Source organism: Benincasa hispida, chromosome 9 (assembly GCF_027475165.1).
Source record: "Benincasa hispida cultivar pf3 chromosome 9, pf3_genome.v1.1, whole genome shotgun sequence".
Classification (NCBI taxonomy): domain Eukaryota; kingdom Viridiplantae; phylum Streptophyta; class Magnoliopsida; order Cucurbitales; family Cucurbitaceae; genus Benincasa; species Benincasa hispida.
The window spans coordinates 49,877,182-50,021,360 of record NC_143486.1 but is presented as its reverse complement, the minus strand read 5'-3'; the positions used below and the strand labels follow the sequence as shown (position 1 = coordinate 50,021,360).

At 36.4% G+C, this 144,179-nt stretch overlaps 6 protein-coding genes, 1 long non-coding RNA gene, 1 other non-coding gene and 1 pseudogene across 11 annotated transcripts; 5 read left to right on the top strand and 4 right to left on the bottom strand.

Moving 5' to 3' along the window:
* Positions 1–44,074: 44,074 nt before the first annotated feature.
* On the top strand, positions 44,075–45,850 carry LOC150033879 (uncharacterized). The gene is made up of 2 exons (XR_016532342.1): positions 44,075–44,678; positions 44,765–45,850. It is a non-coding gene; the product is annotated as an uncharacterized LOC150033879 (long non-coding RNA).
* A 7,368-nt stretch (positions 45,851–53,218) lies between these two features.
* Positions 53,219–55,126, bottom strand: LOC120084759 (uncharacterized). The gene is made up of 3 exons (XM_090317106.1): positions 54,646–55,126; positions 53,922–54,564; positions 53,219–53,795 (listed from the first exon to the last, which is right to left on the bottom strand). Exons 1-3 carry the CDS (start codon positions 55,124–55,126, stop codon positions 53,219–53,221), a joined length of 1,701 nt encoding a protein of 566 aa, XP_090173232.1.
* A 1,108-nt stretch (positions 55,127–56,234) lies between these two features.
* On the top strand, positions 56,235–59,153 carry LOC120085621 (FRIGIDA-like protein 1). Its single transcript, XM_039041702.2, has 3 exons — positions 56,235–57,203; positions 57,869–58,044; positions 58,146–59,153. Exons 1-3 carry the CDS (start codon positions 56,393–56,395, stop codon positions 58,881–58,883), a joined length of 1,725 nt encoding a protein of 574 aa, XP_038897630.1. The 5' UTR covers positions 56,235–56,392; the 3' UTR covers positions 58,884–59,153.
* Positions 59,154–61,474: 2,321 nt separating this feature from the next.
* On the top strand, positions 61,475–64,255 carry LOC120085622 (Mitochondrial transcription termination factor family protein). The gene is given in 6 exon segments (XM_039041703.2): positions 61,475–61,912; positions 62,385–62,469; positions 62,541–62,713; positions 62,806–63,498; positions 63,770–64,063; positions 64,065–64,255. Coding segments are annotated over 6 exon segments (1,626 nt in total). The 5' UTR covers positions 61,475–61,585; the 3' UTR covers positions 64,119–64,255.
* A 3,855-nt stretch (positions 64,256–68,110) lies between these two features.
* LOC120085623 (ARM repeat superfamily protein) lies at positions 68,111–74,509 on the top strand. Its single transcript, XM_039041706.2, has 2 exons — positions 68,111–69,753; positions 74,371–74,509. The coding sequence occupies exon 1, from the start codon at positions 68,329–68,331 to the stop codon at positions 69,739–69,741; it is 1,413 nt and encodes a 470-aa protein (XP_038897634.1). The 5' UTR covers positions 68,111–68,328; the 3' UTR covers positions 69,742–69,753; positions 74,371–74,509.
* A 4,276-nt stretch (positions 74,510–78,785) lies between these two features.
* Positions 78,786–96,377, bottom strand: LOC120084424 (DUF21 domain-containing protein At1g55930, chloroplastic-like). The gene is made up of 14 exons (XM_039040202.2): positions 95,327–96,377; positions 94,066–94,163; positions 93,881–93,974; positions 91,524–91,601; positions 91,291–91,394; positions 91,043–91,124; positions 90,066–90,205; positions 89,738–89,816; positions 89,568–89,631; positions 88,637–88,728; positions 87,293–87,358; positions 86,919–87,035; positions 80,764–80,931; positions 78,786–80,059 (listed from the first exon to the last, which is right to left on the bottom strand). Exons 1-14 carry the CDS (start codon positions 95,888–95,890, stop codon positions 79,832–79,834), a joined length of 1,974 nt encoding a protein of 657 aa, XP_038896130.1. The 5' UTR covers positions 95,891–96,377; the 3' UTR covers positions 78,786–79,831.
* An 11,512-nt stretch (positions 96,378–107,889) lies between these two features.
* On the bottom strand, positions 107,890–108,006 carry LOC120087441 (U5 spliceosomal RNA). The gene has a single exon (XR_005484580.2). It is a non-coding gene; the product is annotated as a U5 spliceosomal RNA (small nuclear RNA).
* Positions 108,007–118,432: 10,426 nt separating this feature from the next.
* Positions 118,433–124,657, top strand: LOC120087192 (uncharacterized). 4 transcript variants are annotated; one of them, XM_090318091.1, is made up of 9 exons: positions 118,438–118,538; positions 118,649–118,783; positions 119,240–119,305; positions 121,641–121,708; positions 122,564–122,673; positions 123,381–123,487; positions 123,650–123,699; positions 123,778–123,860; positions 124,334–124,657. In XM_090318091.1, exons 3-9 carry the CDS (start codon positions 119,248–119,250, stop codon positions 124,446–124,448), a joined length of 591 nt encoding a protein of 196 aa, XP_090174217.1. In that variant the 5' UTR covers positions 118,438–118,538; positions 118,649–118,783; positions 119,240–119,247; the 3' UTR covers positions 124,449–124,657. The 4 variants fall into 4 exon arrangements, with proteins under 4 accessions (XP_038900026.1, XP_090174217.1, XP_090174218.1 ...); XM_090318092.1 differs by having other exon boundaries at positions 118,649–118,832; XM_039044098.2 differs by having other exon boundaries at positions 118,433–118,783.
* Positions 124,658–127,984: 3,327 nt separating this feature from the next.
* LOC120085154 (ABC transporter C family member 3-like) lies at positions 127,985–133,051 on the bottom strand (annotated as a pseudogene).
* Positions 133,052–144,179: the final 11,128 nt, after the last annotated feature.

Sequence of the window (144,179 nt, the reverse complement as noted above, 5' to 3'; positions counted from 1 at the left end):
AATCTCCATATATACTTTTCCTCAGCCCTAGGTCAAATTATGCTGAACGTGGTAGACCAAATCGATGGAGGCCAAAGTTAGACCTCATCCTTCTTCCTTTTCTTTCAATTTTCAGTATCTTTACTAATTTATCGAGTAGATGCCGGATTGCAGCTTCTCATCCTCCATGGGAATGTAGGATTTTGGTTTCTTAGTTTAGGGATTCGGAGGAACTCGATGTAATTTGTGAGATTTCAATTTAATGATGCATTCAAACTTGTATATATGTTTTGATCTAAATCTATATGTATGAATTGCATGATTTTGATTGTTGATTGACACCCAATAATTCTGTCGTGTGATTTTAACACTTTGAGACTACCTTGTAATATATGATATATATTTATAGGATAATCCCATTGGAAGCAATAGGTTAGTTAGACAAAAAAGACTGTTCTTAGCAACCTAGAGAAAAACCGTATTGATTGTTTAATTAGACACTGGAAATTAACACTCATCTTAGCGTAATCCCTAGAACTTAATGTGATTCACTAATTTGTATGGAGCGGATTCATTTTTTGTGCATTGTGATTAATGAGATTATTAAGACCATTGGGTCGATGATCTAAGTTACATTGGATAAATCTATTCCTCTAAACTAAGACATCTCAGTTAATGGTGCTTCTATCTTTATTTTTCTCGCATTTTTATTTTCACGCAATTTCAATTATCTAACCATACCAACAACCCCCCCCCAAATTTATCACTTCAACTTAAAACAAGCTTTGATGAAATAATCTTCCATACTTCCCTGAGGTTCAACCCTGGTCTTGCCGCTTGTACTACCAGTTAGTATAAGTAGTTAGTTTGATGATTTATAAATATTATTTGCGTAGGCGTGGGTTTACAGGCGATAATAAACTCGAAGCTCTACCAAATTGGCGTCGTTGCCGAGGAGGCCAATTAGTTCTTCTTAATTAGTTTTTAGTTAAAGTTTCTTTTACTTTGATTTGTTTTATTTTTTTGTTAGTTAAGCATGACAAGATTTTTTAATCAATCTTCGATGTCCAAAAGTCAAGTTACAAATTTTTTATGACGAGGTAAGTGGCCTTCGCCACGAGCTTTTCGAATTGACTTCCTTGGTTGGCCACTTGGTGAAAAGGAGATCGCAGCAAGTAGAGATGTGTAGAAGTTACATAATTGAGGGGCATCCCACGCAAGCATGCCCGAGGTTACAGTGGATGCCAACACCATGTGGATTCAACAAGGAGGGGTATTATGGTCCTTGGGACTACGAGCCTCATCATTCTTGGCGGGAGGAGTCTTTTGGCCATAGATACTCAAGATGGCAACAGAGCTTTGGCGGCCAAGATTTCACAGCACCACACCAGCCAACTCATGCTCAGTCGTCAAGGTTCGGTATGTCTTTAGAGGTTTTAGCTATGGAGCTTGCTAACAGAACTTCTAAGTTTGAGTAGGAAAACCTCCGTAGGCAAAGTTCGAGTGCATCCAACAGAAGAGTCTTTGCCCCAAGGCAGAGGTTAGGATTGACTTGCAAAGTCTGAGTGACCTTGTTGCTCAACTTACAACTTCAGCTGGGAGGCCGGACGAGCCGTTTCTAGACCATTCCTTTGATTTTCCAGAGACTCAAAAGTATGAGGTAGTCCATGTCGACACGGTGGAGGAGCATGAACCACTTCCTAGAGATTCGTGCCTAGGTATGACTTTGAAGTTTTTAGTTTCTGAACTTGCTAATAGTACTTCTCAGTTTTAGCAGGATGTTCAAGCTCAGCAGCAAGGATTGATCACCCATGTTGCCCAGCTGAACGAGGCCAAGCAGAAATTTAAAAGGCACACCAGAGCAGTCCATCGTCTATACCTCAGAGGTTGAGTTCCTTACAGAGTGCTACTACTCTAGTGATGATGAGGACATCATTCCATACTTGCCAGTTTGTGAGGTAAGGAGAATTTAGAGCCTAAATTTGACAAGATCTAGTTGATAGAGTTAGAGGTCAAAAGAACTCACCCTGTTCTGACTCCTAGAATTTCGTATATATTCGAGTTCTATTCCTCTAGTCCTCATGATTCTGTTGTATCTTTTCTTTTTTCCAACTCTTTTGAGTCACTTGAGTCTTTTGATTCTTTCTTTTTACCTTTTTTACCGTATTCAAAATAACCAAAATTCGACCTGTCTAGTTCTCTTCAAAAGATGAGAAACCTTATAGCCTTACCAGGCTATATCAAACCATCCAAGAAAAGACCAAAGAAATATGAGAATTTCTTTGTGCCTTGGCAGAGGATAGGTCACTTCGAGCAATTGACATTAAAAATTTTCCCTTTCTAGAGGGAGTCAGGTGAAAAAAAAAATTACTGCTTTCTTTATTTGTTTTCTAGATTAGGTTTCTTTTTCTTTTTGTTTTGTAGGGACGACCTAGAAGAGAGGAGAGCATCTTTTTGGAAGGCGAGCCTACTACTACCACCATCCCATGTGCAACATTGTTATTAGGGGAGGTTTCCTATTCCCTTGTCTTTATTTTATTATTGAGTTTTACTTGAGATACATTGGGGACAATGTATTATTTTAAGTTGGGGGTGGAGTACCTATCGGGTAGTTTTTATTAGCTTAGGGTCCTTGAGCATTGTGCTCAGACTATGCTGTGTGATTGATTGCCTTGCTCGTTGTTTGCTCTGTTGTTATCATGATAGTTTATGACGCACTCTTCCTGTGATAAAATTTTCATGAAAGAACGTTAGGAAAGCACGATCATGATTTTAGCCTAATTTTAAAAATTTTCTTATCTCCCATGCATCTTTAAGTCATTGTTTTGCGAAATTAAAGTCTTGCATACTTAGAATTGGGTTATCTGGTTTGTGTTTTTGTTGTAGCCCCGAAACATCCACCTTTGACTTAGGAGTAACTATGCCTATTTTAAAGAAAAACTAGACAAAATGGATAAAATAGAGCTTACTTTGAATTAAAAGAAAAAAAAATAAAGAAAAGCAAATTAGTTGCAATTCTAAAAAAAATGGAAAATTTAAAAAAGGAGGAATTTGCTAGCGTGCCTACAAAAAAAATAGTGTGTGTGTGCATGGATAACGGTGAAAAGAGCTACCTCCGTAATGTCTAGTTAGGGCCCGCGAGAAAAAAGTGATAGGTTCCCAGCGGTGGTGTGTGAAACCTAGCCCTTTAGGTAAAAGAAATACCTTTTATGTTTTTTGTATGTGTTTAGGCACCCTTGTCTTAGTGTTGGCGTCTCTTTTGCAAGTATGGTATGTCCAAGGTCGATAACCGAACCAGAGTAGGGGAATACGGGATGAGGACCTTATAAAACTCTTTTGGGCTGTGCAAGCTTAATTAGCAAAACTCTAGGCTCATTCATACATGAACAGATTGAGAATCATTCTTAAGCTTGTGCTTCACTGATTGATTGTAATTGAATTTCGTTCTTGATTACAAATTTCATTCACTTCGATTGTTGAGACTGGAGTAACAACGTTGCAAATTAAGCTAGCATGTTTTTAATTATTTTCTATTTGATTGTGTGTTTCTATCTTGCTCGAGACAAGAAAGAATTAAGTTGGGGGTATTTGATAGCTTTCAAAAGGAGCTATTATTCCTAGCTTAATTCGAGCTCGTTAATGGACTTTACGTGTTTATTTCCCTACTTTGTAGGTATCGAGCAACCAAGAAGTAGAATTAATCATTTGGCAAAAAAATGGGGTTAATTTGAAGAAATTTGGAGTTAATTTGAGCAATAGGGCTTCAAAGGAATCAAAAGGGCCAAAATGGCCCTACCGGAGTGTCACAACGTTCATAATTGGCCTAAGCCTAACACTCGTTCAATGCTTGAAGGCAGAAGCTTAGAGTGTAGGGGAGCATTGCAATGCTACCCCAAGTGTCACAACGCTCTGGAGTTGAATCATCGCTAGCATTCCAATGCATCTCAATGCTTGAACTTCAATGCTGAAAGACAGAAGCATCAGCATTGCAATGCTTCTCTAGAGTGTTGTAATGCTGCGATGATTGATGGACAAGCAACGAGGTGCGCACGCAAGTGAGCGTTGGACCATGCGTTGAACTTCTTGCCTGACACTTCCTTTCGGTCACAAGCATTTGCAACATTGCATTGATCTCTATATATACTTCTCCTCGACTTTAGGTCAAATTATGTTGAACATGGGAGACGAATCAATGGAGGCCGAAGTTAGACCTCATCCTTCTTCGTTTTCCTTCAATTTTTAGTATCTTTAGTAATTTATCGAGTAGATGCCGGAAGCTTCTCATCCTCCTTGGGAAGTTAAGATTTTGGTTTCTTAGTTTAGGGATTCGGAGGAACTCGATGTAATTTTTGAGATTTTAATTTAATGATTCAATCAAACTTGTTTATGAGTTTTGATCTGAATCTATATGTATGAATTGCATGATTTTGATTGCTGATTGATGCCCAATAACTGTGTGTGATTCTAATGCTTTGAGATTACCTTGTAATATCTGACACGTATTTATAGGATAATCTCATTAGAAGCAATAGGTTAGTTAGGCAAAAAAGACTGTTCCTAGCAACCTAGAGAAAATTCGTATTGATACTTTAATTAGATGTTGGAAATTAACACTCATCTTAGCGTAATCCCTAGAACTTAATGCGATTCATTAATTTGTATGAAGCAGATTCATTTTATGTGCATTTTGATTAATTAGATTATTAGAACCATTGGTTGGGATTCCAATCAATAAGCATAAACAAGAAATTTAAGTCATAAATTGGGTCGATGATCAAAATTACATTGGGTAAATTCATTTCTCTAAACTAATACATCTCGGTTAATTGCACTTTTATCTATACTTTTCTCGCATTTTTATCACACAATTTCAATTATCCAACCACACCAACCCCCCCTCCCGCCTCCCATTTATCACTTTAACTTAAAACAAACTTTGATGAACTAATCTTCTGCGCTTCCCTGAGGTTCGAACCCAGATTTGCCGCTCGTACTACCAGTTAGTATAAGTAGTTAGTTTGGTGATTTATAAATATTATTTGCATAGGCATGGGTTTACGGGCGATAGTAAACTTGAAGCTCTACCAGGGAGATTATGCATCGAGGTGACGTGATTGTCATGAATATTTCTTCGAAGCACAACATTTTTGGTCTGTTTACAAAGGCTCTCAAAGGTAAAGTGTTTAAGGGTCATCTAGAAAGTCTGGGTCTACGGGATATGCAGCATATTGTCTAGGGCAAGTGAGAGATGTTACTGGGGTATAGTGTATGCCCTAGTTTATTGTGATTTTGTACTTTATTTGTATTCTACATTAGGCTTCCTAAGCTTTAGGACAAATGGGAGATTGTTGGGATTGGTGTCATAAATCTCCTTGTAATCTCATAGTTTGTAAACTTTATATAAATATATTGTTGTTAATAAAATAAATGTTATTTTATACGCATATACTCAATCTAATAAACTAAGATCCTAGGTTATTTTATGTAATTTAAACAAGTATGTAGACACATATAAGTGGATCTTGTTGAAATAATAACATAAACGGTCTGTAGTAGATGGATAAGGTTAGGTACCTTAGCTTGGTGACACTACTAATATGGTTCGCTTTGTGTAAGACTGAACCACGAAATGATTAGTCTCTTTATATAATGCCATTAATAATAGATATGATGAAATGGCTATGTGTAGCTAATGCGATGAAATGGTTAGGATACGATGAACTTAGTCATGATGCGATGAATTACTAGTATGCAATGAAGTTAAGTTTATGCATTAAGCTCAAAAGGGAGCTAATTATACTGACCAAGGGACCGTTTCTTATTTTAGGGTAGATGCAAATAGGAGAGGCTTACAAAACCTTAGATAAGTAGCTTAAGACAGTGAGGAAAAAATTTTAATAAATGTTTCCTAATAATCAGTTTTGCATATGATTTCCAGCAAATAATTAATTTATCATGCAATTTTCTAACTATGATCTGTACAACACATGTTTTACTCGTCTGTTGGATGCATGACCTTTGTTTCTAAATAAATGAGATTTCATACATGAATTTAGCATGTGATTTTAGTAAGTTATTGCCTATGAATTACTTGATATATATGAAGCACTACGCGATGATATGAGATTTATGAAGTATGGTTAACTCACTTGAGTATTCTGTTATTATATTTGTAATAAATGTTTTAATGACTTGTATAAACTCTACTCCCAAGTTGGTATTGAAGGCATGGTAAGGTACCCAGATTTTAGTTACACTAGGGATCCTTGACATTGAAGGTATGGTAAGGAGGTCAGGGCCCAATTCAGCTCTACATGTACGTATGATCCGTATTGAAATCGAGCAAAAGGGATCTTTCTCAACTAAGGCTATTAGGGATTGAGCAAAAGGGCTCTCCCATATGTTTAGGTAGAGGAGTAGAGGTGCTATATAGGATAATTGTCACACCCCCTTCTGGTTTACCCTCTAAAACCGAAAGAGGATATGATGGCAACAGTTATGGACCTAGGTGTCAGCACTTACTGTCTAACTTAAGCGAACCTGCTTAAACCTGAATATGCAACGACTTGACACAAAACACATCTATGAAATTAAATAGTGCAAGTCTTAATTATAGTTCCAAAAACAGACATATGTCTAGTGAAATAAGATTACCAAAATAACGTGTGTCTCCAAAGAAAAATAAGTTTCACAAGTCCCCGACTCCTTTCCAAATGTGTGTACATCAAAACAAGTTTAACCTAAGCTCCTTCTTAAGGTCATCAAACTTTGGGTGGCAAGCTACAGTGGATTCAACCACGAGGGAACTGATCGCTACCTGGGAAAAAGGAAAACATTTGAAAATTATGAGCTGGTTGCCCAGTGAGTGACACATAGAAGTATATTTCTTCTCAAACCTGTCATATGCTTAAATGTAAAATAAATAACATGTTGGAAAATAACCTCAAGCAACTTGCATAATATCATACATTAATCATAGCATTATAATCAATCATGCTACCAAACCTTAGTTGAGAACGAGCATTCATAGCGCAAGCTCCCAACGTCCATCCAAGGCCGTGAGACCCATACTTCAGTCCCTTCATAAAGACTGTAGCCAGGAGACCCATACTTCGGCCTCTCATAAGAACTACCTATGTGCACATGGAGTATACTAAGTACTGTCAACACCTTAGGTACTTCCTCGGATACCTTCTATACCTTCGGTACTCAGTATATTAGTAACATAACATCCATAGAACATTCGACCATCATTATTTGTCAACATGCATGCTTCACAATTAATAACATGTAGTTGCATTACTTTTCATACATTCTTAACATACACTGGATTAAAAAAACTCATTTAAAATGCAAGTATAAACTTTAGTTGCTTGGAAAACCCACAAACATTAGCATGAAATTCATTTGAAATGCATGTCCCTTTTTATGAACATATTTGAAAACATTTAGTCACTCACAAATCCTTAAGCTTGGTTCTTCCTAAGCTTTGTAGGCCTCCCCAATGGACGTAGCTCCTACACATAAAATAATAAGAGTTTAGTTGCTACTTGGCCTCCCTTTTGAGACTACTCTTTTAACTAAGCTCATACTTGGCAAGGGGTTGCCCAATCGTCCAACATTTTCTAGATTCAAATTCTAATGTAAATAACTTGAAAACTAGAACCCATTTTATGAAAGTTCCTTCTCCAAACATGTTCGGATTTTTGTTACCAATATTACCTCAAAGTTTTAGCACCAAACTCTTTGTGTTTAACCTAGGCCCTCGAATCTTTCTCGATAGCCCTAACCACAACTCCCTGCTTGAGTAACAATTCTAGGGTTAACTTCCCAAAATATATAATTCAAACCATAGAGCTTTTCTTGCCAAGGATCCTTCTAAAAACTTACTTAAACGGGTGTCTACGAGAATACATTAAAGTCATGACTTGAAAATCCAAGTGGTTTGGTTTAGATCTATGTTTCTTCATCGAGTGCCCAAAAATGTTTAAAAATAGACCTTTGACTCCTCCTTCCTTCTTCGGCCTTCTTTCCGATGAGAACTCCCTTCCAAAGCTCGATTTCAGAAATTAGACTCAAAGAGCTTTCCAATGATACCAAGTTTGTCTGGTTTGCTCAAGTAAAACGTCCAAAACGAGCCCTTGAAGGTCTCTTTCTTTTTATACTACTATCTAGCCCTTCATCTGAAATCTCCTTAAGCCACCTTACCCACTAGTGAAGATCAAGGGCCAAGATTAAGCCATTTGTCCAGGTAACTAAAAGAGAAGTCTAAAACTGAGAGTTTAAATCTAAATGTTTCGAGCAACTCATTCCTCGTTAGTAAAACTCAATGGAGAGAGGTTCTTACTCAACAAAAATTTTCAAGACTCTCTGTTAAATACTCAATGGGAGGACTCGCTACTCGATGGGGAAACTCGGTGCTATAAGCTCGCTTGACACGCGCTCCTCACTCGACGCTCGAACTTGACACGCGAGCCTTCCTCACTTACCTTCGACACTCGCTCCCTTCCTCACTCACTTATACTCGATACTCGGCAGCCTTTACTCGGTTCTCAACATTTCTCAATTACTTATACTCGACGCTCGGTAGCATTTACTCGATGCTCGCCTGGTGCTTACTCGATGTTCAAGCATCCTTCAGTACGATTAACACTTAGCCAAAATTTCTCTTGTAAATCTAGAATAATATGTAATGAGAGCTAAGCTTCCTTACTCAACCATTTTTCCTTCTTCAAACTCATGTTTTACTTCGGGAAGCACAAATCAAACCCAACTTAGATATTTAACCCAACATTTTGCTTAACTTAAAAAATGAACATAACTAGAAAGGAAAAGTAAGGTGTGGGTCTTACAATAATAATGAGCTTACTTCAAGGTTTTCACATATATATGATTTCATGTTTTTGATTTTATCTCCCAACCCTGAATGAAGCATGTTTTATTTTATGTTGTCACTCACTGGGCATTCCAAGCTCATTCTTGTTGGGATTTATATCCTAAAACTCGTGGTTTGTAAACAATAAACTTATTATGAAATTCAATAAAGTTGGTATTGAAGTTTGATGCAATAAAAAAGTTATTGAATTTATGAATTGCTTATTTCGTTTTAGAAATAAATCCGATAAACTAAAAGATCCATGACTATTATATAAGTACTTGAACTTTATGAGGAGACATAAAAGTGGATCAAGTTCAAGTTGATAGTCAAAATGATCTATAGTATATGAATAAGATTGGGTGCCTTATTCTTGTAACACTATTGGATGCGGCCCACTCTGTAGTTGTTACAATTTATTGTAAGGTGCTACAAATGAAGTGATCTTGATTCGTTCATGTGTTGACTTGAGAAGTGGGAGTGTCCTATGCAATGACTTTGCATAAGATCGGACCAAGAAATAAGTCACTCTTTACTTTATAACGTTTTCCACTATTTAAAACTGACTGTTTCACTTAGTTGACCTAGGTAACTCGATCTTAATTCTGAGCTAACTATGAATTCCTGTTTATTCGAGATTATCTTTCGATCTACATAGGTGAGAGTAGTCCAACAGCACTGCTCAACAAGCCTCCCATTGGGAATAAGACCGGATAGATGAAGGATCTCTTATTCAAGAGAACCAATGAGTGGAAGCAAGATATTTCCAAGCCCATTATGAAAGAACAAAACATTTACAAACAAACAACCATAGTTATGCATTATAGAGAAAATTACAACATGCTTTCTTAATTTAAAAACAAATGGAATCGAGTGACATACCTTTGAAGAACTCTTCTTCACGTATTCCCTCGATCTACACTAGTCAGGCATCCCAGCAAAGTCTAAACGATCACGAATGCAACAAACACCTAATGTAATCATAAGCTATCTGATCCTCGGACGGCAACCCTCGACACTACCACTCGGTTACCTTGGTATTCTCGGAGTGAGAATCCAAAAGGTGTGAGCTATGTGTGAATTTGGTAGAGGCAAGAAGGATGTATACAATATACAATTGAGTTATACGATCGAGTAAGTGGGAGAAATAGAAAGTCTATCGTATAGACAAAAGGTACTCGGTCGTTTAGTAAATGAGGTAGTCGTATATCTAACTTGCTCGTCGTTCACTCTTTCAAAAGGGCTATTGTATAACTCTCTCTTTTCACCCGATCTATTGGTATGCTATAATACGATTATTCAAAAAATGAAAACTCTTTACATTTTATTCTTCAATTATTAAAACTGAAAATAATCTCCCACTTGCATGGTTAATGGAGAAAAGAAAATAACCAACTAACAATTACTCATAATTGTTTTTATTATGAATAAATATAATAACTAATTTATCATATTATATTTATAACCTATAGTTTTCATATCACATCATATGTAATATTTAAACCATAGTTCTTTTCTCCTTTATTTAATATAAATCATATTTATATTAATTCCTCCAATTAATGTATCTAATACATCAAATCAATTATATCACATATAATTGAACCAATTTAATTATATCATATATAATCAAATTCTCTCTTGTTAATTTGAACACTTCAAACTAACCCAAAAATTGATTCTCAACTTGAATCCATTAAGCTACCAAGGGGACCTGTCATGAACGACATTATATAATGAGACTAAATATTTCGTGGTTCGGTCTTATACAAACTCCTTTGAATAGGATACCCCCGCTCATATGTCTCCACATGAATGATCAGGATCAGACTATCTATAGAACTTTACAACACTTGTAACATCAACAAAGCGGGTCGTATCCATAGCGTGACCAAGATAAGGTTTCTCTCATTTATCAATATACTACAGACCATTTAGGTTATCACTTAAGGCATGATCTACTTGTATGTCTCCACATACATGCTTAACTTACAACGATAACTAGGGATCTTAGTTTATTGGTTTGTGGTTAATGCAACTAAACTATCTCATATTTCATAGACAATAGTGAAGAAAATATCTCATATTATTACATCATAAATGCTTGTTCATACACGTGTTTACAAACTACAAGACTCTATGAGATGTAGAGCATCAACCCCAACAATCTCCCACTTGTCCTAAAGCGAGTAGGTGTACAAGATAAATACAAGTACAAAACAATAAACTAAGGCACTACGACCCAGTACAAAATCTTCTACTTACCCTAGTCCAGTCGTGGACGGTCCCGTAGACCCATGCTCTGTAGGTGACCTTAAAAAAGTGTAGCTGTGAGAGCCTTCGTAAACGGGCTAGCAACGTTGTGCTTCGAAGCTATCTTCGTGACTATCACGTCCCCTCGATGCACAATCTCGTGGATGAGATGATACTTCCTCTCTATATGTTTGTCGCGCTTGTGAATCCTAGGCTCCCTGGAGTTCGTTATAGCACCACTATCATCACAATAAAGGGTGATGGACCTAGACATGTCTTGAACAAGTTCCAGATCAGTCAGGAACTTCCTAAGCAGAACGGCCTCCTTAGCAGCTTCACAAGCCGCTACATACTCGGCCTCCATCGTGGAGTCAGTGATGCACCCCTGCTTAGTGCTTCGCCATACTACATCTCCTTCATTAAGAGTGAAAACTGATCCTGAAGTGGATTTTTGAGAATCCTAATAAGTCTAAAAATCAGAGTCCATGTATCCAGTAAGGATCAAATCCTTAGATCCATACACAAGCATGTAGTCCCTCGTTCTCCGAAGATACTTGAGGATGTTTTTTACGGTAGTCCAATGACTCTATCCTAGATTAGACTGATATCTATTGACTATCCCCATAGCGCAGCAGATGTCAGGTCTAGTATATAACATCACATACATCAAACTGCCAACGGCAGATGCATAGGGGACCCGTCTCATTTCCTCAACCTCTTGAGGTGTCTTAGGACAATATTCCTTAGACAATGTAACTCCATGTCGAAAAGGCAGTAGGCCCCTTTTGAAGTTCTGCATCGAGTGCTTGATCAACATCTTGTCAATGTATGATGCCTGAGACAGCACTAGCACTTTGATCTTTCGATCCCAAAAGATCTGAATACCAAGAAAAAACTGAGCCTCTCCCAAATCTTTCATTTGGAATTGGGTCGCTAGCTAGTTCTTAACAAAAGTCAGTAAACCTACATCATTCCCAATGAGTAGGATATCATCTACATACAACACTAGGAAAACTACTGAATTGTTGATGATTTTCTTGTAGACACAAGGCTCATAAACATTTTGGTCAAAATCTTAAGATTTGATCGCAGTATCAAACCTTATGTTCCAAGATCAAGACGCATGTTTTCAGCCCATAAATAGACCGATTCAGTTTGCAAACTTTTTGCTCTTGATCTTGGGCTATGAATCCCTCGGGCTGCACCATATAAATGGTCTCTTTAAGATTACCATTCAAAAAGGCAGTCTTGACATCCATTTGCCATATCTCATAGTCATAATACGAGGCAATGGATAGAAGGATACGGATAGACTTCAACATGGCAGCAGGCGAGAAAGTCTCCACATAGTCAACTCCCTCCACCTGGGTACAACCCTTTGCCACAAGTCTAGCCTTGAAGGTTTGCACCTTCCCATCAGTATCTCGTTTCCTTTTATAGATCCATTTACAACTTATAGGTTTAACCCCATCGGGTTGATCTATAAGATCCCATACTGAGTTGAAGTACATAGACTCCATCTCGAGATCCATGGCTTTAACCCACTCATCTCGATCAACATCCTCCATTGCTTCTTGTAAGAAAACGGATCCTCAACCTTGCCATCGACTTGAAGGAACTCTAATTCAAGAGAACCAATGAGCGGAAGCACGATCGATCCAAATTTATTGTGACAAAATTAAAGGCATTCACAAACATACGGAACAGTTATGCATCTTCTAACAAATTACAGCATGCTTTCATAATTAAATAAAAAAAGAGTGAGAGACTTACCTTTGAAGAATGTTTCTTCTGAAGATCTCTCGCTCTCGTGAAGAACTGAACAACAACCTCTTGCTCTCATTCAGATCACATACCCAATCGCTTGGTAATCATGAACAATCTTCTCCATGAACAGGCACCCTTAGACAACACCACTCGACAACCTTGCTATTCTCAGAGTGAAAATCCAGGAGGTGTGGGCTCTGTTGGATTTCGTAGAGGAATGGAGGAAGGCAACGATCGAACTATACGATCAAGCAAGTAGGAGAATGTACTATATATCGCATAGACTGTGTATGCTCGATTGTTTAGTAAGCCTCGAAGGTACACGATCGTTTAGTAAAACACACTAGATTGCCTACACGATTGTTTAGTAAAAGGCACTTAGCACGCGATCGTTTAGTAAATCATAAGTACATGATCGTTTAGAAACTCGCTTGAAGGCTATCATGTAGTCTCTCATGAGCTAAACGATTAGTAATGCACACAATGAAGCGATCTCTTGAAAAAATGAAAACTCTTTTCATTTTATACCTCAGTTATGAAAACTGAACATAACCTCCCACTTTCACACACGGTTAAAGGAGAAACCACCCACAATTATCATATAATTGTTTTAATTATAAATAAATATAATAACTAACATATCATATTATATTTATAACCTATAGTTTTAATATCACATCATATGTAACATTTAAACCATAGCTTTTTTCTCCTTTATTTAATATAAATCATATTTATATCAAAATCCTCCAATTAATGTATCTCATAGATCATATCAATTATATCACATATAATCAAACCAGTTTAATCATATCATATATAATCAAATTCCCTCTTGTTGATTTGAATACTTCAAACTAACCCAAAAACTAATTCTCAGCTTGAATCCATTGAGCTACCAAGGGGACCTTATAGACCTGTAGCTTGAAGCTCCAACGGTGCATGAATAGCTGACTAAACTCTTTAATCATGAGATCCACCATTTGTTAACTGTCAGGTACTCCACTAAAGATTAACAGTTACACTCTTCTCACTACAGATATATTTCTGTGTCCATTGGATATAACCAATCAATAGTATGATAACCCTTCACAGATCGCTCGTAAGTACAGCTAGACCAATTCACCCTTTTGCCCCTATAATTACATCTAACTCTTTTAGTACCAATGATTCCTCTAATGAACAATACATCATAGTCCTACTATGAGTGGACACCTCTTGGGCTATGAGAAGGTGTGTGGCGCCACAACGTTCAAGCCCCAGAATCAGCCTTTGAGGGAGCAATCTCTCTACTTATCCCTGCTTCAAGGAAGAAGTGAATTCCATCTTGTGTAGCATCTTTTGTAGCTTAGTTCTCAGTTCCCCAATCAGACGAATCCCTAAACTAGTAGGTTTGAGTCGGCAATCTGACCACTTGCACCCATGCAAATCAAAGGACTGCCCTCATAGGCAGGAGTTCCCAACTCACTCAGGATTAAGGTCATGTTACCTATGGTCATCCTAGTGAAATGAAAGTCTTTGTCATAAACGACGTTATATAACGAGACTAAACACTTCGTGGTCCGGTCTTATACAAACTCTATTGTATAGGACACCTCCACTTGCATGTCTCCACATGAATGATCAGGATCAGACCATCTGTAGAATTTTACAACACTTGTAACATCTACAAAGTGAGTCGTATCCGTAATGTACCAGGATAAAGTTTCCCTCCTTTATCCATATACTACAGACCATTTAGGCTATCACTTAAGGCATTATTCACTTGTATGTCTCCACATATATGCTTAAATTACAACGACAACCAGGGATCTTACTTTATTGGTTTGTGATTAATGCAAATAAAATATCTCATATTTCATAGACAACAGTGAAGAAAATATTTCACATTATTAAATCACAAGCATTTGTTTATAGAGGTGTTTACAAACTACAAGACCCTACCAGATTTTGGGCATCAACCCCAACCCAGCTACCATAGCCAGGATTTCAGTGAAACCCATATAGCGAACAGGTGGGTTCGCAACCCTCCCACTATGTTGAGGTTCCCTCAACTTTTGAGGTGGATTTGACCTAATAGATGAACTTCCATCAACAACTCTTGTTGATGTAGCAAGCCCTTTAACAACTCTTGTTGAAGTTTCGATAGTTTCATTGGAAAGTTCACGCAACACGATTTTACTATGAGGACTGTGCTCCCTCATATGATTCTTCTCAAGGAAGGTAGCGTTTGACGATACAAACACCTTGTTTTCCTTAGGATCATAAAAATAACCCCCTCGTGTCCCTTTAGGGTAGTCTACAAATAGACACAACCTTAAACGTGGTTCTAGTTTTTTTAGGATTAGCCTCAAACACATGTGTTGGTCAACCCCAAATACGGAAGTGACGCAAACTAGCTTTACGCCCATCCGATAACTCCAAAGGTGTTCTAGTAACACTCTTGGAAGAAACACAATTGAGGATATAAGTTGCAATCCCCACTGCAAAACCCCAAAATGAGTCCAGTAAGGAAGCGTAACTCATCATCGGCTGAACCATGTCTAATAGGGTTCAATTTCTCCTCTCCATACACCATTCTGTTGATGTGTACCAAGTGCTGAGAGTTGGGAAATGATTCCATGTTCTATCATATAGTTTTGGAACTCATAATCCAAAAACTCCCTACCCCAATCTGATCGAAGTGTTTTAATCCGTTGATCTAATGCGTTTTCTGTTGGGATTGGTGTCCTAATTCTCCCGGAGTCTTGTTGTTTGTAATGATACACATTGTTTGATGAATAAAATAATTTTTATTTCATTCTGGCATTTACTTATATCCAATAAACAAAGCTCCATGGCTATCTTATATAAACTTAAGCATGTATATGTGATATACAAGTGGATTATGACTTAAATGATAACCTAAATAGGTCTGTAGTATAAGGATTAAGGTTGGATACCTGATCCTGGTGACACTATGGATACAGCCCGCTTTGTAGAGGTTTGCAAATGTTCTAAACTACTACATATGGTAGATCCTGACCATTCATATGGAGACATGCGAGCGAGGGTGTCCTATACAAAGAGTTTGTATAAGACCGACCCACGAGATGAATAAACTCTGCATATAACGTTGTTAATACTAGAGGCTTACATCTCAACTAAACGACCATAGGTGACACAACCTCAATCCTTAGTGTTTTGGGAACTCTTGCCTTTGAGGGCGGTCCTTTGATTAGTATGGGTGAGAGTGGCCAGATTGCCAACTCAACATGCCTACCTTTTTGGAGACTTGTCTGATCTGCGAGCTGGGAACTCAATCCATAAGATGAAATTCACTCATTTCCCGAAGCAGGGATAAGTAGAGAGATTGCTCCCTTAAGGGCTGATTCTGGGGCTTAAACATAGTGGCCACAACTTCTCTTTGGAAAAGGGACTCAATTATAGTAGGACTATGACTTATGTTCATCAGAGGGATCAATGGTACTTAAGGAGTTAGATGTAACTATAGGGGCATAACAGTTATTGGCCTAACTGTACTTACGAGTGATCTGTGAAGGGTTGTCGCACTCTGATTGGTTAAGATGAACACATAACATATTTGTGTAAGGGGAGTTCAGTTGTCGGTCTTTAGTGGAGTGCCTGGCAGTTAATGGATGGTGAATCCCTGACTAAAGAGTTTAGTCAGTTATTCACGTATCGTTGGAGCTTCGAAGTACAAGTCTATAAGGTCCCCTTGGTTGCTCAATGGATTCAGTTGTGGATCAGTTCTTGGTGTTGATTTGAAATGTTCAAATTGACAAGAGGTATTTTGATTTTATATGATATAATCAGTATGGTGTTGAGATACATCTAATGGAGGATTAATGTAAATGAGATTTACATTAAGTGCCATGGAATAGGAAAAGAACTATAGTTATATGTTTCATGAGATGAAATATTAAAACTATAGGTTATAAATATAGTATGATAAGTTGGTTATCATTTATATTTATAATAATATTAATTATTGGATAATTAATTCTTTTTCTCTAATAACCAATTGAGTGGGAGGTTATTGGTAGTTTCATGGTAACTGTGGGATAAAAGGAAAATTTTTGTCCTAATTTTAGTAAGGTTGAAGTTTTTGCAAAATTGTTTTTTGAGATTTTTCTCTCTCGGAATCTCACAGGAAGTTGTCAAGTAAATAGGATTTACTAAGCGACAACTTTGATAAGGTAAACGATCGTGTAGTGTTTGTAGGTAACAGACACGCAGCTAAGCGATGAGCTAAACGATCGCTTAGCTTTTGTTAGATGATCGCTTAGTTTTTGTTAAACGATTGGCCATCGACCTATACAATAGGTTCTGCCATCTCCCACTTGCTCAACCATTTACACGATTGTTGTTTCCTCCATCTTCTGCCTCAAACCAAGTCCACACAGAGCCCACCCTCTAGATTCTCACACCGAGAATACCAAGGTAGCCTTCTTGGTGGTGTCTTACTCAACTCAACACTGTAGAGGTTTTGTGGAGGCCATTCGTGTTGTTGGGGTGTTCATGACTGAGGTGATCGCTGAGTTTGAGTGTGTGGTGTTCGTGTAGCACAGTGGTCGCATTGGACGAGCGGTCGAGGTTGTTGTATTGCTATGTTCGAGCGTTCATGATCAAGAAGCTTGGCAATGAGTCTAAAAATGTGTGTAGCGTCTTTCCTTGATCATTTGTATTATCATGCTGTAATTTCTGTAATTAATACATAGCCATATGTTTGTGTTTATAACTGTAATTGTAAAGTTCATATATGATTGTAATTTGGAATGATCTTTCCGCTACTCATAGAAATCCTCGTGTTTGATTTCCTTCATTTTCAACTTCAGCCTTGAACTCTTTGAACTTTTCAAAGGATTCTGACTTTCGTTGCATCAAATAAACATACCCAAAGGGTTCTAACTTTTGTTGCATCAAATAAACATATCCCTACCTCAAATAATCATCAGCAAAGTGATGAAATACTCATAGCCTCCCTTGGCTCGCACATTCATCAGACCACAAAGGTTTGAATGTGTTACATCTCGCCCCGAGCCCGCCTTCTGAGTCCCAGGAGAGACGTGAGGGACCACAGATACCACCCTTTTGTGATACCTACTGCCCATCTGAACCTCTTTACTACACTCAGTAAACTTTAAGCCAAAGATGTAAACAACAATTATTTGTCTAACTCATTTTATTATCAACAGCACAACATTTATACAACTCTCAGGATTAGCTACAAAGTTTACATAACAACTCTAAATGTCGGAAGTGTGACTGTGGCTTGTGGCAAGCCTTGACCTTAGCAGCACCCTGGAACTCTTCACCTTTCGCTACTTGGGGAAAAGGAAAACATTTGAATATGGGGTGAGCTTGCTAGCCCAGTGAGTGACTTGAAAACAAGAAAACCGATTATTATGCAAAAGAAGTACCATTATGCCTTAGCTAATTTTACTCAAATACCTTCTCAAAACATGTCCTTCAGTATCGAGCTGCTTGGATACCTTCTCAAATGTCCTTCGGTATCGAGTTTCAAGTAAAACTGGTCATACAATGACTTTCTTTAAAAAGCATAAAAAACATGTCTTTATCTAAAATATCTTTCTTTAGAACATGGTTTCTTTAATATATTGTAAATATTTAGTCACTCACCTTGTTCGTTTAGGAACCTTTCTCTCTAGAAGTTCCATGATCACCTCGGGCTCCCTTTTGAACCCTAAGATCCAGATTCAATCCATAGCTCAGATTACTCATAGTTCTAAGCCTTATCACGAGATACTTCCTTCTACAAACATGTTCTAAAATATCTCAGAAAGCTTACCTTAAAATATTAGCTCATAACTTCTTGTGGTTTGGCTGGAATTATCAAAACATCAAGACTGGCCCAAGCCTACCCGATAGCTCGACCCTTCTATATTTTCCTCACTCTCCAGCCGGATTCCTTGGAGCTTCTTCTTCGGTAGACCTACCCTAAAAACTAGACTCCTAGAGATTTCAAGTGGCTTTGAAATCACTCTAAACTCACGAGTAGTTTTGGAGAACTTTTCATCCTAATTTGATGCTACTTCCAGACCTTTCTGTCCGACAACATCTCCTTCTCTTGGAACCTCCTGACCAACGCAGGTCTTGCTGCCAACGTATGCATTCCTTCATGAACGCACAGTGTCCTCCCACTTGGCCCTCATACACTCTTCCTAATTTCCTTTGAAGAGAATTCAAGTTATGATCTGAAGAGAAGTCCTTGGCTCTATTTATAGACATCCAAAGTCTCTTCAAGGTCGACACCTTCTACTTGGCTGCATGTCCAGGCGTCCCTTCTTCCCTAAGCCAACGCAGCTCCCTGCCACCTCCAGCTTGAAGTGTTAGCTTCTCCTTCCTCCAGCTCAACCTAACCGGTTTGCAAGCTCCTTGGTGCATCCATCTCCTACTTTGAGTTGTCCTCCTCATGCACAAGACTTCCTTTGCATGAAACTTAATTCATCCAGCTCCTACTAACTCAAGTCTAACCATCTCTTGGTACAGCCATTTGTCCAAGTGAGCTCATCAACCTTGCATAATGCAAGCCTTAGCACCGCTCCATCGTGCAATTCTGGCATCTATCGCTTAGCTCCAACGCCCTATCGTGTAGCTCAATCGTTTAGTAACGATCTCGCTCTCAAAGATCTTGTGTATAGCCTATCATTTAGCTACCACGCCTATCGTTTACCTCCATCATTTAGCACCGATGCCTTATCGTCTAACGCATCCACTCATTGCTGAGCATCATCGCCAACATCTGCGTCTATTGTGTAATGCCCATCGCTTAGTATTCTGCCTATTGTGTAGCATGTTTGCTCATCGTCTAACGCAGCACAGCTATCGTCTAATGCCCATGCCCATCGCGTAGCGCCATTGTGTAATCTATCGCTTAGCGCCCGCACATCATTTAATGCTTAACGCTATCGTCTAGTGCTATCGTCTAGCGCTATCGTCTAGCTTCTACGCATATCGTCTAGCGCTTACACTAATCGTGTAGTGCTTAATGCCTATCATATAGCCCGATCGTCTAGCGTGTCACTTCTTATCGCTTAGTGTCGCGCGCAGTTACATGATCGCCTACTGCATCACTTAGCACCCCTCATTTGCTACACGATCACCTACCTCATCGTGTAGTTTCGCTTATTTGCCACACAATCACTTACCTCATCGTGTAGCGTCGCTTATTTGCTACATGATCTTCTTCTTAGCGCCTTGGGCTCAACATCTCGCTCTTTCTGCTCTCGCTCATGCATACTCAACGCATGAGCAACTCTTGACAACACCTCTTGCCAATGCCTCGACCCATCAAGCGTCCAACCTTACAAATGCATAATTGCCTTTCTACTCATCTTATGTGTTAATGTCTCCTAGCACTCAATGCATGGTTCCTTTTTTACTTTATACTTTGCCAAATTTCACTAGTAAAGGCTTATCTCCAAACTACTTAAGAAAAATCTATTTAACACTTAGAAATTTCCTTCTCTTCAACATAGGATTTAACTTTCACTTAGTTAATTCCCTTAATTACCCGCTTAAGTAGGAAAAATGGAAATTCGGGTTTCACAGAATGCACTAACTCTAGAGGCTCTTTGGCTCGATAACCTTTTCCACTAAACGGTCTTTTAGTCATCTTGCCTTCAAGGCATGACTCGCACACAGGTAAAGAATTTTCCTCTAATCCTATTGAGATTGATGTGCCCTAATCGAAGGTGCCAAAGTTGAGCATTTTCCTAAAGAGAAACCTTAAGTCGTTTATTTTGAGTTATAGCAGCTTTAAACATCTCTATGTTATGAAGGAAATTTGTTGTTAATGGTCTTAGCACATACAAATTGTTTTCTAGTTTTGCTAAACATATCTCAACACCATCTTTCAGAATAAACACTTTATTCCTGAAAAGTTGAGAGTATATTTATATTCAATCAAACATTTTATAGAAATTAAGTTATGCTTCAACTCGAGAACAACATATACATCATGTAAAATGATAAATTTATTTTGTAAAGTCAACTGGAGGCCTCCCACTACCACAGCTAAGATGATGTGCCCGGTGCCTACTCACATCATCATCTCACCAGCCTCAAGCTGCCGCCAAGATTTAATCCCATAAAAAGAAGAACAAACATGATTAGTAGCCCCAAAGTCTATAATCCAGGAAAAATCATCATTCTCCACTAAACAAGTTTCCAAAACTAGTAAATCATATTTACCTTGTTTTGTCTTGGCTTTAGCCTTCTTCTTCTCCTTCAACCATCAAGGACAGTTCCGCTTCCAGTGCCCACCTAGTTGCAATGGAAACATTTTCCTTTTTCAATTGATGTTGGTCGCCTACCCCGTTGTGCGGCAAGTTGTGGGATAGCTGGTGCTTTCCCCTTTCCCTTACTACCCTTCTTCTTCTTCCACTTAGTAGTGCTAGAAGTAAAAGGTGCAGACTTAGTTCCTAAAGTCGAACCTCGATGGAACTTCTTAGATGATGAAGCAACATTTGTCTCACCAACCTTCTTCTCCTTACAAAGCAAGGATTGGAATGTTTGTAACTCATTGAGGAGAGTTGTAAGAGTATAATTAACTTTGTTCAACACAGCATTGCGGACAAAGTGAAGGAAGCTTTCTGGCAACGTGTGCGAAATAAAGCTAATATGGCTGCCCTCATCGATGTAGGCCTCATTCATCTTCACCATATTGAAGTGGACCATCATGTTCAAAATATGTTCTCGAACAGATGTACCCTCCTCCATTTTGGAGTTGAAGATGCATTTTAGAGCTTCATGCTTAAGCTGTCCAAATGGTTGTCCGAACATTCCCTGCAGGGACTCCATGATCTCACATGCAGCGACCATATGCTCATGCTTCTTGGCCAAAACGTCATTCAGACTGGCCAAGATATAAGCTCGGGCCTTCTCGTTCGCCCGTGTCCACTTCTCATATGCCTCTCGAACATTTCGAGTGACAGTTTGATTTGGAATAGGAGGACACTCCTCCATAAGGACGAACCTCAGGTCATCGATGATAAGAATGGTATTAATCGTGTTTTTCTAACTAGCGTAGTTTTTGCCAGTCAGTTTGTCGGTACTTAATAGAGCTAACGTGGCGGTTGCCATTTTAAAATTTGTTGAAAAAACCACGAACAAACTTAATAAGTCTATACATTATCACTTTTAACACCAATTTTAGTTTTAGCAAAATAGTTCTAATGTACCCTAAGAGAAATTACATCTATTTTGCAATGATGCCCCAGTGAGGCAGCACAAAAGTCACCGATGGGGTGATCAAGTGCCTCTTCTCTAGGATGAGACATTCTCAACCATTAGACAGAAGCAACTCTTGTAACTGACTCTAACAGTCACCATTTTTTGGTCCAGAACTGTTAAGCTTTAACAATTCTGCGTAAGTATAGCCTCTCATTTAAGGCCCTAGAGTCCTGCCCTAATGTATCCACCGTAGGGAAAAAGCAGATTAGGACAAAAGACTAAAGCAACCTTATCCTATATAGGAGATCAGATAAAGAGTCATGCAAAACTACCATCCTTTAGGGGGACACTCCCAAGGTGCCTCGAGGCGATGCACAAAATGTTATCCAACCTAATGAGAAAGACCGTGGGATATGTTGTCACACATCCTGCTCCTACTTACTATGAACATTCTCTCCATTCAACTTGGTATTGACCTATCCAAACACCATCCTTTAGGGGGACACTCTCATGGTGCCTCGAGGCCGAGGATAGATCTCATGGTGTGAACATTAGGGAGAAACGTGTAAAGATTTAAGTGAATTATCATATACCCTAAGCACCTCCCACTGAATGTTCTACCTAGGGATCATTAACTTAGACAATATGACTACTGATTTTATCTAACCGTGAGTTTAATTTGCTCAATAACAACTCTTTCTTTTGATAATTAAACAAGTTTGAATCAAGTCCCATTAAACATTTTAATGGACTATCATCAAATTTGCCTGTATGCATCAAATCTATCTAATTCATATTTCCAGGTAGGGGTGTTCCGTTTCCTTCAGCTTAAGTACCCCAGCCTAGATAGAACCCGCCTTAGATAAAAGGTACCTTATAGATATATTTGGTACATATTTAATCTTTTATTAGTCAATTTAATCCTACTAAACTGATTAAAAGATTAAATTAGGTTTCTAATCTCATTAAAACCATGATCTTAGGTCTATCTCTATCAAATTTTAAAACTCTTTTAAAACATGATTCAAGCCTAAGTTTGCATGCATGTCTTTCTTATTGATTTTAGTTCTAATTATAACTTTTATAAAAGAAACAACTAAAACCATCTACATTGCTAAGCTAGACTAGGTATTTATAACTCTTATAAATTAACCTATATGTCATGCTTCATGCAATGTCCATTCATTACTATATATAACTCTTATATAAAATGTAATGAACTAAGTATACATGCCTCCATACACCCTTATACTATAACATTTATAATATAAAGATGATGTATGAACATGTTTAATGCATGCATAAATATAACTCTTATATTATGTGATGCATGAGCATGTTCTTATGTAATTTAATCATGCAAGCCACTATATTATAACTCTTATAATACAAAGATGATGTATGAATAAATGCATAACCTATGGTGGGATTTAAAACTATATGACATACTATATGACATATAATTTAAACATACATCTCATGTACATTCACCAAAATAATGGACTGGGATGATTAGCCTCAAAAATCAAAAATAAAAACTATCTATTACATAAACCATTGACTAAACTGGTTCAAACAGGCGAACCGTGTCTTGAACTGCCTGGGTGAAGCCTCGCACCCTGATCATGTAGCTTTTCCTTGTGATCGTCTAGTAAAGTTGGCCAAGTAACCACAATCGTGTAGCAACGATCGAGTACCTTTGACTATGCGATGAAGCATGAAGGCCACTCGATCATGCAATGCACCGATAATAATACCTGCCTAAACGATCGAGTGGACAACAACTATGTGATGAAGCATGATCATCTCAATGATCGAGGAGCAAGCGCCAAGTTCGGCACCTACCATGCAACAAGTATCCCATACTCAACGATCATTTACCCCTATCATTTACACAATCGAGCAGCCAATGCAAACCGATTGAGTAAACACTTACTCGTTCATTTAGCATCAGTCATACGATCGTGTAGTAAATGCTACATGATCGAGTTAGAACTTTTCTACTCGATCGTTTAGCCAAATCTAAATGATCATTTAGCATGGGCTACTGATGCTCGAAATTATGTGGTGGAAATACGGATGATATTCATTGATGGATTGCGTTGTGCACTCAAGTTTCCCCAGCAGAATTCAAGTGTAAATTCCCCTGAGTTTCCTGGTAAGTACAGGGTCGAACACAAGGACTTGTCAAAATAGTTACGTTGGTAATATTTATGAAAACTTTGTGGTAACCAAGTAAATAAATAAGTTTTGGGTGTGTTGTTGCGTTGATGAAAAAGAAGTAAATAGAGGCGGCGGATTTAAGAAAGATAGTTGCGTTGATAGATGCAATGAGTATGCGATGAACAAGTTGAGAAGATCTTTAGCTAGCGTTACTCGGGAATGTGTCAAACTATGCGATCATGCTACAACCATGCACAGCAAGCCATTTCCTAATGTAAATGTGATGCTTCTAAGTCTAGGACGCATGGGTTGAATGCAAAATGTCCATAGAGCTTATCCCTAAGTCTCTACTCTTGTCCTGTGCGTTGATGCAAAATGCATGAAAGCAAGGTGACCGCATACAATCATATCTTATCGCTAAGATGCATGCGATGCGTTGATAACAAATAATGCTCATTCCTAAGCGCCTATCTCCCGTTTATGCGTTCTAATCGAGTTCTTCCAAACCTAGATTCTGACATAACCTTCCCAAGTCTAGATTCTGTCTTTAGACCACCCTCCCGAGTATCTCTAATAGACGAATGAAGCATACATAAACAAGATAATCGCAAAGAATAAAGATTTCCTCGTTATGCTAGCTAAATACTTCTCAACCCATTCAACTAATTTAGCTACTCATGCATAAATTACAGAGAGTGAACAGATATAGATAAAGAAATTCCGTTCTTCTAAACGAGCTGAGTACAAAATGGCACTGGAAAGTAAGGGTAGAGAGCCTGGTAGCAATTCCTTGCTGATCGAGGCTTTTTACACTGAATCTCTATGTTGATCTACAAATGTTCCCGCTTCCACAAGCGTCGGCCCTCTCTCTGTCTTAGAGCTTCCGGCGCTTTCCCAAGCTTACCGGATTAATCTACTGGCACAGCCTTCTTCTTTGCGTCTGCATTAAAATGGAAAAGAAAACTATGGACAGAGACGTGAACTTGTAAAGTGGTGAATTAATCGACTACTTAACCCCTTCTCTGAAGAATGCACTTGGTATTTATAGAGTATCCATGGTGAAAGGCGGCTTCTCTCTCCCGGTTGTACAGATGGGACAGCTTTAATTCCTTATTGATGCGCCAGATAATTGTCACCGATAAAGCTGAATATACTTCGTGACCATTATCGTCTGTCAACTTAATTTGGATCCGACTATCGTCAGCTTTCTGTCTCATCGCTCTTAATTATCCTTTCACCCGAATGCGCCCACCATGTTGCACTGACCAAGTTACAATGATTCTTCTCGGGTGAATGTTTGCGAGCACGATCAATGAAAAGTCTTGTGGTGTTGCGCTCGACCAGTGAATTCCTATGATTGCCATCTTTGCATTGCATTAGCGCATATTCTACACGAAAATATAAAGATCAACCGTTCTCATGCATTGGATGCACGCAAGTGCAATATTATAGAATTTATGCTTAATGGACGCAATTTAACATATTTCATCAACGCAATCCAACATTGTTTAAGATCTTAGTACTATGATAACGTGCATTTCTACCCGTTATCACACCCCCAAATTTAAACAATGCTTGTCCTCAAGCATGAGCTAAAGATTCCTTTAGCAAATCAACTGCAAAGTTCTTTCCCTAGATTTCTCAAGGATACTTCGTTCAAATCCTATATGCTAGAATTTTCTTAAGTCCTATTCAAGTCTCTTCCTAAAATATTTCTAAGACTTAGGGATTGCAAGCTTAGCTTTCAAAAGAACTTTACTAAATTCCGGAACATCGCATGATTTATTTCAAAAAGAAACTTTTTCTACCGGGGTGTCAAATGATTTATCCTTGCACAAAAATATCCTTCATTGTAATTTTTTTTTTCTGACTTGCGCTGATCTGAGTGCCTTGCCTTCGTTTTGGCTTGCCCCCACGTGTGTCATGCGGACATCCAACTACGAGCAATGCACTCTTTCTCAGACTAAACTCATACCGATTTGGCAGTGGAGTTGCGGTCATTGATTTATGCGTTGATCCTGGTGACTTACTTTCGTTTTGGCTTGCCCCCACATGTGTCATGCGGACATCCAACTACAAGTAAGTGCCTTTCACAACATAACTCTTATCAACATAGATTTCCCATTACGTTGATAGTGGAGTTGTTGTTCTAAAAAAAAAATTATAGCAAGGTCGAAAGTAAATACCTCACCCCCAAATTCAAAATGCGGCAATGTCCTCATTGCCAAAAGAAATTAAAATAAGTCATGTAATGGTCATAGAATGCGTTGTAAAGAAAGTTTGAAAGAAAGCTAGCAAACCCCTAACTTCGAGAAATATTTCATGAGGTGACTATCTTAAGATTAAGTTGACTCCGATATATACAAAAGACATAGAAGCATATTTTTCATCATTGAAATCATACTTGGCAAAGAAACAACATGCGGTAAACTACTAAATTTATCCACTTATCAAATGATTGCGGTAAACTACTAAATTTATCCACTTGTCAAATGATTGCGGTAATCAAGGAGGATGTGGTGATAAAACTTTGAAAAGTAAAATGCAATGTGATAGCACAAAATTTGAAATAAAGATAAGGAAGAGTACACCCTCAAATTTTGCGTTGTCGCCCGCATTGTGTATTGATGCATCCATCCTTGCGGCGATCTTTGCTTTTGTGGATTGCGGTGATGGAATGAGATCATTTGCTTCTTCGCAATCCTGTGCCTTAATCTTTGTAAACAGAAAAAAAGAGGGTCAAATGATTTTAAAACAAAACATCAAGTTTTTTTTTTAGAGAAATAAAAAAATAAGTAAAATACAGATAATAGTAAATTGACGAAGAGTTGAATGTTCAAGAGTCAAGTAAAGGATAGTCTGGGTTTTTCAACTTTGCGGAGGCTATTTCTGGCTAGGAATCTCCTCCGCAATATGCCTTTATCCGTTGTCCATTAACTTTAAATGTTCGACTGCCATCCTCGGTGATCAGTTCCACCGCACCATGTGGAAATATTTCTTTGATGATGAAGGCACCAGACCAGCGTGATTTTAACTTTCCCAAGAAAAGCCGTAACATTGAATTGAACAGTAAGACCTTTTGCCCGACTTGGAGGTTCATAGCGCATATGCATTTATCATGCCAGCGCTTGGTGCACTCTTTATAAATCTTTGCATTCTCATATGCGTTGACCTTCCATTCTTCCACCTCGACCAGCTACAGTTTTCGCGCTTCTCCTGCTTTCTTTAAATCAAAATTCAGTTTCTTGACCGCCCACAATGCTTTATACTCCAACTCCAAAGGAAAATGACACGCCTTGCCAAATACCAACGCATAAGGGGACATACCTATTAGTGTTTTAAATGCGGTCCGATATGCCCATAACGCATCATCAAGCTTCATCGCCCCATCTTTCCGCGAAGGTTTTACCGCCTTCTCAAGTATCAACTTAATTTCTCGATTGGACACCTCAGCCTGACCATTCGTTTGTGGATGGTATGCAGTGGCCACTTTGTGGAGGATATTGTATTTGCGCAGCAGCTCTTTTATATTGTGGTTGACAAAGTGTGATCCTTCGTCACTTATGATGGCACGGGAGTGCCAAAATGAGTGAAAATATTTTTCTTGAGGAACTAGGAGACTACTGCCGCATCACTTGAGGTGCATGCTATTGTCTCTACCCACTTGAAGACGTAATCGACAGCCAATAAGATATAATGCTTGCCATACGAATGAGGGAATGGTCCCATGAAATCAATCCTCCATACGTCGAATAATTCCAACTCCAAGATAGTGTTCATTGGCATTGCGTTCTTCCATGAAATGTTGCTGGTGCGTTGACACCGATCACATTTCATTGCATAATCAGCAGCATCCTTAAAAATGAAGGCCAAAAGAATCCACTTTGCAAAACTTTAGCTGTAGTGCGTTGCCCTCCAAAGTTCCCTCCATATGGCGAATCGTGGCACAGTGACAATATACATTGTTGAGCAGTATTTGGTACGCATAATCAAATGATTTGGTCTGCACCTCTTTTATACAGATTCGGCTCATCCCTATAATAATATTTGCATTCATGCTTGAGCTTCTTCTATTGATGGTAGATGTACTCTTCAGGAAATTGTTCACAAACCAAATAATTAACGATGTCCGCATACCAGGGCAATTCTTCTATATGGAACGGCTGCTCATCCAGGGACACGACACTCACCTCAGATTCATTGCGGTCAACCTTAGGATTTTCCAATCTGGACAAGTGATCCGCAACTTGATTCTCTGTCCTTTTCCGATCAATTATCTCGATATCAAATTCTTGAAAGAGGAGAACCCATCGGATCAACCTCGACTTTGCGCCTTTTTTGTCATCAAATATTTGATTGTCGAGTGATCAATGTGAATGAGTACCTTTATTCCCAACAGATATGCCTAAATTTCTCCAACGCAAAAATCACAGCCAAAAGTTCTTTTTCAGTGGTGATATAATTTATTTGAGCAGGGTTTAGAAATTTACTTGCATATGCAATGGGGTACGAAATAGTTTTCTTCTTTTGCGCTAATGCGACTCCCATCGCATACCTGCTTGCGTCACACATAATTTCAAACGGCAGTGTCCAATCTGGCACAATCAAAACGGGCGCGGTAATTAGCGCATCTTTTAAAACTCTGAATGTGTTGAGGCAATTTTTGTCAAACTCAAATTTTATGTCTGCCTCTAGCAACACACTCAATGGTCGTGCAATCTTAGAAAAGTTCTTGATAAATCGTCTATAGAATCCAACATGCCCCAAGAAGCTTCACACAGCCTTCACACTAGTTGGAGGTGGAAGTTTTTCAATTGCGTCAATCTTTGCTTTGTCCACCTCCAACCCTCCTGAGAGACTTTGTGTCCCAACACTATACCCTCTTTCACCATGAAGTGACATTTTTCTCAGTTGAGCACCAAGTTCGTCTTTTCACATCTCTTCAGAATTTTCTCCAAATTGGCCAGGCAGACTTCATAAGTGTTCCCATAAATGGAGAAGTCATCCATAAATATTTCCACTAAATCCTCGATAAAGTCTGAAAAGATTGCCAACATACGCCTTTGGAACGTGCTCGGCGCATTGCAGAGGCCAAACGGCATACGGCGAAAAGCGAATGTCCAATATGGGTAGGTGAATGTGATCTTGTCTTAATCTTCAGGGGCTATCATGATTTGATTATACCTGGCATACCCATCCAATAAGCAATAAAAATCATTCCCTGTTAGTCGGTTCAGCATTTGATCAAAGAATGGCAGAGGGAAGTGATCTTTCTTTATGGCTGCATTCAACTTGCGGTAGTCCATGCATATGCGCCATCTAGTGATGGTCCTTTGCGGTATTAATTCATTATTCTCATTTGGGATTACCATCATTCCGCCCTTCTTCGACACACATTGCACGGGGCTGACCCATGTGCTATCAGCTATTGGATAGATAATGCCCACATCCAGCCATTTGATAATCTGCCTTTTTACGACTTCTTTCATCGCAGGGTTAAGTCTGTGTTGATTTTCAATAGTTGCTTTATGGTCGTCCTCAAGACGAATGTGGTGCATGCAGTACGTGAGGCTAATTCCTCTGATGTCAGCGAGCGTCCAGCCAACTTCAAATGTGGTGCATGCAGCACATGTTTCTTGAGAATGCTCATCAACGTATTCTCTTGATCTTCATTGAGCGCGGAGGAAATTATCACTGACAGCTTCTCATTCTGCCCCAGAAATGCATACTTCAAATGTGTTGGTAGGGTCTTTAGTTCAAGTGTTGGTGGTTCCACAAGGGAGGGTTGCGTTGTTTTTCTTTCTTCTTTCGGCTCTTCTTCTTGCGTTGTGATCATTCCTTCTTCTTTGTTTGTTTTTGCTACGATCGCATTGCAGGCAGCTACGGATGCGTTGGTATTCTCTTCTTCACACTCTTCATCATACTTATCTTCTTCAATCAAATTTAGGTCATCATCGAAATCTTGCAGGTCTTCTTCATCCGAAAATTTCATGGCACGAATTATATTAAATTTGAGCTTCTGTTCATTTATGCTCAAAGTGATTTCTCCCTTATGTACATCAATTTAAGCACGACCCGTTGATAGAAAAGGTTGTACCAAAATGATGGGTACATCTTTGTCGGCCTCATAATCTAGGATGATGAAGTCAGCTGACAAAATAAATTTATCAATCGTGATCAGCACATCCTTCACCTTACCTTCTAGATGAACCAGAGATCTGTCAGCCAATTGGAGAGTCACGGAGGTGGGCACATGTTGCCCCACATTTAATTGTCAAAAAATTGACAGCAGCATCAAATTTATGCTGGCCCCCAAGTCACACAAGGCTTGCTCAATATAGAGTCTTCCTATGGAGCAAGGAATAGTGAAGCTCCCAGGATCGCTCATCTTCGGTGGGATTATGGATTTAGAACTTTGCGTTAATGCCACCATGGTAAATTTTCCAGCGCCTCTCTTCTTAGTTACCATGTCCTTCAGAAACTTGGCATAGGCAGGCATTTCCTCAATCACTTCAATGAAAGGAATATTAACATGTAATTGTTTTAACATAGACAGGAAGTGTTAGTACTATACCTCTTCATTTTTCTTCTTCTTTAGTCTCTGTGGGAAGGGTGGTAACTGAACTTTCACGGTTCCCGTTTCATTTTACTTTGAGGTTGACGCAACCTCAGGTTCTACTGCTTCATTTTCTCTTTCTTCTTCTTGCATTACCGCAATCTCAGGCTCAGTCGTGATGGAAGTTGATCTATTCTACTCCTTCTTTTCTTCTTCCACAATCTTTCCACTATGTAATGTCACAACCTGACATTGTTCCTTACCTGATCCCCCTGGGTTGCATGGAAGTTCAGTTGAACTTGGCAACGCCCCTTGTGGTCGACTCTTCAACTCAATCGCAATTTAGCCCATTTGCAATTCAAGGTTGGGGATGGAAGTAGCCTGACTCTGAAGCACTGTTTCATTTTTCTCTATATATTGCTTCAATAGGCTCTCTAGAAAAGAAGATTGTGTCGGTTGTTGTGAGTTACTTGCTTGGTTTCTCTATTGACCGTTGTTACGTTGGAAGAATCCTGGTGGCCCTTCTTTTTGCGCCACAGATTAAAAATTTTGTTGTTGATTCTTCTAGGTAAAATTGGGGTGGTTTCTCCACCCGGGGTTGTAAGTGTTTGAAAAGGGATTATTCTTTACAAAATATACGGACTTTGGATTTTGCGCGCAATCTTCCATCGCATGCCCATCACCGCAAGTCGCGCACCTTGCGGTGTTTTGACTTATTGCCCTAATTTGCCCACCTTGTGGTGTTGGGCCACTGTTCGCTATTCCTTGAATCAAATTCATCATTGCAGTCATTTGGTTTTGTAATGAAACAATGGCACCGTTATTTGCATCCGAATCTTTAAGTCTCAATCTCTGGTCACTCTCCCTTCAGTCTTCATGGTTCTTGGAGATGCAATCCAGAATATTCTTCGCCTCATCATAAGTTTTGTCAAGCAAACCACCAGCGGCTACCGCATTGGCAGTCTTGTAACCCATTATGCGACAATCCTGGACCAACCTTTTAAACCTCGCCAAAGCATCACTGAGTGATTCGTCCATATCTTGTTCAAAATTTGTAATAAGTTTCCTTCGTCTTGCATCTCAGTAGGTGGAAAATACTTCTTCATAAACTTCTCCACCACCTACTCCCAAGAAGTGATCTCTCCTGATTCGAGCGAATATTAGGTGGAAAATACTTCTTCATAAACTTCTCCACCACCTACTCCCAAGAAGTGATCTCTCCTAATTCGAGCGAATATGCCTATTTCCTAGCCTGATCACATAGAGAAAATGGGAACAATGTTAGTCGAACTTCTTCAGCAGAGATGTTCGGGAACACAAAAGTATTACAGATTTCAATAAAACTTCGGAGGTGGCATGCAGATCCTCGCCACGTCTTCCTTCGAATTGACCTGCAGCCTGGATCATCTGCAGCATCACCGATTTCATTTCAAATCTACTTCTGTCGAGGGCAGGCCTCATGATTCCCGGAGAGAAATCATAGAGGTTTTGCGATGCATAGTCTCTAATGGGCCTATTTCGATCGTTTACCAACAGAATTGGATTTGCCATGACATTGTTGTTGTTTGGTGCTCCATTTTCAGGCTGCTCTGCCATCTCTTCTTTGTCGGATTGTGGTTACTGTTGGCGGTCTCTTAGTCTCCTTTGAAACGTTCTCTCAATCTTCGGGTCGTAGTTCGCCAGAGATTGAGAGTTCTGCAAAGAAATCACAAAAATTACCGTTAACAACTATTTTACTGAAGTCCCCGGTAATAACACCAAAAACTTAATGCTCGAAATTATGTGGTGGAAATACGGATGATATGCGTTGATGGATTGCGTTGTGCACTCAAGTTTCCCTAGTGGAATTCAAGTGTAAATTCCCCTGAGTCTTCTGGTAAGTTCAGGGTCGAACACAGGGACTTGTGAAAATAGTTACGTTGGTAATATATATGAAAACTTTGTGGTAACCAAGTAAATAAATAAGTTTTGGGTGTATTGTTGCATTGATGAAAAAGAAGTAATAGAGGTGGCGGATTTGAGAAAGATAGTTGCGTTGATAGATGCAATGAGTATGCAATGAACGGGTTGAGAAGATCTTTAGCTAGCGTTACTCAGGAATGTGTCAAACTATGCGATCATGCTACAACCATGCACAACAAGTCATTTCCCAATGTAAATGCGATGCTCCTAAGTCTAGGACGCATGTGTTGAATGCAAAATGTCCATAGAGCTTATCCCTAAGTCTCTATTCTTGTCCTATGCGTTGATGCAAAATGCATGAAAGCAAGGTGACCACATACAATCATATCTTATCACTAAGATGCACGCGATGTGTCGATAACAAATAGTGCTCATTTCTAAGCACCTATCTTCCGTTTATGCGTTCTAATCGGGTTCTTCCAAACCTAGATTCTGACCTTACCTTCGCAAGTCTAGATTCTGTCTTTAGACCACCCTCCCGAGTATCTCTAATAGACGAATGAAGCATACATAAACAAGATAATCGCAAAGAATGAAGAATCCCTCGTTATGCTAGCTAACTACTTCTTAACCCATTCAACTAATTTAGCTACTCATGCATAAATGACAGAGAGTGAACAGATATAGAGAAAGAAATTCCATTCTTATAAACGAGCTGAGTACAAAATGGCACTGGAAAGTAAGGGTAGAGAGTCTGGTAGCAATTCCTTGCTGACCGAGGCTTTTTACACTGAATCTCTATGCTGATCTACAAATGTTCCTGCTTCCGCAAGCATCGGCCCTTTCTCTGTCTTGGAGCTTCCGGCATTTTCCCAAGCTTACCAGAACAATCTACTGGCACAGCCTTCTTCCTCGCGTCCACCTTAAAATGGAAAAGAAAACTATGGACAGAGACGTGAACTTGTAAAGTGGTGAATTAATCGACTGCTTAACCCCTTCTCTGAAGAATGCACTTGGTATTTATAGAGTATCCATGGTGAAAGGCGGCTTCTCTCTCCCGGTTGTACAGATGGGACAGCTTTAATTCCTTATTGATGCGCCAGATAATTGTCACCAATAAGGCTGAATATACTTCGTGACCATTATCGGCTGTCAACTTAATTTGGATCCGACTGTCGTTAGCTTTCTGTCCCATCGCTCTTAATTATCCTTTCACCTGGATGCACCCATCATGTTGTGCTAACCAAGTTATGGTGATTCTTCTTGAGTGAATGTTTGCGAGCACGATCAATGCAAAGTCTTGCGATATTGCGCTCGACCAGTGAATTCCTATGATTGCCATCTTTGCATTGCGTTAGCACATATTCTGCACAAAAATATAAAGATCAACCGTTCTCATGCATTGGACGCATGCAACCACAATATTATAGAATTTATGCTTAATGGACGCAATTTAACATATTTCATCAACACAATCTAACATTGTTTAAGATCTTAGTACTATGATAACGTGCATTTCTCCCGTTATCAGCTACACGATCTGACCAACTCTTAGTCTTCTTCTTATTAGAAGTAAACTACATCTTCATGCCTTGAAGCTTTATCACGAGCGACTCTTACAAACTCAAACTCTTTGAATACAAACTCGATAGCAAGTTAATATGCCCAAAAACACAGGGGCTCTTACAATTAACTTTAAATGTAAAAGAAAGTAATAACCAGAGGCAATCCTCCCAGAAACTCCACTAACTCACATCCACAAATATATCTAACACTTAAATATAATGTAGACATGCTTAAAACCCACCAAGAATGTAAATGCAATTCAATACATCAATGGATTTCGAATATTAGAACAATCTGACACTGATACCAATTGAAGGGTCTCTTATTCAAGAGAACCAGTGAGCGGAAGCAAGATCTTTCCAAGCCCATTGTGAAAGAATAAAACATTTACAAACAAACATCCACATTTATGAATTATAGAGAAAATTACAGCATGCTTTCTTAACTTAAAAACAAAGGGAATTAAGTGACATACCTTTGAAGAACTCTTCTTCACATATTCCCTCAATCTACATTGGTCAGGCCTCCCAGCAAAGTCTAAACGATCACGAACGCAACGAACACCCAGTGTAATCACGAACTGTTTGATCCTTAAACGGCAACCCTCGACACTACCACGCGGTTACCTTTGGTATTCTTGCAGTGAGAATCCAAGAAGTGTGGGCTCGGTGTGAATTTGATAGAGGGAAGAAGGATGAATATGATCGAGTAAGTGGGAGAAATAGAAAGTCTATCAAATAGATGAAAGAAATCTAAATAGAGATCTCCATGAGAAGCGGAAATGGATCGTTCCAAATCCCATTCAGAATGAACACAAAATAATTACAGTCTTAAACGGAAATGAATAGATTATGCATAAACAAAAATTACAGCATGCTACAAGAAGATACAAGGGATAGAGTATGCATACCTTTGAAGAACTCTTCTTCAAATATCCCTCGATCATTCAGCAAATCATTTAGTCAGCACGAACACGAACACAGCGAATGAAACAATCAATAGCACGAACAACTGGATGCACCTCGAACCTAATCGAGTCCAACTCGATCCACGAATGAATTTAAAACATCATCACAATGGTTACCTTGGTATTCTTGGTGTGAGAATCCAGGAGTTGTGGGTTCTGTATGATCTTGGATTGAGAAAAACATGAGGTAGACAATCGAGTAGACGATTGAGTAAGTAGGAGATAAAGACTGTTTTTCGTATAAACGATGTACTCGATCGTTTAGAAGATGAAGCCTATGTATAGAATTTGATACTCGATCATGTATCAACGATCAAATGAGAAACTATCGTATAGTCAACTCTTAGCTCAATCATTTATGTCGTCAACGCTATCGCTTAGTAAAAAAACTTTTTACTTGATAGCCTTTTTCCGTGAGATTTTTCGAATGAAGCATCATTTAATTTTGGAAAACAATTTTCTTTTTTATCTCACGGTTACCATAAAACTTCCAATAACCTCCCATTCAATTCGGTTATTAGAGAAAATGAATTTATCATATAATTAATATATAATAATAAATATGATAACCAACTTATCATATTATATTTATAACCTATAGTTTTAATATTTCATCATATGAAACATATAAACCATAGTTCTTTTTCTATTTTATGGTATTTAATATAAATCATATTCATATTAATTCCTCCAATTAATGTATCTAATACATCGTATCAATTATATCACATATAATTGAATTTCCTCTCATTAATTTGAATACTTCAAACTAACCCAAAATCCGATTCTCAACTTCAACCTATTTAGCTACCAAGGGGACCTTATGGACCTGTAGCTTGAACCTCCAACGGTACGTGAATAACTGACTAAACTCTTTAGTCACAAGCTCCACCATCCGTTAACTGTCGATCACTCCACTAAAGACCAAAAGTTGCACTCTTCACACTACATATATATTTCTATGTCCATATGACCAATCAACAGTACGATGACCCTTCACAAATCGCTCGTAAGTACAGTTGGGCCAATTTACCATTTTGTCCCTGTAGTTACATCTAACTCCTTAAGTACCACTGATTCCTCTAATGAACAATAAGTCATAGTCCTACTATGACTGAGTCCTCTCTTCCAAAGAGAGGGTGTGGCCACTATGTTCAAGACACGGAATCAGCCCTTAAGGGAGCAATTTATCTACTTATCCCTACTTTAAGGAATTAGTGAATTCTGCCTTGAGTAGCCGAGTTCCTAGCTCCTAATCAGACGAATCCCCAAAAAGGTAGGCTTGTTGAGTTGGTAATCTGGCCACTCTCACCCATACTAATCAAAGAACCGCCCTCATGAGCAGGAGTTCCCAACTCAATCAGAATTAAGGTCATGTCACCTATGGTCATCTTAGTGAGATGTAAGTCTCAATTATCAACGACGTTATATAAAGAGACTAATCATCTTGTGGTCCAGTCTTATACAAACTCTTTGTATAGGATACCCCCACTCGCATGTCTCCACATGAATGGTCAGGATCAGACCATTTGTAGCACTTTATAACACTTGTACATCTACAAAGTGGGTCGTATCCGTAGTGTCGCCAAGATAAGGTATCTCTCCTTTATCATTATACTACAAACCATTTAGGTTATTACTTAAGGCATGATCCACTTATATGTCGCACATACTTACTTAAGTTACATGAAATAACCACAATCTTAGTTTATTGGATTTGAATAAATGCATATAAAATAACATTTATTTTATTAATAACAATGTATACAAAAAGTTTACAAGCTACGAGACCACTGGGAGAATTAGGACACCAGTCCCAACAATAGAAAAAAGGTACTCGATCGTTTAGTAAACGAGGCAGCCGTGTAGCTAACTTGCTCGTCGTTCACTCTCTCAAAAGGGCTATCGTATAACTCTCTCTTTTCACCCGATTTATTGGTATGCTATAATATGATTATTCAAAAAATGATAACTCTTTTCATTTTATTCTTCAGTTATTAAAACTAAAAATAACCTCCCACTTGCACAATTAATGGAGAAAAGAAAATAATCAACTAACAATGATCTCATAATTGTTTTTATTATAAATAAATATAATAATTAATTTATCATATTATATTTATAACCTATAGTTTTAATATCACATCATATGTAATATTTAAACAATAGTTATTTTCTCCTTTATTTAATATAAATCATATTTATATTAGTTCCTCCAATTAATGTATCTAATACATGAAATCAATTATATCACATATAATTGAACCAATTTAATTATATCATATATAATCAAATTTCCTCTTCTTAATTTGAACACTTCAAACTAACCCAAAAACTGATTCTCAACTTGAATCCATTGAGCTACCAAAGGGACCTTATGGACTTGTAGCTTGAAGCTCTAATGATACATGAATAACTAACTAAACTCTTTAATCACGATATCCACCATCCGTTAACTGCCGGTCACTCCACTAAAGACCGACAACTGCACTCTTCTCACTTTAACTATATTTATATGTCCATTGGATATAACCAATCAACAGAATGATAACCCTTCACAAATTGCTCATTAGTACAGTTGGGCCAATTTACCATCTTACCCCTATAGTTACATTTAACTCCTTATGTACCACTAATTCCTCTAATGAACAATACATCATAGTTCTACTATGAGTGAACACTTCTCGGGCCATGAGAAAGTGTGTGGCGCCATATTGTTCAAGCCCGGAATCAGCCCTTAAGAGAGCAATCTATTTACTTACCCCTGCTTCGAGGAATGAGTGAATTTCGTCTTGTATAGTTGAGTTCTCATCTCCCAAATCAGACGAATTCCCAAAGTGGAAGATTTGAGTCGACAATCTGGCAACTCGCACCTATGCAAATCAAAGCATCACTCTCATAAGCAAGAGTTCCCAACGCACTCATGATTAAGGTCATGTTACCTATGGTCATCCTAGTGAAATGAAAGTCTCTATCATGAACGATGTTATATAACGAGACTGAACATTTCGTGGTCCGGTCTTATACAAACTCCTTTGTATAATATACCCCCGCTCGCATGTCTCTACATGAATGATCAGGATCAGACCATCTGTAGAACTTTACAACACTTGCAACATCTAAAAAGCGGGTCGTATCCGTAGTGTCACCAGGATAAGGTTTCCCTCCTTTATCCATATACTACAGACCATTTAGGTTATCACTTAAGGCATGATCCACTTGTATGTCTCCAATATATGCTTAAGTTATAACGATAGCCAGGGATCTTAGTTTATTGATTTGTAGTTAATGCAACTAAAATATCCCATATTTCATAAACAACAATGAAGAAAATATCTCATATTATTACATCACAAATTTTTGTTCATACACGTGTTTACAAACTACAGGACCCTACGAGATGTAGGGCATTAACCTCAGCAGTAGATAGTTGGGGACATAGGGTGCAAGATGGAATTCACGCCTACCTGATTTAGGGATAGGAGGAAGGTTGTCTCTTAAGTGCTGAATCCAGGTCTTGAACAAGGGGCTCCACCCTCTCATTGGCTCGAGAGGGATCTGGTTTAGTGATTGGATCACAAACCAATTGTTCATTAGAGGATTAGTGGAACTTAATGAGCAAGACGTAATTTCGGGGGTAAACAACATTTGACCCAGCCATTATTATGAACAATCACTGAAGGGTCGACTTACTGATTATGGTTAAATCAAGTGGACACAAATATATATCTATAGTGAGAAGAGTGCAACTATTGAGCTATAGTGGTGTGACTCGATAGTTAACAAATATCGGTCTAAAGAGTTTTAACCAATTAATCCCAAATCATTGAAGCTCATGATCTGTAGGTCCATAAGGTCCCTCTACTAGCTCATAAAACATGAACACCTTGAATTAGTAAATTGAATGAATTTGGAATGATATCAATTTGAAGTGATCAAATTGAATTTCAATTTTCAATGTTCAAATTGAATTTAGAATTTGAATTTGAATAGTTCAAATTCAAATTAGGGTTTGTATAATTATAGTTGAAATAATCGATTAACGTTTAATTTATCGAAATTAAACAAAATTTGTTAGTTTATAATATTTAAATATTGATTTACTTACATGAATATGATTCATGTTTAAAATTAGGTGTGTGATTAATTTAATATTTGATATTAAATTATTATTTAGTTAATTAATTTTGTTTAATTAATTAAAATCAAATTAATTTTCAATTTTAATTCAATTTGAGAAATTGGTTTTTGAAAGTTTGAATTTAAATAATTTTGAATTAATTAAATAATATTTTAGTTAATTTTGAATTAATTAAAATTGGAAATTGAGTTCTTAGTGGAAACATCCAATCTTCTCTAAGCAGGAGGTGTTCTTTCTAATTCACACACCTTACCCACTTCATCTTGTCCATTTGAAGTGCCATCATCAATCTCCATAGTGGCTGCATGAAGAAGAAGGATAAAACTCTTCAATTTTGAGATTGAAAGAGAGGAGAGACTACTGAAAACGATTTTTTGCAGAAACTGTTTTTTCCTCTCTTCAAACCCACATCAAAACCTTCACAAATTCAACTCAATTGTGAGTTCTACCACTCAATTTCAAGGTTGAGAATAGTAGAGAAGATCTCTTGGTGGTCCTCGACTTTAATTGGAGAAGGATGCAGCTCAAATTCGTGTTTAAAAAGGATCTTCAAAGGTATGCGTTGAAACCATCTTAATACCCTATGAATATGCATATTTTGATATCAAAATTAAGGAATTATAATGTTTAATGATCCTGTTTTCTTCTGTTGCTTGTTCCTATATTCCAACAATTGTTTAAAATGTTTTCTCTTTCCAGGTAGCGATCAACGTACCAAAGGCAAGTAAATCTACCAGTCAATCACTATCAGAATTCCCCAGTAACTTGAAGTTTAAGTGGTCCACTTGTCATGTTTTAAACCCTAAATTTGCCTGTTCACGTCTTGGGATTTCTGGGTAGAGTTTTGGAGTCAAAGATTTTACGTGTAAATGTTTCTTACTGGATGACTGTAATATAATGGATGTGAATTTTCTATATGATAGCACCTCTATAGTTAGGTGAAAGATGAGATGATGTATGTAATTACTATAAGATTCTTAATTACTATTAGGTTAACATGTACTAAGGATACAGTAGCATAGGTTGGATAGTAGTTGTCATAAGAGTGTTATGAACTGTTGTCTTCACATTCCTTCTCAAGTTAAGAGGATAACCTAGGAGGGGGTATGACATTTTGTGAGCTACAAATACAAAGAAGTTGGTAAGATTGCTTAGTTGTGTGCAAGCATTCTTAAAGGGTGTTGTATCCTAGGAGTGGAGTGTCGAATTACTTAGTACAAGTGGAGGCACGTCTTCTCCAAGGACAGCACCAAAGCACCTCAACCTAAAAATCACAAGCTTTTCCAAACCCTTAATTTCTGATTGAATATTTTGGTGTTTAATAGTTTGGTTTTAGAATTCCTATCTTTTTTTATTCATGGTTTGATTGTAGAGTTCTCCAACATAGATACTTTTCTATATCAAAATAATATTTGGAAAATGATTTAGGTAGAAGAGCTACTAGCTCTGATACCAATTGTTGGAGTGAAAAACTCAAACAGTGAGTATCTATCCCAACTTATTTATGAAAATATTTTTTATTACAAACAAGAACAAACTTTTGTAGAATCGGTATGGCAACCCTAGAGGACGTGAATAGGATTTATTTCAACTAACGAAAAAACTTTTTCCTAATATGGGCCAATTAAGCAAATCAATAAACTTTTTGCTAATAAGTAATTTAAACAAGAACTTCATGCAAATAAATTCAATCTAAAGTAATTAAGAAATTAATAATAATACTTAAAAGCATCCTATTTGATACCAATAACAATATTGGTAATGGATTGAAAATTTTAAGAATAACCAATAAAAATAAACAAGTAATTAATTTCAAGAATTAACATTACAATTAATTTTATGTAATAAAATATAATAACAAATTAATTGCAAAATTTAAATAGGAAGGGGGTAGATAATCCCTACTCCAGTCTACAAGACTTCTTCTTAGGTATTTGGATAAAACTTTCACCGATTCTTTCCATGAATTAAAGACAATCATTATACCGCTCTTTTTCCGAGTGCAAGAACAAACCTCATCCTTTCCACGGATTAGGATCAAACCATTACAATTACTCTTTTTCGAGATCAAGAGAAGCCCTTACAAAATGTTTAGAAATGAAAAACAATATAAGAAAAATTTCTCTTAAATAGTTGATTTAAAAATTTGAGCGCTCAACAAATTAATCCTCACTATACAATAAATCTCTCTCAAGAATTAGATGAAAAGAAGAAAATTGAAGCTTGAAGAGAGCAACAATGGAGGCTTAATGAAATATGGAGAATTTTAAAAAATATGAAAATTATTTTTAAAATTTGGAGAAAAAGACGAGTTTAAAAAAAGAAAGAAGCAGGTTATAACTGAAGAAACTCTTATTCAAGAGTACCTACGAGCGGAAGCGGATTTTTCCAATTCATTGTGACAGAATTTTCACATATACATTCAAACATACTAATATGCATTCATAATGCTAAATTATTGACATGCTCAAAGGAACAAAAAATAAGAAATCGAGAGATCATACTAATTGAAGACTTATTCTTCACAACAAATCTCGCTTTTGTTGAGACGGTAAGCAATCACTCAGCAAACCCAATCGTCTACCTCGAATAGTCTCCACACGAACAGAAGGAAACGGAGACGACACCACCACTTAGAGCCCTCAATATTTTTGGAGTGAGAATCCAAAGGGTGGGCTTTGTTCGGATTTGGTAGAGGGGATAAGGAAGGGAGATCATATACAACGATCAAGCAAGTGGGAGATAGATTCGTCTATCGTATAGACAAAATGCTTGATCGTTTAGGTGAAGTAAACGATCGTGTACGAAAAGGTAAGCGATCGTCTAAACGATCGGTAGGAAAAACTAAGCGATCGTATATATGATCGTTTAGTAAATATCGGGCACTAAACAATTGCTTAGGAAAAGGTAAACGATCGTTTAGTAACTAGTGCGGGCGGGTGTAATCATTAAGTGATCGCTCAGCACTATCGTATAGGTAAGCGATCGTTCAAGCACTATCGTATAGGCACAGGTTTTGTTAAGCAATAACACTCTTCAACACAATGTCCACGCATACAATGCTTAATACACCGTGAGCTATTTAAGCGTCTCAAAGTGATCTTTTAACTTACTCATCCGTTATGAAAACAGAAGAGACGCCATCCTATTACCCCTTTAACCGTCCAATTAATAGACAATGAATATCATCACATCATATTCATAACCTATGAATTAATATCATATATTAATCATAGTATTTTTTGCTCCACTAGATATAAATCATATTTATATCCAATTTTCTCCAAATTAATGTATCTCATACATAAAGTTAATTATATCATATATAATTAACTAGTTCAATTATATCATATATAATCGAACTCCCTCTTATCAATTTGAACATTTCAAACTAACCCAAAAATTGACTCTCAACTTGTATCCAAGCTACCAAGGGGACCTTATAGACCTATGGCTCGAAGCTCAAATGGTACATGAATAGCTGACTAAACTTTTTAGCCACGATATCCACCATCCATTAACTGTCAGGCATTCCACTAAAGACCGAAAGTTGAACTCTTCTTATTATAGATATATTTCTATGTTCATTGGATATAACCAATCATCAGTACGATGACCCTCCACCGATGCTTGTAAGTACAGCTAGCCAACTTAATATTTTGCCCCTATAGTTACATCTTACTTCTTATGTACCACTGATCCCTCTAATGAACAATACAACATAATCCTACTATGTGTGAACATCTCTCGGGCCATGAGAAGGTGTGTGACGCCATATCGTTCAAGCCCTAGGATCAGCCCCTAAGAGAGCAATCTATCTACTTACCTTTGCTTTGGGGAATGAGTGAACTCCATCTTGTGAAGCTGAGTTCCCAGCTCCCAAATCAAATGAATCTCCAAAGTGGTAGGTTTGAGTTGGTGCTCTGGCCACCGCACCCATGCAAATCAAAGGACCGCTCTCAATGGCAGGAGTTCCCAACTCACTCAGGATTTAGGTCATGTTACCTATGGTCATCCTAGTGAAATGAAGTCTCAGTCATGAACGGAGTTATATGACGAGACGTTAACACTTCGAGGTAAGGTCTTATACAAACTCTTTGTATAGGACGCCCCCGCTTGCATGTCCCCTACACGAATGATCAGGATCGACCATCTGTGATAAGTCACAACATTTGTAACTATTCCACAAAGCAGGCCGCATCCATAATGTTACCAGGATAAGGTTTTCCTCCTATATCCATATACTATAGACCATTTTGGTTGTCACTTAAGACATGATTCACTTGTATATCACTACATACAAGCTTAAATTACATAAAGACAACCAAGGATATTAAGTTTATTGGTTTGTAGTAAAATTAAAAATAAAAAATCTAAATGTGCAAAGTCAAGATGTGAAGTAAATATTATATATATTATACATCACAAACGTTCTTATAAAATTGTTTACAAACTACAGGACACGAGACTTTAAAGCACAAACCCCAACAGTAACATCCCGAGATCTAGGTAAATTTAAATTAATTGATGAAATTATTCGTTTTCTATTAATTCAAAGCCAAAGCTTAGGAAATTAAATAATTTGTTGGGTTTAGTTTTAATTGGATGTTGTTTGGAGAAGATTTATTAAATAGGGTTTAATGGTTTGAGTTTTATTTTGGGAAGAAGGAAATTGGGGGTTGAAATATTTTTTTGTTATACAAAAGAATTAAGGTTTAGGGGTTTGGTTATTTAAAAAGGGACCTCGGAATGCGTGAAGTAAAGAAGAGAAAGGAAATTCTCTTCCCTAACCTTTCCCCTTCGTGAAGCAGACACCCCCAGCCTTTCCTTCTCTCAGCCATGCGAGGGATCAGCCACACGTTCTCTTCTTCAGCCCCAACCGCGAGACTTTACAGCCCCCAATCCACACCGATGCCACTCGTGAAGTCATCCGTGTCAGGGCCACACCAAAGGTGAAGTCACGCTGCATCGCCGGTCGTTCGAGTCGTGTTCCAATCTATGCGGACGTCTCAGCCAAGCCATCTGACCAGGTCCAGTCATCGCGCCACCGGATTTCGGTCACCACCCTCTATTGTCGATTGGGAGCCTTTGTTTCCTCGTCGGCATCGCTCCTCCTCATCTTTGCCAATCATCGGATTCTGGTATTTGGGGTAAGTTTCGGGTTCTTTTGGTAGGCTCATTGTCATTGGTTATTCTTGGGCCAAAGCTAATTTACCCATGGAATTTTGTGGTTGAATTCAAGAACTTGTGGTGGTGAAGGAAGTTTCCAAGCGGAGTGAAGGTTCGTTTTGGGGCAGTTCGGTACCCTTAGGTTAGTGGATGCAATTTCAATGCATTTGTAAGATGGGTAATGCTGCTGTGATTTGTTTCAAACCATTGTTATTGTTGTGTGGCCAGGTTGGACTACTCATTTGAAGTGTTAGGAGTTCTTTCGAGTGTGTGGGTTTTTGTTGCTTTCATGCTTGCATTGAAATTCCTCGTTGTGTCAAACTTAGGTAAGTGATTTACTACCGGTTCGCCCTCATACCCAAGAATGTGTTACTAATGGCTCCTATATTTGTATGAGATATCTTGATACGCCTGTTGATTAGTTGAAAATTTTGGAAGCTTACGCCTGTGTCACATGCTTGGGTAAGTGATTTACTACCAGTTCACCCTCATACCCAAGCATGTGTTACTACTGGCTTCTATGTTTGTATGAGATATCTTGATACGCCTGTTGGTTAGTTGAAAATCTTGGAAGCTTATGCTTGTGTCATGGGATGTTGCTATTATCTGTTCTAGTGGTGTTTGATGGATGGGTAAATTGTGAACCGTTATGTGATCTTAGCATGATTTATGACCTTACTAGTAAGCTCATGTTTGTATGAGATTGCAGTGACTGTTAGCACTTCCATTAGGCTATGCACATCTCATGTTGTGAGTCTTTGAGCCCACACCTTATGCTTACGTACGGTGTTCCTTGGAATCACCACTTATGTTTATGATTGGGCTCTCCGGGGTCACACCTTATGAAAGCGTACTTTCGGGTTCGCCCCTTATGCTTATGCCTATGCCTATGATGTCATAGTGCACTTGTGTCCTAATGGGAAGGCTAACAAAGCATTGAATGGACTTAGTAGTGTGTCGCTTACTGAGTATACTTATATATACTCATCCTTTTCCTTTCATGTTTTTCAGGTAAAGGTAGAGATAGATTGGCGCATGACAAGAGAGATCCGTGACCTGGCCATTTGAACGAGTTTTTGCTTCCGCGCTTAGGTTTCATTTTGCTAGTGTCTGGTATAGGAGCTAGGCGTTTTAAAAACCTATGATTACTCCTTAATTTCATTTATTTATTTATTCAATTGCTATTTATTTTAAAGTTAGGTCAGGGATACCCCGAACAGTAAATCGTTTTGTTTTGTTATTTCTTTCTTTTTCTTTTCGAAGTTCTCTTCCTTATTTCTTGAGCTTTATTTAGCAAAATATTTTTTTTCTTCATCTCTTTTACCTAAATATCGTTTGAGAAATGTATTGCCAAGCATATGCATGTAGAGAGTAGTGTCCTAGAAACATATTAGAAATTAGGGTCGTTACAGTAGGTTATAACCAAATTTCATTTTGGGCCTTTAGAGTGATTCATATTGCATTGGAATCGTTATTCCGATCTCTACACAATTGACACTTCAAAACACTAAAATTTTTAGTGAATAAGAACAGGTTTGTTATCATCAAAACATTATTGTATTAATTAATTAATTAAAATTAATAAATTTGAGATTAAGGATTAAAAAGCTAACAAGATCAACATAGATAATTAAATCCGGGCAAGATCTATTTGTTTTTTCTAAGATGTCTCACATATTTGTTTGTTTTGGCGATTAATGGAATGAGAATGAGAAAAAATACGTACGGGCCTAGTTGAAAGATTTGATTGTAGATGTCAGAATAATGTATGAGGAATTAGACATCAGAATAACGTATGAAAAATTCTTACGCCAAATATATCGAACAAGTGGGATAAATTTTGAAGAGTTTGAGTTAGTTATAACCTCTTATATTTTAGACCAAATGTCTCTGCTTTTTTGTTATTAATTAAAAAAAAAACCTCCATTTTTTTCTTATTTGGTGATGACGTGTCACAAATGGCATTTTTAGTGACCTCCATTCAAACGCAGCAGGTTGTCACAGGTCTTCAATATACCTTCTAAACCCTAACAAAATTAGAAACTTAAAGATTCGACCTTTAGTTAAACCAACAACTAAGGGAATCGTGAAATACCTCTAATATAGCAAGTTGAAATCAAGTGAACCGATGCAATGAAACTTGGAGACGGAGAGAATTTCATAGAATTTCAACAGTTGATGAAGAAGATGTGAAGAAAAATCCAGGAAAAATCAAAGAAGTTTGTTGAAGAAGGAAACGTTTGGGTTTTTGCATCAGGGGTATTTTTGTCTTTTCATAATGATCTAAGATATAAGTTATGACATCTCGCTATAACCTCAGTCACGATCTCGGCCAAGGTTGCCCAAGAAAAACTAGTTCAATGAATTTAATAAAAAGGGTGTTATTCCTGAAAGATTGAAACTTTAGAGGATTTGTCATAAATAACACTCAAATGTTTCTCCCTTTCGCAACTGGCACTAATTTTTTAAACTCACTGAAATAGTTTATCTCGGTCTTTCTCGACCGAGATCAACACCAAAATTTGAATAAAAAATAAAAAAATTTCATCTTATATTTAACTATAAGTTCTTTTGGGCTTCTCGATGAAATTCTTATCTAGATATCCACATAATTTTTTCAAACATCATGCGATCTTTCTAAATCTTATACCAACTCCTACCCTCAAATTTTCTAATCTTACGCCAAATTTATGCTTCCACCAAGTTCCTAATTTATTTACCGATTATCCAAATGATTTACCAATTATCTTTTTAAGTTTTCTCCAAATTTGGCAATCTTTAACCGTGTATTTTTTAAATTTTGAAAAAGATTGCAAATATTTGAAAAAAATTATGTGGATCTTGATCCTCATCCTAGCTGAGATTACACCGAGAAAGCTAAAAATAATCAATAGTTTATATAAGAGATGAAAAGGTTAACTTTTTATATAAATCTTAACCGATAATGTTTAAAATGTATTTGTAATAGATTTAGAAATTAGATTCGAATAGAAACAATGGTTTAAAATGTATTATTCAAATGGATTTACTAATTATCTTTTTATGTAAATTTCAGTGGTCGATTTCAGTAGACAATGATTGAGAAAAGGTATTTTAACGAATTTTCAAAAGAGTGAATTGTTAAAGGTGATTTTTGACAATTTTTCAAACTTTATAGCTTATTTGAAACCTCATAATTTGGAGAAATTTCAATTCGTAATGGATTTCAAATGAATTCCATTGTTTGTGCAAGAAACAAAATGATTTTAAAATTTGAAGGAATTTAAAATCTTGTTTTACTTAAAAAAAAAAATTCGAACTAAAATGATTAGATTTTGGAGGGTTTCATAGGATTTGAAAATAAATTACTTAATTAAACATCATAGTTAAAAGCCTATATTATAAAATCCATGACTTTCTTTTTCTGTTACCATCTAAACACAAAATTTTCGAATTTCAAATCACAGTATTTAAAATCATTTAGGTCTCATTTGGTAACCATTTGGTTTTAGTTTTTTTGTTTTTGAAATTTAAGTCTATATCATCTACATTTCTTACAATCATTTGCATATTTCTTAAGTACGATGGTAATTCTTAGCTAAATTCAAAAAACTAAGACAACTTTTTTAAATTTTTTTTTTTTTAGTTCTCAAAATTTAGCTTGATTTTTTAAACTATTTGTAAAAAGTAGATAACAAAAAAAGAAATTTGTGGATAAAAATATTGTTCATAGGTTTAATTTTAAAAACTTGAATCTAGAGGGTTTGGAAGTTAATTCTGAAAATTTTCCTTCATTGGGCCCAGGACCAAAGGTAAAAAATTAATAATAATAATAATAAATAAATAAAATCTCATTTCGTTCTTTATGATTAGACCTAGCGACACTTTAATGGCGATTTGCACAGAGAAATTTGTACAGATGACCCAAAAATTGGGCCCAAAATGTCAAATGACCCTTTTTTAAAAAATAATGTCAATTGACCCTCTACTGACATTATCGCCATACCAAATTACTTAATTTGCCCTTACTTCATCTTCTTACCTTTTTACTGAGAAAACCCACCAAAAATAAACTTTTCTTCATTCAAATTTTCCAAGGCTAACGACTTCGTATCGCTCATAAACGGAAAAAAAAAAAAAAAAAACTATTTCCGGCTTGCAAACGATTCTACTTCCGGCTTGTAGTCGAATCTTATCGATAAATCTTTCTTTCAATATAGTTTTTTTTGTTTGTTTTTTTGGCTTTGGATGTGTTCTGTGGTTGAAGATGAGTAGAAAGAGTTTGTGAGCGAGATAAGTGAAAGTGAAATCGGTAGAGCGACGCCGGAGAGAGCGACATTGGAGAGATAAGTGAACCTATGGTTTTTTTGTTTGTTTTTCTAGTTTTCGATTGGTTGAAGATGAGTAAAAAGAGAGAATGTGAGGGAGATAAGGGAGAGCAACACCGGAGAAAGCGACACTAGCAAGAGCGATTCCAGCGAGAGCCATTCTAGCGAAAGCGATGCCAGCGAGAGCAAACCTAGCGAGATTTAAACAGAATGTTGTTTTATATATTTTTTTTTTCCTGAAGGAGTTTACTGATTGAATTTTTTAATAAATGCAGGAGTGATTTAAGATGGCTACACATTTCAGAATAGCCGAAGCTGACTAATTTCCTAGTCAAGTAATCAGCTTGGCCCACATTGCCAATGCAAACAAGATTGTCAAAGAGAAGCTCATGCCAACGCAGTTGGCCATGTTTAAGAGAATAGTTTTTGGGCAATCTGTTGACATTGATATGGTATTCAACAACCCAATTATCCATCACATGTTGCTCAGAGAAGTGAAGAGGACAAAATCAGACTCAATGACATTCTCTGTCTGTGGGAAGGTTGTCACCTTTTCGAAGGATGACTTTTTGGTGATGACTGGTTTGTGGCAATCCCTATCATGAGTTGATCGGAACCAGCAGTCCTCATATGAACTTGCCATCCAGTATTTAGGTAATCGAGTGACGGAGGACACTTTACACCTCCGTGAACTTGAAGAAACATACAAGGACTTAGAATATGAAAACGATGATGATGCTGTGAAGATCAGCCTAGTTTACTATATTGAGGTCACAATGATGGGGAAAAACAAGCAGAAAAATGCAGTCGACCTCCAAAGTTTCAAGAACATTCAAAGCTTGGAGTACTACAATAGTCTTGATTGGGGTACCATTATTTGGGAGAGGACATTGGATGCCCTAAAGACTGTCTTGAATGATAAGAGCAGTCTATACAAGACGAGGGTCAAATCAAATAAAAAACTACATTGTGAAGTACTCCTTACATGGATTTCCACAAGCGTTCCAGGTAAATTTGATTAATATAATAATCGTGTTGTTTGATCTAACATTACTATTGTTCTTAATATATTTTAAATTTTATTTAGGTATGGACGTATGAGATCCTAGCTTCATCGATAGCTGGGAACATTATAGAGCGAAGGAGCAAGGTGGTTTTGCCCCACATATTACGATGGTAGTCCCGAGAGTGAAAGTGACGATGATGACCATCATGAAGATGCTAATGATGAGGTTATCAGGGTGGAGGAAGTGGATGATCCTGAGCATTCTGAGCACGAGGATGCTGAATATGAAAGGGTGGAAGGAGGGACATACACATGTAGTAATGATAGTTCGATGATATGATGGGGGACGTACGCGAGGAGGACGAGTTGAACCAAGTTGATGTCTTTCATGCGAACTTCGGTACAGAGCGTCCTATAGATGAAGAGTGTCCTGAGTGTGTTGCCCGCCGTAGAGAGAGAGCCAATGCAGACGAGTCTACTTATTCGTACCTGCAGTCCATTGACAGCGCACTATGGAAGTTGGATGGTCGTATATCGAGTTTAGTAGTTGTGTCTTCAGTATGGAGGAAAACATGACTGACATGAAAGGGAATTTTTCGGCCATCCTTTCATTATTGCAGTCTATGCATAAGGTTTACATCCTTTTATTTCTTTATGTGTTTAGCTTTTACGTGTTCGTGAACTCGCCATTTTACTTTACTAATTGAAGGGTTCCACGGTGAATAAGGAGACAACCAGGTCACCATCCCATCTCAGGAGCCCAATACGACTGCGACTGCCTCTGACACTCCCATCCCCATCCCCCCTCTACAGCCCGATACCACCCTTTCACCTACTTCCAACCCCCCTATACAGCTCAATACCACCATTACCACGACATCACCGATTAATGTCAAACCTATACAGGCCGACGTCCCACAATAGAGCCCGACATGTCTGCCTTACCCACCATGCCATATACAGAGGCTGACATGTCTGGCATCCCAAAGGCAGACACTTCTGGGATTGTTACAACCACAGAAAGAGTTCTACTGGTGAGTAATTTATTGATCAGTAATCTTTGTTTATATTTTTATATTTCCTGATGAGTAACGTTTTGTTATCTGTTTATTTAGGATTCTCAAAGAATTAGTCAGAAGAGAAAACCAGTTGATAAATATACACCCCCAGCCCAAGTAAAAAATAAAAGTGTGGCTAAACATCCTCTCCCAGGTATAGCTACGTCAACATCCAGATCGATCGTCACATATAACGTAGCACATGACATTCCACGCAATATCATGACAGAAATGATGGGTTGGATCTCGGACGACAATACAAACAACAAGGTTCAAGAGAACTCCTTCAAACCACTCGACAAGCAATTCTTTAAGGAATTGATTACCCCGAATTCGTTGGTCGAGTGCGATGTAAGTGTCCTAGTCTTTACGTCTTTACATGTTGGCTATCGTGTATTTTTACTGACATATTATTTTTTCGTGCAAACCATAAACACTTTATTTTATTTTATGAATGATAAATTTTATACCCGGCCCGACATGTGCATGCATAAGTTCACCATCTTGCCAATTGGTGTAACGGTAAATTTTGATATTTCGTTTCTTAACTTCTTATTTTGTTAAGTTTCCTAGTCTTTACTTCTTTACTTAACTTCTCATTTTATTTGACAGAGTCACCTCAATGATCGTGGCAGGGTATTTAAACGAATAAAGAATAAGTCACTTCTGGAGGCTGCCCTAGCTTGGGAAAATGAAGACACGTATAAGGACTACGTCACTGGTAAATTCGATGTCAAATGGGCAGATGTGGATTTCGTTTACACGGCGATGAATATCAGTGACCACTGGATGGTTCTTGCCATGGACATTAACAGAGGCTACATATTCGTGTTCGATTCACTTCCGTCATACACACCAATGACAAAGCTGGTGAATTGGCTAGAGCCATTAACGGTCACAGTACCATCCCTACTTCACTAGTGTGACGTCGATCGATCGAAGTCGGACCTATCCACAGCCCGTTGGAAAATCTCGCGACCTAAGAACGTCGACATACAACATGGGTCGTTTGATTGTGGCATCTTCGCAATAAAACTTCTGGAACACCTGGTGACTAGTGTTGATCCATCCGTAATCACTCAGGAGAAAATGAGTGAATATAGGATGCAATTAGTGTGTCAGCTATGAGCAAACACTCCATATTTTTTATATGTATAGAACATTGTATTTTTTATTCTTTGTAAAAACATTCATTTATTGTTTATGTATGTAAAAACATTCATTTATTTTTTATGTATGTAAAAACATTCATTTATTTTTTATGTATATAAAAACATTCATTGTATAATTGAACATATATTTTTTATGAAAGTTCAAAGTTCAGTATCAGAATTTTATCAGAACATGCATTTTTTATGTATAATGGAGCTACTGCTCTTTTCATTGTATAATTGAATTGAACATCTATTTTTTATGTGAGTTCAAATCTCAAAGTTCAACATCATAATTTTATCAGAACATGCATAATTGAGCTTAGAACATTATATGGTTCAAGGTTCAAAGTTCAAAGATTGAGAGAGCGAGATGTTGAGAAAGAGCGAGATTGTGAGAAATAGTGAGATTGTAAGAGAGAGCGAGATGTTTAGAGGGAGCGAGATTGTGAGAGAGAGCAAGATTGAGAGAGAGTGGGATTGTAAGAGAGAGCGAGATTGTCAGAGAGAGCGAGATTTTCAGAGAGAACGAGATTGAGTGAGTATTTGTTATCCATTTTGTTACAGGTATGAGGATTGAGAGAGTATGAAGTCATTGTTTTTTGTTACACGTATGAAGATTGAGATAGTATTTGTTATCCATTTTGTTTCAAGTATGAAGATTGAGAGAGTATGAAGTCATTGTTTTTTGTTACACGTATGAAGATTGAGAGAGTATTTGTTATCCACTTTTGTTACAAGTATGAAGATTGATAGTGTATGAAGTTATTGTTTTTTGTTTTCAGTATGAATATTGAGAGAGTATGAAGTTATCCATTTTTGTTACAAGTATGAAGACTAAAAGAGTATGACGATGGAGAGAGTATGAATATTGCTATTATATACTCCAGCTTGTTATTGTTTTTTGTTTACAAGATGAAAATATGAAGTTGTTATTGTTTTTTGTTTACAAGATGAAAATATGAAGTATGAAGGTTACAAGTACGAAGTATAAAAAAAAATGAAGTATGTTACAAGTATGTTACAAGTATGAAGTATGTTACAAGTATGAAAAAGTATGAAGTATGTTACAAATATGAAGTATGAAGTGTTACAAGTATGACGTATGAAAAAATGCTCAATGGTATTTATAACTAAACTGGATGAGGGGTGTTTATGTCTCAGTCTCTGGCATTTTCGGTACGTCGCACGGTTGTAAGCGGTTCAGTACAATTTTGGCGATTATGTCCATAATTCCCACACCGACCATACTTCATTTGTCTGTGAAATTCTCCTCTGGATGGTATTCTTCTCACTCTCCATCGCCCAGCTTGTGGCACAAACTTTGGAGGAAGGATAATCTTTTCTATGTATCCAGAAGGTCTTTTCCATTCAGATATATGGCCAAGTGGATTTATAGGCTCCGCATACGCAGTCATTAGAGAGTCCACTGTATAAAATCGACTGCAAAGACCGTTGATGGGTATATTTCTTTCCTTGGCAGCAACAATTGCATGGGAACACGGGATTCCAAGTGAGTCGAATTCCTTACACATGCATTCCTTCGTGTGAAGATTGACAATATTGTCCAATCGATTATCTCGCACGTGTACCTGATAACAATCAATAGGCTCCACCTGATATCGTCTGCCCTTATCAGTTTCACTTGTCAATCGGGTTTCACAATAGTCAGAGTGCAATGTCGTTTGAGATGCCCAGTAATTCCTCCATTCGTAGAACCACGATTGGAGCATTCCTCTAACATGTTCAATCAAGTATACTATGGGCATCAGTCGATACTCTTTAGTTAAGGAATTGAAACACTTTGCACTGTTGGATGTCATGTTATCATATCTTTGTTCTATTTGGTAAACCCGTGCCCACCTTTGAAGACCGATGTCTTTTAAATATTTCGTGACAGCACCGTCTCTAAAACTGCAGAGTTCGTCCCATTTTGTCTGGAACTCTCTCATGCAAAATGCCCTTGCTACATCTCTAAATATCCCAACAACTATGATATCCTTAAAGTTTGTAACCAGATTCTGTTTTATATGCCATGTGTACAATTCATAAAATGCTGTGGGAAAAAATGCACGAATAACATTGCCGATAGATACCATCCGATCAGACACAAACACCAGATTATCGGATTCTCCGATACTGCATTTCAAGTTTGACATAAACCATTTCCATGATCGATCGGTTTCATTGTCCACTATTGCATATGCTAATGGGTATAACTGATTGTTCCCGTCCATAGAAACCGCAACCAACATGATGCCGTTGTATTTTCCTTTCAAGTGCAACCCATCAACAATAATACAAGGCCGACAGCTTGCAAAACCTCTAATACAAGGCCCTAATGCCATAAACATATACTTGAAATGCACCTCATCTTCAAGTTCGATCTCAAAGACTGTACCTAGATTCTCTATTTTTAGCGCTTCTCCATAGGCATGTAGTATAGAGTATGAGTATTTTGGAGTACCTCTAGTGAGATCATACGCAGCTTCCCTTGCACGCCACGCTTTATCATAACTTATGTTCACGTCATAATCTCTCCTCATATCCTCAACAATATGACAAGGTTTATCAACACGTCCTATGCCCGTGAACTTATCTTTGATGAGTTGACCAATAACCGTAGCAGTTGCTTGTCTATGGTCATGATTCAAAATTCCTATGGAACATGTGTGCGAACTGCAATACTTTGTGATCTTGAATATATCAGACTCTTCCATTTTGACTGCACGAAGGCTCCACTTACATGTCTCCCCAATGTATTTGACAGTGAACAGAGATTTGGTTGATTTCCTTACCTTAAATTCAAAATTTTTGTTGATGGATAGAATAAACAATCTCATTTTCAATTCCTTTTTGCTTAAAAATAGTTGACCAACTTCAACGTCCTCTGTCCCAGATGAAATGGTGCCAGGCATAATCAACTCTATCCTATGACTTGAAGACATAAATGGTAGAATCACTGAAGCTGCTATAGAACGACACACATCTCCATGATCACGATCCATTTCATTCAGTCCTGTTGGTTGGTCATTCACATCCACATCCACAGAAGGACCACAATCCATATAATCGAATGTTGATGGTACAATGTTGGTAGACAGTGGAATATCAGTGTTGGTAGACAATGGAATATCATCCTCTTCCCGACGAAACTGATATGATTCCTCGTATTATCTGTCCACAGCCGTATCATCATGACTCACATCTCTAAACCCCATTCCAACCCTTTCGTCCTGTTTAGACTTCAACGTTACAGCTATCTGAAGTCTACTAACCTCTTCTCGCAAAAGAAAGAAGTCAAGATCATCATCATCCATTATGCATTGTGAAGGGGATTCAAATTCAAGATTATATTTAACTTTCAGGATAAGATCAAACTCTGAAGAACTGATTTTTGTAACCCTGTAAATGCGAGATTTAAGTTCTTCATAATTCACTGTAGGGGGTACAACGATTCCTTTCAATTGTCCCCCAATATACGAACTTTCATTCTCATCCCAAGCACCTCCAAATCGAATAAATAGACACTTTCCTGTCATCCTACAAAGCAAGAGAACATTTTTCATTAAGCTGTACAAGCAATTGAAGTGTACTCACGATCTCTCTTAAAATCTCGCTCTCTCTCTTACTCTTCTTCTTTCTTACTCTCGCCTAATACAAAATTTCGTAATGCTACCCTTCCAGAAATAACACATAAAAAATAATTAAACGAACTCAAAATAATGTTTCACCTTTCTGGAAAAGTTGTTCTGTTCCTTTCTGAGAAAGCCTCGTCTTGGAAATCTCCGTTCGAAAAATCTCCATTCAACAAAACACTGTCGAAAACCAGAGAAGTAATCACCTTTGAAATGGAGTTTAGAGTTTAAAGAAATCACCATTGTATTGTGTTTAGATATTATTGATTTGAGGTTTCCGTCGTGACATTTTGTCAAATCAACAGTACATGACGAGCAATCACATCAACCAGGGAATTTCAAGCGAGAGCAAGAGTGAGAGCCAGAGCGTGTAATCAGAAAATAGCGAGATTTACCTCGTGAGGCCGGTGTAAGGGCAAATTAAGTAATTTGGTATGGCGATGATATCAGTAGAGGATCAATTGATATTATTTTTTAAAAAATGATCATTTGACATTTTGGATCCAATTTTTGGATCATTCGTACAAAATTTTCATTTGCACATCGTGAAGACGGAGGGCCAAAAACGCTATGAGAAGTGAAGAGCAAACTGTTCTGGTCATCAACAACTCATGAAGATGACGATTCTTAAGGGTTAGGGTTTCTGCAACTCCGAGAATTCCAATATTTTATTCAATTTCTTCTTCCCGTTCGCCAATGGCGAACCTCAAAGCAATCTCAGATGCTTTGGAACTTGCAGATTCCAAGAAACAGAACTTGAAGAAGGCATTCGACGACCTTAAAGGCCACTCCCACCTCCTCTCTTCCTTCTCTCTCTCCTGGTCCGACCTCGAATCCCACTTCACTTCAATCCAGAACTCTCTCACTAAGAGATTCCACGCGCTCGAGTCTCTGGAGTCCACGGTGGTTCAAAATCAACCCGAGCAGAAGGAGCCGTGTTCTTCATTGGGCCCGAAAGCGGAGAATCGGAAGGAACAGGATGGAGTTGCCGATTCTGTGTCGCCTCGGCCCGATTTGAAGCGTCTGTGTGAGAGCATGGACGGTAAGGGGCTGAGTAAATTTGTTAGTAATTTGCCGAAAGATCGTGAACCGGTCAGGAATGAGCTTCCGGCTGCACTTAAGTGCGCGCCGGACCAAGAAGCTCTGGTTCTTGATGCAATGAACGGATTCTTCAATGCCAACTCTAATTCGAAGCAAAATAACTTGAAATTATCCAATGTGAGGAGAGGCTGTATACTACTGTTGGAGACTCTGATGGATAATTGTCCAAATGTAAGCAACCATGTAACGGAAAGGGCGAAGAAATTGGCATTGGAATGGAAACAAAGCCTTAGCAAAGATGGGAAAGATCCATTGGATGCATTAGGGTTTTTGCATTTGGTTGCAGCTTATAAATTGACATCAGAATTCAACGTGGATGAGCTTGTTGATTACTTCACTATCATTGCTCGGTATCGGCAAGCTACCAAGTTGTGCAAAGTCGTTGGCTTGGGTGATAAAGTAGCTGGTAGGTACATTTTTCTTGAACATTGTTTTATTTTGAGAAGCATAGACATTGGGTATCTTATTTTATCATTCCCTTAATGAGAATTCATGTGTGGTTTATTTTTGAAAAATATCATTCTAATGCAGAAGAACTTCAGGGCAACATTGAATAGAAAAAATACAAATTTTGAAGTTAGTTTATCCCAAGTCTTAACATAGTTTAGAGATCCATAATCAGTCCTTGCGCATATAAGTTTTGGCCGTTGTTAAATCCTTATGTAGGCTGAACAAGAAGTTCAAAAACCAAAATTTGGTGGTCGAACTCATAGTTTCAAAGATATTAGGATCTTATGATTATTTCTTTGGATTACTAATGCGAAGTAAGATTATTGTGCAAGTGTTAAAGGTTTAACATGGAGTATTGGTGACCAACATGATTTTCATTAAGATTATATGTTGATCACAACACTCATGAAGTTTTAAGCATGTGCTTGCAAATTCCATGTGAAGGTAAATATGGGACAACTAGGATATGAGAAGTAGAGGGGTTTCTCAGTATTTATATATTTGTAAGCTTGCCTATACCTGAGTCATTGACATTCTTTGAAGTAGTGTATTTTAGTGTAATATAATGGTTTGCACTTGTACCATACTGAAATTGCCATATTCTTTGTGCTGTTTTCACAGATCTTGTTCAGAAACTGCTAGACAAGGGAAAGCAACTTTTAGCTGTCAAATTTATCTTCGAGTTTGAGTTGACTGAAAAATTTCCTCCTGTTCCCGTCTTAAAAGATTATGTGAAGGAGTCCAAGAAGGTGGCCAAAACAGTTTGCAAGGAAGGAAAAAATTCTCTCAGGGCACTGGTATTTACATCCAATCCAACCTTATTTTACTTCATTTGCTTTCAGATTTTAGAGAAAATAATTGTTTCATTACTTCAATTACTGTAAATATTCTTGAGCAGAATGAGGCTACTGCCAAAGAAGTGGGTGCATTAAAATCTGTGATCAGATTAATTGAAGAATACAAGCTTGATTCTGATTATCCGCGAGTGAACCTGGAAAAGCGAATTGAGCAGCTGGAGAAACAACAGGCCAACAGGAAGCGCCCTGCAGGAGCTTCTCCTGTTATGGCCAAACAAAAACAGCCACAACAACCTCAACAAGCGAAACAAAGGTTTAAGAAACAGAAATTGCAGGTGAAGAAACAGATGCCACGGCAGGTTCCAATTAATCGCCCACGCATGGCTGCTCCAGTTGGCTCTGCTGCAGTTCCAAATCTCGTTGGTGTTGGGAATCCAACTTATCCCCCATACCTGCCTTCTGCAGGTTTGGTAGCTGATCTTGCTGCTCCTTATCAACAACAATCTCTTCTGCAGCCAGCAGGTTTGTTACCAAATTATCCTGTTTCATATGCACAATCTCATCTACAGCCAGCAGGTTTGTTGCCCGAACAACACCCTGCTCCTTTTGAGAGCTCATCAGCTATGGCCTATGGTATGGCAGTGGCAGGCTCCACTCCAGCTGTTGCCTCTTATCATGGCTCATCAGCTGAGTATTATGGTTTGGCAGGAGGCCCCATGGGTTTTCCTGGAAATGCAACCACTGCTAATTCACACACATATCCATCAGAGCCATATGCACCACCTGTGTATGGTGTGGGTGTGCCACCCCTTTTCCATCCATCTTACTATCCCCAGTAGTTTTTAAATTGCCTATGATAGAATACTTTTTGGATCAGCTGGTAGCTATGGGATATAACATGAACATGGCAGCCATCTTCCTATCTCTTGTCGTAGTATCCATGAATTTGGTTTGTGTTTCTTGTAGTACAGTTGGGAAATTAACTTTTTCTGACTTGGCACAGAGTGCCACTACCGTTAGAAGGCAAATTTGCTCTTCTTGGCATGGTTTCTGTAGGACTTGAAATGATCCCTTGATCTTTTGTATAGTCTGGTTCTTTCGTTTTCAAACTGTCATTTTTCTTTTGGAAATTTACATTAGGAAAAGTGTGTTTGGAAAGGAGGTGCTTTCCAATATAATTTTGGCTTGAAAAGTACTTCAATTATAGACACTTTAACCAAAAAGTGGTCTATGAAAAATTACTTTTTTTGTTTGGTTCTAAACTTCTAGTTCTAGACCTATTTATCTTTTAAGAAAACATCCTTTAAGAATCACTTAGGTCAAAAACACTCTGAAAGTGCTGTTTTTAGAAGCATATATACACATACTTATACATATATACATGTATGTATATATTTTAAAGTTGTATAGCTTAATTCCAAATAATTTTGAGTTAGAAATGCTTTTGGTTATGCCAAGAAAAAACTTAAGAAAAGTACTTCCAAACGTTGCTAAGAATTCTGGGTTGAACATGACCCATGTTATTCTCATAAAGGGAAGGAAAAGAGAAAATAATGCAGTTTATTTATCAACCGAAATATTGTTCTCACTGTTATTATTTTGAGTGGAAAATGCATTCTCCATTAGTAAAGAAGATACCCCAATCAGAGTACGAGTCAATGTATGAGCTTAATTTGATCAGAACTTTTTTTTTTTCACTCTTAAAATATGCATCTCTGTCTCATTTGGATTAATTGTTTTGTCATGATTTTTGCATATAAGGGCTTACCGAAGGGTTTGGGGGGAAGGGGGATTTTATTTTGTACTAAAAGCAGGGTATGTGTTTTTTTTTTAGTTCAATCGGGACAAACCATCCATCTTTGAGATGGTAATTGGTGCATTTATTTATTGGACTGTGCTCGGATTAGCAATAGGGTATGTATTTCCAATCTTGTATATTTGTATAAAACAGGTTATGATGCTCAAAATAGAATGATTCAATACCTTTGATACTTGTAAATGTCATTACTTTGTACAAATTGGTAAGCAATTATGTTTTTTCTTTGATTCTCTTTGGTGATTGCTAATTAACTCACCCCATCCTAGAGACATTATCACTGATATTTGCCCTGGGTTATACGATTATGGTCCTAGCAATTCCTTTCATGTTTGGCAATCAGTTCAACTTCAACAATTCAACTAGGTTTTCTTTTTTCTTTGTTATATTTACATTCCAAAAAAAAAAAGAAAAAAAAGGAGATTTGTGAATGGAATTTATTTAGGCTTTGTTTGGTAATCATTTCATTTTTTATTTTTAGTTTTTGAAAATTCAGTTTATTTTCTTTCCATTTCTTATCATGATTTGCATTTTTTTTTATTAAATATAATAGTTGAATTCTTAGTCATATTCCAAAACAAAAATAAGTTTTTTAAAGCTTTTTTTCTTTTCAAAATGTGGTTAAGTTTCTTAAACCATTGGTAAGAAGTGGATAAAAAAAGAAGAAATTTGGAGATGAAAGTAGTGTCGGTAGGCTTAATTTTTAAAATAAATTGTTTATCAGATGGGATCTTAAATGTTTTTTTTTTTTTTTAATTTGTGAGTTTAGCCACATTGACTATTTTCATGGGACAACTATTTTAACCTTATTAGATTTTAGTTACTAAAGAAATTTGTAAGATTTTAAATTCTCCATATAGGTGCCCATTATAGCCTGAATTACTGTTGGTTTATTTATTTATTAATTAATTACATATATTAAGACTCGGATGCAATAGCTAAGATGTGGGCAAATTTAAGGCATAATGCTATTTTTCTTTTGTTTGTTTAGAGCTTTTGATTTTGCAAGGGAAAAGGAAAGTTAAGATGCTATTTTTTTTTATCTACATTTTTCAAATGTTTAATTTTAGTCTTTGTTATTGTCAATAAATCTTAAATTTAACCACAAACTATTACTTTTTTTTATCCAAAACATTTTATTATCTATTTTTTTATCCAAAACATTTTATTATCTATTTTTTTATCCAAAATATTTTATTATCTATCATTTTTACAATACATTATAGAAATATATTTCCATATTGTATTTTATTGCAAGAAAATTATTATTATTATTTTAATTCATTTTGATTAAAAGAATATTGAGAGACTATATTTAAGATGTCTTGAAGTAAAAGGAGATTAAAATAAAAATAAAATAAAATAAAAAATCTATGAAGATTAAAATGATATTTTACCTTTCGAGATTTTATTTTTATATTAATCTTAATTTTGAACCACGCAACCCGCAGGTGTCGTTTTCAATAATTTCGTACACCAACTCCAAATCCTTTCAGAAAGCCGTTTTTATCTTGCCACGTCGTCCTTTTTCAGTTTCGTTTCGCGCCAACCGCGTTTTTTCCCAAAAGGACACGTCACCCTTCAAACGTCGTCGTTCTCCACACATTATTCATTCCAAAAAACGAAAATTCCTAAATATCAGGAAACCGAGAGATTCTCTGTCTCTCTGTTTAGGGTTTTTCGGTATATTCTCTCTCTCTCTTATCCATTTCTGTAGCTTCAAAAATGGTTTCTCTCTCCCTCTTCTCTTTCTCTCCCACAGCTCACTCTGATTTTCCCTCTTCTTCCGATTTGTATTTATCTACCCAATTCCGGCTCAGTTCTTCGACCTCAGCCTGTAATTTTCATGGAGTCGGGATTGGTAGTCGGAATAGGAGGAGAAATGTGCGTCGGTTTGTGGTCCGGTCGACCCACTCCAATGCCAGGATTCTCAAGCCCAAACGGAAGTCGAGGTTTGGTCAGACTTTGTCGCCTTTTGATAGCGATGAAGATGGGGAGGATGTGGATGAGTTTAGCAGTGATGGGGATGATGATGATGCTTGGTTGGATAATGTGAGTTCTCATTTCCGGTTTTTGTGGTTTTCTTTATGTTTGTGTGTTTGCTGGTTGATTGAATGTGGGTTTTGTGATTTTGTTTAATTTTTCATTATTGGGAAGTGGTTGAATTGATTATTGTTGTGATGAGAAACTTGACTGTTCAGTGATAAGTGAAGAGTAGAAAAAAGGAGTATTTGAAACTGTGGTTATACTGAATACAGATAAAATAGTTCTGGCCATGGACATTGGACAACCAATTGAGCTTCATGAATTTTTATATCTTGTTTTAATTGGGTAATTCAAAAGTGCATTAGGGAAGTTAGAGGAAATTTTATCTTTCATTTTCATGTTATTGCTTCCATTTCTATTGGGCTTTTTTAAGTAGATTTGTTGGCTTTTTTGTTTTTAGTTCTTTATGCATTATGCAGTTGGTCATTGAGAATCTCACCTTTTACTGTCTATGAACTGTGGGATTTTCATTTTCTAGGGTGATTTCTCGGATGTTGAATATGATGCCAAAAGAAAGAGAACGAGGTTGCAAAGCAGAACCAAAAGTAACAACTCACAGCGAGGTTATCTTTTGTTATTTGATTTGTCCTCCTAAAGGAGTGAGCAATTTACTCGGTATAGTCTTCTTGTGCAGATAACTTGAGACATCCCAGAGAAAGCAGGGGTATAAGATCATCTAACGATGGGAATAGTTTTGAAGTTAACACCAACCGCCTTGATTTTCAAGATAGCACAAATGATACTGTAAAACAAGACTTCACTATTGAGGAGGAAGTTTGTTCTACCAACATAGGCAGGAAAGGAAAGGTGGGTCAACAAATTTGGGAGTTTGCAACTTTACTAACACTCTCAGATTGCTAAAATAGATGTTAAATGTTCATTTGTTTCCATTGATTCAGTTGATGACCAAGAAGGCTATGGAAATTAGATTTCCTCGTCTGGCAGAAGAAATAGAATTGGATGAGAAATGGTTTCCTCTACTTGATTATCTTACAACATTTGGGCTCAAGGAATCACATTTTCTCCAAATGTATGAGAGACACATGCCGTCTCTTCAAATAAATGTTTATTCTGCTCAAGAAAGACTAGAATACTTGTTAAGTGTTGGTGTCAAACAGAGGGATGTCCGAAGAATACTCTTGAGACAGCCCCAAATTCTTGAGTACACAGTAGAGAACAATTTGAAATCCCATGTTGCTTTCTTACTTAGTTTGGGAATCCCAAATTCCAGAGTGGGGCAGATCATTGCTGCTGCTCCATCTCTATTTTCTTATAGCGTTGAGAATTCATTAAAACCCACCGTCCGATACTTGGTTGAGGAAGTTGGCATCGAGGAAAAGGATTTGGGTAAAGTTGTGCAACTGAGTCCTCAAATCCTGGTTCAACGAATTGATATATCATGGAACACCAGATATATGTTTCTTTCAAAGGAAATTGGAGCTCCTCGTGATAATGTAGTGAAGATGGTAACTAAACATCCTCAACTCCTCCATTATAGCATCGATGACGGGTTACGACCCAGGATCAATTTCCTTAGAAGTATTGGAATGCGAAATTCAGAGATCTTGAAAGTCTTAACTAGCCTTACACAGGTATTTTGCATTTGTTTTCTGTTTCTGTGAACATGTTTTGAGAAAAAAATATACCCCTTTTATTTTAAAGCCTTACTTACCGAACCCTTTTTATTCCTCATAGTAATGCTTATATTCTTCTTGTCTTGAAATATTCTCTTGCTGTAAGAAGTGGCATTCCTTATATTTATTTGTTGCTTCCTCTTGGTTGCAAGCTTAATTCAAATGCATTTAGTACTTTTTTCATAAATTCTTGTCTTAGGCCCCTGAACTGGATTAGTTGATACTTCAGGTCTTTTCTCTGTCTCTGGAGGATAATTTGAAGCCGAAATACATGTATCTGATCAACGAACTCCGTAACGAAGTGAAATCCCTGACCAAATATCCCATGTATCTAAGCTTGTCCTTGGATCAGAGAATTCGGCCTCGACACCGGTTCCTAGTTTCTCTTAAGAAAGCACCCAAGGGCCCATTCCCTTTAAGTTCCCTCGTTCCAACTGATGAATGCTTTTGTCAGCAGTGGGCTGAAACCAGCCTAGATAAGTATCTTGAATTTCGGAAGAGATTACTATTGAAGGAGTTTGCGCAGAAATATGAAAGGAGATGATAACATAGTTGATCATCATATTACTCTCAAGTGAAATATCTTAGATTGCGCCTCGGTGTTCTTCCATCTACACTGACATGAAATGAAAGTACTGAAATAGATGACACAAGTTCTCTAATCCTTTATATCTACTGCAGTTTCCTTTTGGCAGGTTATTACAGTGTCCGACTTCGTGAATGTTATGGTGAGAGTTGTTTATGAACATTGATGTGCTAGCCATTCGTTTTTCTCGTTGCCATCAGCTTATGAACTACTCCAGTTTAGAGTTCAGTGATGGCTGAAATTCTTTGGTAAGATTAAAGGTGGAATTCTTACCTGCCGTGCCTACTGCACTTGATCATTCAAAAGAAGCTGGAGAGCTTGGCACTCGAATACATACTGTAAGGTCTCGTTTTGAAGCTTGTAAACGGAAACTCTTGTAAATCCTTTCAAAGAATTGGAGGAGGGGCATTGTATAATGAGCATATAAATTCCAGCCTTCCAGGTGGTTTGGTCTTTCTATGCCCTGAAAGTTGTAATTGACACCAATTTTGGTCGTTAAATAGTGTAATTGACACAAATTTTGGCCTTTCGCTAACGGGAATTCACTTCTTTTTCCTCTTTTGAAACATTTTTTTTCCCTTACGTGTCTACTCCGCGAGTCCACCCATAACTTTATGTATAAAATTTGATAATTAAGATATTGTTCGATAATCAATTGATTTTCAGTTGTTTGTTTTTTATTTTGGTTTTTAGAAAACAAATTTGTTCGGTAACTGATTATTAGTTTGGTTCTTATACTTCTAAACAAAGATGTTTTTCAAGATTTATGAAAAATTATGGAAACAGAAAATTTTGGTTTCTGAATACATTTTCTAGTTCTCCGTAAACACATAAATTAGACCTAGGAACTGAGTGGGGGAAAGGGTGTTGAGGCACCACCAAATTAAGTGGCCAGTTGTAAACAATAATGAGGAAAGGAAAATAATTTCATCTTTTAATTATTAAAAGGGAAAATCGCACAAAACCACTCTTAAACTATAGAAACAACTTTTCTAACAAACTACAAAATTGGTTTAGTAGTGATTTGTGCAATATTGGGAAGAGTACCTTTTTTTGTTTTTAAGTTTTTATTTGGTAAATATTTTGTTTTTTTGAAAATTATGTTTATTTTCTTTTCATCTCTTACAATGATTTGTATCCTTCTTTTAAGTATGATAGTTAAATTCTTAGCCAAATTTTAAAAACGAAAACAACTTTTTTTTAGTTTTCAAATTTTGGTTTTTTAAACCATTAGTAAAAAGAATATAACAAAGGAAAAAAATTGGAGATGAAAATAGTGTTTATAGACTTAATATTTTCAAAAACAAAAATAAAAAATAAAATGATTATCAAAAGGAGATTAATATTTAAGTTCTGATTTTGGTTTCAATTTAATTCTCTATTCTTGTAGGATTATATGTTCAATGCCTAACAAAAATGGCCAAAAGAAGAAGAAGAAGAAGAAGAAAAAAAAAAAGATGTGGAAAGAATGCATGCATGGAGATTTCGCCTGTCGGAGTTCGAGAATCTATGAAAGGACATCTAAGGCTAAGCAAGGAAGAATGAAAGGAAGTCTATTACTGAGAAAAGTGGTGATCTCATCTTGCTTGTTGGGAGAGAGGAAGCTTCTGGATTGCCTTTTCCAGTCAGATCGCGAGTGATCACTCAGCAATGAACACTAAGAGAAAGCGGCCGAGATGAGTGCCTATCCCTTATGGGAATCGAACCCGTGTCTTTGACATGAAAAGACAATGTCCTAACCACTGGACGAAAGGGACCAAAAAGTCATTCTTCATATACCTTTCTGTGGGCTCCGAGAATAGAAGTGGTTGGTTTTGTTTCTATACAGTTCGTTGAAGTCTCTTCTCAAAAATGGAAGAGACTTCAGACGAGGGTGGGGAAAGGGTTGTCAGGGCGCCTGTGAAGATTTAACCAATTGGTAGATTCTTACTAAATTTCAATGTATATTAGAAGTAAATGTGGAAAATTTGAGTAGTTTTTCCACTTATCTTTTAACTATGATTTTCTCTATTTTATTTAGGATGAATTACGCTATCAATTTCTTGCTAGGAGAATAATTCCATTTTCATGATTTTGAGTTTTTTTTCCCTAAAAAAAAAAATAGTGAAAATAGTAGTTTGTATAGGGAAAAAAGTGAAAGTAGTTATTAATAATTTATTTAAGAAAAAATTGCAAAAACAACCTTCAAACAATGGTGGTAATTATAATTACACTATCATTATTTGTTTGATGTTTTAACCATGATATTAAATTTACGTCGATATGTGTAAATTCTTTTTTAGTACATGAGAGGTGGGAGATTGAACATCCGACCTCTTGGCTTAGAGTGCATGTCAATACCACATAACCAAGCTCACTTTGGCATCTAATCTTCATTAATATTTCTATATTTTCATGAATTATTGTTATAAGGTCTGAATTGACATTTATATTATATCGTAAAATATTCATGAAACATAAAAAATTGAACATATTTACTCATTTAGGAGTCTGTTTCGTGGGAATCCAAGATTCTCATAAAATAGACATCTTGATTACCACATTTGTTTTGTGGTGATGTAAAATGTCAGAGCATCTCGAGATTCTATGACATTCTAGGATTCCCTCATGGAGAGTATCTCGAGAACGTTAGATACTCTCCTTAAACATGAGTTTTTTGGATTTCTGTGTTTAGGACATCATTTCTTTACTTTTTTTTAAACCATTTTTTCATCTATATATATAAATAATCCTTTTGTTTATTTTCATTTTATAATTAAAATAAATGCAATCAACCATGTGTTTCACTCTCTTCGGTTGTATGGAGTTTTTTTTTTATAATTTTTTTAGAAAGATATTCAAATTTAAATTTAAATTAATATTTATTTTATAAAAATATTAAATTAATATATATTATTTTATTGAGAAAAATAACAAATAAAGTAATAAAACTATATTAATTTTAAAAAAGAAATTCAAATAAATAAAAACAAATTTGTTATATAATTTCAAATTATATTAAATTAATTATAAACTAATGAATAGTCGTTAGAACATTCTTAGAACATTAGATAAATTTAAGACACTCCAAGATAGAAATCTTATAAAACAAATACGGTTATCTAAGTAATAATAGATATCTTCAAAAAATTTATACAAAATAAACATGGTTATTTAAGGATGTCGGACATCCTAATTCCGAACATCTATAATTTCAAGCATCTAAATATCTTGGTAAACTAAATTCCTAAATAAACAAAAGGCCCCTTAAATATTTTGATTGAATTTTTATTTTTATATCAAAAAATGTCCATTTTTTTTTTTTTTTGGTATGGTGGAGCCCAAATGAAAAATAGTCACCTATTTGAAATGGAATGAAAAGTGGTATTTTGCTTGCATCAGCATTATGTGAATTTATTGATTTGACTCTCAGAACCGTCCACATGCTATGATTCATAAGTTTTCTCGATGCTCAATGCTTTGTGCTCTATGCTATATACTCGTTACTCGATCTTTGATGTTCGATGCTCTATGTTCTATATTCTATGCTTGATTCAGAAGTTTACTCGATGTTCGATGCTTGGGGTTTGGTGCTCTATATTCTATGTCCACTACTCGATATTAGATGGTAAACAAATGTATAAAAAAAATAAAATGGAAGATGAAATGCATGAAAAAAAAACTGCAAAACAAGAAATGCATGAAAAAAAAACCGCAAAATGAGAAAGAAGAATGATATTATTTAAGATTAAAGTGGTAATTTTACAATGTGATTAGATAATGAGAAGGCGAAAATGGATTGGTTTTGAACTTTGTTTTTACAATGTGGTAATTTTTATTTTTATAATTTTCCTTTGGGCCCGGCCTCTGTACAATTATTCCAATATCCAGATCAAAATTTTATCCACATTTCACATTTGCGTAACATCCGTATTTTAAACTTTGTTTTTTTTAACTGATAAGTATAAATTCTTAGATCAAATTTTGAATCCAATTCTCAAAATTGGGCTTCTTCAACGGCCGATCCCCACTCGTTTTCCCGGGAAAATACCGATCAATCAGCGCCGGGATAATTTCTTCTCGCCACCATGGATTCCGACTCCTATCTCTTTCATTTCTACTGGAGTATTTCATCGACTTCAACCAATTTCAAGCTGCTCAGTTGGCCTTCTCGTTTCTTAATCAATTAGGGCTTTGAATTTCATCGGTTCTCATTATCTATCATGGGGCACTCACAGATTCATAGAGCATCTGAAAAGCCGAATCTAGATTGGGAAGCAGCACTGACGCAGTATGAAAACGTTATGGCTTCAGAATCCGAGGCTGTTAAAGTGAAAGCCACAATCAAATTGGCCCATCTCTCCAAAAATGCCCCGGAAAATATTTTGAACAGTGCCATACCCTTTATTGCTAAGCATCTTGAAGATAACCCCACCAGTAATTCAAGCCAATCCATGAGAGGAGCTGCTGCATATTGTCTAAGATGTATATCTTGTCAAGGTGATGGTACGTTGGCGGCGGCGGTAGGTCATTCTGGCGCTTTAGAATCTTTGCTGAGGTCATTGCCACATTCTAGTGGTTGTTTTCGTAAGATTCTTGTTAAATGTGTTTGGAGTATTGTTACTTTTGATCAAACTAGTCGTGTGATTATAGCAAGAAATGGGGGTTTGGAAGTTATTATTGGTATGTTTGATTCTGTATTTGATGGCACTAGGAGATATTTATTGGAGATTTTGAGTGCAATGGCACTACTGAGAGAGGTTAGGAAGGCCCTTATTAGTTTAAGAGGCCTCCCTTTTCTTGTTCAAGCTGCTAGATTTGGTTGCATGGCATCCAGAGAAAGAGCTTGTCAAGCAATTGGTTTACTTGCAATTACAAAGCGTGGAAGACGCATGCTTGTTGAGTTGGGAGTTGTTCCAGTGCTTATTGAGCTACTTCGTGAAGGAGATTATGTGACAAAATTGGTAGCTGGTAATTCCCTTGGAGTAGTTTCAGCTCATGTAACCTATATTAGGCCTCTTGCACAAGCTGGGGCCATCCCTTTATTTGCTGAGCTTCTTCAGTGGCCTGATCCTATTGGTAAGGAGATTGCAGAGGATGTCTTCTGTCTCTTAGCTGTAGCTGAAGCGAATGCGGTTGTAATTTCTGATCATCTAGTGAGAATTCTTAAAGAAGGTGATAGTGGAGGAAAGGCTGCAGCTGCTGATGTCTTGTGGGATCTTTCTAGCTATAAGTACTCCATATCAGTTGTGCAGAATTCGGGTGCCATTCCAGTTTTGGTGGATCTATTACACGATGGGAATGATGAAGTAAGGGAAAAAGTCTCTGGAGCTATAGCACAATTAAGTTATAATGAAACAGACAGGGTTGCACTTGCTGATGCAGGGGCAATCCAACGACTAATAGGGCTATTGCAAGATGAGTTAGAAGAAGTGAAAGATAATGTTACTGAGGCCCTTTTAAATTTTTCTGAAGACCCCTTATACTGTACTAGAGTATCTGAAGCAGTCAGCACTCCTGCTTTCCAGAATTTGCAGGAAAGAATGATTCATATTCGTGCTGCTGAAAGGCAAAGCGTGAGGTCCCTGCATCAAATGGGAATCAACCAATTTACAGGAGATCCAGATCTTCTATAACTTTTTGCAGTGGTACTATTTTTCCATAGGTCATTTGTAATCTAAGAAGCATGCCATCAAACACAACCATAAGATATGAATACAAGCTTAGATAGATGCAATGGCTTTATCTTCTCGAAGATAGAATTTGGACATAAACATGTTGGAAACACATTTATAAATTACATATTCGCTGTTTTCATGCTCAAGCATTTACCTTTCAAATTAAGATATATGCATTTCAAACACAATATGGAAGAAATGAATTATGCATTTATGAAATTGATAATAGCGTTGAAAGTTATAGCTTGCAAAAAAAAACATTCATGTAGAAGATCTGAAACCTAAAAATTTACTTCTAGATTATGCAATATTTTATATAAAGAAAATGTCATTAAAAGATTATACACGTAAGCACCCCCTGATTATTTGAAACTTTAGCTCTCCATTTTATATTATTTAATCTTTTTAGTTTAACAATTGCGGGGTGAGGGATCAAACTCTCGACTTTTGAGATGGCGATTAGTGCCTTTTCCACTAAGTTATGTTTGAATTGGCCTTTCCGTTTTAATTTAGGGGAGGCATCTTTGCTTTGGAAATATGTTTTATTTTTGTTTGGACATTTCTATCAAGATTCGTTAGAATGCAGCTAGTGATAATTATTGCACTTTGATCCCTTCATTTTGGTGGTGTGCTTTTCTGTTAATTACATTATTTTCTATTAGTATTATAATCTTTCTCTCACTCTCTCTTAGAAATATAATTATTATAATATATTATGAGTTGTTCTTTCTTGAACTCGAACCTGTGAGAAACTTCATGATTGAGAGAGTTGGGACCTGCCGTCTCTTTCGTAAGTCATTCATGCTGTGATCCTTAGTCATTGGATTGAGGACAAGAGGGTTTGGGTATCGTACTCTTTTGATGTTTTTACGTGCAGCTTCATTTTCTCTACCACAATTTCCTCTTCCTTGATTAATTGCCTTCATCTCATTTTGATGATTTAGGAATTGGATATTCCCAAAAAGCTAAAGTTCTTTTTGACTTGTGGCCCATGATCGAATTAAATCTGTGATCACTATTCAGAGGTTTATCTTTTGTTTGTTTCTCCTGTGGACCATGTTGTGTAGGAACAGAGGATTAAAGTTATATATTGCGGCACAACTCTTTTTCCGGCCCAATATGGGGCAGATGCTTGCCAAATGCTCGGGTTCAACCTCACTTCTAATTTGGATTTTAGTGGTTTATTGGAGAATGGAGGAAATTTTCTTTGGCAAACAGATTTTTATTTTTCTGTTGTTTATTTTATGGTGTATTCAACTGCAGAAATAGGAACATTTTGTAGAACATATAATATGAGCTCGAGGAGATTGTGGAGATTGTGGAGCTATGCATTTGATTTTTCAGTCCCTTGGGCTTTTTTTGCTATTTTCTCCCATAATATTCTTCTTTTCTATTTTGATTGCTCTTTATTTGATAATTAAGGTTTCTGTTTGTCGGGGTGGGTTTGAAGTTCCTACATTTTGTTTGCTCTGTATATACCCAGGACCCCTTTGTTTGCTTCATTTTGTTTTCCATCAAGAAGTAAATCGATTTTGAAGTTTCATTTTCTTAATTTTAAAAATATGGGGAAAGAAAACCTACGGAGCTTAAAGTAGGCACTCCAACTAGAGTTTTTTAGGAGAGTTAATAGTTGCATGAATATTTTGGGCAATAGCTCCAGAGAGAAGTTGCAAATAAATATATCCCCAATATTTGAGGGCTCCTTGTATTCATTTTGAAAGATCCATCTATACTCCTTAGCCAAACCTCCCTCAAATCTCAATTGCTTTTATAGGACCAGATTAAAGAACTCCAGCTTTCCTTCTAAAAACAATTCCATAATTAATTTAGTTACGCTGTTCTATTCTGAAAATCGTGTCCTGTTAATTCTAGACGTGCTAAAAGGCCTCCACCATAAAGCTTCTCCAGATGTGCCAAGGAAGGATCAAACGGCTACAGAGGATATCGCTGCGAGGATTTCTTGCTTGTAACCAGTGATTTATACTCAATCCTTCAATAAGAGCAGTCCAGAGGAGTACTTTCACCCTTATAGGTTATTAGGGTATTTACCTTTCCGTAGAGCCTTGAATATACTTTGGTACAGGGTGATCTGCTGTAAGCTCGCTGAGAAAAGACTTGCAAGTTAGAATACCTGAAGGATCTATTTTACAAACCATCTGGTCGTCCAAACTTTCAAAAGCAAAACTTTCCTGCACCTGTAGGGTCCCTATGACTCTAAGGTTGGTCTCAACACCGTCAAACCGAGGAGTTCTCGCTGCCTGTCTATGCATGACTTTACAATTTAAGTCTTTGGCAACTTTGAGGGTAGAAAGCTCAATCAAAAATTCCAAAATATGATTCCATAAGCTGCAGCTTCCAGCTTTACTTCTTTTCATATGTTTGCCACCCAAAACCTTAACTTACTACTAAGTCACAACTTCATGTCATAAGAAATCATGCTTCAGAAGCTATTTGATGAGAGAAGTAATTGTGACTGGCATATTTGTTAATGACCAAAGCTCCTGTTTCTTTGGGCATTAATAATTATGATGCCATCAAGGTTTAGGCCTTTCACATAGGAAATATCTCAAAATTTTATCGATTTCTTTAGTCACAATAATAAGTTACAACAGCCTAAGAAACCGTACATAGTAATTTGAGAGGCTATAACAACAATGGATTGGATCAATGTGAATTTTTCTCTGGCAGAAGTATAAATTTTCTTCCATTTTTAAAGTCTTTCCGGATTTTTTCCCACCTGTGATCCAAAATTCCCTACGAGTTGCCGCTTAAACGTAAACCCAAATAATTCAGGGGCCAACCCTCCACCAACAGAAAGTATCTGCCACAGACGTTACCTCTTCTCTATTATTGATGCCACCTTTGTAATTATGTAAGTTGACTAACTGGAAGCTAACTTGCTCTATCATCAGGAGTTAAAACTAGTCATCCGCAATATGCCGAGTTTAATGATCATGTTATCTCTTGCTATTGAAACCCTCTGTAATTTAATCCATATTGAAGTGGGAGGTTTTTAGTTGAGTCCTCATATCCTACTGTTATCTCCAAGTTGAGTAATAATTCAGCAGGACATCTAAACTCTAGTTGCACTTCGTGACACATGCATAAGATATGAAAAAGGTAAAAGGTCCCTCCCTTCCCCTACCCCAATACCAATAGCATAGGTTTTGATTGATATTGGAATTGTATGACTTATACTGACATGTAGGTTATCAACTGAATTTGCATATGAAATCTTTTTAAGGTCTTATCATAGTTTCTCTTTTTTGGCTGATAGCCTCTTAACCTCTTGCTAGCATGGCAAGTAGGTCTCTTCAACCTTCCTTAAATGAAAGGATATGTTCCGGGTATTATTCAAATAAATTTCTAAAATGGGGCTGCAAGATTTAACTCAGAATTGTTGGACAGTAAAGTCCCTTCAAAGTTGATTTTATAAAGGAGCCCTATAGAGGACACACAAAGCTTCTATAATTGACCTGCTTCTTTCATTTGGTGATTAAAAAAAAAAAAAAAGAAAACTAATGTAGTTTTTTCACTCGACTGTAGCTCCATGAAATAAACTATGGAAAAGGTTCCAGAGAGTTTCTGCCACTTTTTCCAAAATTAAAAAATAAAAAATAATAATATCTCTTGCTCTGCAAAAAAGGGGTTTGATGATCAGATTGTATCTCTTTGTTTTGTTTGTTTAGCTCTTCTTGCTGTATCAGCTGCTGGAAGCTTTTGGTATCCATTTTGTGAAGACTGCAAATGTACCATCTCTGATGTGTCGTGCGGTCCTTTGTTCAAAGACGAGGCTGAAGTTGTTTGAATGCCATTAAGAATCTTTTGTAGGAAATTTAGATGGAAAGAAATAGTTCTTTTATGGTTGGCTTAACGCAATTTCTTGCTTCTAATTGGTAGGTTCTTTAAAATAACTTCTGAAATTATACTCATTGTTCTGTCCTTGTCAATTGGGATGCATTTTTCTAGGCTTCTTGGCTGCAATAGATGTTTCTATCTTCCTCTTTTGTATTAATTCATATCTTGGTAATGTATGTATTACCTTATCCCAAACAACAAAAGAAAAAGGAGGACCTGCTGAATTAGGACACGTTTATCGTGAGTTATTATTGCAAGCCTAAGAATCATAAAATGGAATCTTTACTGATTTGAACTACTGACATTTACTTTAGGAAACGCCATAATGATCTTGTATCCGAAATTTTGTTGTTAATAAGCCATAGTTTATGAAGTCTGAAATTGAGACGTTCTAATTATTATGTGATAAGATGTGTTTGAATCGTCTAAAAGAATAAGTTATAAGTTTTTAGTACTTGAATCTGTGTAATATTTGTGTTTGGTTTGCGAGCTTAGTTAGGACTTGGCACAAATGACTACCTAGGCATCATAAATGGCAATTCATTCATTGCCATTGACTCAAAGCCAACAAACTTTCTCCAAGCTACAAACATTAGTGATTAAAGATATTCATTAAAAGTTGAAACATTCTGCATGGGAGAGGGATAAATGCATATAATTTTCTATCTTATTTGATTAAATGCCATAAGTTTTTTCTACCCCTTCTCATATATCTGAATGACTTTTCAGTTTTTTGTCAGATCTCCATCCCTAAAGTTCAAGGAGGAAAAAAAACTGTCCGTAGAAAAGAAAGGAGAAGAAAGTCAGGGTTGGCACCATAACTTGTGCCATTTTATAGAAAGGGTTTCTGTTTGGAATTTGGTTTGTGTTTGCAGGCTTCTGACTCCATCCGCAGGCGTTTTTACTGTAACATAACCACTTGGTTGGCAGTCCCCTCACAGCAGTGTAGTAGCAGAGCAGCTGAGGATGTGTGAATATGCCATGGAAGTAGCTGCCACAGCTTCCAATGGCATCCTAGGAGGAGTCGTACACTCACTGCATGCAATGCCCAAATATCTACTGTTTCATCAGCTAAGCTTCTTTATATCCTGTTTTCATTCTTTATAATTATATGACATGATAGCAATTGCTTGTTTGGATCTCTCCAATTGTTGAATACAGATTATGACACAGAGGTGAAGAGAGAGAAGGGGAAATCTTTAGCTTTTATTCTCATATGCTTCTGTATAGAACGACTTACACATTTTGACTAATTTTATTCCATGGTTATTTGATCTTACTAACATTTGATTGCTAAGCTTCTTTATATTCTGTTTTCATTCTTTATAATTATATGACATGATAGCAACTCCATATTTAGATCTCTCCAAGTGTTGAATGCAGATTATGACACAGGTGGAGAGAGAGAATGGGGAAATCTTTTGCTTCGATTTTCCCATACTTCTGTCCAATCTTCTGTCCGGACCTGTTTACACGCACTTTAACTAATTTTATTGAATAATTTTTTTTGGTCTTATAACATTTTGATGAAACCATCATAGATTCTTAATAATAAACTGGGGACATGACCTTGATAAAAGGTTAAAAGATCATGGGTTCGATGTATGGTAATCACCTATTTAGGATTCAAAATCCCACTTAGTTTTCTTGGCACCTAAATGTTGTAGGATTAGATAGACTGTCCTGTGAGATTAGTCGAGGTGCGTATAAGCTGGTCCAAATACTCGCAGGTAAAAAAAAATTTTGATAGCAAGAAAATTTGTGGTGTCTTAATAACTTAAGTAGGTGGCACTCTAAAGTTTGAAATCAATTCTCAACTCTCTGTTCTTTTTTTCCTTTAAACCACTAGGTCACCCTTGAAAGTATCTCTTATTCAATTATGATGAGTATGTCCTCATTTTAGGTAGGTATGTTTTTGTATGGCACATGATATGGAATTAAGGACGAATTTGGCAGGATTTTTAGGGGTTGTTTGGTTCAATGTTCTTAATATGCACGGAGGATAATGGATACTTGAGAATAAAATTGCTAGAAGTCATAAATTGTTGTATTTGATAGTATAATGTACACATAGGAATGTTGATTTTTACAATAATAAATGATATTTTTTAAAAAAATTTTAGGATATCAATTTTATATATTTATGAAGCATTAGTGAATGGACAAAGGTTAAATTTTTATATGATAAATTATTTGAACAAATAATAATAATAATAATAAAAGAGAAATTTTGTAAGCATACTAAATCTCGAAGATTCTATGACTGAACCACGGAAAAAAAAATGTGTGCCTTATTAGTATAGGTTGTAGGCATCAACTATTTTAAGTCTTTCTTAATACATTCATATCTTTAGGATATCATTTATTCAGATGTGATCTTGGTTTATATATGTATCCCTTAAATTTAGGAGTTAGACTAGATTTAGTTAAATGTTATAATTTCTACCCTCGATCTAATTTTCACTAGTTTTAACAAAAAGTAATATAAAAATCTACATAAACTCATTAGATTGAATAATGTCAAGAATTCGATTAATCCACAAATTAACTAATGAACAACTTTACCAAAACTCACAAACTTTAACAAAAGATAGCTTCTAATGTTGTTTTTCTTTGGAATCTTATCAATTTCACCATACATAAGTTTTATAATTCATCGAAAGCATTTTGAAATAATTTCCTTAACATAATTTCAAAATATAATTTATTGGAGGATAGAAACTGTAACACTTTTTAATTTTCAGATTAGGATAACAATACTTGTCTAAGTTTTGACTACAATGTGATGAAACCAAAAGATTGGACTATAATTTATATAACTTGACAAACTTGGGTAAACTTTGAATTTTTTTTTTTTTTTCCTTTTTAAAAATGAAAACTCGTTAGTATATTATTAATCAATCAATTGGTTAGGATTAACTTATTACCCTTGAATAGTTAATTAGGTTAATTCCATAAATTACTATAAAAAAAATAATTTGGTTAATGGTAAGTCATTTAAAATTCACTCTAAACTAACATTAATCTGTGGATCCCTTGAACTTTATGATCCACAAGTCAACTAACAAACAATGTGTCACATGATGCTCCGCTTACGTAAACTATCAACAAAACCAATTCATAGATTCTTTTACCCTTCTCTTATAGAAATATACATTTATGGTCCCTATATTAGGGTCTAATCCTTATTTGGTCATACACTTTAAAACGTGACACTTTTAATTCTTAAATCTTACTTTTCATCCTTAAATTTTTATTTTGATTTCGATTTAATCTTTAAATTTTAAAATTTTATAATTTTATCATTGGAGTTCGTGTTTTGTTTCAATTTAGTTCAAACATTTCAAGATTTATATTTTTTTGTCTTATTTTTCACTTAATACTCATTACCCTTGACGTTAATGTTTATTAATTAATATAAAATAATTATCAAGTTAAATTTTAAACTTAATTTTAATAGTGATAAAAAATAGTGAAAATTCATCTTAATTAATGGACATTAAAACTAAAGACAATAAGTAAGTATTAAGTGAAAAATGAAGGTTAGAAGTGTAAATCTTAAAAATCAAATTGAAACAAAACTCGTAAGAACTAAAAGTATAACATTTTGAAACATAGGGATTAAATAGAAACTATACTCAAAACCTAGAGAACAAAAAGATATCCTCTTTAGTAATAAATAGGAATAAAGAAGATTTAAGTCTCTAACCTTCAAAAGAGAGAATACATGTCAATTGGCACTCATATTGAATCAATGCACACATCCAAGCTGATCAATCAAACACGAACCGTTCATAACCACATTAATATCGACTTTGAACTAGTAAATTCAGTGAAAACAAAGAAGAAAGATTTATGATGTTGGGCAGTAGTAAATAATTGAGTTATATCGTCAGAAATCATTTTGAGAAAAGATATGTAACTTTTTTTTTCCCCAAAAAAATGGAGAAAGAAGTTGAAGGGGTGAAGTTAGAAAATCCCAGCATTGGGAGTGTGAAGTGAGAAGAAGACATAGAAGAAAAAAATAGAGGTAGAGAATAGAGAGAACTGTAGAAGAAGATGAATGCTTCAAAAAATGGTGCAATGGGTAGTGGTGGAATTTGGAAGTTAGCTGTAAGAATTAATATTAAATCTCATAAAGCTAAAGGGTGGGCCATTTTTTGTTCACTCATTGGTCAATGGACTCGTGGTGTTACTAACAATCTTCCAAACCCTACATTCCAACAAGGTATCATTGAGTTCTCTTTTCATTCCAACTATTCTACGACAAAACCCCACCTTTTCCTTTTCCATCCTCACATTTATGCCTTTTCCTTCCCAAAAAAATCCTTCTTCCTAAGTGTCTCGTTACGTTAACTATAACGGTATACTATGCTCTTCTAGTTATTATAAAATTAAGTGTAACATATTATGCTCTTCTAGTTGTTATAAGATTAAATGTGACACTATACCATGCTCTTTAAATTGTTATCAGACTAAGTATAATGGTACACTATGCTTTTTTTAAATCGTTACAACGGTATACAATGCTCTTTTAAATCGTTATAAGAATTGTTATAAGATTAAGTATAATGGTATACTATGTTCTTTGAGTCATTATAAGAAGTATAATGAAATATTATCCTCTTTAAGTCGCTCTAAGAGTTGTTATAAGATTAAGACTATCTATATTAGTTTGTCACATAATAATGATACTAAACCATGATAGTAGGGTTCTTTATCAAAAGAAAAGGAAAAGATTATTACAATATTGAAAGACATTCTGTTTAATTACTTTTGTCCATGTCGAGGTCCAATCTTCAACTTCAGTAGTTTCAGTTTCAACTTAGCTTTCGTTCTTACTTTAGTTGATAAACTTTGTATAAAAGAAGAGGAGTATTTAAACCACTCTATAATGCTTCTTTATCATATAGATCAATGAAATGCCATGTTTTTTTAAAATAAAATTTTGAAATGAGAAGAACTAAGTTATAATATCTTGGAAGTCTAGATTAAAGGTTTAACTAAAATAAAGTTTCAACCAAATCAAATGTAACTGGAAATGATGGTTTGGAATGATAGAAACGAAAATTGAGTTTCTTTTAAAATATTGTGAAGCACAATGTAATTATTATTATATAGAAAAGAGAGAGCAGAGCAGAACATCACCAAAGGAACCCCAAAAGGATACATTTCCACCATTGTCAATTGCACATGTTGAGTTTCTAATTCAAAAAGAAAAGAGAAAAAAGAGAGAGGTACATTCAAAGCAAAATCCCATTGAAAAGGCGCAAGCCCAGCGCAGCCCCTCAGACAAACAGACTAGAAATCATAATCCAATAATTGAACTCAACATACGCCTACAAAAGCTACATTCCTGCCTCTCAATCCCTCTCTCTCCTTGGAACTCTCTGCCTTCTTCACATCCAACAACCAAAACTCAGCTTTGCTCCTGGCCATTTCTACTTGGCCTTTCCATCTTGGCACCTCCTTCTTCTCCTTTATTTTCGCGATTCAATATCTAATCGAAAGCTTAAACTTAACTAATACATCTATTAATCATCTCAAAATATCACCTACCCATGTCCTATAAATACAGATACAAATATTCAAACATTCCTCAAAGAGCTACCTGACAGGTCTCGTTGCCGAAGAGTTGTGGAGATTGACTTTTTTTCCTTCTTTTTTTATTTTTTTTTCTTTTCCTTCTTTTCTTTTGACAATGAGTAGTGAAAACTGTAATGCCAGAGCAATGAACTCCTCCATCGCCTTGCTGCAGGAAAGATTTAGACAATTGCAGAAAGCTAAGGAGTTGAGAGAGCAGAAAGAATTTCGAAGGCTGTCGTCTGAGTCGATACAGGCTAATACAGCAGTGTCTTCTGAGCAAACTGGTTTATATTTCCATTCTGAACTAGTTCTTCCACCTAGGTCACCACTCCAAAGCTCTTCATACCTTCAGCCAGTCTTGGAAAGCAGAAAATCTCATCTTCAAGTCACAGATAATCTTACTTTATCAGACATGGGGTCAAGAGAAACAGTCATGCACAGAACAAACTGTGTTGATGATTCAAATATTGACACCTCTCTTCATCTGTGAAATATTATAACGTTAGTTTTATTGTTTGTTGGTGCTTGTCTTGCGTTTTCAATTTAATCCTTCACCTTCTATATGGTGTTGTAAGAATGAGGGAACAAAAATGAGTTATGCCCACTAATTTCTATCACTATTATGATCATCATTTTGATGCTCTCTAGAGAGGCTGTCGTCAAGTCCCTCTGATGATAATAAATTATCATTTTCTACACTACCAGACTCCCCATTACTACTGCTCCACTTCTTCTTCATCACTTTTGGGACAAGATGAGCCACTTCACCATTATCATCATTCACCCTTTCAAACCGAACAGCACTAACCTTTCTAGCATTTCCTGCTAATATCTGCACAAAGGTCCAACATATCAACCACAATGCTCTGAGATTAAAGAAACTGAATGAGACATAGCATAAAATTGCTGAAAAGGATGTGAATATTGTGGTGTAGAAATAAACTTTCAAGGATGACCGGAAAATGAACTGATACATATATCATATTGTGATAGGAGGATTATTTTTTATTTTTCTTATTCTTTCAGAAACAAACTTTTATTGAGAAGAATTGGAGAAGTACAATGAAAGCGAGAATATATACCGACCAAAGGGAGTCTCTGTTCTATCTTCTACTAATCAAAATCTTTAACACCCTATAATCAGCTTAATACTAAAATCCAAATCTCAAAGTTAAGGAATCGTATCACAGACATAAAGGGCAGTTTGCCCCAGTTCAAGAAAAACGGACATAAAAAAGACACATCATCATGTGAAAACTTAATTTGCAGAGTAATGTACCTCTATAATGCATTATTCTGCACATTAAATAATAGATATATAATCTGTATATACATTATACCACATGCACATTTCATTGACTAAAAATAAATGAGGTAAGCGGTATCATTTGCAAATCGATTAAGAACTGGTGGCAGTTGATAAAATCGTATAAATTGAAAAGAATGATCGGTTGAACGATTTTTTAATGCTTTTTGGTACTAACCCAGCCAATTATACCAAACAAAATTGTAGACCATACAGATATAAAATTATACCTCAATATTAAAGATTAAGTGTCTTTCCTTTTGATTCTTGTTTTCAGAATTGGACTCTTCTTCTTCTTCATCTTCCTTTTCAAGGACCACTTTAACGCTTTCACCCGTCCTTGGAATATATCCAAAAGCCTCACAAACAAAACCTGACACCGTCTCATATTGATGACCCTAAAGTGACAAGAAGTAATATGTAAGAAATTAGAAATCAGCATTGAAAGTACAAATTTTAAAAATATACAAACAAACATACATAGATTTGTATATAGATCTATTTATATATTTAGGATGTAAAGAATGTGAACTAATGGTTATGCGACTATTCTTGTTTTTTCCCTTTGGTTAAGAGAGAAAATTCCAATCAACTGGGCATAAGTACAGACAACTGAAGGTGACTACACTTCAAGACAATAAATTAAAACCCAAGTAATTGAATGGGCTTTAGTATTAAACAGTCAAAGCCATCCAGTGTAACTATAATTTGAAATAGATAGAAAAACTTTCAAGGAGTTCATAAAGATTCTTAGGTGCCGCCAAATTCTATTCTTTGACAGTTTACTTCTGGTGTTTTATGATGTTCTATCTTCTCTATTTGCTTTCGCTGAAACGACATCAGGAATATTTAATGCTTGTTTCTTTACAAATCACGTTCTTTACTACTCATCCAATCTACACCCTCCCTATTAACTACAAATCCTCCAGACTAAAGAGGGAGCTGAAAAATCTAAGCTCCTCTATTAACTACAACAGGGATCCACTGCCTCCGGTTGCTCGCTCAACAATGATTATTGTCATGGAATGTACGTGGCCTCTGCTTGAGGAAGAAAAGAGCATTGATCAAAGATCTTCTAAACAAAACCAATGCTACCCTCGTCATTTTGTAGGAGACAAAACAATCTGATATTGACCGACTAATTGATTAAAACCATTTGGAGCTCGAGACAATCGCTTGGGCATCCTTGGATGTGGTAAACAAGGCTGGAGGTATAATCATTCTTTGGAACGATCCCTCTGTTCATGTTGATGAAGTTATCGAAGGTAACTATTCTTTTTCAATACGGATTTCCCTCATGGATGGCTTTCTTTTGGTTGACAGGAGTATATGGTCCATCTAAGGCCAAAGATAGGGCCCTTTCTGGAAAGAATTGTATGACTACTCACATTTATGCAACGAGCACTGGATCCTTGGGGTGATTTCAATGAATCAAGGTGATCATTTGAAAAATCTAGTGGCAAGCCGAAAACCACCTGTATGGACCTCTTCAACAAATTTATTGAGGATTGCTATCTAATTGGCCCCCCTCTCTCAAATGGCAAATATAAATGGTCTAACTTCAGAACTCCCCCAGTAATGACTCTAAATGATCAGTTTCTTATCTCTGGAGAGTGTATTGATAAATTAAAAAATGGTATTGTTAAACGTCTTCCTCGATCGACCTCTATCACTACTCAATACTCCTCACATTGGGCATTCAAAAATGGGCCCCAGTTGCTTCAAGTTTGTGAATATGTGGATGGAATCATTCCTTTGCGAATTTACTTCTGAATTGGTGGCAACAAAATCAGATATCTAGATGGGCGGGCCATGGTTTTATTATTCATTTGAAAAGGAAACCAGTCTTTTTATTAATGCATAAAAAGAAAGTACAAGAGGTGTACTTGAAAGAGAACGATACAAGATTCGGGATCAGGAGACGCACCCGGGCATCTCAACTAGGTTGACACCCCCTTAGTGTCCTCATCACATCCATAATAACTCAAACACAACAAAATGAAAAGATCTTGCAAAAAGACTGAAAACAAAGAAGAGGGTGGATCCTCCTTTGAGAAACGCAATACAAAACAAAAGAAAAACAGGAACATAAATCTAAACTATTCAAAAGCTTAAAAATCTCAAACAAATCTTGATGAAAGAAAGGAACAAAGACACCTTTGGCTGCACACAAATTAAAAAGACCAATCTCTTGAATGAGATTTGTGTATTAGATGACTTTGAGGAGTCACATGGACTTGACCATTCGGGACAGCAAAGGAGAGTTACTATTAAAGCTGAAATATCCGAACTTTCTTACTTAGAAGAGATCAGATGGAGGCAGAAATGCAAGCTCAAATGGGCCAAAGATGGTGACGAAAACAGAAAATTATTTCACCGATACATGTCTTATCGAAAAAGGAAAAACACGATTGTTGATCTTTTGTCTAGACAGGGACACGGCTTAGTTGATGATAGCGATATTGAAACAGAGTTTCGATATACCAAACAACTTGGGAATAGAACTCTTCCAAACATTGGCAATTGGACACATAACATGCTTGGTCACTGGAAACCCCTTCACTGAGATGGAGATTTGGCATGCTATTTCAGACTTGGGCAATAATGAATCTCCTGGTCGTGATGGCTTCACTTCTGAGTTCTTTAAAAAGCACTAGAACATCCTTAAGGATGACATTAAAAGGGTGTTCCAAGACTTTTCTGAGAAGTCCATTATCAATGTCAATCTCAATGAGACTTATATTTGTTTTATTGCTAAAAAGATTGATGCTAAAAGAGTTGGAGACTATAGGCCGATCAGCCTAACTGCTTGCTTATACAAAGTTATTTCCCGAGTGCTATTTGAACGTTTGAAGAAGGTCCTCCCACATACAATCTACAAGAATCAATTTGTTTTTGTTGCTAGTCGACAGATCATTGATGCTTCCTTGATTGCAAATGAGCTGATAGACCTCTACACTAGTTCTAATACAAGAGGAGTGGTGATAAATTTGATATTGAAAAGGCTTTTGATATGGTTGATTGGGAGTTTCTTGATAAGCTTATGATGATCAAAGGCTTCGGCTCCATTTGGAGAAGATAGATTATGGGCTGCCTGTCAACTGCAAATTTTTCCATTATCATCAATGGAAAACCTAGGGGCAAGAATAAAGCCACTCGTGGCCTTAGACTTAGACAGGGGGATCCCCTCTCTCCTTTCTTATTCACATTGGTGGTTGACTATCTCAGTAGAATGCTTACTAAGGGGTTAGACACTGATCAAATTGAAGGCTTTGTTGTCAGAAATTCTGAGCTACAGATTAATTATTTGCAAGTTGCGGATGATACCATCCTCTTCTCCACCCCATATGAGGAAAAGTTTGCCAACCTATTCAAAATTATTTGATCATTTGACATATACATCTGGTCTTTGAATCAATCATGTCAAATCAGAATTTGTGGTGCATTAATATTGATGAGGGATTGGTTGTTTCTATGGCTGCAAATTTTGGTTGCAAGGCTGACACTTGGCCCTCGACATATCTTGGTTTTTCCCTTAATAGCAAATCTTTCTCTATTCCCTTTTGGGAATCCATCGTTGAAAAGATTGAGAGGCACCTTAATGGTTGGCGTGGTAATTATATTTCCAAAGGCGGTCAACTCACTCGGTCACTCTAATTCAAGCAATGCATAGCAACCTTCCTACATATTTCCTTTCTCTATTTAAAATCCCCTCCAAGGTTGCTGGACAGATCGAAAAGCTACACAGAAATTTCTTATGGAATGGGCACAAAGACAAGGGAGGTTTTCACTCAATTAGTTGGCAAAAGGTGCAGCTCCCTACTTCTGAAGGAAGCCTCAGTTTGACTGATCTGAAGAAGAGAAACAAGAGTCTTTTTGCCCAAGTGGATTTGGAGATATCATAGTGAGGAAAATGCCCTATGAAGAAACCTTATTGATGCTAAATATGGCCTTCCCCTCCAACCACATAGCAGATATTTTTTATCAGCTAAAAGCCCTTGGCCGTACATTGCTAGGCAAACTGATCTCATTCACAGTCATATAATTCATGTTGTTGGCAACGGTGAAGATACATCATTCTGGAATGACACTTGGGTTGGCTCCTCAGCCCTCAAGGATGCCTTTCCTAGACTTCATGCCCCTTGAGGAAAAAGGAGGCTACCATCGCACAATACTGGAACAATGATTATGAAGCTTGGGACCTTGGATTCAGAAGAAGCCTCGATGAGATTGAAATTAATGAATGGTCTATTTTATCCACTCTCCTCTTGACCCTAGCAGCCTCACAGTGAAGGATTCATGGAGGTGGATCCTTGATAAATTTGGCAAGTTCACCTCAAAATCTCTCTCAAATCATCTTGCATCAAATGGTAATGATTTGAACTCTGCCCTTTATAAAAATATTTAGAGGGGTCCTATCCCTAAAAAGATCCGGTTCTTTTTATGGGAAGTCAGTCATTGTAGAATCACTACAGCCGACATCCTCATCAAAAAGGTCCTTGGAACATGTCTGCTCCAAATTGGTGTGTCCTGTGCCATCATAGCTGTGAATTCATTATGCACATTTTGTTGTATCAATTTTGTACGCTCTTTTTGCAAAAAAAAAATTCTTACATGTTTTGGTTATCATATGGTGTTCCCCAATAACCCATATTCTCTCTTGAATATGACTCTCATTGGCCATCCTTTCAAGAATGTGAAAGCGACATTATGGACCTTCATCGTCAAAGCCGTCGTTTGGCTCATTTGGAATGGGCGTAACCAACGCATCTTTGGAGAAAAGGCTAAGGATTTCTCCCAATTTTTTTTATCACCTTTTATATACTTCACTAACATGGTGTAAATTCACACCCTTCGTTTGTGACCTTACATCTCTCATTTGACAATGGGGTAGCATTATGAAACTCAACACGGCATCTTTTGTCCTTTTGTAATTTCATACCAGCAATGAAATTATGATTCATGTTTCTCATTTAAAAAAATAAAATAAAATAAAAAAATCCGTCTACACCCTCCTTCCCAAAAAAGTTATTCAATACTCCTTTTTTGCCCTATAATAACGTAGGTTTTTGTTGCCTTTGGTTCATTTACTCAATACTTCTAACAGGATCCTTATTGCTGTTATCTTAGCAGCAACATATTAAAAATCTAGAGCATTTGTATGTTTATCTACCCTTTGTCTGATTTCAGCATGGCTTCCCCTTTCTTTCCAGTTTCAATGCTTGTGCCATGTACCTTCCACATGTGCAAGTTCCCCTTCCCGCTTAATCAAGGAGCCAAGTCTCTGACCTTTTTTCACTTCTAAGAAATTCATAGTAATGGCCACTTTGTAGGAAATATGTGAAAACAAATCATAAGAGTTTTTAGGATAGAAATTGTTGGATGATATAATATTTTTTTATAAGAAACAACCATGTGGAGGAAAACAAAAGAACAACCTAAGGGCAAGGGGTTGAGAAGACCCCTCACCAGAGTGCTAATGAGGAAGAACCTTCCAATTGTGAAAAATCACCAAAAGACTACAATTACAAAAGAATTTTGATGTAATTTGTGTATCACCAAGAGGTTGTATGTTGAACAAAAGCCTAAAAAGAACCAAAAGAAGCATACTTTCTTCAAAAATACCACCAAGAGGAGGTTAGACGATATAATATTAAATTTTTCTCCACCCATCAGCTTAAGCTTTTGAGTCAATCGGTGATTAAGATGGTATCAGAGCAAGTTGGTTCAGGAGGTTTAGTGTTCAAACCCCTGCAATGTTATTTCCTTCCCGATTAATATGGATTATCACTTGTTGGGTCTTCTTAATATTTCAAGCCCACAAATGAGGGACAGTATTAGATGATATAATATTAAATTTGTCTTCACCCACAAGCTTAAGCTTTTGGGTCAATCGATGATTTAAGAAAGAGACCTTGAGAAAGGTCAGAATATCATTCAGTTCAATGTCTGCTCGTGGGACAACCTCTATTAAATTTTCTGTCATTAAACCATATTTTTCCATCAACTGGATACATTCTTCACAATCTCTATAGGCTTGGGTCAGGGGGATGCCTAGTCCTCTTTTTCCTCGTTCATGCATTTCGCTGATTAAATTTAAGACATGATTACTTACCTAAAAACTGACAGAACTGGAAATATGTACATAAATGATGCGTGTGTATCGACGACTTGTGTACAGTTTTGAGAAATGCTCTTGGTGAAAATCTGAAGATGGTTGGAGATGTAGATAAGTCATCAAGTTTACTTTGTTGCTAAATAACTTATTCTAAATTGCCTTGGACAGCGGTAACAAAGCCCAGAACAGAACAAGAGCCACCGTCAACATTTCAATTGAAAAATTAGTATCCTAGAGGGTTTTAAAAATAAAATAAAAGTATACTACCTCTGGCATTTTGATATTTAGATCTTCAGAGAGCTGATCGATTGCAGTATTAGCATCCACATCATACACTCCATCTGCTCGCATCACAATATAGCCAGTTTTTTTCTGGATCTCCTCCTTTAGAATTTTCAAAATGAAAAACAGAAGAAGAATCATTAAATAAAATAAAATAAAAAATAGCATGCGTGCAGGACAAACAATATGGCAGTGCTTATACCTTTTTAGTTTACATAAGAATATAATAGCACTTAATAACATGAACGTGGATGTTTTCTAAAGCCAAGATATCAATTGTCAGAATCAAAAAGCAGACTCGAGAAAATAAAGTGATGGTGCATGTTCGGAGTAAAGAAAAAGGACAGTGGCATTTATACCTTTGAATCATTTTCGTCAAAGATTTCACCGACAATTTCCTCAACCACATCTTCCAAGGTTACTATCTGATTCCATCAGAAAAGTAAAAAATGAAATCTTCACCAAAAATAAAGGATATAATAAGTTAATATTCTGAGTACTAGAACATAGTCATGCAACTCTCAACTAACCATTTTCTCTTTCTTTAGTAATTTGCAAAAAATAGAAGAGACCAACACCCCCCAACAAGGTTTTGAATCTAACAATATCTCAAACTTCATTTGCAGACCTCTCCACACCCTTAAAAATCAAAAAGTACTACTATACCTCCAAAAATACAAGAATGCCAAAGGATTCTGCCTTTGTCCCAAAAGGAAAGATTCAAGAGCATCTCCACAATCAACGAACCACAACCCCCAGTACACATTACTTGCATATTACTGCAAACCTAGAGACTGACCCCTGACTACCCCCAGTACACATTAATTGAGAGAATTGGTTTTATGCAGTGAATCGGATTCCTGACCACCGAAAGATAAAGCCCCCAGGAGAAAGGATATGACTTGGAATCTATTTCCTCATCTGCATCTTAAATGATTTGGAAACTACTGAATGAATTTCTCTTTCTTATCTCCTATCATCTATGATACATAACTACAATGATTTTTGGCCTTGGCCTCTTGATCCATCCAATAATTTTGTAGTCAAGTCTCTCAACTTTGATTGTACTACCAGCTCTCTTTATAAGGTGATTTGGTCAAATTCCCACACCAAGAAGATCAAAATTTTTCTTTGGGAGCTTAGTCTTGGTGTTGTTAACACAACGGATAGACTTCAGAGACATATGCCTTATATATTGCTTTCACCTTCTTTGGGCATTATGCACTCTGCTTATTGTGAAGATCCGAGTCACCTTTTTCTTCCTTGTTCTTACTTCTCGTTACTGAGCCCTTATTCTTGATGCTTCTGGTTGGACTTTGGCTTTGCAAACTCGCCCTATGTTTTTCTTGACCATAATTTTCATGGCCATCCTTTCCATGGGAACAAGAAGACTCTTTGGCTAGCTTTTCATTGAGTGCATTTTTGGCTCCTCAGGCTAAGGAATGGGCAAAACTTCCGGGATAGTTTTATGGATTTTATTTTATCTCAGATTCTCATATACTTTGTATTGGTGTAAAAGCTAATAGACCTTTTTTTTTTTAATTAAAGTCTTTCTTATTTATTTTTTCATTGGTAAAAAAAGGAAGGGTACCTGAGTTAAAATTCAAAAGTAGAATTTCTTTAATTTCTAGTTAAGGTCTTGGTTTCAAACAGTTTTAAGTCATTATGTAAGATAAAAACCAAGAAATGGCAAGTTTACATACTCCAACAGTGCCACCATATTCGTTAAGCACAACGGCCATGTGAACTTTCCGGATACGAAACTCTCGGAGAAGATTCCAGACTGACATTGAATCTGGAAAACCCATAAAAACAACTTTGACATGAAACAATAGTGATAATTAGGTAGACTATGAAATAACAACTGGAAAATGAAAGCAAAAAGATTTATGTGATAAAATCCCAACTTGTGGTTAAACTCAAATATAACTTGCAGATATGTGTTTGGACTAAAAGTTTCACCAACCACACGGTTAACCATCTGTGGAAGTATGCACACACACATATAATCTAGGCTAGCGCTATACTGTTTATTCATCCACAAATTTAGAACAGTACAGAGGCAATGATGTTCCTCGTTATATTCAGGCTGATGGCCATAAAATAATTTTCTTTAAGAAAAAGAACTTAGAAAAGAGATCTGGCAGAGGAAAACGACAAAATAACGAGTTACTCATTATGATTGGTTCAAAAATCTATTCAAAATTAATTATTTTCCAGCATCTGAATAAAAAACATATCAGAAGAAAAAGTTCAAACCATAATACGGTTTTAATTTAAATATGGTGTAAGAGGCCACATCCAGCCACTAAAAGGAAACCTGTCCTTATATTGGTGGAACTGAAGCATAAGTTTCTAGCCCATAAAAGTAGATACAATTAATACAACAGTAACTGGATGTTAGGGTGCCAGCATTGGAATCTTAAGCCTTCGAATGTGAAGTTGGGGAATCAGATGTCTGCATTTACAATGCAGAAATTAGTTCAATAAGTATGTACATAAGAAAGAAGCATTTAGCTTGTAGAAAAGAACCGTGGAATTTGTTGCCTGTAAATAAGGTATAAACACCATACATTATGTACTTGAGTCAGCCTATCAAATTTACTAAAAAAAATGACATTTGTCTTAAATTACCAGGCACAAAGTAAGCAGGTTTATGAGCCATATCCCCAGCCGTAGTGCTCTCAAGTACTTCCCCCTACAAAACCAAAAGAGTTAATAATTCTACACTGAGATTTTGATTGCAATTAGCAACATGCAATTGTAACTATGATAGATGGGGGGAGTGGAAGAAACTACTCGACCTTCTGTACAAAATCCAGCAAATCCATTGCATATGCAATCCCAACAATGTTATCTATGCGCTGCTCAAAAACAGGCACCCTAGAAAGATAATCAACTAATTATAAATTAGAATAGCCAAAAGAGGTTCAAATGAAAGAAATACAGGTTAGCAGCTACTTTTGGGAGACAAGGAGCCCATTAAATTAACTGAGTAGTTTTCCTTCTGCTTTTTCCCCGTTTGTGTTCATGTCCATGATAAATAAAAACTAGGTGTGTGTATCTGTGTGTATTCAAACCACAATTTGTGGGGAAAGGCCATCGGAGACTTAGCCCAAAAATTTAATGTACCTTGAGTACTGATGAGTCACCCACAAATTGTGGAAGTCCACCAGTGTGGCACTGCCATCTATTGCAACCACATCAATTAGAGGTGTCATCACCTCTCTCACATGTGTATCTTTTATCTCAAGAACATTCTCAATCATATCCTGTATTGAAACCATCATGACAACATTTTACACAGATAACCCAAAAAAGTATCAAGTACAACTCAAGGCATAACCAGACAATTCAATAAGTCACAAAAATCCACATGAGGCGAGGAAAACTATCCCAGATACCATGCAATAGGGAACACAACACAATGAATATTCACAATCCACCAAGACAGAAAACTGGAGTTGATTCGGCTGGACATACAAATTTAAAAATAAATAAATAGAACTCAAGAGGCAACTGCTGTTCTTGAAGTTTACAGATATTCAAAATATTCGTGACAAAGTCCGTTCGACCAAATTAAAATGACCTTAGCAATTAGCATAGTCAAGCTAATTTACAATAAAGATTAAATTGTCCATCGAATGTGCCAATTTCTGACATCTGATTGCTCTTATGCTTCCATATAACCAAATTTTATAGTTCATGGAGATTAAGTAATATTGCAATATCTCCTCATTGTTTTTCCGTTGTATGAATTTCCTTTCTTACTGTTGGCAGAGAGAAAGAAAGAATGAGGAGCCGGGTGGGGGTGGGAGAACAAACGAAACCACAACCACAGTCACATTTCAATTCAATTTTAGATGTTTATCAGCAACGAAATTGAAATCTGAGATACAATAATAAAGTCGGTGAGCTCTCTGAAATAATTTGTATCATGTTAAGAGGAGAAAGAAAGAGATAATCTTGCAGTATACTACCGCAAAGACCATTCTAGATGTTAAGATTCACATGTGCTGTCAACAAGTAACAGCATCTAAGATTTACTTCAGGATTCAAGCTCAAGAGTTTTATTAATAGAACAATGTCCTAGGAAGCCTATCCATTACCTGCTCTTCCTCCTCTATGGCCCCACTCAGTTCTGCCCCTCGCAACATCAATTTTAATTCCTCCTCAGTTACAAATGGCTCACTAACACAGTAACACAGATGAAAGTAGCGCTAAGATGAAGCATTTTCAATGCCCAGATGAAAGAAGAAATAAAGAGCTTCATAAACTTTCATGCAATTACAGCCTTAGAATGAAACAGTGAGCAGAAGCCTCCAAGTAACTGAAACATTGATATTACCAAACTTACCTTCTCCCTTTCATACCAAGCATTTTAAGCATCCCCATTGATAGGTATGTGACAATTCTTCCAACTGGGTAAAGTATCACCGAAAGCCATGCCACTGGCCTGACCTACAGGCAATAAAATCAATGCAGTTAATAGAACAAAAAACAAATGTCGTAATGTATAAGTATCAATAAGCATTGAGCTAAAAACCTCTAATACAGAGTTTGGTGATGCAATAAGCATGTGTAACTTACCACAACTCTAGCAACCTCTGTAGCATTGTGGACAGCAATACTTTTTGGAGTGAGTTCAGTGAGAAGCAAAATGGCAACCTAGCAATATTAAGGAGGTACAATTGGTGTCTAGTTCCAATAAACTTTAGCAACAAACAAAATTTTCAATTATCTAGCATGCATGTTAAAGAGATATAGGGGATATATCATTATGGTTTGTATACTTAAAACATGTTATGATAAAGAGTCAAAAATAAAATGAAGGTAACTCTTAAATCCCCACAAGTGCAGTCAATTTACTTAACTGAATATATAAATTGGGGTGATAGGAAGGGATAACAGATATCAATCTCACTCCTGGATCCCTTGATGATAGATAAGTAAGAGATCCAATTCTCCAATGGATTTGCACCATAAAAATTATTATTTAGGACAGTTTCCATATTAAGAGAGGACACCCAAAATGTAAAGCAAAAACAAAATATAGAAGACACAGATGTAAATACATAAACATGATGCCCTTGTCAGTGTTATCAATCATACAAATGACAACTCAAACTTAAATACAAACTTCCTGATGATAGAATACCATAAACAAAGGGCTACACAAGAACCAACAGTGAAGACTACTCAACACATCAATCAGGTGATAGCGTAAACAACTTTGCTTTGCTATTGCTCTCTTTTCTTTTCAGGGTACTGGGGGATCGCATTGCAAAATGCACATCACATCATGCTTTAAATTGGTGTAGATAACATAATTAAAATTTTCTTTTGAAAGGGAAATCCCCTTTTTGTTGATGAAGTTAAAAAAATACCAACAGAAGATTACAAAAATAATTCACTTCGAACTGATTATAGGAGTATAATTGCACAAGGAGTATTGACAGGGAATACCAAGAAAATAAAACCTAGCCATCTCAAAGACTTCATCAAGAAGGTGTTTCAATCCAAAAGAATAAAACCAAGATGATCAATACAAAAAGCCTGATTGAGGCATGTCCACAAGGAGGCATTAAAACTAACAACCTCCCAGATTTCCTCCCAAAATCTCTCCACCCCTATAAAAATCCTACTGTTTCTTTTCAATTAAATCTCCCACAAAGCTGCTAAAGAAACAAGTCTACCACATATGCTCTTACGAAAAAGGAAGAAAACTAGAGCACCTCCTTGATCATAGATCATCTTTGCTCCAACCTAACCAAAGGCCAAAAGAACTTATGCACTAACTTTAAAGGAAATAAGCATTCTAGCAAAATCCCAAAACAAATGAATGATGTCCTTCTCCTGCCACATGCAGAAAACACACCATTGCAAACACATCACCAAGGAAAAATGTCTTTGGACACGATCCAGGGTGTTCACTCTCCCATCCAACACCTGTCACACAAAGAACTTCACTTTTTTGGGAGTCCTCCTAACCTTCCAAAAGAGGAAAACACAGAGGTACCCCATTCAGGTATATTTGTATTAAAAATTAGTAATACCTCTCCAACAAAATTCCCCTAGACACAGCTTTTATTTTATTGATCTATAGTATTTTCTTTCCCCTAAGCCTTTGACCACACAACAATTGTTCAAAATTATCTTCATTTGCTTAGGTATCAAATGCCCAATAAGTGAAACTATTATAATATTAGAATTCAACATCTCCAAACTAAGGAGAAATGATGAATGGATTCACTTCTTCCACTTCCAAGACACATTTGGATATCTCCTTGAAATTCCAGTTATGCTTAAGCCTTCCAGACGGAGGGGCTATTTCGCAGCCTAATCTGGTTTTTAAGGATTTCTAAGAACTGTGATTTGGTGGCTCATTATGTTTTTTTTATAGGATTTTGGTGGCTCATCATGTCAATAAAATTTCACTAAGAAGTACGTTAGTCAAAAGAACAAACAAAGAGAAAAACATGGGAAAGAAACTACTCTTAAAAAAACATATGACCAGACACGTTTTGGCTTATTTATTTCCTAAGAAGTAGAAAGCAATTGTCTAAGAATCCACACAATCCCTAACTTTTTTTTAGTCATTTACCCTTCTTAAATAATACGACAGCTTTTTCTTTCGATATCCTTCCAAGTTCTAGTATTTGTTGGTTGAAAGAACATACTCAAGGAATGTAAGGCACCACAAATTTCAATCTTTCTTTGAGTTTATACACACCCCCATTAAGAAGTTGAAAGAGCTTTTTGAAATTCCAGTGCACTATATTCCGTTAGGTTTCTTGCCAACACAACATGATGCATACATTTTTCACAATAATCGAGTACATGACATACATACATATTATACATGTGTAGGTAAGGTATGTAAGTGGGTATGTTGATAAGTACATTAATTTCCAGAACATTGTTCAAGATTGGGCATTCATACATACAGTCATCACTCCAGTTGCTGCACTAACACCAGCTTCCCCAAAGATTGCAGTTGCAGCTTCAGTGACTAATGCAGTTGCCCCAATATTTACCACACTAAGTACATCAGCAGAATCTAAGATGAGAAAAAAAACCAGGCTGATATAACTTGTTGAATTGGTAGTGACAAAGATGAAAAGAGTATTACGTTGTGCCGATAAGTATGGTTGTGAGAAATCTTGTAACGTCAGTACGAAGCATTTTGAAGACGCCATCTTCAGGTTCCTTTTCAGCCAATTCACGTACCTGATACGGTATTAAAAGTAATATTAAAGAAAATTAAAAGAACAGAGAGAGGGGGGGCCATTAACTTAAACATTTGTTAAAATGACTATAAGTACAAAAAGGAAATGTGGCTCTCCCTAACGACACTCAGAGTTGGTTCCATTTGATATTCAATGATCTACCATTCAAAGACACTCAAGAGCAATCGTGGATTTGCATTATTAGTGCAATTTTGTGTGGAAGATATGGGATGAAAGAAATCAAGAATCTTCTAGGAAAAAAGCAAGACTACCGAAGACAACATTGATTCTACCATCTTTAATGCTTTTTTTTTTTTTTTTTTGTGTAAAGATATACCTACTCTAGAAAGTTATAGTTTTTCTTTCCTCACTACAAATTGGAAACCTCTTTTGTACTCCCTAATGGACCCTTTTGTATCTATGGATATCCTGGGATATTTCACTCAATCAATGAAATTGTTTCTTATAACAAAAAAAAGAATTACAAAAAGGAAATGCTTATGTCTAATAATCATAGATGTAGAATTGCATCCACGGGTGTCCATAATTAGAATGGTGAAGTTGATCAATCTATATCCTATATCAATTTCCCAACCAGATTCTCCATTTCCATTTCAAACCATTTTCCGTAGAGTTTGATCCAACAAAAATTTCAACCCATGAGGTCATACGCTTCACAAAATTTCCGTTAATCAAGTTAGATGACCTCTTCTTCATCTAAATGAGCATCATCTTGTTTCATATTGGAAAATTATGCTCCACTTTTAACATCATTAGTGAAAAATTTGCTGATCAAAGTAAAGGAAACATGAAGGCGCTTAGATGTTGTCTGAGAACAAGAAGTTAGCATGAATCATCAAGATGTTATAAACTCAAATTAATTTGTAAATTTGGTTCAGGGGGTGCTTTCTAAGTAGTTTCCAACATTAATATTAAAGCCAAACTCTATACTGAAAATCGCATTTAAAGGGGGAGAGAGCACAAGCGTCTATATCTATATACAAGTTTAGGTTGTGTGGTGCTGACAAGCTACATGCAACAGGTGAATGTAATTGATAAACAAAAAGAAGCAATTGCATGTACATCAAATTACTCAATCTCATAACAGGTGTGTCTTTAAAAAATCTAAGAATGACAATAAATGGATTGCAACAACTAGATTACCTTCCAAGGCCAAAGTGTGGTTATTGAAGTCTCAGCCATAGAGAAAAACGCTGAGAGACCCAAAAGCAAAGCCAAAATCAAACCCTGCTCCTTGAAAATCTTAAGGACCAGCAACGCCTTTGGCCACGCATTTCTAAACGCCAATATCCCCTGCCCAACAATATCCTTGCCGAAACTAACCACGCCCTCTGTTGCCAAAACATTTTTACAGCCAACAACCAGCACACCGTAGACAATTGCAGTGAAAAGAATCCCACGCTTTGCTATTTCTCTAACAAAATCTCGATTCGGCTCAGAAACACTCGGGCAGTTCGAGGTCTCACTGACCCCACATCGGAAACGAGTTCCATTTGCAAACACATTAGCTTCTTCATAAATCGTACACAGAATGCTTCCAGAAGTACGAAATTGAACACAACTCGACGAATAAAGACTAGGGTGCCGATTGTTACTCCGGAAAATCCTTGCCGGTACAGCCTTATATCGACAGCAATGCAGAAGAGAAAATGGTTTCGCGCCGATAGAGAAGGCGGGCGAACCCAGGGTCGAAGACTGTAGCGCCATGAACAAAATTTTCAATGACCCAGAACCCAAAATTCAATGCAGAATGCAAATGAGATCGAAACAGAGGCGACAAACGACTTTATTGATGCGCTCTGGAAGACATTGATCAATTCAGACGTAACGTAAAAGGGGATTTGGCCGCTTCTTTCTTCTTCTTCTTCTTCCTTCTTTTTCTGCTGGAACAGGGAATTGAAGGGAGAAGAAAAAGGAAGGCAAAGAGGGGTAGAATTGATCCTAAGCTGAAACCATGGCTGAATTTGGAGTTGGTAGCCTTAGAGGCATACGAAGGAAGCTAGTTTCTTCATAAATATGTCAATGGCAATGCGGGGCAAGCAAAGATAAATTGAGAATATGTTTGATGCCCTGAAGTGAAGAAGATGGGACCAATTACCATATCGTTTTGTTGTGCACTACTCGTTTGGGCTTTTTGTATTTCTAGTTTTGGAAAAATTGCACTCTTTTGTATCTTGAATTCATCCTTTCATCTATAATGTATGTTTTTTCTTTAAATTTTATTTTTATATTTTGAGTAAACGCTACTTATTTTGGCCATCCTACAGTAGTTATTACATCCCAATTTTCAAACAATACGGATCAGACGTGCAACACTCGAGTACATACAACCTAAACTTCTATATAGATATAATTTCTTTTCTTTTTATATGGCACTTAATATAAATATATTTATGTTAAATTAACAATTATGAATCTCATCCGTATAAAATATATTTGAATCTCATTCAAATATTTATTTCCTCTCATTAAGCTCTAATGTATCAAATGCATTATGACAATTATATCACATATAAAACTATGAATAATTCAAATTAATCCAAAAATTGATTCTCAACTAAAATTGAGCTTCCCAAGGGATCTCATGGACATGTAGTTTTAAGCTCCAATGGTACATGAATAATTAATTAAACTCTTTAATAACATAATTCACCATTCGTTAACTATCGAGCACTCCACTAAAGACCGACGGCTGCACTCTTCGCACTACAGATATATTTCTGTATCCATTGGATATAACCAATCAACAATATGATGACCCTTCACAGATTGCTCATAAGTACAGTTGGACCAAATTACCATTTTACTCCTGTAGTTACATCTAACTCCTTAAGTATTACTGATCCCTCTAATGAACAATAGATCATAGTCAAACTATGACTAAACTTCTATCGGGTCAGGAAAGGGTGTGGCGCCACGTTAGAGCCCTTAAGGGAGCAATTTATCTACTTACCCTTGCCTCGGGGAAGGAGTGGATTCCATCTTGTGTAGTTGTGTTCTCAGCTCCCCAATCAGACGAATCCTCAAAATGGTAGGCTTATTGAGTCAGCGACCTGGCCACTCTCAACCATACAAATCAAAGAACTGCCCTCATAGGCATGAGTTCACAACTCACTCAGGATTTCGGTCATGTTACCTATGGTCATCCTGGTAAAATGTAAGTCTATGTGATGAACGATGTTATATAATAAGACTAAACATTTCATAGTTTGGTCTTATACAAATTCCTTTATATAAAATATCCCCGCTCGCGTGTCTATACATGAATGATCAGAATTAGATTATTTGTAGCACTTTATAACAATTGTGACACCTACAAAACAGGTCATACTAGTAATATCACCAGGATAAGGTACCTAACCTTATCCATCTACTACAAACCATTTAGGTTATCACTTAAATATGATTCATCCATATGTCTCTATAGACATGTTTAAGTTACAGAGATAACCTTGGATGTTAGTTTATTGGTTTGTGGTTAATGCAACTAAAATATCATATATTTTATAGACAATGAATAAAATATCAAACATTTTATTAAATATATAATGAGTTTGTTTAACAATGTTTACAAACTATAGGACCCTATGAGATTTAGGTCATCAACCCCAATATATCTAATTGGTGCAGGGACTTGGACGGGGTTGGGGACGGGGCGGGGATACCCATCCCATCCCTGCCTTGTCCCCAATTTAGGGACCCTAAATAGGTCCTCGGTTTGACCCCATCCTCTAGCTCGGTTCAGCTTTATAATTTTTTAACTTTTCAAAGACTTCAGACTTATGTTCTATTAGGTATAAGTAACCATACCTCAAATAATCATCTATGAAAGAAATTAAGTATTTGTACCCTCCTACAGCCTTTACATTCATTGGACCACAAACATCTGAATGTATGAGCTTTAAAGGCTCTTTGGCTCTATAACCTTTTCCACTAAAATGTCTTTTAGTCATTTTTCCTTTAAGAAATAATTCACACAGAAGTAATGATTCATCTTCTAACTTGCTTAGAAGCACATTCTTTATCAATCTCCCGATCCTATCGAGATTTATGTGACCTAGTCTCAAATGTCAAAGATATATATCATTGTTACTTGGAGAAATTCTTCGCCTTTGTGTTTGAGTATTCGCAGTTTTAAACATCTCATGATTTAAAAGTACTTTTGATTCAACTGGTCTTAACACATATAAGTTGTCTTATAGTTTAACTGAACAGATAGTTATACCATTTTTCACAATGAACCTTTCATTAAACGAAAAAGAAGCAGAGTACAATTGTTCGATTAAACAGTAAGTAGAAACAAAGTTTCTCCTTATTTTAGGAACAATGTATAAATTTTCTAAAAATAAAAATATATTTCCAAAAAATAACGTAGCAACTCCCACTGCACAAGCTGAAAAGGCGTCTTCCGTTTCAACCTTGAGCATCATTTCACCCTTCTCGACCTGTTAAAAGGAATTAATTCCCTGTAAAAAAGAACAAACATGATTAATGGCTCTCGAATCAAGTATCTAGACATTATGGTCATTTTCCACTAGACAGGTTTCTGGAACTAGTAAATCATATTTACCTTCATTCTCTTTCTTCTTATCAACAAAATACTTGGGCAATTGTTGGTCACTCCACTAAAGACTGACAGTTGCACTCTTTGCACTACAGATATATTTCTTTGTCCATTGGATATAACCATCAACAGTACAATGACTTTTCACAAATCGCTCGTAAGTACAGTTGGACCAATTTACCGTTTTGCCCCTGTAGTTACATCTAACTCCTTAAGTACCACTGATTCCTCTAATGAACAATAAGTCATAGCCCTACTATGACTGAGTCATCTCTTTCAAATAGAGGGTGTGGCCACTATGTTCAAGACCCGGAATCAACCCTTAAGGAAGCAACTTATCTACTTACCCCTACTTCGAGAAATGAGTGAATTCCGTCTTGTGTAGCTGAGTTCCCAGCTTCCCAATCAGATGAATCTCCAAAATGGTAGGCTTGTTGAGTTGGCAATCTGACCACTCTCACCCATACAAATCAAAGAACCGCCCTCATGAGCAGGAGTTCCCAACTCACTCAAGATTAAGGTCATGTCTGTTGGGATTGGTGTCCTAATTCTCTCGGAGCCTCGTAGTTTGTAATTTATACACATTGTTATGAATAAAATAAGATCCATAGTTATCTTATGTAAACTTAAGCATGTATATGAGATATACAAGTGGATCATGCCTTAAGTGAGAACCTAAATAGGTCTGTAGTATAAGGATTAAAGAGAGATACCTGATCCTGGTGACACTACGGATACAACCCACTTTGTAGAGATTTGCAAGTGTTGTGAACTACTACAAATGGTAGATTTTGACCATTCATATGAAGACATGTGAGCGGGATGTTCTATACAAAGAGTTTGTATAAGACCGAACCACGAGATGATTCGTCTTTGTATATAATGTCGTTGATACTAGAGATTTACATCTCACTTAAACAACCATAAGTGACATGACCTCAATCCTGAGTATTTTGGGAACTCCTGCCTTTGAAGGCGGTCCTTTGATTAGTATAGGTGAGAGTGGCTAGATTACTAACTCAACATGCCTACCTTTTTTAAGATTTGTCTAATTTAGGAGCTGAGAACTCAGTTACACAAGATGAAATTCATTCATTCCCTAAAGTAGGGGTAAGTAGATAAATTGATCCCTTAAGAGCTGATTCTGGAGCTTGAACATAGTGGCCACAACTTATCTTTGGAAAAAAGGACTCAGTCATAGTAAGACTATGACTTATGTTCATTAGAGGGATCAGTGGTACTTAAGGAGTTAGATGTAACTATAGGGGCATAATGGTTATTGGCCCAGGTGTACTTACGAGCGATCTGTGAAGGGTTATTGCATTGTTGATTGGTTGATATGGATATATAATGCATCTGTAGTAAGTATCAGTTGTTGGTTTTAAGTGGAGTGCCTGGCAGTTAACGGATGGTGGATCCGTGACTAAAGAGTTTAGTCAGTTATTCATATATCGTTGGAGCTTTGAGCTACAGGTCCATAAGGTTCCTTTGGTAGTTCAATGGATTCAAATTGAGAATCAGTTTTTGGTGTTGATTTGAAATGTTCAAATTGACAAGAGGTAATTCGATTATATGTGATATGATCGATATGGTATATGAGATACATCTAGTGGAAGATTAATGTAAATCTACATTAAGTACATGATATAGAAAAAAAGTTATGGTTTATATGTTTTATGAGATGAAATATTAAAACTATAGGTTATAAATATACTATGGTAAGTTAGTTATCATATATATTTATAATAATATTAATTATTGGATAATTATCTCTTTTTCTCTAATGACCAGTTGAGTGGGAGTTTTTGGTGGTTTCATGGTAACCATGAGATAAAAGGAAAAGTGTTTTCCTAAATTTAGAAGTTGATGATTGAAAGAGTTTCCATACTTGAAAGTTCTCACAGTGGCCATTAAGCGAATACGATTTACTAAACGACAACTACAGATAGACTAAACGACTGTGGAGTAATTCAATACGATAGTCATTCAACTGAGTGATTAGCTAAGCGATCACGGAGCTTTTGCTAAACAATCGCGGAGCTTCTTCTAAATGATTGGGCATCGTCTATACGATAGACCTTGTCATCTCCCACTTGCTCAATCGTTTACGCGATTGTTACTTCAGTCTCTTCCTCTAACCAAATCTATACAAAGCCCACACTTCTAGATTCTCACACCGAGAATACCAAGGTAGCCATTGTGGTGGTGTCGTACTCAACTCGACATCGTCGAGGTTATTTGGAGGTCATTCATTGAGTTTGCGATGTTCGTGTGGTGATTGCTGATCGTTCGTGATTTTGGAGATCGCTGAGTTTGAGCATTCATGTGTTGCAGTTTTGGAGTCTATTCGAGCGTTCGTGATCAAGGGTGTTGAAGATGAGTCTTCAAAGGTATGTAGAATTATTTCCCTTGATCGTAGTAAAAAACATGTTGTAATTTTGTTGTATGCATGACCAGTATGTTTCCATTTATAGATTATAATTGTTAATGTTCATATACGAATGAAATTTGGAACAATCATTTCGCTGCTCATGGAATTCCTCATGTCCGATTTCTTTTAATGTCACCTATGGTCATCCTAGTGAAATGTAAGTCTCAATTATCAACAGCATTATACAAGGAGACTAATCATCTCGTGGTCCAGTCTTATACAAACTCTTTGTATAGGATGCCCTCACTCACATGTCTCCACATGAATGGTCAGGATCAGATCATTTGTAGTACTTTACAACACTTGTAACATCTATAAAGCAAACTGTATCCCAGGATAAGGTATCCTTCCTTTATCCTTATACCACATACCATTTAAGTTATTACTTAAGGCATGATCCACTTGTATGTCTCCACATACATGCTTAAGTTTCATGAAATAACCATGGATCTTAGTTTATTGGATTGAGTAAATGCTTATAAAATAACACTTATTTTATTAATATCAATATGTTCACAAAGTGTTTACAAACTACGAGACTACCAGGAGAATTAGGACATCAATCCCAACAGAACCCTTGTAGAACTTTTTGGAGTGGGCAACATTTGCCTCTCATTCTACTAGTTCCTTACCTTTTATAAGAGACTAATAAGTCTGTAACTCATTCAGGAGGGTAGTTATGGTGTATTGTATTTTATTCATAACTGCATTGCTGCAAAATTGAAGAAAACTCTTCGGAAGAGATTCTAAAATAAAGGACACTTGACTCTGCTCATCGATGATCGCGTCGTTCATTTCAACGACATTTAACTAGACCATCAGTTTGAGAACTGACTGGCTTTCCTTCATGCGCGCATTGTAAATGTACTTTAGGGTCTCGTTTCGGATCTAAATGGACGGTTGTCCAAATATCTCCTGGAGGGACTCCATGATTTGACATGCAAACATCGTGGCCTCGTGCTTCTTGGTAAGAACGTTAGACATACTTGCCAAGATGTAGACTCGAGCCTTGTCATTGGCTTTCATCGAGCAGTCATAAGCATCCTTCAATGCTTGAGATGCATTATGAAAGATAATTGGAGGACATTCCTCCGTTAGGACGAACATTAGATCATCAATAACGATAATCGTATTCAGGTTAGATTTCCACCTCGCATAGTTCTCTCCTATTAGTTGTTCATTTTTAAGCAAAGAAATAATTGAGGAATTCATGTTGAAATGAATAACAAATAAATGACAGTGTTATTTATATTTGTTGATAACGGGCAGAAATACATGTCATCTTAGGCCTTTTATTTATAATTATAAGGGCTGTGAAGCAGAATTTGCGGCAATTATGTTAGGAATTCATGAGAAAATGAGTTTGTTTTGTTCAGCATTAAGAATCTCGGATAACCCATTATTATGCGTTCAATTGTCTATTTTTGTAGCTAACGCAGGAATTGGACGCAGACGCGGAAGCCAGGCTATCGCATAGATGACCGCATGCGGAGAAATTCTCCATCGCAAAAGCGAACGCATACGTTCAACGCATGGGGGTTACGATAATCGACCGCATGCGTCCATTGCATAGGAGTTGCGATTGTGGTCATCGTGTAGTAGTTGCGATCATCAAGCGAATGCGGTCATTACAAGATTGCGGCTACACGATGATAACCATAATAGCGGGATTATCACAAGGTTGGTGGAATGGAAACATTAACGCATACCTCAGGAGAATCAAAAGATGATGTTGACATTTCACCAACCATGTCGTTAGCAGCAAAGATTCAGAAAAGGACCAACACGCCGTGAATGTCAAAATCAGAGCAGGTCCATTAATGTTGTCGGCGATCCAGCTCTATAAATAGAAGCTAATGAGGAGAATTTCATTTTATCCAAGTTTCTACCTTCGGGTGAATCCTTGTGATCCAAACCAAAGCATTAGAATAAAGCTTGAGAGTTCTTCATCTCCTTCATCCATTCTGAGTGACGACCGGAGCCTTCGCCAGAGTTAGATCTCAAGAGAATCAGTTCCACCGCCCTTCCATGGCACCATCGGCAACTTGACACACATCTGTTGAAAGCAAGACATTGCTTCCAGCTAGCCTTTTCCATTTCTCTTATTTTCTTATATTGTATTGTATTACATTTTGGCTTAAGAAATTAATACATTTTGTGATCAATGCATTTTTATATTTCCTTCGATTCCATTTCCATCTTCATTTACTTAGCATCATTAATTTTCATGGCATCACTTAGTGAGATTGTTAGAGTATCGCATACTTAATCATGTGGTATAAGAATATGACGCATGTAGTAAACCACCGGGAGGTGTGCCTGCGTGAGTGTTGTGAGAAAACCTTATTTGTTTAGTGTGAAGCTGTAGCAATGCCTGTCTATAGGCGAACACAACACTTGTCTATGAGTAAAGTCAACAACAACTAACTGCCTCGGAGGGTAAGTGGTTGGTCGCATTAAGCAAGGTAAGCAAGTATTCACTAGAGATAGGAATAATCTTATGTCAGCCAGGTTTATGCGGTTATCTTGTCTTATGAGCGCATCATTCATCATTTAGGCATACTTGGGAGAGTAGTCTAAAAACAAAATCTAAGACTTGAGAGAGCGGATTGGAACACATAAGCAAGAATGGGGAACTTAGGGATAAACTCCGTTTGCTATTACACAACGTATGCACCCTACGGAATGGATATTGCATGCGTCCAAGAAATAGGATACGGTGGTATGCGGTCATCTTGTTTATGTGTGGGAGCACATGAGCAGGAATAGAGACTTAGGAATAAGGTCTCTCGACACTTTGCATATACATCGCATGCTTCATAGAGTTAAGCGCAAGTGTGTGTAGCATGATCGCATAGCTTGCGTTGGCTGAGGTTGTCCTTGCGGTCAAACTTGGGGTTGCGATGAAGACATCCTCACATTTTATCTATTTTCCATGCATTTTACTACGCGTCAACAGTTTCCGTGTCTCTACCTCTCATTCATACTTCCAATGCTTTGTCTGTTAGTTAGGAGTATGAGTAGTTTGTAGCTTAAAACCCTCCATCATTCTTTTATTCATCCACCACATACACATTACCGCATAGCATTTAGCTACAAGTCCCTAAGTTCGACCTCAGATCATCCGAGAAACTTGCGTTCGTGTTATACTTGGCGTGAGTGCAAGAAAACTTGTGACAGGAACGCATGGTCATCGCATACGAGATTAACGCATATTTTCATTCCAACGTATGACCACCGACGCATGATAATCAACGCATAACCTAAGACATGCATCGCACAATTGCGTTCACTAATTTTTGTCACCATTTGTCTTGACCCATTACATAATTATCAAATCAATTTAGCAAAAACCATGTGTGATCATAGAACCCTAGTTAAACTATTGATTTAGTTTTTGCAATGATACTTCAAAGCTTTAAAGCAACAGCCACCGAAGGGTGATTAGCTACTCCTCCCTTAAATTGAGACAATTTAAGCTAATCACTAATACCAAAATAACTCTTGTTCCTATAGTTTTTAGCTATCATTATTTTAGTCAATGAATCATTAACTAGCTTAATTCATCTTGTATGTATGACCCTCCCATTTTCGGAACCCAAAGGTACGCTTCAATAGGCTATCGAAAGGAAAGACAACTGTTGAAGATTAACCTAAGAAACCCTATCCATTATTGTAGTTTGCGTTGTTTTGACTTCTATGATCAGACCCTTTGAAGGGATGGTCGCTATAGGATGACACACAGGTGGACCATAAGAATCTCACGGTATAACCTAATGGAAGAAGACCGTAAGATCGTTGACATGCGCCTTTCTCCCACTTACTATGAACACTTTCCCTATCCACCTTGCTATTGACTCATGCAAACACTTTCCAAAAGGAAGTTACACCCAGGGCAACAAGAAACTAAACATGGATCTCACAGTGTGAACTCTCAGGGACGTGAGAGCTAAATTTGATATATCTCATATACCAATGTCTCCCACTAAAGTATTCTAATATCTTTAGGGCTTTATTATACTTAGTTTAAACCAACTAATAAATTTATCTAACTCTTTTTAATTTGCTCAATATAACACTTATATTTAATGATTTAACAATACTTGATTTCATTTATTAAATTTTTTAATCAAATCAATCAATTTATTGTATGTTTATAAAATATTTGTCGAATTCACCTTCCAGGTCGGTTCCCAGGTGAAGGTGTCCCATTTTCGTCAACTTAAATACCCCCACCTAGACAGAACGTTCCATAGACAAAGATCCCTTATGGGTAATTATTTTATAAATTTAATCTTTTAATAAAATTCATTTTAATCCTATCAAAACAAATTAAAAAGTTAACTTATTTATAATCTCATTAGGAAAACTTCCAACATTAGTCTAGGTATTTTAAGTCATTTAAAATTAATTTGGACCTACGTTTGCATGCAACTCTTGATTATGATTTTAATCTATCTCATTAAAAAACATAACGATTGTATTTTAATGTTTTTATTAAAACTTATAAATTTGCATCTAATGATATTGATTAAATACAACAATTATATTTATTTAAGAATGTCATGCTCAATGAAAATTCCATTTTCATTTGATAAATATAACATTTATATTAATCATTTATGAAAATTAAGCATCTACATTCATACATCCACTATACATTATAATAATTATAACATTATATGATGCATGAACATACTTAATGTAATCATGCATCCTTACAACATAATACTTATATTATGATGCATGAACATACTAATTTAATTATGCATCATAAAATATAGAGACAGTTGCAAATATAGACATTAGACTCAAAGTGTTAGTAGATATAACATAATGTAAAAAAAATTACAAATATGACCAAATTTAAATAGTCTATCAGTGATTGACCATATTGGTAGGAGTCTATCGATGATAGACCATATCACTAGTAAGAGTCTATCAACGATAGAAGTCTATTGTTGATAGACATTACTATATTTACAATTTTTTTAAATGATGTTATACACTTGGTTATTGTTCATAAAAATACTACCAGTTGCAATTACCCTAAAATATAACCCTTATACTTAATTATGATGCATAAACATGTTTAACGTGATCATACATCCTTATAACATAATACTTATATTATGGTGCATGAGCTAATTTAATCATGCATCATAAAATATAACCCTTATATTTAATTATGATGTATGAACATGTTTATCGTAAGGTGGAAATTTTTAATTTATATGACATACAATATGTAATAAGAATTCAAACATTAATCTCAACATACATCTAATGCATAATTAAATTAATTTAAACAGCAAAAATTGACCAATTTTGGCACATAAAAAAATTAATTAATTAAATTAATATAAATTTTATGTTAATGCAATTAATTAATCCTAAAATAACAAAAAAAAAAAAACAAATTAGATAAAAAAAAAAAAAAAAAAAAAACCCAGCCCCTCAGCAACCTCCTTATTGCACATGCCGCCAGGGACCGTCACATACTCAGAGCGTTGTGACGTTGTCGTGATGTTATGAATCAGTTTGCGTATCGCCTTGCCTCGTAATGTTGCAACATTGAAAGGCAGAATGCCCCTTTTTTGTACGTTTTCTACCCCAAACTTGCCTTGAACACCTCCATTTTTCTCGACCTCTTCAGCAACACTTGCACTTTTGATCGACACGGACTTACAGACTCAAAGCAAAAAATAAATGTCCAAAAAAGATATAACGGACCCTTACATTTTAATCACATTAAAAGTAATCTAAATGATAAACTTGAAAATCTCTAATCTTGCAATCCTTCATTCAAAATGCATTTTAAAAAAAAACCCCACCTCCAAATCGAGTTTTGTTTAAAAAAAATACGAAAAATGAAGATGCAACAAATTAGCTCTATACCAATTAAAGGGACCGAATCTCGAGCGAAGCGTGTGAACGCCTTGCATCTCGAAAATCGATTTTTGAATAAACAAATACAGTGTTCTAAAACATAAAATATGAAGGATAAACATATGAAATAGCATGAAATGGAAAAGAGAAACTAAGAGAGAACCATTTCTTACCTTTGAAAATTCCCGAGCTTCTAGAAAAATCCTCTTAGTTTTCCAACAAATGTCTCCTCAATCGATCTTAAATACGAACGTCTCCTCAATCGATCTTGAACACTACCAAGAGAATAACCTGTTATTCTCTTGGATCTAAATAGAAGGGATAGGTATCCATAGAGGAAGATGTAGAGAGATTTCTTTGAAGAGAGAGTAGAGAGGATTTTCTTTCAGTGACTGGGTTAAAATTCACCAAATGAATGCATGCCCTGAAGGGTTACCTTTGTGCTCAATTGATTAAATGATGTTTATTTAATTAATTTGCACATAAATAACCATCTATACATTAAATCCAACTTAATGTATATATTTAATTAACATAAATAAACATCGTATGTTTATGTGCATCACCTCTCTATTAATTTAATTGATAAATTCTTTATGAATATAATTCGCTTGAATTAAATATTTGAATTTCATTCAAATATTTCATTGATCTTAAACTTAAATAATGTTTTTTTATTAGTAAATATAAAATCAAATATGATAAATATTTGAGATAAATGTAGAAAATATATGTCTATGTGTGCGCTCTTTTACAAAAATTTATATTTATCAACGTAGAATTATAAATTGAAGTAAAAACCCTTAAACCATGGCTATAGGAGATTCTCTAAGAAGAGAAAATCCTCAAAAAACGGCGTATGCTGGTGAATGCGACGAACACGTGGTATTCTTTAGTAAAAGGCGAAAGAACAGTTCGCTCTATGTTAACGGCTCGGCTCCGTGATCTGAATAAGGCCACTGCAACAACATTTTATACCCTCCAACGCGTGTCCCATTCTACAACTTTTCCGATGTGGGAACTACTTGGCTTACTACTGTTGACGGGCCATCAATAATTCCTCAATTTGAGTTGACCAATTCAAATAATTCCTCTTTAATATTCTTTAATGAGCTAACAAGGTGACCTAGTGAATTTGCAGATCAAAAACTCCAATAATATGAGATTAATTGACTAAACTCATTGACCAAATTAATTAATATTCGTTAATTGTAGGTACACTCCACTAACGACTCACAACTGCACTCTTCTCACTGAGATATATTTCTGTGTCCACGGATATAGACCAATAACAATCATTTAGTCCTTCACGAGTGTTCGTAACGCCAAATGGGTCAAATTACTATTTTACCCTTGGGTTACCTCTGACTTCTTAAATACCAACTTATCACACCCCCACCCAGATTATCCTCTAAACCTGAGAAGGGATGTGAAGACAGCAGTTGCCAACCCTATTGTGACAACTACTGTCCTACCTATTCCTGTTATATATTTTTCTTTAGCACTTGTTAAACCTAGTTAGCAATTTATACCTTCCACAACTTAATACAAATCTCATCGACAATCCATCTCATACAAGTACTGATAATTAGAAGATTACAAAAGTATATAACGGTTACAGAAATCCAAGTTCAAATACAACATCAGTTTATACAAGTGCTACCCTAACTCTCATGACATGTACAGACAAGAACAAAGTTAATAGACATAGTGGACCACCTACACTTCAAATTACTGGAGAATCCTGATCAGTGACTGACTGGCAGATCTACTCGGCTTCAGGACGTCTACCGCTGCCTGGAGAGAGAAAACATTTAAAATAATGAGCTTAAAATGTCCTCTAAGTGACTACTTAAGTTAAAACATGTTTTCATACTTCAACATAAACATGCCTTTCATAAAAAATTACATGATCATTCTTCAGGGTTGAAAATAAAAATAGACACATGAAATTATATCATATTTTAAACCCTGAATTAAAACTCATCATCATTTATGTATTGTACCTCAACTCCTTTGTTTAAACAATGTGGGAAAGCCTTTTTGCTCAATCCCATCAACGTCCATAAGATGAGTCATACATGCAAGTAGAGTTGGGTTATGTCTCGACCACCTTATCATACCTTTGATGTGAAAGATCCCTAACATAATGAATAACTGAGCACCTTACCATACCTTCGACACCGACATTGGAGTAAGGCTTATACAAGACACCAAAACATTTTAGCATACAATGAATATAAAGTAGAATACTCAAGGAAGCAGGGTTAAACTTCATAATTTTCATGTTAACATAAAGTGCCTTGCAATTGTAATGTGCTTATAAAATTCCCTTATCGAAAACCATCATAACTCATAGCATGAACATTAACTTACTAAAATCGTATGCTAAACTTCATGTGAAATCTCATTTTTTGAAAACATGGATCATGTGATCAACATATAGATAAAACATGCATTAATGAAATTATGCTAGTAAAAAAACATGTTTAACTGGCTATATGCTGAAAATCGTATGCAAAACTTGTCATTTAGAAATCAGTTATAAGACTTGTCACTCACTATCTTAAGCTACTTATCCAAAGGGTCTGTAAGTCTCTCATACTTGCCATAAAATAAGGAAAGGTCCCTTGATTAGTTTTATTAGCTCCTTTTTTAGCTTAATATATAAATTTGACATCATCACATACTAGCAATTTCATCACATCATGACTAAGTTCCTCGCATCGCTCATCTCAATGCATCAACTACACTTAGTCATTTTACATTATAACATGCCTGGAAAATGGCAACCCTCTCTCACAGTGCTCGAGTTGACACTAGAATAACCCTTTTAGCCTATGCAATGAACGTCCACTATGCAACACACTCAATGCACCTTGGCTGTGAATACTTTGTAAATGCTTACACACATTTCAGCACATATCATTGGCTAGTCAGTTGCCTACTTGTTCTCTATATGCAGTTACTTGCTTATTCATCCACAATATCATTTCAAATTTCAATCTTCTAGATTCCATAGTTCTAATTCCAGCCATTAACAAATTACCTTAGAATTTGAGCATCAAATTCCTGTGGATCTGTTGGAAATCCTCAACTCTCTCAAACTTGCCCGAGAGTTCTTCAACACCTTCTAAGCTTCAGATGGTAGCAACACTTTCTCTTAGACGTAGGAAAATTTTGGCAAAACATTTCCCTTCTTTTGAACTTCTATTTTTACATGGGCTTTCATGAATCAACTAACCAAATCAAATGCCATCTAACATCCTAGTCCTCATTTAACGTTCCTAAGACTTCCATCTAGCCTACTTATTGGTTGATTACGCTGAACTTTCCAACTTAACTCCATCGCATGGACTTGTGACCACCAAAACCCTTTCTTAATCATTGCATACGTCCATTCGCATCACGTCCTCTAAACGACATCTTCACCCCATTGGTCAACGCTTGCCTCGTTTGCCAATTTCTAATCCTTCCAACTGATACTTACTTCACGATTCTCCTAACATACTGCCTTCATGCCCTCACCATGTCATGTGAATTTGGTCGCATAGCTTGACATAATCTCATTGCATAAAATTCTCTATTTTTCTCTAAGCGTTAATTCTCCTCTATTTCCCTGAAAGCTTAACATTCCAAACTTAGAATATTTTCCAGCCCTCTAAGCACTGGAGAGCATTGCCTCCTACACTTAGTATATTTTTTCCTCGTTAAAGCTTTTACAAACAAACACAATAAACCTTTCATACATTTCAACCAAAGCAATGAGAGGGTAGGGCCTCTTATTCAAGTCCTGGAGACACCATTTAAGAGAACACTCATCTACTTACCCTGAAATGGAGAAGGGGTGAATTTCATCTTGTATTATTATGTTTCCAGCTCCCCACTCGGTCTTGTCCCCTAGATGGTAGGCTTATTGAGTCAACAAACTGACTACTTTCACCCATACAAATCAAAGGACAATCCCTTGTGAACATGAGTTCATAATACACTCAGCATAAAGACTAAGTTATTTAGGTCATCCAATTGAAATAGGAACCTGACTAGTTAACGACATTACATTTAATGGTTACCATTTTGCGATCCGGTCATATGCAACTCATTGCATGGGATACCCCTACTCGCGTGCCACCTACACGAACACGTTGGATCATTACGCTTGTATCAAATACAAAGTGGGTCGTATCCATAGTGTCAACAGGATAAGGTACACAACTTTATCCCTATATTATAAACCTTTTTAGGAAATATCTTGAGCATTGATCCCTATATGTCTCCACTTACAGTTCAAGATTCATAAGACAACCTTGGATATTAGTTTATTGGATTTAGGATTATTAAGATAAAATATAATACAACACAATCAATAACATTTGTTTAATTAACATCAATAACTCTTTATTAATGACAGTCAATTAATAACATTTACTATCTACGAGTTTTAGGATATAAAACCCAGCAGTAATGTATTTGCATGAAATATGTGTTGCAAGAAATGAATGTTGCACGATATGAGTTGTAATGAATTCATCACTTACTGTTTGCACCTTATCTCTTGCATTTTCTCCTTATATCCTAGAACCTCGTCCTTCACTACATGGACAAAGTCTTCAATCAAGTCAACGCGACTTTGTACGAGTTGGATAACATCCATCAAAATCCTATCACCATCCGATGTGGTTATGGCAGTAAGACACTATTCAAATGATCCAAGATTATCATACACAACTGGATCATCTATACAATATATGATCATAGGCTTCCATTTGAAGGAACTCTTATTCAAGAGTACATATGAGCGGAAGCGAATCTTTCCAATTCATTGTGACAAAATATCCACATATACATACAAACATACTAAAATGCATTCATAATGCTAAAGAGATCGAAAGATCATACCAGTTGAAGACTTATTCTTCACAGCAAATCTCGCTTTTGCTGAGACGGTAAGCTATTGCTCAGCAAAACCCAATTGTCTACCTCGAATAGTCACCACACGAATAGAAGGAAACGAAGATGACACCACCACTCAGAGTCCCTAGTATTCTTCTTGGAGTGAGAATCCAAAGGATGGGCTTTGTTCGAATTTGGTAGAGGAAAAGAGGAAGAGAGATCGTATACAGCGATCAAGCAAGTGAGAGATGGGTTCGTCTTTCATATAGAAAAAATGCTCGATCATTTAGGTGAAGTATACGATCGTGTAGGAAAAAGTTAAGCAATCGTCTAAACGATCGTGTAGGAAAAGGTAAGCGATCGTCTAAACGATCATGTAGAAAAACTAAGCGATTCTCCATACGATTGTTTAGTAAATATCGGGCACTAAACGATCGCTTAGAAAAAGGTAGATAATTGTTTAGTAAATAGCATGCGCGGGTGTAATCGTTAAACGATTGCTTAGCACTATCGTATAGGTAAGCGATCGTGCATGCACTATTTTATAGGCACAAATTTTCTAAGCGATGACACACGTCAACACAATGACCGCACATATGCCATGCTTAACACACTGTGAGCTATTTATGCATCTCAAAATGATCTTTCATCTTACTCATCCGTTATCAAAATAGAAGAGACGCCATCCCATTACCCTTTTAACTATCCAATGAATACGATCACATCATATTCATAACTTATGAACTAATATCATATATTAATCATATTATTTTCCTCCACTAGATATAAATCATATTTATATCCAATTTCCTCCAAATTAATGTATCTCATACATAAAGTATTATATTATATATAATTAACTGGTTCAATTATATCATATATAACCAAACTCCAAACTGACCCAAAAACTGACTTTCAACTTGTATCCAATCTACCAAGGGGACCTTATGGACCTATGACTCGAAGCTTCAATAGTACATGAATAGCTGACTAAATTCTTTAGTCATAATATCCACCATCCGTTAACTGCCAGACATTTCATTAAAGACCGACAGTTGAACTCTTTTTGCCATAGATATATTTCTATGTCCATTGGATATAACCAACCATCAGTACAATGACCCTTCACAGATGCTCATAATAACAACATGCCAATTTACCATTTCGCCCATGTAGTTACATCTTACTCTTTAAGTACCACTCATCTCTCTAATGAACAATACAACATAGTCCTACTATGTGTGAACACCTCTCGGGCCATGAGAAGGTGTGTGGCGCCACATCGTTCAAGCCCCGGGATCAACCCTTAAAAGAGCAATCTATCTACTTACCCTTGTTTCAAAAAATGAGTGAATTCCATATCGTGAAGCTGAGTTTTCAGCTCCTAGATCAGACGAATCCCCAAAGTGGTAGGTTTAAGTCGGCGCTCTGGCCACTCGCACCCATGCAAATTAAAGGACCGGCCTCAATGGCAGGAGTTTCCAACTCACTTAGGATTGAGGTCATTTTACCTATGGTCATCCTAGTGAAGTGAAGTCTCAGTCATGAACGGAGTTATATGACGAGATATTAACACTTCGAGGTCAGGTCTTATACAAACTCTTTGTATATGATGCCTCCGCTCGCATGTCCGCGACACGAATGATGAGGATCAAATCATTTATGACAAGTCCAACACTTATAACAATTCGACAAAACGAGCTGCATCCGTCATGTTACCAGAATAAGGTTTCCCTTCTATATCCATATACTACAGACTATTTTGGTTATCACTTAAGACATGATTCACTTATATGTCACTAGATATATGCTTAAGTTACATAAAGACAATTAGAGATATTAAGTTTATTGGTTTGTGGTAAAATAAAAACATCTAAATGTGCAAGTCAAGAAGTAAAGTAAATATCATATATATTATACATCACAAGCGTTCTTACAAAGTCGTTTACAAACTACAAGACACGAGACTTTAGGGCACATACCCCAACACCATTATTGAGAGATATATTTTATTTCAATCATTCATAAAACACAAAGCTTTCATTGTTATTCTCTAAGCTTCAATTTTCTTATTTTCATCTTATTCTTGAGATAGTGATTTTATGTGGTGAGGATTAATTTATTGTGTGCTTAACATTTGTAAATTCACTATATTAAAAGAGTTGTAAAATTATTCTTTAACATTTCCAAACCTACTGCAAGGGGTTACTTTTGATCTCGAAAAAATAGCGATTGTAATGGTTTGATCGTTATCTGTGAAAACGATTGAGTTTGCTATTTAACTCGCAAAAAAAGTAGTATAACAGTTGGATTTAATCCATGTAAAGAATTGGAGAAGGTTTTATCCAAATACCCAAGAAGGAGTCTTAGGGAGTAGAGTAAGGATTATAAAATTTCTGATGTCAGTTTCTCTATCCATTTTATATTTAATTTTGTAATAAATTTATTATTATATTTTATTTGCATGAAACTAATTATTATGATTTTTCTTTGAAATTACTTGCTCACATTTGATTATTTAGGTTGATAGAATTTATTTTACATATTAATTATCGATCTTGTTATAAAAATTAAAATTGGATGCTTAAAATTGTTATTGTCAATTTATTAATTATTGTGAAGTGAATGCATATGTATTTGTTTAAATTATTTATTAACAAAAAGTTTTTTACTTTGCTCAATTGGGCCTACGTTTGAAATTTTTTTTAATCAATTTTAAATAAAGAGTAATTGCATTGAGTAACACATTTAGGGATAATAATTATGTGTATAGCAACATTTTTAAAAAATCACAAACATAGCAAAGTCTATCAGTGATAAGACTCTATCACTAATAGACTCCTACCAATAAAATGGTTTGTCACTAATAGACCCCTACTAGCGATATGGTCTATCACTAATAGACTTCAAAAGTAAAATCTAAATTTTGTTATATCTGCAAAAAAAAATTTCTTGTACTATATTTGCAAATGCTCTGGGACTGATGGTCTATCATTGCTATATTATCCACCATGCTCAACATCATGTACTGTATTGTTGTCCCCCAATTAATAATGTTGAAGTAGTTAAAATCTCCACCATAGTAAACAATCTCTTATCGACCATTAACTTTCCTTTATCTTTTCCCATCGTGGTAAGCTTAGTGTAATAGATAAGTGAAACCTTTAAAGCATTGTCATTGTTCTCAAAGTCCAACTTCTAATACTCATCCTTAAACTGGTTAAAATGTAGGTCTACATCCGGATCAAAGTATTTTGCTCATATATATGTTATTAACAATTTTTTTCAAGCATATTTTATAACACTAAGTGGAGTAAAAATTCAGGTATGCACACGAGAAAATAAATAAATGGGCTGCAAAATCTAGTAAACATGAAGTATAATCATATGATCGGTATGAAGGTGTGTTTCATGTGAAGACCAGACGTCATAGTCTCAATGCTAAAGGAGGAAATGTTCAAATATTGAGGCTAAACAGGTCCGAGTGGTACTATTCATGTAACAAGTGACAAGCGTTCGACATTCCATACTTGCATTTTATGGCAGTTTGCTCACATTTTAACATGCACTACGAAGACTTTATTGAGGACTACTATAAATTGTCAACGTATGCTGAATGTTACTCTCCTCAATTTCGACCTGTACCACATGAAGATTACTGGATCACGCACCCTAATATATCCGTCTTACATCCTGATCCATCGTTGTTGAGAAAACCTAATAGACCAAAAAACTCACGTTATCATAAGAAGATGGATTGGACAGAACCATTCACTTGACAACGATGTGGATTTTGTAATCAGTTAGGCCATAATCGAAGGAAGTGTCCTTCGTTATTAAGACGGTCTCCAGATAGTTATAGATTGAGAAATGAATATTTTTTTATTATATATTCAATTTTTTTAATTATAATTTATTGTATATTCAATTTTTTTTATTTTAATCTATAAAGTTGTACATTATTCTTTTAATTGAGAAATAAATACTTTTTTATCATGTAAATTTAATTAAGTGTAGATACTTTTATTGTATATTCAATTTTTTTATTATAATTTATAAAGTTGTACATTATTTTTTTAATTAAGTTTTACATTATTTGATTGAGAAATAAATATTTTTTTTATTATGTATTAAAATTGTAGTTAATTAAGTTGTACATTATTCTTCTAATTGAGAAATAAATGTTTTTTTTAATTGAAAATGTTTTTCTTTTTAAACCCAGGACCTGTTGATCCTGATGTTTTGTACAATCAGTCCATTCATCGATCATCTGTTATATGGCGAGATCGTACTACTAGAGAAATATCTTGCAGGCGTCGAGGGTAGTTCTCCAGCGCATTATCCCACTCTACCCTCGAATACCACCGCTACTCTCTGGATTCTATGGGGTTGCCAGATTAGGAGTTATTCAGTTGGACTGACATCTGATCACAGCCTTGGTCGAGAGATGGAGGCCTGAGACGCATATATTTCATATGTCGGTTGGAGAGTGCACCATCACTCTACAAGATATGGAAGTGTTGTTAGGGTTACCTGTTGACGGTGAGCCGGTCACCGGAGTGATATACGTCGTCACAAGTTTGTCAACTGTACCTCGGTGTGACCCTACATGCTGGAAAAATTAAATGATCGAGGTTAAGTTTGATATGGTTAGGAACACAATTCCGTGAGCTCGCAGGTGATGCAGACAAGGAGACTGTCATAAGATATGCGCAAGCATATATACTACAAATGATAGGTGAAAGTCTATTTTCCGACAAATCCAATCATTTTGTCTACTTGATGTTCCTGCCTATATTAAATAATCTCTATGATGCAGGACGGTATTCGTGGGTAGAACATGTTTGGCATGGTTGTATAGACAACTATGTAAAGCAACAAAACCTGAGGTTCGTGAGATAGCTGAGCATCTCCTACTTTTGCAATTATGGGCTTAAGAGCGATTTCTAACAATGGCTCCACAGCTACAACATGTCAATGACGCTTAGTTAGCTAGACGAGCCTATGGTTCTCGGTATGTTATTTTAATTCCATTTAATTTTTATATCACTGATCTAGTTAATTTAGAATCTAAATTATCAATTTAAAAATTTAAGTGGAGAGACAGATTTTGTGTGACTAGGACAGCCACACATGTAGTCAACAGTACAAATACATGTTTGATCTACTTCAACCTGATCAGGTACATTAACACTAAACCAAATTGATTATTTTTTTACACATTTTTATTGTATTTGTCTTTAATGTTCTCCAATATAATATTTTGTGTTTCAAGTTATTTGGGAGCTGTACAAAATTATTATGCATACTTTGCCCCTCTGTACGAATGGTTAAAACATATGGCAGCCGATGAGTCATCTCATATGTTTTCACATTGGTGAGTGGCATATTCCTGTCAGGGTGATGAGACAATTCGGTTTTCAGCAGGATGTCCCATCGCCTTGTAATACTGAACCCCTACCGCATGATATCGACTTAAGAACTATAGATTGGTCCGAAAAAATTGCACATTTGGTAAGGTGATGACACTATCATGCAATGTTTATTGCAGTGGGGTTTCTATTGAACAGTTTGACAAGGATGTCACTCAAGACTACATTCCTTGGTATAATAATATCACAAGGCGCTACGTCACTCGTTCGGGAGCAGCCGTGGGTCATCTTGTAAATGAATGAATCTTATCTAATTATTTTTAATTTAAATTTATTTTAAATATTATCTAATTGTTTTATAATTCACAGAGATCGAACAACAGTAGACTCCGTGATGTTGCGAATGATTTGAACCAGGTTTTTGCTATATATAGTGACAACCAAAGCTATATGGAGGAGATACATTATATCTACGATATACCTATTGTTTCTCCACCAGCTCCTAGATGTAGAGGACATGTTCGGGAAGAGGATGAGTTTGATGAGGTTGCCCATAATGTGGAAGAGTTGCCCCTGTGATGCAGACGCAGAGTCAAACTGATTATGTTAGTTCGATGATGATGATGCCAACATTTGGTTCAACACATTATGACTCAAAGACTGGTTCTTCCTCTTCATACATGCATGGACATGGTCGGGGTCATGGGGAGCATAATGAATATTTATATTATGAAACACCTACAGAGGTACCAGAGCAACATCAAGAAGAACCAGAGCAACCTGAAGTTCGAAGGCGACGACGACAACCAACTCGAAATCAACAATGTCCGCCTTGTGAGATACATTGATTTTTGTGATTATTTTTATATAAATGAGATATTTTAATTTACACTTTTTTATTTTTATTAGATATTATTTTTTTAATTTATTCTTTTTAGAGTTAAATTAAATAAAATAATAAAATAATAAAATAATAAAATAATAAAATATTTTTAGAAATTATTTTTATAAAATAAAAAATTAGAAAAAGAAAAGAAAAGTGAAGGTTGAATCTTTAAAATTCGACTTAGGTTAGTGAAACTTGTCCCATTAAAAAAAAACCCATATTTTTATAAATTGTTTTTAAAACAACGATATTATTTTAATTTTCCCTACTCACCCACCCTCTGCTGCAACCTCACGCCGCCACGCCGACGCCTATCGAATGCATTTTTCCTTCTCTGTTGCTTCTTTTTGTTTCTTCGATTCAACTGAGGGTTAAGTTTTTGAATCAGCCTGTCGATTTTAATACGAAATCCGACTTATTTTGGACGCAGATTTTGATTCCAACCTTGCGGAGGCACTAAAGCGCACCTCCGTTTCTCTCGAAAGTATCCTACGAAAACCGCACCTTTCAATCGATTGAAAGCCGTCGCCAGTCTCTGTTTCAGCTTCCAGCTGATATTTTGCGGGTACCCAACAAAACCCAAGTTTCTTTTCTCTGCCATTTGCGTTTCAGAGGTTCATTTTCTCTTTGTTGGCTTTGTTTAATTGAAGAATGTGTATGTTGTAGAGCAAAACTCCACCGTTTTTGCACACCCCACATTGTAGGTTGATGGCAGGAATTCTCTGCTTGCTTCTACATTTCATATTGCGTCAAATTTTCAATTACATGATCTTCTATACTGGTATAGGCCTAAGGTTAGGTTCACTGATGTTTGAGACATTTGCTTGCTAGGAGCAATTTGGTAAAATTAAAAGAAAAGTATTTTACTGAATCTAGCAATTTGATTGGACTTCTGCTTCACCCTTCAATTTATTGTCCATGCTATTGCTATCTGTTGGATTAGAGAAGGTCGTTCTATAATGTAGCTTCCATCGCTTATTCGTATTTGTTATATTTCTTGCTGATAGTATTGTAATAGCAGGAATTATTATGTCGCTTTTCAAACTTTCAAGAAGTGGAGTCCGGATGATAAAAGAGCTCTTCAGAGGTATGCTGTTCTCCCTCATTTTTAAGTACTGTATATCATTGATTTTTTTAGTGCACGTCAATTTGGAAGACATGTATAGGTGGTCTTCTAAGTCATCGGTATGAGGGTCTTTGTTCAATTACATTTTCAACATATTTAGGGTTTGATTCTTTGTTCCATTAGAAACAAGATTGTTGGATCTAATTGTTTAATTTTTTTTTTATTTTGTTTTTAATTCCTTGTCATGTTGGTTTATGACTTGTTCACTTGATATATATGTATATATAAATATTATAATATTTTTAAAATTATTTTTTGTAAGAGACAAAGAAGTATATTCACTCAAATGTAAAAAAACATCCTAAGGACAAGGGGTAGAGAAAGCCCCTCCTTAGAGACCCACTAAAAGAAAGTCTCCCGATTGTTAAGAATCATGGTAAGGCTAAAATTGTTTTTCTGGATAAGAGTGGTAAGGCTAGAATTACAAAAGAATTTTGTGTGAATTGTACACCACTAAGAGGCATTATGCTGGACGTACATACAAAAAGGGTAAAAAGAAAACTTATCTGGATAAGAGTGGTAAGGCTAGAATTACAAAAGAATTTTGTGTGAATTGTACACCACTAAGAGGCATTATGCTGGACGTACATACAAAAAGGGTAAAAAGAAAACTTATCTTCGAAGGTCCATTAGCTTCTTTCTTTATGAAGGTTCCACAAAAAGAGTTTTAACCACACACCATCAATTGCCACACTATAACCACACACCATCAATTGCCACACTATCTTCCATTTTCTCTTAGACCACCAATCCTCAAGCACTTCCACTAGCCAATGATTGGTTATTCTCGGCAAACAATAGATGACCGGATACAGGGATGTATGGATTGTTGATTCCGATACATGAGATCTCATCTTCGTTGTAATCTTAATGATTTGGAAATTTCTGAAGGGTCTATTTTATCTCCTCATCTCAGGCTATCGTTGATGTTTGGATTTGGCCATTGGACTCATCATGTTTTATGGTTAAATCCCTTATCGCGGATTTGGTTGTTTCTGTTGACCCCTCCGGAAGGATCTCTCCTCTATTATATGGAAGGATAATTACCCGAAGAAGATTAAATTTTTCTTATGGGAGTTCAGTCTTGGAGCCATAAACACGAAAAACAGATTACAACATTGTATGGCTTATGTGCATCATTCCCCTTCCTGGTGTCTCATGTGTTGTTATAGTTCTGAATCCCCAGCTCATTTTTTTTTTTGCTCATTGCTCCTTTGTAAAGCGTTTTTGGAATGTTATTCTGGAAGCCTTTGTTGGTCTTTACTTGTGGGGCATCCTTTTGGTGGTACCCGATGAATTAATTGGTTGGCTATTGTGTAGGGTTTCTTTTGGACTCTTTGGGGTGAATGCAATGGTTAGAGACACATCCTCTACTTTTGATAGATTCTTTGATTTGGTGCTGACTCATGTTTTCACTTGGTGTAATTCTAAGCCTTCTTTTATTTCCTATAGTTTATCTTTTTTTTCTTTCCCATTGGAGAGATTTCTTGTAATTACCTATTTTTGCTGGGGCTTCCCCTATTTCATTCATTGAATGAAATGTTTCCATATTAAAAAATCAATAGATGACCCAAAACTCCTTGAAAATGACCGACCACCCTTTAATAGCCAACGGATGATGGAGGAAGAGATGGTATAGTGATAGTTTAAGAAGCATAGATATGAATGCAAGACACGATTAGACACGACACGGACAAGGCCACACATCTTTTTCTAAAGATCTAGGGACATGGACATGACAAGGACACGACAAGAACACATTTATTAACATACATTTTAAAAAAAATATATAATTTTTTTATGAGAAGAAAATTCAAAGTAAATGGGTTGATACATTTATATGCTTAAAAAATTAGTTTGATGTATTTCACACTAAAATTTTATTATTTTTGTCATATATGTATCTTTTTAATCTACTCAATAAGTGTTCTATGCATGTCTCGCTCATTTGTTGCACTAACAAGTATCCAATATGTGTCCAAGTGTTGGACATGGACACGCTAAGCAAACTAAAGTGTCTGTGCTTCTTAGGAGATGGTTCTCTTAAGAAATTATGGAAGTTCAATTTACTAGAAATTGAGACTTTTGGAGGAGGTTCATATTTTCTTGCACCATCTTCTAATCTAGTTGCCTATACTTAGTATTAGTGTTTCAGAGCACAAATATCAACTCTTTGTTCCTTTATTCAATTTCTTTACATGCTTCTTTGTTTCTTTTTTCGGGTCAGAGTTCTTGTTATGGGCGATGCAGCTTTTGTTGTTTCTGATTAGTTTTATTCCTTTTTTCCCTCCACAAGGGCAATCTTTACTGGTGACTAAAGCAAGTCACATTCGAGGGCCTTTTTTCAAATACTTGCAAACTCTGGTTAGTTAATTTTTTCTGTCTTTTAGTTGAATATTTAAACTATCGTGGTTGCTCAAGTTCACAATATATAGCTAGTATGAATTAAGTATTAGCTACATTAGTTCATTGGCCAACAGGCATGAACCTTTGGGAATATAATGTTTTCTTAATTGCCAACCTAAGCATTACACAACTGGTTAAGGCATATACCTTCAACCAAAAGGTTAGAGATTTGAATTTCTACCCCCACATGTTAATTTTTTCCCCTTAATTGGATGTGGTAAGCTATTTTCCTTGCCTGTTATATTTGCTTAAGAATTTTAATATTAGGTATGCTTTCAATTTATGATTGTGGAATTTATTATCAAAGAAAAAGAAATCTGCTGATTGGGATTTGGGACTTCGTCATCTTCTTCATGAGAGTTTCTGTTGTAAATAACTTTTTTTCGGTAATCAGTGTCAATCAGGATGCCTTTCTTGGTAACATTTGGGCCTTTGGTGGTTTTGCCTTTTGTACTTGCTATTTCTCTACAAATGGGTTCCTATAAGAAAAGAAAAGAAACATTCAACGTTTCATCTTAATTGGAAGGTGGAAGCTATTCCAGTTTTATTATTCCGTTAGAATTCTTATCTTTGAAATAATATATTATATATTGCTTCCAAAATTTTGTGATAAATTATATGTTTTTGTGTCTTAAAAACATTTGTTTTTAATTTCAGCCACAGTGAAGGATAAATAGGCTATAGGTTCTGGAATAAAGTTGAATTGGGTAGATAATTGATAACTATGAAGGATACTTCAACTTTTTAGTGGGCATGCATGCTGTAGTTATTATTAGAGGTAGTAATAGTGGGACCGTTTATTTCTTTTTTTAGCCACAGGCCCAAGTTCAGGTGCTTCAAAGTTTCAAATGGCAGGAACAACGTCTGTATTCTACCTCAGGTCCTCAGGATGGCTGTAATGAAGAGAATGAACCAAAAGAAACGTAAGTTCTTTTAGCTTTTAACATTGCATATATATGAGAAGACTTTAGTCTTTAATTGCATCAATCACTATCACTGATTAAAATAGTATGCAGGTGCATTGTGCATTATATGGGTGTGAGTGACTCATTTTGGATTTGAACCATCAATATTTGTTCTTGTGCCTTTCTCTTTGATAGATAACTTTTTGAGATGGAAACATTCCCTGCCACCAATGTAGATAGTTAGATAATAACCCAGTTGAAACACCCCTCATTACTATATAGTGTTGATAATGGAGTGTCTCTTTATGTAATTGAATTTTTAGATTTACTAAGTGTGTTTTTGGCTATTCAGGAATTTTTTTAAAATTATTTTTCTTAGTGGCATTTGCATTTCTTAGTACTTTTGGAGAGGCAGTGTGGATGCTTGCGTAAAACCAATGTCAAATATATATAGATACACATATAAAAAACACTTTTTCTCCCACTAATTATACAATTAATTTTGAGGTCCAAAATCTTTATTAACGAGAATACTGTCAAGAAAATCCTAGTTAACCTTACTTTTTCAACATCAAGCTGAAGACTCTTCTCTTGTGAAACTGTTGTCATTGGGCTTCAATAATATAGACTCACATCCCGAGTAAAAACATAATTTAAAAGTTTCTCTGTGGTCTGCATTTGAGTTATTCTGTTGATTCTTCTCTACCAGAAACTGTGATTTGCAGGATATCTGTCACATTTGTCCTTAAGGATGGAGAAGAGCAACAAATTAGAGTTCCCGTTGGAATGTCCATGTTAGAAGCTGCTCATCTAAACGATATAGAACTTGAAGGTAAGGAGTTTGATTCACCCCCTCCTTAAAAAGTTTAAGCACTATCCTCCATTTCCTCATGATTCAAGCATTTATTTTACACAGCCAAACATGGTATATTATGGTATGCTGGCTCTTGAGTTTCTGTTTCATCACTAGAAACTGTTTTCTCTCTCAAACCAGGAGCGTGCGAAGGTTCATTAGCTTGTTCAACTTGTCATGTTATTGTGATGGTAAATTGCTTTCTCTCTCTCTCTCTCTACAATTCTACACTTGGCTTTTGTGTAACATCTGATTAAATCACGTCACAGGATATGGAATACTACAACAAACTAGAAGAGCCAGTTGACGAGGAGAATGACATGTTGGATCTGGCATTCGGGCTTACAGAAACGTGGGTTTCTTGCACATAAATTTGTGACTTATTTTGATATGTTCTTTGATCTTTGGAGTATACACCACTTATTTAATTTCACTAAATGTTATAATTCCACCCCGATGTTTTGAAACATTTCAATCAAATTTCTATTCGATAACATTGTAGAAATTGAATAACTAGCTAATGACTTGGCATTTCAAACACTAGCATTATATTGTATTGGGTGAGATATGAAACGTTAGTGAAAATATATCAGCAGATGAGTTTTTATTTATTTTCTATCTTTTTTATTCAGTTTTGTATTTGTTTTTTGTCGCTAGTATATCACTCCCTTGCGGATTTTGTTTTCCTAGGGCATTAGTCTCTTTTCATTTCATCAATGAAAAGTTGCCTCTTATTAAAACAAATTAACTTTGACAAGACTAAAAACTGTTGACTACTTCATAAATCAAATGATATGTTAACCTGTTTTTGTTGGGATACTGCAGGTCTCGTTTGGGATGTCAAGTTATTGCAAAGCCTGAACTTGATGGAATTCGTTTAGCCATTCCTGCAGCCACCAGAAATTTTGCTGTTGACGGCTTTACTCCAAAGCCACACTAAGCATTTTGGAACAATGAGAGGAGGACCAAACAAGGTTTAACCCACTAGTTTTGCCTCATGATTCAATTTATCTCTGCTTTCATGGTTCAAAGTATGTTAGAAACTGTTTTGAGAATTGGTTAAACTTATCTTCTATTCTTTTGAAAATGTTGCTGATATATCATGATCAAATTCCATAAAAGAAAGAAATATTAAATTTTTTTGACTAAGTTCTGATTACAGGTCAATAATTTATTTAAAAGTTCTTGGTGATCCTTTATTTATTTCTTTTCTTCCTGTTCATGCAATTTCTTTTGTTTAGTTCCTCTTTTCCACTCTCTATTTGGGTGGGCATCAGCATGTGGCAAATTTGATCCACCTTGAAGGTTGAGATATCTTAACCATCGAGTTATATGCTCATATTTGAAAGACTTGTTATAATGATTTTAGAGAAAATTGTCAATAGTACTGTTTTCAAGTACACAGATGTACAACCTATAGAATAAATCCTGTTCAATTAAGGTTGAGGTTGTTCAGTAGTACTGTTTTCCAACTAAAATAACTACATATGAGAATTTAAGTTATATGGATTCTATTAAAAAAGTAGTACGCATTGTAGTTATGATTTCCATATGTTTTTGAACTCATTATGAACTTTCAATTGACTTGACATAATTTTACTAGTTAAGACATATTCACTTAATCAAGAGGTTGGAAATTTGAATCTCTCCACCTCACTCGTGTATTAGTTGGACTCATAAGAAAATTTAAAATAAATATGCTTAAAAATAATACTGAAGTTTATTCTATTTTAAAGAAATATGGGTTCGGATATGAGATACGAATGCAGTGACTCAACTTCTTTTACAAATTAAGGACATGGATGCAACTAGAAAGTATTTGCTAAAATATGCATTTTTTAAAAATATTTATTATTTTTATATAGGTTAAAAATTAAGAGTCATTAAGTGTGTGGTTCTATATGCTTAAAGAAACAAGCTTGATGTATTTTTCCTTCAAAATTTATGTTTTTGTCCTGTATTACTGTGTATTTTATAACTTATATCTTGTAATTTTGAACATTAGTCTCTTTTCATTCACTTAATAAAAAGTCTTAGCATCATTTTTTTTTAAAGAAAAAAAGTGTATTTAATATTCTTAACAAATGTTGAATACATGTTTATTAAATGTTGCATCGAACACATAGGCGGCAGAGGTTTTGAAACTTGTGGATTATAGGGGACTAGGTATAGGAAATCTGAAAGCTTGTAGCTTGACCTTTTAGCCAAATGGTGTTGCGCTTTTATTAGGAATTTGATGTTGTGTGGCACAAAGTTATTATGGGCAGTGTTTTGAAAGGCACACTCGGGCGAGGCGCAACTAGTGCAAGGCGCATAGATGGCGCCTCGCCCGAGTGCTTGCACCTAGTCGCCCCTCGCCCGAGTGCGAGGTGCACGCCTTTGCTGTGCCTTCCAAGAAGTGCAAAGGCGCGCAAGAGTTCTTCACCCTGTGGTCGGCTAAGATCAAACAACTTTGATGGCAATGGAGAGAGGACTGATCAGCTTTGGCAACTTTGACATTGACAGTGAAAGAAGCAAAATCGAGGAGGGGGAAGGCAGAATCGGGGAGGAGGCTGGCTGGTGAGAGAAGAGAATACAAGAAAAGTAGGGGTAGGGTTTTTTTTTTTTTTTTTTTTAAGGGATTCTTAGTTTTGTTTTCTTCTTTTAAATGTCAGTTTATTAATTTTTTGAAAAAAAAACATTATTTTTAATAACTAATAAGAAGCTAGTAATTAACTTATTATATTTAATAAAAAACTAGTATTTTACAAAATTGATGAAATGCATTATTTTATTTTATCTTTTAAAAAAACATTATTTTAAATAATAATATTTCTTTCCATCAAGGTTTTTGTTATATATATATATTATAGTGCGCCTCACAAAAAAAAGTCCGTGCCTTTTTGTGTGCCTTGTGCCTAAGCTTTAGAGGACCATTATGCCTTAATGCGCCTTGGGCATTTTCAAACACTGATTACGGGTAAGTTGGTTGATCTCTTCCCTTCTGAATGGACCTTGATTGGGGTCAGCAACACTTATAGGTTTTTATGTAGAGGGATTGTAGGGGAGTCCCTCTCATGTCTCATTTTACTTGTTGTCAAGTCGGGGGATGGGAGAGATACTCTTTTTTTAGGAACAGTGGTTGGGTGAGTCCTCTTGATGATGTTTTTTCTCCATTTATATCCGTTGTCTTTCTTGAAGAATGCTTTAGTGGTTCTTGTTTTGGCCCAGTTTGTCTCCAACTTTGGGTTCCGTCGTTCGTTTTTTTAATAAAGAAACAAGCGATATTGTTGATCTTTTTCTTTATTGGGGGAGGTTTAGTATTGTGTTGGTAGATGGGATATTCACTTTTGGTGTCCTAACCCTCCATAGGGTATTGGGTATTTTCTTGCCATTCTTTCTTCCCTGGAGAGACTCAATTTTGTGGGGACTATGGGGTGAGGGACATAGTAGTGTTTTTAGAGGGAAGGAACCTAATTTGTATGAAGTTTGGTCCCTCACAAAATTTCCTAATTATTCTTCGAATCATATCTTGATCGATTGGATACCCTTTAGGTTATCTTTGAATTTTCTTGGGCTCTCTTTTTTTTTGTATGTCCATGTACTCTTTCATTTTTTCTCAATGAAAGTTTTGGGCATTCATAAAAAAAACTAGGGTCAAACTTCTATCCATTGTACTAAGCAGTTTTAATACGTGTTGAACAATTATCGAAGTGTCCAAGCCAATACGTTATCCGTGATTCTTAGTTGTACTTAGTTATTGGCCAATTCATCTTTAGAGAAACGATACATTTGTTCTTTATTATTAGCTTGAGTCATTATAAGTTTGGTAAATTTACACACATAAAAAGCTAGGGCTACTAGTAGAAGCTAATCAAAAAGTATGAGTCAAACATACTAACTTGGATATTTATTTTATTTTATTTTAAGGCAAACTTGAAGATTTTGTATAAACTTATAGCAACCTCTAGAATTTGCTGGAGGCAAATGTAGCAAAGGCAGCAGGTTAACTTAAAAACCCACATGCTATTCCTATACCTAATGAAAGACTTGAAAGCAAGATCTTCTAAAGAGCTTCTATTTTTGCCATCATCAACAACCAGTTCTTGATCGAAGGATTTTGGTTAAGGTATATGATTCAGTCATTTGCCATGGCTTTCATCGAGAACTCGATCTTTGCGTGTACTCTACAATTAGTTGAGAAAATGAGGATGACTTGTCTTTGAGCAATCTTGTGGGAGTGTCATACTCTTCAATGAGTCCTACATGATGAGTAATGAAAATTTGATTGTGGATTGATGAGGAAAGTACTCGATAGACTATGTGGATATTGATACGAACCATGACTTGGAAGCAAAACCATATCGCCTCCAAGGACAGAAGTTATCTGATGTGCAATTGTTATGATTGTACATTCAGAAAAATGTTGTCGTAGAGTATGTTGAACTAAATCATCTATTGTTGTATCCATGGATGTGGTGGTTTCGTCAAGGACCAACACCTTACTTTTCTTGAGTAGCACTCGACCGAGGCAAACGAGCTGCCTTTGACCCATGCTCCAATTCTTTCCATTCTCACTAACTGCATTGTATTTACAAATGAATGAGTTTCAACAAATTCACTTCATTGAAATCTTTACCAAAATATCTAGAAATATACCTGGTGAATCTAGCTTCCCTTCCTTTTTTCTCACTTCATCTCCAAGATGGCATTTATCCAGTGCCTGATGTATAAATGAAATGTTTGCATTTATCCAGTGCCTGATGTATAAATGAAATGTTTGCTTTCATGGAGGGTAAAAGAAAAGAAAAGGGGGAAAAAGAGACTTCATTTAAGGGGAATGATTAGAAGAGGAAACATGTTACCTCCCAAATGTCTTCATTTGCATATTCTTTGAGGGGATCAAGATTGCTCCGTACGGTGCCTTCAAACATCGTAGGATCTTGAGGGACAATACTAAGTTTGGATCGCAAATCATGTAGTCCAATTGTTGTTATGTTGACGTTATCTATCACAATATGACCTGCTATAGGATCGACTATCCGAAAAAGTGTTTGTATTATAGTTGATTTGCTGCTTCTTGTTCTCCCAACAATGTCGGTTTTTTTCCTCCTGGAAAAGTACATGATGTAATACCTCGCAACACAAGAGGCAATTGTGGTGCATAACAAATCTACATGATATACAACAATGAGCAAAATTCAAGATATTCACTAGAATTAGATTCATCAAAAGATACTGAAAGAATTGAAAGTACCTGCAGGTTATGAAGTTCAATTTCTCCGAATGCTGGCCAACTACGATCTGGTCGGTTTTCCTCGATAACTAGAGGTGGCTCACTAGGGATAGAAGTATATTGAAATATTCTCTTGATCAATATCATTTTGTTCTCCATATTGCAAAGGTTCCATGTTAGCCAAGTTTGCAACATATTGAAGTTAAGTCCATAGATTACTGATAACCAGCAATGCCTTTAGTGTAAAGAGTAAAAGGAATTAGGCATGTAGCTAAAAAAAATTTGAAGATCATTATTTAAAGATAGACCAACGTGATAAAGTACCTGGATTAATGACTTCCACAGGGATAGATATCAAGAAAATTAAAAAGAGGCAAATGTAATGGAAGACAATAAATCGAGACGGAAGCAAAGCCATTCCATTGCTGCAACATTGTGAAACCTGGGTCGAGAGTATGCATCAATCAATTTCATATTGGCATCCTTGAATCTCGACTCTTGATCGAAGCTCCTAATAGTTGTTGATTCAGAAATTGTTTCGGAGAAATGTCGTATCACTGGAGCCTTGCAAACTCCAATCAACCGTGATAGCTCTCGTGTCGTTGGAATATAATGTTGCTGTGTAGCAAAAGCTCAATGTAAGGTAGGTGCATGGTAAAAGCTCTAAAGATTTTGGTTTTCACATTATGTAACTTCCTGTTAAGACAAATCACAAAGTTAGAAGGTATACCTCATACCAGATGCATAGAGCCATCATAGGTATAAAGATAATGAAAGCCTGCCATGCAACTTGAGACATTACTACAATGGTTCCCAAAAGCTGAATCACATTGAAGCAAAAGACTCCAACTTGAAATGGTATGTCCATATCAATAGCACTTTGGTTCGTGGAGGCCTGTAAACAAAAAAACGGTATTTAAAAATTATGATTAGAGGTTTCAAGGAAGTGTAACACGAGTATAAATTCACTCACTCTGTTAAGGATTCTTCCACTTGGAGTAGAATCAAAGAATGACATTGGAGCAAGAAAGATGCTTGTATGCATTTTAACGAAAAGTTCAGTTGCAGCTTTAAAACCAGTTGTGACAAGAAGGGTTGATCTCAAAAGCACACAAAACGAGCTTCCAACGGCGAAAGAAATAAAGATGATATACAACCAAGAGGTAGAAATAGGAGGCTCCATATCCTTTGAAATAAGAGTAGCCCATGTCATCCAATATTCACTTCTAATTTGAAGAATCTGAAAGAGAACTTGACTAAGTAATATAATGGGCACAAGAGCTCCACCATAAGCAGACTTGATATATTTCCAGTAAATTGAAAATCCAACTCTTCCTTTCTCTCTTTCTTCTTCTTGTACAAGTTGCCCATTCGACTTATTGGCATCGACTGCTTTCTCGTCTTGTATACCTGTTTTATCTTCCTCATGTGTAATGCCATTAATACTAATCATAGACTCGTCTTCCTTGTTAGTAGTTTTTCCAAAAGTATCTTCTTCCACATAACTAATGGCTGATAATGCTTCCTTATGTGCACCAACAAGTGCCATAAAGTCGGTTCCGGGCCATAGAATTTCATCATACTTTCCTACTTGAGTAATTCTTCCATCTTTCATGACCTGACAATAATGAATCTTTGAAGCTCAGATGTAATATTATAAGGAACATAGTTAAACAGAAAGAGGGAAGTCCTCAAGTACTTACTAAGATAAGATCTGCCATTGGTAAAAATTCTATTTGATGAGTAACGTAAAAGATTGTTTTTGAACTCAAAACATCAAGGAGACATTTCTTTCAGGATAATCCATACAATTGATTATTGTAAATCCATATATCAAGTGCTAAAGATGGTATAATTCAACACACATTTTTTCATTTTGTTTGAAAAGAGGGAAGCAAAAACTCAAAAATTATAAACAAAGATTAATTAGCAAACAGAATTACCTTGAAGAGATGAGAACTTGTATGGGCATCAACTGCACTAAAGGGATCATCAAATAAGTAAATATCAGCATCTTGGTATAAGGCACGAGCAATTTGAATTCTTTGCTTTTGTCCACCACTTAAATTTATTCCTCTTTCACCTATTATCGTCTGGTCACCAAATGCGAGAATTTCAAGGTCCTTTTCTAGACAACATGTTTCAAGAACTCTTTTGTACCTTTCTCTGTCCATCTCTTTGCTAAAACGTATGTTATCCTCGATCTTTCCACTCTGTATCCATGGTGATTGTGCTACAAAGGCCTTACTACCACACACTCTCAGACCCCCTGATATTTTAGGTACTTCTCCAAGGATACAAGATAGCAAACTGGACTTGCCTGAGCCTACTGTACCACAAACAACAACTCTCATTCCATGTTCCACTTTGAAATTAATATCTTGCAATGTTGGGTTTGAAGAAGACGAGTCCTAAGAAAAGTTCCCGTTGACAATCTCAACTGCTGTAGTAGAACTACCCATTGGAAGATTCTCTATAATATCAGGCTTCAAATCGTCAAGATAAAGGAATGACACTATTCTATCGAGTGAAACCTTCGTTTGAACCACCATTGAGATTGTTTCAGGAATATTGTAAATTGGTTCTTGAAGATTACTAAACGTTGCAAGTGCAGATAAAATACTTTGCCAGACTCTAATGGGATCCCTAAAAGCATACAAGTCCCAAAAGTGAAAACGGATACAAATGTTGGAGTAACCCAAAAGACGAATGTTGTACCTGACAATGTATAAAGGAACTTCTTTAACCATCTCACCTCTATATTCCTAAGTTCGGATATCTTAGATAGAAACTTCATCTCCCATCCCTGAAGCTTAAGAATCCTCATATTTCTTAAGATTTCAAATGTCACCTTCATCCTTGTGTCTTTTGACTCCATTATATTGTCTTGAAATTCCTCTGCAACTTTCCCAATGGGATATTTATCAACATTATAGCTATAGTTGCAACAAAAGCTGCAATTGAAGCACGACCAAGATTTTTATACAAAAGCAACAGAGCAAATCCAACTTCAAAAACCACTAGCCAGGCATCATGCATATGCCAACTAAAATCACAAACCCTCTCAGCATCTACCGCAATGAAGTTGATGATCTCTCCACTTGTCTGCCGTTGCTTGATTGGCAAGAAAGAATCAGATTCTTGTTGTAGATCATTGCAACCAATGCTGATTGAACCTTCATTCCGACTTGTTGTACCCTAAAGAACCAATGCCTTATTGCAAGATACTCCACAAGTTTTGCCAAGAAAAATATAGAGACCAAAATGTAGCCTTCATATTCGAAATCTCGGTGACCGTTGAGATATTGAACAAAAGTGTCAATAAGATATGGGCCAACAAAAGTAGCCAATGTGCCAATGAACGCGAAAGCAGTGGTTAAAATTATCTCTTTCCAAGCCGAGTAGAATAAACCCTTTACCAGAGAGAGAATGGTGACTCGGTCGATTGTTCCACACTCAGACTTGAGTTTGTTTATGAGAATCTAATAGGTGCCTGAAACAACATCACAACTTGCAAGTTGAGGAATATCCTCAAGGTCTAATGCCTTTTTATTTCCCATTGCAATTAGAGGACCAATCCAAGAGAATGAAAGGATACTGAAAATTCCAACGGTCTCATACGGGGTCATAGTTTCATCTCCTTTATAGTTCACTGACTCGATGCTGCCATTACTGATTGTAGTATATCTTATGTCACCATTTAGAAGGTGTTCTTCAAAAAAGTCTTGTTCACACACACTCTTCCCATAGAACCCAACATATATGATCAACAACCCAGAGACGACGGACATAACATCCGAAACCAAGTATATAATGGGCAAGGAATGAATTTGTCTGTAATAAACTGAGTCCAGAGTAAGACAGTAACAAGAAACAACAAAGTAAGAAGCCCACCAAACTCTCAAGTGAATTGCAAATTTTGATTTGTTAGTTTTGGTAACTTGAAAAACATTGTCCCATGCAAATGCTTTCAACCCAAAATCTAGAAGGGTTGTCAGAGTTTCCTCAGACCACCCATTTCTATACTAGTAAAAGCAGTCAAGAGAGACAAAAACAAGATTGAAAAGAGAAATAATGAGGCAGCACACGAACGTTTCGTTATAGTTTAAACGCCTCATCTCACTTCGACGTTCCCCACAACCTAATTTCAACTTTAAGCACACCCATGAGAAGCAAAGAACAAGCAACAAAACCAAGTGAGTCAAACCAGAAAGGCCATGAGCTAAAATGGGTTTAAGGAGAAAGTGAGCAACAGAGCCCATAGGGGAAGAAGGGTCATGAAAGAACAAGTTTGTTAAGCTTTGCATAGAGTAACCAATGGAACCCATGATTCAAAAAGCTTGGGAAGATGGGTGTGCTATAAAACTCAGCTAGGTTTAGCTCAATCCAAGTGAAGAATGAAGTTAGTCCACAGCCTCCAAAGATATATTCATCAGAAATAGAGGGAGAAAACGATTTAAAAACAAAAAGGGTATTCCCTTTGTACTTTCTAGGTAATGGACGACAAATCAATCGTTTTATACTCTCTCAACCCCAATTTGCGATTAAAATACAACATTATTTTAGATAAATTATTACATTATTAAAGTCTTGTTGTTTTTAAGAACTAATTAGATCCATTAACGAAGTTTCCTGGAACATAAAGTGTATTAGAAGTCAAATTTGACGTCCAAGCATTTGAGTCCCTTTTTGGTGGTTGAGTGATGCACAAGGAAAGTTTAAATTAGTTGTGTTCTTAATGTGAAGTTTTTAATTGCAATTTTAGAGACTCAACCATGATTTAATACAAAATGGAATGTATGAGAATTTTTTTATTTCCTTGGCATATTTCATGTGGACTTTTACGTCAGGGTTGGTTATTGAAATTATAATATCAAGTTGTATGATATGTTTTCACTACTTTTTAATGTGGTTGGTAGTAAATTTAAAATTTGAACAGTACAATTTAAATGTTGTCTTCAAAATTTAATGGCTCGGGGCAGTTTGTTTAAGATTAGTGAAAAAGAATTAGTTTTTCTTTAATTATTGTTAGTGGCTTTTGTTTAGGGTGATGTCTTCTAAATATGAGCATAATGACCTAATGGTTTAGTAGGGCTGTGGGAATCATTAAGGGAGAGTTTTAAGGTTAATACATTAGTGGTAAAGATGTCCATGGGTGAGACTTGGATGATTTTTTTAACTCCATCTTTGCTCTCCATTTCATTTTCCATCATCGCGAAATTTTCCAACTAATGGGGTGGAGATTCTTCATAGGGAATTTTTATGGATCGGGTTTGTTTTTTTTTTTTTAAAAAATAATTAACTTAAATTACCACCATAGAAAAGTTTTAATCAAATAGTTAAATTTCTCACTAATTTTTTTTATACGATTAATTCCACATACACAATTAGAATTTAAGGAGAAATTATTAAAAATTTTCTAGTGGAAGGAAATAATTATCAATCGAATTATATATGTGTTCAATTCAAATTTATTCAACATCTTGACCATTAAATAATAAAACTTGAAATTTAAATAAAATATTTACATATGAATAATAATAACATAACATTGAACTATTATCTATCAAAAATATTTTTCCTATTCCCTACATCACTCTGTCTATACAGGTAATTCTTGCGGTGAAAATGAACATCTCTGGACTGATTGTTTCCACTTCAAGAAATGGAACATAATTGATGCACTTGATCTTCTGTGAAATATTTCTTTATCTTATTTCCATATTCGTTCTCTTCATTTTGTTATTATTCATTATATAATTGATATGTACTACCTCTATCTCAGATGCTCATTTACTAAAATGAATATGTTGAATCCATTTAGCAAATTCGGGTGCATTCTCCGTCCCACCTTGTTTAGCCTATCAAAAATATTTTTCCTATTCCCTCCCTCAATCTCTGTCTAGTAGGTAATTCTCGCGGTGAAAATGAACATCTCTAGACTGGTTGTTTCTACTCTAATGAATATAACACAATTGATATATTTGATCTTCTATGCAATATTTCTTTATATTATTTTCATATTCGTTCTGTTCATTTTGTTATTGTTCATTATATAATTGATATATATACTACCTCTATCTTGGATGTTCACGTACTAAAATGAATATGTTGAATGCATTTACTAAATTTGAAAGTGAGAAATTGGGATGAGAGAACAAAAGAAAGAATTTATTTAATTTAGTAAATTTGAAAATAAGAAATTGATTGGAGATAAGATACCACACATGCCTACGATTGAATGGTTTTTTGCATTTATTTTAAAACAGGCCTCTAAATTTTTAATTTTATACTTAATGGATTTTTGTGATAAGTTTGTCACTTTAACTAACTCACTTCATTGATATATTAATTTATTTTAAGTAAAATGTAAAACACACCTTTAGTCTTTGAGATTTGGTTAGATTTATATTCATCCATAAAAATTTTAAAGTAACACTTTAGTCTCTAAAGTTAAGAAGATAATTCCAAATGTTCTAGATGTCAAAGTGAATTTAGCTAAACGGTTTGACAGGACCCTCTACTAACAAAATTATCAAATTTAAATAAGAAATTTTACGATTGGTAAAAATATGCACTTTTTGACATCAATCAAACCTATTGAGCTTAATGCGATTCTTTGCTTGTTATGGACGCCATCGAACCCAAATAACTAAGCGATTAGTCTAATTAAGAAATTAATTAAAGTAAATGTGAGGTTTTCATGGATGCTATCGAACCCAATTAATCACGTATCTATTTTGATCGAGAGATTATTTAGTAATTAGGATGCTTGCCTTGGCTATCCGGATAAGTTGACTAAGCACATTAATTCAAAAGAAATAATCTCTAGTAATCTTATGATCAATCAAACATCGAGTGGATCCTAAGTCATGAGCTGGCATTTCTACTTTTCTTGCACTTTAATTTTTTGTACTTTACTTTTCTGCATTTTATTTTCTTTGCATCGACAGTCAAACCATTTCAAAACCTCCCTAGACCTAGACTTGTTGCTATTACTACGCCGTTGTATTGGTAGTGTTTAATTTGATATAATATAAATTTTATTTGATTAATGGAGCTTTGCAGATGATAGTAAACCTCTACTATCAATATATTAAGGGGCAGATTGGTTTTGGAAATGTAGACAATCAGAATCTTTAGATGCTCAAAATTATAAATCTCCAAAATTACAGATGTTCGGTATCTTTAAATAACCATGTTTGTTTTGTAGAAATATTTTTGTAAATATCTGGGAATATTTTGATAACTGTGTTTGTTCCCTCGGATTTCTACTCAGAAATGCCTTAAATTTATATAATGTTCCAAAAATGCCTTTATGACTATTTGTTAATTATAATTAATTTAATATAATTTGAACGTATATAATATATTTGTTTTTATTATTTGAATTTCTTTTTGAATTAATACAATTTATATTATTTTTATATGTTATTTTCCTACGAGTGTTTCTAATACTGTCAAATTAAAATGAATGACAACTATAGAATACTTTGAACTACTAATTTAAAATAATGGTCGCCGAAGTTGGTCATCTAGAGTGGTCGTCATAAGAATTGGTCACCTATAATGGTTACTAGAGTTGGCCGGCAGAGGGTGGTGGTAGCCACAACAACATAATAGAAGCTTTTAGAGCACTTTGGTAATTTTAGTAATTATACAAATTAGAGAGATATTAACCATTAAATACTTAATGGTGTCATTGATGCCTCATTAAATGAGGCCTACATTTACCTTACCCTGAAGAAAGTTGACTCTAAATTGGTATATAATTATCAGCCTATTAATCTTATTCCATGTGCATATTAGATTATAACCAGAGTTTTATCTGATCACTTGAAAACTGTCCTTCCTTCCCCATTGTTGCTTCAATTAGCTTTTGTGCCTAATCGAAAAATTAAAATGAGTTGATTGATGACTGGTTTCTGAATAATAAGTGTTGAATAAGTTGGTTAATGCCATGGGAGGGGACAAATCATGGATGCATCTTTCTTGGTGAATGAGTTGGTTGAGAAGGTTGATACATTTGATTGAAATTTCCTTGATGCTCCTTTGCAAATTAAAGGATTTAGCCCTATTTGGCGGTCTCAGATTGGTTATATTTCAATAGACAGTCATAGGTAAGATTATCCCATCCGTGACATCAGGCAGGGGCATCTGCTTTTACCATTCTTATTTATTTTGAGTGCCTAATCGTTTGAGTTGCTTCATGGAACATAGCTCTTCGCTGGGCCTCTTAATTTTTTTCTATTGCTAATCTCATTGATTTACAACATCTCTTAGACGTGGTTCAGATTTTTGAAAAAGCTTCTGATTTGACTATTAGTGTTTCCAAGAGTGAATTATTGGGGATCCATATCAATGATGCTAATTTGGCTTGGTTGTTGAATATCTTTGGCTGTAAGCAGGGTAGTTGGCCTTCTACTTATCTTGGTTTACCTATGGGTAGGAATCCACATTCTCCTTGAATCAATTATCGAGCGGATACAACATAAACTACACAATTAGAAATATGCCTACATTTCTAAGGGAGGCCAACTTACTCTTATTAGACTACTTTATCTGGCATGTCTACTTATTATCTTTCCCTTTCTTGTGGCCCGTTTGATGTAATTAAAACTCTGGAGAAGTTGGTTCCGTTTTTTTTTTTTGGGAAGAATCTCATGGTGATGGAGGAACACATATCGTTAAATGGGAGATTGTTCAATGTCCAAGATTGATGGGTGGCTTGTTGGCTTAGATATTGGCAATTTTTGTCTATGTACTTCTGCTTTGTTAGAAAAGTGGATTTAGTGTTTTTCATGAGCCTAATGCTTTGTGGCGTAATTTTATTGTAGCTAAGTATTACTCTCCCTCTTGTATTTGGCTTGCTGGTATTCAGGGTGGGTCCACACAATCTCCTTGGTGGTTTATTTCACAGACTATTGGTTTAATTGCCTCTCATACTCGGAGTTGTCTTGATAATGTTATTTCTATTTCGTTTTGGAAGGATCCTTGGCTTGATTATGGTATTCTCTACAACATTTTTCCTCGTTTATTTAGTATTATTATTATTTTTGTAATTTAACCAGATCTTTCAGTGACTAATGCTCAGGTTGCTGAAACAAAGACTTGGTACTTGTATCTTCGCCTCTAATCTTAATGATTTGAGATACGGTTAAATGAGTTTCTTTGTCTCATATTTTTTTTTTTATCATCAATTAAGTTACATCCCCTTAAATGATAGTTGGTCATGGATATTGGAATATTCTTTGTCCTTCTATGTTAAATCTCTATTAGATGATTTGGTTGATATGATTGAACCAGATGTCCAAGTCCTCCATTCTGTTATCTAGAAAAAAATTTATCCAAAGAAGATTAAGCTTTTCCTCCGAGAGCTTAGCCTTGGTATAGAATCGGTATGACGACCCTAGAGGGGGTGAATAGAGTTTATTCAAACTAATTAAGATTTTTCCTAGTAAGCTTTTCCTCTGGGAACTTAGCCTTGATGTAAGATCGATGTGATAACCCTAGAGAGGGTTGTTGAATGAGAAATTTTGGACCAATCACAAGTTGCCACATCATTTACTAAATTAATGACGAAATTTTAAATCATTAAATTTGGGTCCAATTAAAAATTGACATATGTCCCAAACCGAAGTTGAAGACAAATTTCAGTGACGCCACGTGGTTTTATCATGACCGTTGAATCAGATAAAATTAATTTGACCCAGTTTGATATTATTATTTGGGTCAAAGTCCAACTAAGCCCAAAAATAGGTTGAATTTGACCCAAATGTCAAATCAGGCCTAAATCCAATTAATTGGGCACAAAGGCCATGTACATGGACAAACCAAGCCCAAACCCATGGGCTAACCAGGCCCAAGCCCATGAAGCCCATCAGAGAGCCCTATAAATAGAGGCACTCTTCTCATTTCAGGGAAGGATTTTTCTACATTCAGAGAGCCCAGAGAATTCATTAACAAGCAGAAAACTCCCAAGACTCTTGAAGCTGCACTCCTAGAAGACAAAAGACCCTTGAAGACATAAAGACTCTTCCAAGACTTCAACTTCAAGAATGTTCAGTGTTTTTCTTCTTCAAGTCAAGTACATTCACCCAACTGAGAAGGAATTAGAGGATCAAGTATTAGAGATCGAACCACATCACATTAAATCAACTTCAACATCAACATTAACTCAAGTTCAACTCCACGAAACACGTTTCTCAGAAAACTTCGTGTGAACAAATTGGCACGCCCAGTGGGACATCTCTATCTCTTATCTCTCTCTCAGCATCCAAACAAGGCAAATGGCACCTAAGAAGATGACATCCAAGGCTTCCTCCACAAATGGCTCATACATGGGACCTGTCACCCACAACCGCTCAAGAGAAGTCATGCAGGAGCAAGAGTAAAGCTCCCTCATCGCCCATAACATCTTGAGGCAAATGATGGAATCCCTATAAGGCGGGATTGTCATAAGGAAAACCCCTTGTTTGACAACTCTATTTTCGCCTCCAGCACGCCGAAAAGAGATTCACTGCCAGATGTGATCTCTGTCATGATGGCAGATGTGATGGCAGAAGTAGCCATGGCAGAAATGAAAAGGAAGATTAACTTTTTGATGAAAGCCGTCAAGGAGCGAGACCATGAGATCGCTGCTCTGAGAGAAAAAATGCAGTCTTGAGAGGCTGTTGAATCAAGCCAAGCACCTACAATCAAAGCAACTGACAAGGGGAAGACTGTGCTACAAGAAAACCAACGGCAACAGTCAGATTCGGTGGCCTCTCTGTCAGTCCAACAACTGCAAGACATGATCATGACCTCCATAAGAGCTCAATATGGAGGGCTGACTCAAACTTCCTTCATGTGTTCCAAGCCATACACCCAGAGGATAGACAATTTGAGAATGCTTACAGGGTATCAACCCCCAAAGTTTTAGCAATTCGATGGAAAGGGCAACCCAAAGCAACATATTGCCCACTTCATAGAAACATGCGAAAATGCGGGAACAAAGAGGGATATACTAGTCAAGTAGTTCATTAGAACCCTAAAAGGAAACGCCTTTGACTGGTACACAGACTTAGAGTTTGAGGTGATTGACAGCTGGGAGCAACTTGAAAGAGAATTCTTGAATCGCTTCTACCGCACTAGGCGCACTGTCAGCATGATGGAGCTGACAAATGCCAAACAACAAAAAGGGGAGCTGATCGTTGACTATATCAACTGATGGAGAGCTTTGAGTCTAGATTGCAAAGATCGACTCATCGAATTATCTGCTGTAGAAATGTGCATGCAGGGTATGCATTGGGAACTCCTCTATATCTTGCAAGGAATAAAACCCCGTACCTTTGAAGAATTGGTGACCTGTGCTCACGACATGGAGCTAAGTATCACCAACAGGGGAACGAGGGACTTCTTGAGCCACGAACCAAAGAAAGACAAGAAAGAGGTGAAGGGCGCCGAGAAAATTGTAAAATGTGCCACAAAGGAATCAATGGTCGTTAATATGACCCCGTTGAAGTTCTCCTTGAAAGGAAAAGAAAAGAAGATAGAAAAGAAAGACGAAGGAGGCAAAAGACGTCGCCTAACCTTGAAAGAGCGACAGGAAAAAGTCTACCCGTTCCCCAACTCTGACGTTGCAGATATGCTTGAGTAACTACTAGAGAACCACCTTATCTAGCTACCAGAATGTAAATGACCGGAACAAGCCGGCAAAGTGGATGATCCCAACTACTGCAAGTATCACAGGGTCTTTAGCCACCCAGTCGAAAATTTTTTTATACTGAAGGAACTGACCCTCAAATTGGCCCATAAGAGGAAAATAGAGCTGGATCTAGACGAGGTGGTCCAAACGAATCATGCAGCGGTGACGGTAACTCCAAGCGTGGCAGCACCAATCATATATTATGAAGAAAGGGAGAGTTTGGTCCAGTTTGGGACCTTTGAACCTGTGGTAGTGCGGTTTTAGCAGGAGGTCCAAACTATAGATCCTCAAAACGGAAGAGAGCACGCTGACGTTGACGATAAGTAAGGCTGGATTCTTGTGGCACGCCGTAAGAAAGAAAGGTTGAATTCTACCCAAAAAGAGCTACGCTCTCATAGAAGCTACAAGAGAGGGAGCAAGACACAAAAAAGGAAGGGTAGAAAAAAGGCTTGGAGGCCCAAGGCTGTTGATAAGAGAGATGAGAATGTTCCTCGTCCCGGACAACAGATGACGTTAGCAGATTTTCTCCCGAAGAACTTTTGCAGTTGGGGTTCAGAGGAGATATTAAAGGCTGCTGCATGTCATGCTGTCAGTATTAGGGAGGAAGAAGATACCATTCCAGGCCCATTAAAGTCAACAGGAGAACCAAAGGGTTCGTCACCATTCAACATAGATGACTTGCTTTCACTCCCGCGAGAAACTAAGAAAACCCTCATTAAGGCACTGTTAGAATCCAATGCCTCTGGTGCATCGACCTCCGCAACACGTGCTTATGCCTCGTACTGCACATCCATATGCTTCTCAGATGAAGATTTGCTACTGGGATCCAAATTGCATAATAGGCCTTTGTACGTCTCTAGATACATTGGAGAACAGAGAGTGGGTCGAATCCTCATCGAAAATGGATCCGCTGTCAATATAATGCCTAAGACGACTATGAAACAGTTGGGCATACTCATGGAAGAGCTATCAAACAACAAATTAGTAATTCAGGGTTTCAATCAAGGGAGCCAAAGGGCGATAGGCATGATACGCTTGGAGCTCCTCATTGGCGATATGAAGGCAGACGCGCTGTTTCATGTGATAGACTCAAAGAATACCTACAAGCTGCTATTGGGACGCTCTTGGATTCATGGGAATGGTGTGATTACATCAACACTACATCAATGTTTCAAGTTTTACCAAGACGGGATTAAGAAGGTTGAAGCAGATTCTAATATATTTTTCGAGGTCGAGTCTCACTTCGCAGATGCAAAGTTTTACCTAAAGAGTGAGAATTCCGATGAGACTATGCCGACAAAGAACTTGCTGGCAAAGAGAGCAGATGTATCTCGGTCGAGGTCGCCAATAGACACAGAGAAAAGGGCAGGTAGCAAGGTACAAGCCTCCAACCCAAAGGAGAGTAGAATATCCCTCGACGTTGGAGAAACACTGGTGGTGAGAGGCGAAAAAGCCTCAAGACCTTCGATTCTGCGCTATGTCCCTTTGTTGAGACGAAAAAAGGGCGAGTCACCTTTTACGGAATGCTCAAAAGGTTTACAGGTCGGCGACATAGAAATTCTAAAGGAGAGTTTCGTCACACCCCTCACACCGATAACGAAGCAAGAAGTCCACAAGCCGGAGGCGGAAGTGACGGGGTTAAATCTGTTCGAGAGGCAAACTGAAGACGAATTTGATCCCAAGGCTTACAAGCTGTTGGCGAAGGTGGGCTACGACTTCACAACTGACACTGAGTTCAAGAGTTTGAAGATTTATGAGTAACCCCAACTCTCGCCGACCCAAAAGAAACTTTTGCAAGAAGGACACGCTATAACCACGTCGAGGGCGGGACTCGGATATGAGTCGTCAAAGCCAGTCTGCATAATCAAAAATGCGAAGGGGAAAGTGGCCAACAACAATCATATCATTGCAAAAGAAGTCGATGATACAAGAGATAAGGAGGGCACAGATAAAAGAGCCTCAGCCTTCGACCGTATTAGACCGTCTACCGCACGCGCCTTGGTCTTCGAAAGATTAAGCATGACATAAGCGGAAAGGGGAAGCCCACATACTATTCCCAGAGCTACTCGACGCTCAGTCTTTCGAAGGTTAACTCTGCCGAATGGAGAAAATGAGAAAATCATCTGTCAATCGCCAGTGGTGGTGCGACCGTCAACCTTCGAAAGACTAGGCGCAGTTCCAAACGAGAGTGAAGGAAAACCCCACGCTCCCATTTTTTATCGCCTAAAGCACGAGAAAGCTGAAGATCCCCTCGACCAATATGTCCCTAGTAACACAAAGGGGAAGGGAAAAGCCTGCGCTGACGCCCCCGAAATGACTATAAGAAAGAGAGGGCTGATACCCCAAGCATCCATCTGGCGACGAATCAACCTTAAAAATGCTGAAGGGTCATCGGGTCCGAAGCCATCAGAAGAGGCAAAAAGTGATGGAGAAATCCATAGTACCGTCCCCTCACGCATGAAGTGAAAGACCTTTGTTACTCTAAACACAAGTGAGGGCTCACTTAAAGTAAAGAGGTGCGACATCGTTTTCACCAATCCTCAGAATAGAAATTTAGAGCAGGAGGAAGGCGAAACTTCATGCCACCACATCACCATCACTGAAGAATCTAAAGAGGGTATGACCAAAGAGGAAGTGGAGGACGCTGCACAAGGTCTAGAGTTCGGTGGTCAATCCACAGTGGACGAGCTAAAAGAGGTGAATCTGGGCACTGTAGAAGAACCGCGTCCGACTTTCATCACTGCGTCTCTCTCGGAAGGGGAAGAGGACAAGTACATGAGTTTTCTCACCGAATACAGGGATGTTTTCGCCTGGTCATACAAAAAGATGCCGAGACTAGATCCAAAAGTAGCAGTCCACCATCTCGCGATCAAACAGGGGTGTCAACCCGTTAAGCAAGCTCAACGACGCTTTCAGCCAGAACTTATCCCCCAGATTGAGGTTGAGGTCAATAAGCTGATTGAGGCTGGTTTCATTCGCGAAGTTAAATATCCAACATGGATAGCCAACATTGTCCTGGTTAGAAAAAAGAATGGACAGCTTCGTGTTTGCGTAGACTTTCGCGACCTAAATAGCGCGTGCCCGAAAGACGATTTTTCATTGCCCATCACAGAGATCATGGTCGATATGACAAGGGGACATGAGGCCTTATCCTTCATGGACGGATCTTCCTCGTATAACCAGACACGAATGGCCCTCACAGACGACGAAATTACAACATTTCGAACCCCAAAAGTGATATATTGTTACAAGGTAATGCCCTTCGGATTGAAGAACGCCGGCGTTACTTATCAACATGCCATGCAGAAGGTGTTTGACGATATGTTGCACAAACACGTGGAGTGCTATGTGGATGACCTTGTGGTCAAGACCAAGCGACGACGCGACCATTTGAAAGATCTACGAACCGTGTTCGATTGCCTGCGAAAGTACCAGTTAAAGATGAACTCCCTCAAATGTGCGTTCGGCGTAACTTCAAGAAAGTTTTTGGGCTTTGTTGTGAGATATCGAGGGATAGAGATAGACCAATCCAAGATCGATGCCATCCAGAAGATGCCAAGGCCAAGGAATCTACATGAGTTGAGAAGTTTATAGGGACGTCTGACCTACATCTGGAGGTTTATTTCTAACCTGGTAGGGCGGTGTCAACCCTTTCAAAGACTAATGAGAAAGGGAGAGAAATTCGAATGGGATGAGTCCTGCCAGAATGCTTTCGATAGCATAAAAAGGTACCTGATTAGCCCTCATGTCTAAGGAGCCCCAGTAGCGGG

Bases quoted from the DNA above. Each gene is read 5' to 3' on its own strand.
- LOC120084759 (XM_090317106.1), bottom strand. From the start codon at position 55,126: ATGGATTGTGGTCCTTCTGTGGATGTGGATGTGAATGACCAACCAACA. The intron at 54,565-54,645 runs GCATAGGACGTG...GTTATGATAAAG, and splicing joins CATCAAAGATAAGTTCACGG to CGTGGCGTGCAAGGGAAGCT. The intron at 53,796-53,921 runs GTGGGCACGGGT...TGAACATGTTAG, and splicing joins AAAGACATCGGTCTTCAAAG to AGGAATGCTCCAATCGTGGT.
- LOC120085621 (XM_039041702.2), top strand. From the start codon at position 56,393: ATGGCGAACCTCAAAGCAATCTCAGATGCTTTGGAACTTGCAGATTCC. The intron at 57,204-57,868 runs GTAGGTACATTT...CTGTTTTCACAG, and splicing joins CTTGGGTGATAAAGTAGCTG to ATCTTGTTCAGAAACTGCTA. The intron at 58,045-58,145 runs GTATTTACATCC...ATTCTTGAGCAG, and splicing joins AAAATTCTCTCAGGGCACTG to AATGAGGCTACTGCCAAAGA.
- LOC120085623 (XM_039041706.2), top strand. From the start codon at position 68,329: ATGGGGCACTCACAGATTCATAGAGCATCTGAAAAGCCGAATCTAGAT.
- LOC120084424 (XM_039040202.2), bottom strand. From the start codon at position 95,890: ATGGCGCTACAGTCTTCGACCCTGGGTTCGCCCGCCTTCTCTATCGGC. The intron at 91,602-93,880 runs GTATGTATGAAT...TAATATTGCTAG, and splicing joins CAGCAACTGGAGTGATGACT to GTTGCCATTTTGCTTCTCAC. The intron at 87,036-87,292 runs GTATAAATGCCA...AAAATTCTAAAG, and splicing joins TTGACGAAAATGATTCAAAG to GAGGAGATCCAGAAAAAAAC.
- LOC120087192 (XM_039044098.2), top strand. From the start codon at position 119,248: ATGTCGCTTTTCAAACTTTCAAGAAGTGGAGTCCGGATGATAAAAGAG. The intron at 123,700-123,777 runs GTAAATTGCTTT...ATCACGTCACAG, and splicing joins CTTGTCATGTTATTGTGATG to GATATGGAATACTACAACAA. The intron at 123,861-124,333 runs GTGGGTTTCTTG...GGGATACTGCAG, and splicing joins GCATTCGGGCTTACAGAAAC to GTCTCGTTTGGGATGTCAAG.